Here is a 144,179-nt window from a genome sequence, read left to right on the forward strand (position 1 = left end):
TTTTATTTAGTCCATCCATCTCCAAAACGGAACTTTTGGAAGAGGAAGGGAAGTAGCTGTCCTGGTACTTGGGGAAGGTGGTGGGGTGGGTAAAGCTGAAGGGGGAATCAGAAACACAAGCTCTGTGGCAGCAGTAAAGGTAATTAAAGACACCTGGTTGCTATGGGAACGCCAGCAAGAGCTTCCCCAACAAATTGGAAATCAGCACCTCATTTTCCCTGGCAAGCACAATGTGGATGGGTGGGAGAATATGGTATATCCACACCTGAATTATCTCCCTTGACTGGGATACTTACTGCTGCCTCAATTTCACAAATCATTAACACCACAGTGCTTCAGATTATAGTGTCTCCTGATGCCATTTAAAAATACCTCTAAAGGGGATTTGAGGCAGATGCATTGGGAGCAGAAGTGCCCTCTGCTGAACCACCTTTGGTGGAGCTGCACTCCCATGTCTGCATAATCATCTCTATGCACCTACACAATCAAAATGAAAATGATTACTAAATAACATTAGGGATTATACAGTAAGCAGGGATGTAAATAAATTTCCCTTTCAAAATATCAAAACACAATACTGAAAGGAAATCAACGGCCTTTGAAGATAATGTGGTCTGTACTTTGCCAGTATTTTAATGAAACGTTCTTACTGTGAATTGCTGCTAGTTTAACAGTGACCATGCCTGAGGAGATCCCTGGCAAGGAACCAGAACCAGACCTTTAGATGCTGCTACTCCCAGCAGAGGGTGTATCTGTCACCACATGTACATTGAAGTTGTTTCTCAATAGCCTCTGAACTCTGCAAATGATTGAGACCCCTCAAACTCCAGGTTTCTGCTGGCAGTGTTTGCAAACTGCTAGTGCTCTGCCCCTGGCTGCCCTTGCCTGCATCCCATGGCTGGCTGTGGTGCTGGTGCTGTGTCCTCCCCAGGTAATGCCCTCACTGCAGCTCCCCCAGGCCCAGACTCCAAAGTGTGCACCCTGCCATGGGAATTGGAAATCTCCAACTTGGGTGTTGCCTCTGCCATATTTATATGACACGAAGTTGAGGCCATGCCATCCTATCCAGCTTTGTCATCTGCATGAGATGAAGTTCTACATAAAAATACATTTATTTTTATCTTGAATGTTAAAATGTAATTGTTGTCATAAAAAAACAGTTTGGATTGCTTGGATAGTGTATTTTGGGGTTGCTTAGGCACTAAGAATTTTTTCAGAGAAATATTGGAAAGCTCAGATGAGGTGTCTGGTGCCGTCTATGCAGGGTAGGTAGCTGCATTTCTTCGGGTGATTTGACAAAGTGTTTAAGAGTAACAAGTGTATTTAGATTTTGGAAGTATGCTATTAATTACAGTCCTTTACAGACCATTAAATTTGCTAATTAGGCAAACTTGCTCTACAAAAGCAAATACAAGGTAAAATGAATTAATAATAAAAAAAAGGGATGTGTTTAATGAGTTCTGTATGCTTTGTAAACTTGCATAATCAAAAAGAGGATCTTGGAAACAGGACTTGCAAAGTCTGCAAAATATTTGGGGAAGCAGCATTTAAATAACTGAATGACTCTTCTAGTTGTGTTTCAGTGAGAAATAAGTGCTCCTAAAGCTAAATTAAGCTTTTGAAGTCAAATAATTCAATGGGATCAGCAAATGGATGAGTTTAGTTAATTAAAAAGGCAATGCTATAGTTAAAACCAAAATAATTTCTTTTTCTTTTCAAATGTAGAGGAGCTACGTTGCTATAAAAGCCTTAAATAAAATCATCCTTATTAGGGGATGAGATGGTGCAAAAGGAAGACAAACCCAATAACTAGAAGCCATTAAAAGACAAAAAATATCCTGGAGTCACAGGAAATGCTTCATATTTACTATCTGAATAAAAGTGAAATTGGTCCTAATGCATCCAATATTCCCTTTTGAAATGCAAGATCTCCCCTGGCTCCAGTATTTCTGTCCTGTGAGCACTGAAAGGAAGGAGACTGAGAGAAGTGGGACCAACCTGTCTAATGTATTGCAGTCTTTGAAAGGAATTGTCTTAACTCATTCTGAGAAGAGAAACTCCACAATTTGGCACAGTAAAAGGAAAATTAATAGAAAAAAACCCCTGTATCTTCTTACAGACACATTCTGGAACACAGTACATCCTGGAAATAGGAATTCACACTATTTATTTAAGTGAAAGATCTCTGACTGGCTTGTAGCAGGACCTTACCTAATGCAGAACAGCTTAAATACCAAATAAAGAATGATGCTTGGATTAAAATATTAGAAAGTCTAGGTAGAAATGACCTAATCTTAGTGAGATTGTGACATGAACTCACCCAAGTTAAATGAATCATTTCCTGAGCTGGGCTCTGGCTGGTGCCTGACTACCCCAGCAGCACCTGGCCCAGCTGAAAATCAAGTTTCCTGCAGAGGTGTTGTGGGCAATGAACAAAAAGGCAAACCAGCTGAATTTCCTGAGACAGCCCATGGTGCAGAGCACACCTGGAGACTAAACCAACATGAGCAGAAGGGCTCAGTAGCTCTCTCATCCCCATAGTGCCACTTTGCTGCCTTGGTGAGGGATAAGGCTTGGGGAGGATGATGGTGGGGCTCAGGGATCACAGATTGCTTTCTAATCAACCAGGTGGATTTAAAAAATTTGCAGCTGAGCTGCTCCTCCCCGTGTATGAGCATATTCCTACCTTCTCATACAACTAAAGCCTGAAGCTTACAGCATTCATTTTCTCTTGTTTTCATATCCTTTTTTGAAATTAAGTAATTCATTTGTTCTCATAACATGCCACCCATTTCGTAGCAAATGCAAATTGCCCTCCCCAATTGTTTTAGTTTATATAAAAGTCATGTAAACCAAGAGAGAAGCAGCCTCCAGCCCCAGGGTTGGTTTCCTGCTAATTTCAGATCCTGAACTTCCTTTGTGTGCCCTGCTGCTGACAGCCTGGGTTGTGCCAGCTCCTAGCTGGTTCAGGAAATGGTGGTGGGTGGATTTATCCATATGGGAAGGGTCTATGAAACTGCTCCAGAGCTCACTTGAGGAAGAGTGAGGCTTTTAGAAAAGGCCCTCGTGCAGCAGTGTAGGCACCAGTTGAAACAAATAATGGTGTGACAGGGACATGGTGTTTGGAAAGAGCTCTAGTGGGCATCTCAGCCAGAAGCTGGTGCAGAATTAGTGCTTCACTTCTTGGAGGGGAAGGAAAGGGGTGATGCATCAGGAAATGGAGATGCAACACTTGAATTGCTTTAATCCCACCATCACTGCGCAGGGACAAACTGGTGGAATCTTTCCAGAAACAATATAAAACTTCATGTTCATTGTGTCTTGCTCTGATCACATCCAGCCTCAGCTGGATCCTGCAATGTGTCTCAAGGTGTTGGTCCTTGAGATGGATCCTGTGGCAGAGCTGCCCTGCCAAAGGTCATGGTTTGTCCACAGGTGAGCCTGATGCCTATTGTTTTGAGAAGATTCCCGTCAGTATTGCTTTTCCTTGCTATTTAAAACACTGACACAGAAAGGATGCCCTGTGTCCCCAGGGTCACACACCCGCGTTGTGTTGGAGCCTGGCTTGCAGCCTGTGGGATGTGGTGGTCAATGCTCAGGACAAGTATGACATGGGCTCCTCTGGGTTGTTAACAAATCCTTCTGCATCCGAGCATGAGGCATTACCCAGGCAGCCTCAGGTGAGCAGGGAGGGCCAGGGGCAGCTTTTGTGTCTGGAGAAAATGTTCCTTGGTGCAGCTTTGGAACCTGCAGACATTTTGCTTTTCTCTGGCATTTCTGGCCTCCTCGGGGAAGAGCAGTGCCTGCAGACCTCTAGAGTGTGTATGTCTATCCTTGTGGGTGTCGGGGCGCAGCTGGGATGCCCAACACTGTGAAACAGCTGAATGTGGCCTTGATGCTGGTTTGGTGCTGGCCCCTCGGGGACCAGCCCGGCGCCCACCGGGCAGGGGGGATCCTGCTCCCAGCTGGCGGCTCCCTGTGACCCCGCGCTGCGAGCAGCAGCGGCCTTACAGAGCCCTGACACCTTCTACGTGCTTGGCAGCAGCTTGAGCCACCTGCAGAACCGGAGGACAAAGTTTCAGCTGTGGTGAGGCAGCGTCCCATGGGGAAGGCTCCTCTGAGGGGGTGCACCCTCCCAGGCAGCGCACAGCGAACGCCATGAGGAAACCGGCACCGCTGCCCCAGAGGCCGTGAGGGGCCGGGACACGCCGGGCTGTGGCAGCAGCTGGGGGAGGCGCTGTCCCGGTCACCACAGGCATCCAGGTGGGATGCTTGCCGTGCCACGGGGGATGGAAGCCGTGCCCAGGTGGGATCGATGCTGTGCCCGGAGATGCCGTGCCCGGGTGGTGCCTTGCCCAGGTGGGACGGATGCTGTGCCCAGGAAGGATGGATGCCATGCCCGGGGAATGAATGTCGTGTCCAGATAGGACAGATGCCATGCCCGGAGGATGGATGCCGTGCCCAGGTGAGACGGATGCTGTACCCGAGGGATGGATGCCGTGCCCAGGTAGGATAGATGCCATGCCTGGGGGATGGATGCCGTGCCCAGGGGATGGATGCCGTGCCCAGGTAGGAGAGATGCCGTGCCCGGGGGATGGTTGCCGAGCCCGGGGGTGCCGTGCCCGAGGACCGGCGCTGCCGGGCGGGTCCGCGCGTGGCCCCCACGCGTGGGCGGGACGGGGCGGGGCGGGGCGGGGCGCGCGCCCGCAGAGAGCCGCGCGCGGCCCCGCTCGGCAGCGCCTCCCGGCCGCGGCACCATGTGGCAGCCGGCCACGGAGCGGCTGCAGGTAGGGGGGCGGCCGGGCTCCGAGCCTCGGGGGGCGGCGGGGCCGCGCGGCTCCGGGGCGGCGGCGGGACCGGCCGAGCATCACCCCCGTACCGGGAGTTCGCGACAACTTCTCCCCCCGCCGGCGCGGAGGGCGGGTGTGCGGGGACGCGGGACACGCGCGCACACGCAGTGCGGGGCCGCTGCCCCGGCGGCGTCCCGGGTGTCGCTGCTCGGCGGCTCCGGCGCTCCCGGCGGAGTTGGGTGCCGCCCGCGGGGCTCGGCGGGGGACGCGGCGCTCGGGGGCTTCTCCGGCGCCGCTCGGGTGAGGGGCACCCCGGGCCGGCCCTGCCTGACCCGCGGCAGCGGGAGGGTCCCTCGGAGCGGTGCGCGGGGGATGCGGGGCCCCGTGGGAGTCCTTTGGCACCCCCACGGCCGGAGATCGGGATGTGGCAGGGTCACCGGGGTACCCCCTTGCCGCACCCTCCGGCGGCGGTCCGATGTGCGGTGCGGCTCTGCCGTTGTTCGTGTGGCTTGTGTGCGTGTTGCATAGTCCGGGGAAATCCGAGACAGGCAGAGAGTGAGATGAAATAAAACTCACTTTGTAGTTCCACTGCGTCAGTTTCGTGTAGTTTTCCAGGGCAAGTGTCGAGTGAGAGAGAATTGGATATCTCGGAGAAGAATCAATGGGCACAGCAGATGACAAGAAAAGGTTATTACTACTTTTGCAATTCAAAATGGGAATTTATTTGAGATCATCAAGCAGAAAATTCAGCAGTTTGATTTGAGTTGATAGTAGAGCCAAGCTGAGAGATCTTGAGCTTTAATCTTCACCAGCCAGTAATGGGAATAATTCCTGGTCTGAAAAAGCTGTACTTTTCTCTACAATGAAAAGCTTGATTTTTAGTGGATAGAAATGAGGTACCACATACATAGTTGATGGATTCCAGGGTAAAACTATGTGTGCTTATTATTAGTTATTTCTTTCCCTGTGTTAGTCAGAAACCTCTCTGCTAGACAAGTGGCAGGATGCCCTGAATGAAGGAGTTACTGATCTTGGGTTCTGTGGAGGCAGGGGGTCCCTGGGGAGATGCAGGGGACAGACCTCAGGTGAGGCTGCACCCGGTGGCTGGTGACAAAGGAGAAGGTGAGGGAAGAGAAGGAGAAAAGGAATGCCTAGGTTAGTAGTCTGTGCTGGTCTGGATTGTACAGAATGGCTTTGTGTCCCCTTGTGGAATTGTTCAAATAACAAGGTGCTGTTATGACAAATATCTGATACTGCCTACAAGAGCATGCAAGGCTAAAGAGAACCAAATGATTGTGTTTTGCAAAATAAGCTTGTAACCTTGTTTAGCCTTGTTTAGCTTATCCTGTGCACTGTTAGGGGTCTGGCCTTAGGGAACGGGTGGGAATGGCTCTGTGCTGTGGGGAACCAGGGCTGTAAGGAGGGGAAGTGATTTACCACTGGGCTCCTCACTTACCTGTTGCAGCAGAACTCAAGCCTGTAGCAAGGGGAGCCTGTGCTCCTCCCTGCTCTTGAAAGGGAGCCACAAGCACCAAAGTTCTCCGCAGTGGCCACTGACTTTGTGCAAATCTACTTTGGTTGCCTCTGGCTGGAGTCTCCAGGCATCCTGAGCTGATCAAAATGCTGAGTGCCTGTAAATTCACTTTTTGCCAACAGGAGTTTCTGGGGAAGTACATGAATAACTGTAGATGCTCTAAAAAATAAAGAAATCAGGGGCACTCAAAATTGCAGAATTAAAGGATGCTTTGGACTTGTGCCAGCTTCTGAAATGGGGAGAAAGCCTTGGAAAAGTTATAGGAAGCCCATAATAATTCTGTGTTCACACAAGGGGCTAAATAACAATGTAGTGATTTGTGGACAAAATTAATGCAGTTGAGGGGAAGGATGCTGGTGTAACTAGGACGAGATCCGGTAACTGAAAGCTTAATCCTAATCCATATATATATAAGCTAGAGTTACATGGGCAATAAACTATCTAATAACCCCAACCCCTCTGAATTTTTTTTCCCCCCATAAAACCCTTGAAGCCTGGTACTTTCAAGTAGTCTGATCTCCCCTTGACATGTTGTGAATCATCAGCCTGGCCAGAACTGCTGGCAGTGCTGCCTGGCCCCTTGAGGAGAGCTTGTGCACGCTATAAATGCATCTTTTCCCCCTTCTTCCTCCTCCTCAATATCTTAATTTAGTTTCAGGTGTCCCATGTTGCTCTCTTTGTCCCAGGCTCCCTCCCTCTTGGCACATAACTGCTGTGAAACAAATGTTGGTGCTGTGGGGGTGTTGAAGGGGGGCCCTCTGCTTGTCCTTGGCATCACTAGCTCTCTCTGGCTGACAAGAAAGTGTTGTGAGGCTCTGGGTGTGGGATTTTGGTTGTAGCAGAGTGGTTTGTGGTCACTGGGTAGAGTAGGTGACGTCTTATGGTCTCTATTAATGTATTCTAGGATTACAGTTATGGCAAGTCACTACTGCAGGATATTTAGGGGATGTATAATGGCAGATACAGCCCTGTCTTTTACATTTGCCTGATGTATGGGTGCAGGAAATGTGGTGCTGGCCCAGCTTTCTTGATGTTCTAATGTGTGCACAGTATGTGACTTAGTTTTGACACAGATGTATCTTGTGTCAATATCCAGCTGTGGGGAAGTGCAGGACTGTTGTTAGTCCGTGGTGTAGCTCTGTACTAAGTAAAACGGCAAAGAAAATATTTTCATCTCTCAGAATATTTCTTTTGGCCTGGTTCAGTAAGGGAAAGTATGAACTGCCTTTGGAAGTGGATGCCTGTTGGTACGGGTCGGTCCTGCCCTCAGAGCTAAGGCAAGCTGTGTGCATTTAACTGAAATGGCAGTGGCCATCACAGTGTGAAGGCTCCTGTCATGTTCTGACCAGCTGTGCCATGGTCCTCAAGTGCTCACGGGCCTCCTTTCCCAGTCCCACTCAAAGGATGACAAGACTGCACATTCCTGATCTGCTGCCATTCACGCAAAATCTCCTTCTGTTCCAAATGTGCTCAGTCCTGTCAAGTTTCATAGTTTGTGCTGAAGTTTTTGGCATTGACTGGATGGTACAATTCCAGTAGTGAGGTCAGCAGCAAAGCTCACGCATACGCAATAGGAATGAAGTGTCATCAGCAGCTGGGTTACAGAACACTGTGAGCTGGGGCATGAGCTGGACTTGTCCCCCCTGCTGTTGTAGCCATTTGCTGCTGAAAGCTTCATCTGCTGCTGAAATGTGCCCCCCTTCCCAGAGCCTTGGTTTCTGGCTTTGCTGGAATAAGCTTGTTTTTTAATTTGGGTTTTTTTTTTGTTTTATTTTGTTTTTGTCAGCCTGTCTCTACTTCCCTCTGATGGAAGCTTTTCCTATTATGCTGCTGTTTAATGAAGAAGCCTCTCTGTTTCTGGAAGATATGTAGAATTGAATTAAATGGATTAGAAGAATAACCTAGAAAATGTAGATATTGAGGTTTCTTCTTGAAAATATAATACAGCAAAGCCTGCTTTTGCTTTTTCTTTCCCTTCATGTTTTATGATTTTTTCACCTATAGCAGCATTGAAGTTTCGTCTGTTTTCTCCAAAGTTAGTGGGACAGGCAGTTACATGTGAAATCGTACATCTGGGATGTTGCAGGAATATACCACAGGGATCAGCGAGTCTCTGATGTGGTAAGAAGATGATGATTTTGCAGGTAATACAGGATTAGCATTATTCACACTTAAGAGAGATGATCTGGGACTGTATCTGTTTGTGAGACTTTTTCGCTTCTAATTTCTGTGGTGGCTTGTGTTCGGTGAAGTGCAGGCGAGCATATGGAACATGTGTGTACCTCCCAGTCTTCTCTGGAGCAGCAGCCAAGGTTGCTTCAGGTATTTAAAGGTCATTCCCCCTGCTGGGAATGCAGAGACTCCAGTCCTGAGCTCACTGTACCTGCCTGATCTGATTGCCTTGCCGTGTTTGCAGCAAACCTGATCAATGGTTATAAGCAGTGAACACTGATTTGTGGCTTGATGCTTGTGGCAGTGGCACTTGTTGAAATGATGCCAAAAATATTGTGAAATCTTTCTTTAAAACTATTTCTAAATGTTCCTCTGTGCCTGGTTCAGCAGCCCTTGGCAGCACAGCTGGGGTTTTGGAGCTGATGGTCTCAGTGATGCTCCTGTGAGGACTCTGAAGTGGTGTTTGGAAACAAGCAAGGTGTTCTCACAGCCTGAGAGGTGGCTGCTATTTGCTCTGTAGCCTAATTTTTCCTGGAAGCTTGATGCCAGACATTGTTTCTAGATAATAAATCCCAGTGGGTGCATAGTTTCTGAGGCTGTGCTGTTTATAAGCCCTGCTTGCAAGTTTCCCTGCTTCTCTTGACACGTGTGGGTAACAGGGATCACCATGTTCAAACAGCTTTTCCCCCAGAGCGGCGGTGCTGGTGCTGCGCAGCCTTGGGCTGTGTTGCCAAGTGTCCCTGAACTGAGCCATGCCCATGAGCCCTCTTTTTGGAGAAAGTCTCACACTGCTTCTGTGGGTGATACAGGGCTCAGATGAGTGAGGAGGGGAAGAGGGGAACAGACAGCATGTGTGTCATGGAGCTTTGGGCTGGACACTGCTTGGCTTCATACAGGCATGCAGATGGCCTAGTGTTCACAGCAGGACTTCAGTGATTCTCTGTCTGCTCATCTGGAAGTTCAGTATTCTGATTGAAACACACAGTTTGAGGCCATTTTTGGGCAAGGATTTAATAATGGATGGCTGTGGTGTATTGTTAGAATTTATTTCTTTCATAAAGCTCCACATCTCTCCTAATGTGCTGTGCAATACTGTGCAGGAGAGCTGTGTGTGGGCAAGATGAAATGATGTGAAGCAGGTGATGAAGGGTAGGGAGTTTCAAGTCCTTTACTGGGGCAAGTTGGATTTCCTGAACCCCAGGGCTTAATTCTGCCATCATATAACTCGTGCAGGTCCTCTGAAATCCATGAGAACTAAGATTGTGTAAGGTTGCTTTACCACAGTCTTTGAGTGGCTGCTGTAGTGTATTTCCACATCTTTATGAACAGTAAAACAACAGTGTAGCTGTTAATGGAAGTGAAAAATTGAAAGCAGCAGTATTGGGGTTGCTGCTCACCTTTGGGCTGGGCTCTGAGCACTGTTATCCAGGGCCTCATAAACATATTCCATTTTTTACAGGAATTTGTTAATATATCTGTAGCCTTGCACCTTCAGTCTACTTTTAAATTTTGTGATTGTAGACTGTTGCTAATTTCGTGTATATTACATGCATCCACTACCACTAGTATACACTAGTATCAATTGCCTTTCATGTATCAGGAGCATTGAAAAGATTTTTCACTAAAGAGAAGTGAGCTCTGGGCAGACCTAAACATGTGTGATGGTTTCTAGGTGATCACACCACTGTGGTTTGGTGACATGTTTGCATGTGTTCAGCTGTAATGTGGTTTTAGGTGCTATTGGTGCTTTCAAAATGAGCTTCTAATCCTTTTCAGTGTTCACATGCATATGTGTGTTAAAAATAACAGCATACAGTCAGTTAAAACAATAGTTTTCCAATTTTTAAAGCATATGGAAAGCCTTTCTAAGCCAAACACAAGCTAGCTGTAAGCACACAAACAGCTGTCTAGGCAGAAACTCCTGCAAGACACGTATAGCAGGACTGATACTACTACTGAACTCTGGTTTCATTAAATATTATGTCAGAAGGAAAAAATGGTAAGTATTTGAAATTTAAGCCTGAGTCATGTGGCTGCAAACGTCTGAAGTCTTACAGGCTGGTGTTTTGGCACTATATGGCTTCAGGATATCTTTCGAGGCATCAGAGTTTTGCACTCGTTTGCTGCTATGACTTTACAGCAGTCAGGAATCTTTAAAACAAAGCCCTGTGATTCCAGGAGGCTCATCTGGCACCACTTAACTCAGGCAGTTCCTTTCTTTCTACATTATTTATTCTTTGTAGAAAATGAATGTCTCTGGAGAAATGTTAATTTTGGGAAGCATTCTATGACCAAAAGAAAATCAAAATCAATGAGAGCTTTGTGGAAAGCCCCCTGGGAAATGATCTTCAGGGTTCACTTATAGTGTAATACTGGTTTCTGTTTATGAAAGTGCCAGCCTGTTTGATGACCAAGACAAAACATTTAAGCAGTGATTTCCTTGAAGAAAGGCAAGCTAAATAATTCAGTCTACTTCAGAATTTTAAGTGCCTGCTTCAGATTTTGTGTGTCCCTGGTGTCATCCAGCAGGACAGGACAGGACAGTCAGCAGTGGCGTCCCAGACGTTTCCTTCCAGGCATGGCTGTGTTCTCTGCAGACATGCCTTGGGTTGGTGCTGAGGTGTTGGGCTAGGTGTCCTCACCCTTGAAGCGCTACTGTGTTTTGATGTATCTCTGTGCAGGCAAGAGGAGAGTCTGATTACCCAGAGACAGGTAAATGTGTAGCTGAAGAGTCCCTTTAAGCAATGTTTAGTACTTAGAGTATTTTTTTCCCCATAGTGCTTTCATGTATAGGAATTGAACTTAATTGTATTTCATATAATAGCTGGAAGAGTTACAGGTGACAGTGTTAAGTCTTCTGAGCTGTTTCTGAATAAGTGTATCAGAACTCTTTGACCAAAGATGTTAAATGTGCATGATTGTACAAGTGTCCTGAGAAGACCTAATGTAGCATTTCATGATTTGTTTTTCCTGCTGACACCCTGAAAATATGGAGTGCAAGTATAAATCTTTGCACAGAATCTGAAGGAAAAAAGAAAAGTTGTGTATTCCCAGTATTTAATTTTCTTTTAATGATGTTGCTTCTACAAAATTACACATAGCCTCAGAATGACTAAGTTGGTCTGGTAGCACTGACGCCTTGGCAGTTTGGTGATGACTTCAGAAGTGTTGGTCTTTGAAAAGCCTCCATAAGTGTTTTCATTGGGACCATTTAAATAAATGTCCCTTTCACAGATTAATGGCTGGTTTTGCTTCCAGGCAATGTGGGCAGGAGCATTTCTAACCTGAGTTGCTGCTGGTGAGTTTTGCTGACAGAGCTGTGCTGTGACCACAGTGCTGCTGGGTTTGGGACAGCACCGGAGCTGTCAGAGTCCTTGCACCATCACCCTTTGTGGCCTTGGTCTGTGTTATGCCAGACAATTTTCAAATGTCTCCTCACATGAAAACACTTTCTCCAGATATATTTGATGGGAGCTGCCAAGAACACTGAGAGCAGATAGAAATGTAATTAAGTGTCCTGATGCTCAGATTTGTGGCCACCTCTTTCTTCCCATGCCAAGCTCCCTCTGGTTTGAGAGATGGTTGTTCCATACATCTCATGTGAAGCTTGCAGGATGACCCCAGAGTGAGTTTACAAGTCTTCAGCTGGCTGTATTCAGCTTTGTTCAAGGCCAGGCTTTTCCAGACAGTGTTTTACCTGGTGGGCTGTGCTCTTGTGAAATCTTACCCACTCACTGAGTGTCTGGAGAGAAGAACTGATGTTCAGTCTGGTGCCACTGGTGAAGTCACTGCTTTGAAGCTCTTGCAGTGGAATCTGATCCAAACTTCACTGGGGTCAGTACCAACCCTGAGCCTCAAGAGAAGGGCAGGAAAGCCATCCATTGGACTGTTACAGGAGATCCAGAGGGATTGTATAGTCTCATTTAAAATGAAAAGTTGTCTCTGCTATGGAGCTTCTTGAGTAATTCTGCTGGCTGGAAGGCAGGTTTAGAGGAGTTTGGGGTCTGTGAGGGGCCAAGACATTGTGATTGTGGCAACATCAAAAACACCATATGAACCTGCAAGTTTCTATCTCTCCTTTCCCTCCCTGAGTCTGGATGTTGAGGAACAGGAGGGAGGGTTGGATGCAACATTCCTTCTCTGAATGGCTACAGGGAGAGGCTCTCCAGAGTGACTCTCAGCTGCTCTGTGGCTTTCCTCAAAAGCTGGGGACCAGCTTTCCTGCTGTCAGGATTAATCTGTGCTTTCTGAACTGATCATGGTGACACTGACCTGAAAATGGTAGTTTCTTGGGGAGAGAAATCATCATTCCCTCCTTCCCTGTCATTCTGCTTAAGAAAAACAGGCAAACTAAATATCTGTTATTATTCATCAAAACTGTCCCATCCAAATTAGTATGATGAACTTGGTTTCTAGTGTTGTGTTATGGAATTCTGTCCTTGGTTCTCTAGTATTCCCTTCTGCTGGGGAGAGGAGCACTGGGAATTGTATTATGGTGTGCTGGTTATTCTGGCTTTGGCTCTGAGCTGGAGAGTGAAAAGACAAGCAGCAAAATTGCTAGTAAAAAAATACATCAGACTTCAAAAACAGTGTTTTAATCCTTTTCCCTCTCATTTGAGGCTGTTTATTTAACCAAACCTTTTGCAAATTTTAGCTTTTCCATGTGGCATTTATTATATTTTTTCTGGTTTTTGACCAGAAAAGTACCTTTTGGAACTTGAGCAAACACCAGTTGGCAGCTCCCTGAGCTGCCTGGTTGTCAGGGAATAGTGTGGACCTCTGTCCCAGCTCGCTGCACAGTGTGTCGGCAGAAGACAGCAGTGAATTTGTTTCATCTTTCAGAAACTTGTCAGCTTAAGCATTTTTCTTTTTTCCCTAGTCCATGGGAATTTTCTGTGCCTGACTATAAATTTGAATCAGAAAATGTAGAAGCTTGAATCCTGTCCCAGTGCTTTTAAGAAGGAGCCTATACAGCTCAAATCTGTACAGGCTTCAGTTTTCACAGCTGTGTTCTGTTGTTTGGATTAGAATAAGAAGGAAGGGTATTTTGAAAATTTTATGTCGGCCTCTTGATAGTGTGGCTGAAAGGCCCAATTGAGCTTGGTACTGTGTGTTTGAGAAAATCCTGATGGTAAAGACAGCTTTGGTGCCTCCTGCTAGAGCAGAGTGCTGGAGGGATGTGCAGTGCTGCTGAGGAGTGCTGGGTGCTGGCTTTTCCTGGTAGGTAACAAAGAAAAAACCCATCAGTGATTTCTGAGACACCCAAAGCCCCGAGATCCTCCAGCCAAGGATAAGGCATAGGGACTGGCCAGGCCTTGAGCTGGGTTCAGGTTCACCCTTGCTGCTCGGGAACTGTGGATTTGTGGTCCTGGCTGTGCTGCCATCAGCAGTGCTCCTGTTGGGATAATGAGGGAGGTGGAACCCTCTCTGTGACATTCTTGTTGATGGAGCATCGGTGCTGAAGGCTGCAGAAGGGATGTTACTTTCTGAGATTGGACAGTTCACTTTGATAAACGAGTGTTAAATCACTCAGATTTAGGCATACAGCCTCATCTCAGTGCATAGGATAGGCCTTTGAATCCATTAACTTTTATCTTGCCATTTGAGATGGCAATGTAACTTTTCTGTGGTTTATAAGGAATGTTAGGAAGCATTTGTTTGTGACTGACTTGTTTTGATCTGGTGTTTAGAGGCTCTTTTTTCATTAAAGAGCCTGAAGCTTGGTGCTGGGACATGTAACATTTTCAAAGGGCAACGTTTCAATCTTGTACCCCTAAAATACAGAGTTGCTATGGAAGGAGGAGTTGAACAATTTGAAAGGTTGCAGGAGCGCAGATAGGATCTGCTGTTGCCTTTTTCCCACGGGTGGGTGTTGCAATACTCAGTTTTTTTTCTTGTAGCTGTTGAGGTGATGTGTGACTCCTTGTGCCTGCCCTTCAGAATCCTGCAGCTTCTGGCTTGGGAACAGGACCCAGAGCTCCTGGGATTTAACCCCCTCTGAAGTCTTTGGGTTTTGTTTTCCTCAATGTCCATCATGCACAGAGCTCAGATAATTTCCTTGGGGATGTCCAGTTGGAAGTGGGGCTATCTGGTGTGGGAAATAGCCCTGTCAGAAATATCAGTCTTGCTGCAGGGTCTGCCAAGGCACAAGGCAGCCTGTCTGGGCATTGTGGCCAGCCTGAAAGCCATCTCTAAATGAATGAGATGACTGCCTTTTGTAATCAAGAGTAGTGAAAAGCCCTGGCACTTCAAGACAGTGAAAAATACTCACTTATTCTAGTGATAAATTCTAGTTAGTGCTTACAATTCCTTTCCTGAAGCCATTCTCCCCCATCCTGCTTACATTTAAAATGCTGACAAGTTTCAGGCTGCAGAAATGGTGGAGCTCATCCCCCCTAAGGAAAAGTCACATTTGAAGAGATGCTGAGCTGCAAGTGTGAGCTGAAATGAGTCGTGGACAGATCTTCAACTGGAAAGAGACATTCAGAGCTGCAGCTTAGGGTTTTCTGGACTGGACAAGCTTGAGAGGTTTTCTGAGCCTGGTACTGTGCTCCAGCAGGGCAGAGCATGGTCCAGCTGTGTGGGGCAGTGAGATCTGTGTAGATTAAGATATTTACATGTGTTTATCAGAAAGACAGAATCTGAGGAGGCTTTGAATGAAGTTAAGTGCTATACACTGATGTAGAACTTCTGAGTGTGGGAGGAGCAGGTCATTAGCTAGGGACTTTAGAGGTCCATGAACAGCCTAGCATGGCTCAGGAGCCACATCTGCAGAAATCTTGTACTGAAATAGCTCACTTCTAGTTAGTTTAAATTACTTTCAGAGTGTATTTATATTGTTTTTTTCAAGTTGAGTTTTTTATTTCTCTGTATCAGGAGTTATTCATGCTGCTTACATGATATTTGAAAAATAGCCAGCTGCAGTGTGTGGCACTCACCAGGGAAGTGCCCATACCTTGTTTAAGTTTTCTGCACTGGGTCTGAAAGTTACAGCCTGACCTTTCATTCCTCTATTATGGTCTGAGGGTGTTCTTACATGGATGTTGAGCTTCCCAAGATAAACAGAGTGAATGTGGTTTGGCATTTAAATCACTGATGTTGTATCAAGCTAGAGAGTTTCAGAAGCCATTAATGTCTACAAGAGATGTTATTTTGTTCACTTGGGGATAAACTTTGCCCCTGTCTATATGTGGGTTTTGGTTTTGGTCCAAATTCAGATTTTTAGAGCATTGGTATAAGTCTAAGTGCCGATACTTATGCCAGTGGAGTTACACTATGTTTCTTTTATTATGACTGAGAAGAAACTTCATGTGTTTCTTTAAAAGCCCAAATGTTACTTGATTTTTTTTTTTAAGAGTAGCTTTATGAGACAAGACTTAATGTCTAAGAGAGCTGAATTAAATGTTTCTGTACTCTCTTTTTGGAAAGAGGGTTGACCTTTTGTTGAATTGATCCTGGAGCAGGCCCTGATGCTGTTTGGATAAGGGGCTGCTCAGTATCTGCCAGAGGAGCCTCTCTCACACAGCGAGTGCGCCACCTGCTCATTGGGGCTGGGGGAAACAGAGCACTTAGGGAAGTGTTAATAACATCACAGTCACCCAGTTGCTTCCCTCTGTGGGGGGAAAAGGGACTGTGTCACAGAAGGGTGGGAGCAGGGCTATGGCAGCTGCCTGGCAGTGGGCTCGGAGCATCACCAGCCCTGGTGCTCTGTGGTGCTGCAGCTGCTGCCCGGCACAGCCAGGAGCCTGACACACCTCCAGAGCCTCAGGAAATATTTGCTGGTTTCAGCCAAAACCCGTATTGCTTATTTGTGGATCCAGTTTGTTTTTGAGACCTTTCCTTCTTTTCGCATTTTCTTGTGAAAATGTCATGTATTTGTTTCTTCAAAGGGTGAAAAATACCCACTTTGCTTTATATTTTTTTTTTCAACGTTTCTCAGGAACAAACAAATGTTTCTTTTCCAGTATCTATCGTTACAAAACTGAAGTTAAAGAGCAGTCTGCCTCATCCTGGGAAAAGAAAGTGTTGTTTTCAACATATTCTTACTCTCAAATCTATACATGTGCAGTCATAGTCTTCCTCATTTCCCAAAAAATCTGTCAGTTTTTAATTTTTTTTTCTTGATTTTTAAACACTTTTCTGGGAGGTTTTTAAATCTGGTCCCCAGTGAGCTCTGTAACTTGGTGTTTGCTTTAAAATGACCTTACAGTGCCGTGCCAGCACCATATTTGACTTCCCATGCTGGTTGTAAAGTAATGTAAGTTTGAGGAGTTCTAGATAACAGTGTTAGTCACTGCTAACAATTGCAGCTGTGCTGCAGAGCCCTCAGTCCAGAGTGGTTTTTGGCTGTGCAACAGTTTACAGAAAAGTTAGTCTTTGTAGTATCCCAGTTAGTAGGTCTCATAGGCAGCAGTAGTTTTATTTAAGGTAGAATTTTATTAAAACCTTGAGTTGGAACTCTCTGGCTAAAGGAGCAGGTAAAGGCTCCCTTTGCAATGCCAGTGGGATGGACTGGCCAGGGAGGGAACAGAGCTGTTGGGAGCTTTCCAGGAGAACTGGGGACTATTTTGTAACACGAACTGACACAGCACAATTTGTCCATCTATTGGAGGGGGGGAGGAATGACTTTCAAGCATATCATCACCTCCTAAATGTAATCAGTTTTACTACTGGGAAGAAGATGGTTTCAGTGCTAGCAATGCCAAGGTGACTGGATCCTGTGTGCTGTATGGGGACATTTCCCTGCTGAGCAGAGCTGCCTGCACCAGAGTAACTCCCCTTGCTTTGCCTGGGTGATTTACAATACTTGGCATTGTTGTTGCACTCTTTGGCCCTTCTGATTCTTCCTGAGTATGGGTATGAACTGGGAACAGAGATGGTAAAGTCCAGATCTCCAGTAGAACGGGAAGCTGAGCTGGCAGTGCTCACCGTTGTACAGAACTATGCTGTAATCTTGTCCTCTTTAAGGTCTCATGTGTGCAGTAGTTTGTACAGGTCCAGCCTTGGAAAAAGGCTTTGGAAAAAGAATCTGGAGGCAGGTGCCTGCCTGACAGTGCCGTGACACTCAGAGACCAGGAGCTGAGGGCTCCATAGTGAGAGTTTGTGCCATAAACACTGTGTGGTGACTTGCTGCTGTGGTTGCTTGAAGCCTTACTGCACACTGCCTAAAGATCCTGGGTTTGCTTTAGGAAATACTTACTTCTGTTCTGCTTTGTACACCTGGAGGTCAAAAGGAAATGTGGTTTTTCTAGCTAATCATCTCTTGCCAGCTAATTGTAAGTAAAATAAAAAGGGAAAGCATGGAGTCTGGCCAGTGCTTAGTAACGTCTGAACCAACAAGTCTAACGTGGTGTTGCTTTTCTGACTTTATTGAACTTCTGTGGGAGTTTGAAGTTTTACCCTGAGAAGCTTATCTTCACTTTCACTGTGTAGTTGTTCTTTAGGATTTCTTTTGATTTTTTTGTTTGTTTTTTTTTTTTCTTCCTGGAAAAGTAGTGGGTCAATATAAAGAATTACTTGGAACAGTGGGTGTGAGATGGCTAAAAAGAATAATGGTTGTTGCTACCAGCGCTTATATTATAGGTACTCCATGGAAGTTAACAGTAAAGGGTCTAATGGGTAGGATGCTCACTTATAAGGGTCATATTTACAAACATCTGGAATATATATCTCCACACCCAGGCAGTGTTTGCTACTGGAGGGATGTGTCCTCATTTGGACACGATCCAGGATCAGCAGGGCACTTTGGCTGCTGGGGAGGCTGCCCACTCCTGCTGTGTCAGTGGGCAGTTCTTTGATTTTCTTCCTTGACTGTTTTGCTCTCTTCTCCTAGAGCATCCAGACTTTGGATGCTGTGTGTCCATTTGCTGAGATGCTCTATGGACAAAGGCTGGATCCTTGCCTGAGGAGCTGAAGAGTACAAGGAGAGCAAAATTATTTCAGTTCCCAACATATATGATTCAATTAACATCTTCTTAACCCTGTGTTAATGCCTAACAGCCTGTGGTGACTAGTATAAATATTTATTCTTGATATGTAGCTAGCAGATATGTGGTAGGATTAATGCTAAATTGTTAGCACCCAGTTTAAGTAAAATCAGTTTGTCAGACTGCTTCCTTTTGTGTTTTGTTGTTTTGGATTTTTTTTTTTTAATTGGCAAGAGAATCCACAAACAGGGTTCAGATGGCCAGAACCTCTAGAATCTCATTACCTTAATTGAAAACTGTCACCCTTTGACATTCATAAATGATTTAGCTCCTACATCATTTAGTCAGTGGGGAGAAAGGGAATTGAATGTTATAACCATCCTTCACTTCTAGATGCTAATGATAAACGACAGCCCACAGCTCTGAAGAATTAATAGCTCTTGGTTTAGAACAATATTTTTGTATAGTGGAACATGTCAATTCCATTATATTTGGTAACGTTTCATTCCAAAATACCTTCACTTATAAAAAAACTAGAAGGTGCTCAAAGAACATCCTCTAATGTTGCTCTTCAGCTTTTTACACCCTGCAGATGTGTTGCCAGTGATCTGCATCTTCTTTAGAAAAAAATCAGACTGTTTTGTTTATGTTGGCCTTTCCTCACTCACCATAGGAAATAAGTTGTTTAGACAATGTGTGGGGATTAGCTGTGTAATGAACTACCACAGTAAACAAGTAATTAATTCCCATCAAAACATATACTGTGCTCTGTGCCTGGGTTTTATGGTGTCTTCTGGAAAAGAAAATATTTTTCTGTCTAAAAAGCATTTCCTACCCAGTGACTAGCTTGAAAGAAACAGCTTGAAAATGTTTCCTGGCTGGAGGAAAGGATCAGTACATTCAGTTTGCCATTGTGGTTAACATCACTGTGTGTTTTTCTAGCACTTCTTTTCCTCAGTTTTATGTACCTACTGTTAATAAATACAGGTACAGAAATTACAGTCTGTCTGAGCAAACTGACTTGATCTTTTCATTTGCTAATGCTGATGCTGGGGTTTTGCAAAGGATAATCTGAGGATTCAGGCTTGGCTTCACTCCTGTTTGAGATCACTTAAAATATTGAAAAGTTTATTGCTGGATCAGGGGCCAGGGGGTCATGCCTTTTTTTTTTCCCTTTTCTTTTCCAAGAACTAGATCAGTGGGCAAATACAGCACTAGTGTATTGAAGGAGACAAGTGGTTGGTCAGTGCTCCTATTGGAGCTCTGTGAGTGGAGTGTGCTTTGGGCAATTGCAAGCTGGGCTTTAGCATGAGATGTTTCGGAGCACAGCCAGTGACAGATGGGTTTTGATGACCAGCTTTTGCCTTTAGAAACAAAAGTGTAGTGTTTATTTCAGCTTCTAAACCAGGTTAGTGAAGAGATGTCAGCAGTACCAGGTGCTGTGCAGCTATTTGTTTGCAGAGCTTAAGGTTTTTTATGCTGTTACTGGTCTGCAAGGGAAAGGTGGGTTTGGAGATACTTCTAGATATTTCCAGAAAATGGGCAGTTGAGGTAGGCAAGCACTTATGTCCTCAGGATTTCTGCTCAGCCTCCCTGTTAATTCAGGTTTTTCTGCTGTTGGCTCCTGGCTTTGCCTGTTGCAGTTCTCCATGGGCCAGCACAGGGGTTTGGGCACTCTGCAGGTGGCGCCTCACTGGCATCACTCCCTCTTAGCAAGCTGCCCTGCAAGCTCTCTGATCTACCTGTAACTCAGGAGGATGAAATTATTTCAGATCGTGAGTACCTTCTGAGTTTTCCAGTACTCCTTACTTGTTTCCAGTCCTGGTGTTTCCCAGCACTGCTCAGCAAGGTCGTGTGTGTGTTTCCTAAGCAGGGGCTTCCTGGGCTGCTCTGCAGCATGCTGGTTTCCTTGGGTGACTTGACGCTGAGGTTTCTGTGTCATTTGGCTGTTGTATCATACTGCAAATGAGTGATTAACTTGTCTGGTTTCCTTGCTGATTCCCGGCAGAGCTATTTGCTTTCTTTCAAATCATGTATCACTTTAGTCTGACCTCCTCCATAGTCTGGCATTTCTGTAGTGCCTCATTTACTATAGATGTGTGATTACATGTGATTTTCTGTCTTAAATTGTTACTTTTTTAAGAGTTAGGTTTTATCTGTTACTGTTCCAGACAACATCTAAAGCTGTGATTGAGGTGCTCAGAAAACTTGGAGGCAAATGAGAAGATGCCTAAATTTATTCACCCCTTGAACTCCTTCAGCTCTGATGGTTTCCATACTAACTAGATATGGAAATCCATATCTAATCCATACTAGATATGTTGCAACTTTAGGTGATCAGGGGTGAAAGCAAGAACTTTAGGGATGGTGAGCTCTGTGATACCAAAAGCCACATTAGACAACCCCTGTGTTTTTTCAGTAGCTGTGTTCTCTATCAAAAATAAGTCTGAAATGTTTTCAAAGGCTGGGTACAGAGTGAGACCCATAAATAGATCCTGTAAACCTGCTCTTCTGAATTGCAGAACAATCCTCAGTAGTTGCACCTAAAAATGGTGAGCCATTCATGCTGCTATACTCACACGTGAGTGTACTGCCATGAAATTATCACAGAACTGGAACTAAAGCAAGCTGAAATGGAAAAGCCATGCCAATGGAAATAATAAAAAGAGGAGTCATGCCCCTAAAAATACTGCAATGTAATTGCTATGAAAATCTGCACGTATTTACAATAACAAAGGTCTCATTTCTGCAAAACTTTGCCATATGCGTATTTTTACATACTCTGAGCAGCCCCCGGCACCCACAGGCCTGTGCACTGTGAGTAAGGGACTGAGGCCTTGCTGAGTGCTCAGTGTTTCAATGCACATGGATCTTTTCCGGAATTGAAAACATCTTTTATTCCCCGGGCTGAGCTGGCACTGGCACAGGAGGCAGTCTGCTTTATGTTTATCAGGCCGGGAGAAGCCCAGCTCTTGTGAGCCAAGAACACCAATGGTAACTTCACTATCTTCCATCCTCTTTTTTCTTTTTTTTTTCTTTTTAATTACTTAAATATGGCCATTCAGGAAAGCATTTAATTCTTTAAATGTGGTGAGGAAGGTATTAATGAATTGACAGTGGAGGGTTTAACCTCGTGTCATCCGGAGCTTTGCTGATGGTTGTCCATTGCTGATGCTGTGTGATTTGTTCTGGGAGGTGCTGTGGGAGCATCCTCCCTTGTGTGGACCAGCTCTGAGCAGGGAATCCCACCTTGCCAGGCTCTCCATAGCCCTCAGCACAGAGGGATGCCACCTGTGTGATAAAGCCTTTTTGGGGTACCTGCAGAGGATTCCCTTGTGGACTTTTTTTGGGGAAATACTGCCCTGTGTTGTCATCTATGTGGAGTATATTCAGAGAGAACAAGAAGCCTGGTCCTGATGCATTAATGAAACTATTGCATTCATGTTAATTAGTCTAATTTAAGTTGTGGTGCAGGTATGTAAAAATGGCCTTGATCATTTTGGGCTTGGCTGAAACCCTCTGATTCAAGGCTATAAATATACCCCTGGCAGTGAGTGAAAGCTGAAGGGTTGTCAGAGGGTCTTCTCAGATAATTCTTGTGCCCATGTGTGGAGAAATGGCGATGTATGAAAGGTTTCTGAGTAGCTGAGGAAAATATAAAAGCCTGTATGGTGTGTTTTACCTTCAGAGTCTCTTAGTTATTAGAGTTCTAGGAAGAAAATTTCTTGCATCTATTTTGGCAGCTCTTTTCACTAACTAAATACCAGGTTTATTGCTGTATGAACGTGATAATTAGTTTGTAATCCATGTATAGGCATTTCATCCTGGTGGTTTTCTTGCAGAGAATAATTTGCCTTTTATTTGTTGAGAATGGGTTTTTTTAGTGAAAACAGAACTCCCATTCATGATGGGCACAGCAAATGTAGTAAAACACTATCATAGCTGGGATTTGTTGTACACTATGGATTTATGTCAAGAATGTTAATGATTTGTTTATGAATAAGTGAGCTTGTAGTATTGTGAAACATTATCTGGCAGGGCTGCTGAATGGACATTTTGAGAGCAGAGGATTCTTCCACTGAATAAACTGTAGATATTTGTGTGTCTCAAACTACTCATAAGTAAACTTATGTATTTTAAGCAGAAGTGTTTATTTAATGCATTATTATCAATGGTACTCATCTGACAGATATGTATGGGCCACTTGATAATAAGCAAAGAGGTGGTTAAGTACTTTTTAAGAGCAGTTAATCTTCTTTTAGTGGGCTTTAGTTTAAAAATAAGGTTTTCTTGCAGAAAGCAACACAAATCCTTAAACAGAGCACTGTGATGTTTGCAGAGTCAGAGTGGATCAGCAAGGTACTTTGATTTTGCAGTGTCTCACTTGAGTGTAACACCTAGTTCAAGAGAGCCACTTGAATTTACTGATAAAGTCACCACTTGGTTTCCAGTATGTTGTACAGTCTCAAACACACACCTTCCTGACAGAGACTTGGGGTGGGTTTACTGCTTTCTTCTAATGCCCATTTTCTTGGAAGAATACCTTCTGATGGGCAGGGGAGGTGGTTCATTACCATCTTACACGAGTCCAAAGATCAATAATTATCTCTTGTGTGTTGGTAGTACTTGAGAGAATAGAACCACAGTCCCTCAAAATAATAATTTGGGGGCTAAATTGAACCTCATCCCAGGTAATAGTTCCTTGCATTGCCTGTTACAATTTGCAAAGTGAAGGTGTTGGATCTTATCACTGATAGGACAAATCTATTGACCAACATCCGATGTCCAACAGAACAAAGCGAGAGCTCTGTCACTGTTTTGGACTCCTTAGTCAACCTAATGTGGGACTTTCCATGCTAAATTTAAAAAAAAAAAATGATTGCGATATTTATCTTCTCTTCAACTATCTTTCCTCTAAGGAGTTTTATAGCTGGTTAAATGGGTTGTCACTCAAGTGAGATTCATGCATTTTTAAATGTTGCTAAGCCTCTTGAAAAAGATGATGCTGTAGCAGGAAGCTTTGCTGTGTGACTTCATGCAACACGGGCAGCTGAGCCCAAAGCAGAGGGACTTCAGAGCTGGATTCAGAAAGTGTCAGAGGCAGTTGATGTTGTGCATCCAGGCTGCCGTGTGCAGGGTGCCTTAACTCTGCCTGATAAATTATGACATTTCTTGAAATAGTGCCCTGTACTTTTTAATGAGCTGGGCTATCAGCTCTGCATCAGTGGATAGTTAAAATGAAGCAAGAATTGCTTTAACATTAAAACTCTGCCTGGAGGACTTCTCTGAGAAATTGCTTATGATTATTAAGTGAATATAATACAGTAAGACAGCCTTCCTTCTTTGCTGTTCTTTTTCCATACCAAGTACAGTTTTGGAAGTTGAAAAATGTACAGATGGAAAGTAATGTTTAAATGGGAATGGCTTTGAAAGCTGTGCAGTGCTCTCTCCCTTTGAATGGGAATAGGGAACAGAGGTAAGTCACAATATATTGAGATGAAACTTTTACAGATGAATTGGATTTCCTCTAGATATGGTTTGATCATGTACCAAACAGAAAAGAGGCTGAAGCCAGAGCACTTCATGTGCCGAACTGGAGGAGAATGTCTTCCAAACCAAATGGGCTGGGCCAAAATGAACCTTGCATTTCTCATTCCTTCTGCTGTGCATGCACACTTAGAGATAAAGAAATGGAAAGGTAGCCCTCCTCTGTGGGAATTGATGAGGAGGCAGCTGTGGGGGTCGGTCAGGCTGACTGCAACGTAACCTGCTACAGGGCAGCAACACCTTGCCATAGGTAGCTCTGCCAGGTTATCACTGAGATGTACCCCTGTCCTGCCTGTGTTATTTCTTCAATGGTGAGCATCTTGCTGCCTCTGTTTTCAGAATTACTTCCTATTTCTTCCCCAGAATCATCTCTGAGATGGTGTTTCAGCAAATAAATAGCCCCCAACTCCAACCCAGCAGCACACATTCAGGGATGAAGGCAAAGAGGGAAACTCGGTGGAAGCTGTTGAACTGATTTGTTCTCTACATAGACACTTGTGCCCTTTTTCCACTCGGATACCACACCATTAAACACTATTAAATATTGGCAGCTTCTCAGTAAACTGCATTTCTGATTTCTCTACTGTGTAAGCAGAAAAGGCAATCCTAAATCTTCTTCAGGAATGGCTTCACTCTGCCAGGTTGGGAACATCAGTGAAGCCACCAGAGTCTTTTAATTTCTGACTGTAATGGTGATAAAAGATGAAAGTGGAAGTGCTCATGTTGTTGAGCATGAGTTGGAACTAATCAGCTTCCTACAGATGCTACAGGGAAAATAGATCATAACACATAGCCCTGTTTCATGTGCTGGTTGAAGCTGTTCCTCTTTTAATCTTTATAGAAGGGAAGGAGCACCTTGTATAATAGCATGGTTTTCAAAGGATTTCTAACGTGTATTTAAAACAAATTATTTTTTTTAAAAAATCTGTGTTTTAGCAGATGCCCTTGTCATACATTTTTTCGTTGTGTGTCAGTAAAACCCACGGTCGCCCTGTGTGGATAACCACAGCATACACTCCCCTGGCTTGAGCAGCAGACAGTGGTGGTAGTTTGGGTTCCTGTTTCTGCAGGGGGTCACTGTGGCTGCAACCTCTGATTTTCTCTGTTGTGCTGTGGATGACACTGAGATGCACATGATAGCCAACGAGTGCTTCAGGACAGGGAAACAGCAAAACTTGGAACCCTTGAATTGTGGTGGTTGCTGGATTGTACCCAGGAGAGAACTGGCTTTGTTGAATGATCAAAGGTCCCCCTCGCTCATCAGCTGCTGGGAATGGAGCAGCCAGATGTTTATGTAGCCGATTGTCTTGTAAAACTGTAGAATTGGCTTGTGCAAATAGCTGTGCATGCAAAACTGGACTGATGTTATTTCAGAGGCTTTTCTAATGTAATCTGAAAATCTGTTCCAGTCAGACAACCTGGGATCCAAAACTGAAAAAAATCAAACAAGGATACCTTCTGTTCCTCAAGCCATCTGACACTAAAAATAGTATAGTTGGATTAAAGGTTGGTCTGTAGGAGGGGGACTAGTGGTGATTAATTGATGTGGAGTTAAAGTCCCCTCTGAAAAATCTGCGACTTCAGTTAACAACTTGCCCAAGACTTTCCACTTTTGAGGGTATCTTTTCAAGCTTTGCTTCTGGATTGAAATGGCATACTTTCTTTAAAAATGAAAATATTTTACTTGTGGTGGTCTCCCAAGTAACTTACCAACAGTACAAACATTTTTACAGACTTTTCTCTAAATAATGGTAATGCTTGGAAGGCAGGAAAACAGCCATCTGTCATCAAGCTCAGAATTACCCCTCAGCAAGAGAAATGTTCATTTTGAGTGTTCAGCTCTGACTACTTTTTGACTTCCCAAGTGGAGACCTAGAGGCAAAGCCTTATTTTGTGCCCACGTGGAATGTTTTGTGCTGAATGTTCCTGATAAGGGTGTAGGCAGAGCAGCTTTGCAGTGGGCAGTGTTTGGGATCTCAGCAGCTGTAATGAAGCGGTGGGGGAGGTGTGTGGTGGTGAGGCACAAGTCCTGTGGAGCTGTCACGTTGTGCCCTGGCTGCTGGGTGGCTCTGCTGATAAATGCTCTCCACAGTGGTTCCCTTCTGAGGATGATGTTCCATCAGCCTGGTTGGTCTTGATCGTCCCAGCCATGGACTGGTATTCACTTTAATCGCTTTCTAAATGAGCCTTGCTTTCCAAACATAAGAAACTGCATTAAACACTTGGAGGCAGAGAGTTAATTTTAGGAAAAGTATTTGTGGAAGAAGGAAACTTCAGAGATTCCCTTGAAAAGCCTTCCGCGAGTTTTTCATTGCAAAATTGAGGCTGACCAATAGAGAAATGTCACTAGAGATTCATATTGAATCCCTGTGTACATTCATCCATCTGCCTTGTATTTACAGTTTACCTTTAAATTTTTTTTTTTCTTTTCTTTTGGCTAAATTACTGTCCTTGACATCACTGAGTATGGCTTGGAGATCTTTCAAAGAACTGTATGGCCATTCTGTATGCAAATACCCTAGATAAGCAGGGGTGAGAAGACATCAGCAGGGCTGCAGCATGAAAAATTTAATGAAAAAAATGAATTATGAGTTTGATGACCCTTGTGCTTAGTGGTCAGAATGCAAGTAACAAGAGCTGCAAATCTGGGCAGAAAGACATGCTATAAAAAGCATTATCTCAAGATTAAGCTATAGAGGACACATTTTTGCATGATAATCTGCTGGATTTATTTTGGCACTTATTTATTTGTGGTGGTGGTGGTGGTTATGAAAGTGGAATTTTTAGCAGTCTCAGTATAATTATAGAGGTCTGAATTTGTAAAGCTGCTCAAACATTTTGCATCAGAGTTGAGTATTTTCTTTCAGCCAAATATATGCCTTTTCTTTATTAAAAGATATATATATATCTTGATACTTTTTTCCTCAGAGGAATGACTAATAGGTATTCACAGGATTCAATACTTTAATATTTCATCAGAGGCCCCTAAATTCTTTTATTCCCTTCTCTTTCAGGGTAAATAATTCAGATTTCAGCTGCATCAAATTTGATAAAAGCCACTCTGTTAACATCTGCAGAACTACATCTCTGTCCTCTTTGGGGGTTGCTGGAATAACTGCATCACTAATGTTTCAAAGTTAAATTGAATGGAGCAGAGGAGGAAAACAGTTGGGAAATGCTGGGCAGGCACTTAATTTGTTTTAATTTTGTTGGTTCTTTCACATCTGTTGAACTAGCTGCCTGACACAGGCAACAGGAGTCTGTAAATGTAGTGGGTATTCAGAATATTTCCATCTTGTACTATAGGAATATATTTTAGATCTGTATCTAGAGAAACTCAGGGCTGTAACATCATCGGTTCCTTTCCTTGAAACTTGATGTTCTATATTACTTCATTTGTTCTAAGCTTAAAATATGTTAAAGCACTGCTTGCAATAATTGACAGGATTTGCATGAACAAACACTTGATAATAATAACTCCTGTCCTCCCCCCCAAACAACCCTCTCATCTACATTCCTGTTTCTTTTGCAGCTTCATTTCTCAAAGTTGAGCCCAAACTTGAAAACACAGGGGTTTTTTTCTATGCAGAACTATTTAGGTTGTAAAGTGGCTGAGAATGGATCATGTTTGTGGTGGTAAGCAGTCAGTGGATGGGGGAAGAAAGCTGAGACTCTACTGAGATTAAGGGTGTTCCTCTTTGTTGCTGAGTGGAATTCTTTATTCTGTAGGTCTTTTGCGTGTAGAAACTTTTAAGTCATTGCTGTGTTGAACAAAGTTTGGAGCAGACTGGACAAAAGTGAGAGTATAATTGCTGGAGACAGAGGAAGTAGCTTTCACAGTGTAAAGAGGTTGAATGATGATCCTTGTACATGCCTGAAGTCTTCCAATTCTGGCCTTACTGGAAGGGAACACTTGGATAGTTTCAAACTTATCTGTTTCCTTTAGTTAAACAATTCATGATTTCCATCATTCAGTGCACTTAATTTCATTGGCAATGTTGAAGTGTAAGACCAAGACAGTTACTTCTCTAAGTAGTGGTAGTAATTCTTCATGTAGGTGCAGGTAGTAGCACAGGTAAAGCAGCAGTAAAGATGAGGGTAGTTCTGTTCCTGTTGAACTTCAGATTGTTTTGCCAGAGATTTCTGTGGAAGCAGGGCTGTTTTTTTCATGGCATATGAGATTCCTAAAGACTGGGATTTGGTTATGAATGAGCACGTGTTTCCAGAATGGAATTACTTGGAATGAGTTTGTTTAATGGATTGTGGGTTCCTCCAGAGTGACGCTGCAGCGCCTGTGTGAGGACTTAGCTCTTTTTAATTGGTCCCATATGTGCTGGCAGATAGTATATTAACCATGCCTGGAGGGGGTAAGGGCATCTGGTTGAATCTCATGGTACATATTTTATTTCTTTTCTGGAGGGATTTGCTTTTTTTTCCATGGTTCTTTTCCCCCCTCTTTGTTCTTAGAACTGTAGATATGTATATATATATATAACCACTAGCATTTTGAAACTTAATACTCAGCTGAGGGATTAGTTAAGCTTCTGCAAAATTATCTGAACTTTGCTGACAAGTAAAGAGGAAGAAACTGAGGTTTTATAGAGAAGCTGGAGTTTCTGAGTATCTCTGAGTTTGAATTACTAAATTGCAAGAAGTCAGAAGCTTAATCTCTGTCTTGTCAAGTGCTAATGAATTGTTCTTTGAAAACCAGAAAAATGGAAGCATCAGAAAAGATTAATTACTTTTGAAAAAACGATGCAGATTTAACCTTTATATCTGGAGGATGTGGGTATTGGAAGGCTGTCCTACCCATGGGCCCTGTTGGCCTTAACAAAGGGGAGCACCAGCCTCAGCCTTTTTACTTGACTCTTTCTGAACTGTACAAAGCAGAGTAATTTTGCATCTGGCTGTTTTGGCTCAACTTAACAAGTAAGGTAGTTGCAGGAGAAACAGGAATGTAAATGAGTTGGTCTGATTTTTCTTTTGTAAAGGTTTCTTGGTGCAAATCCTGTCAATTATCCAACTGTAAAGTTTTGCTGAATTAATGAGACACTTTGTAGAAAGGTATTTTTGATCACTTTCTGTAGAATCCCTCATTTCTGATGTGGGCTCTCTAGCGTACTACTTTTATTCATGGCTTAAAGAAGTGGAAAGACATACTGTGTGAAGTTGCCCTGGGGTAGTGGTTGGGTCCCACTGCAGTGCAGATACACAATTTTTGTCTATATTCTGCATTGTGAGCTCGAAGGTTTGTATAGCTCTAATCCTGCCAGAGTTCCCCCACGATGAATAATTTGCTGTTGGAGATGGGAAAGGAGCAGTGTTGCAGGAGATGAAATGCCTGTGGGTGTAGTCAGGGCTGGGGAGGTTCCTTGAGACGGAGCAGTCATGCTGGCCAGACACAGCTCCCCAGGGATGCTCTGGGGCAGGCACTGATGGTGCTCATGGGGATGTGTGGCAGCAGGGAAGGCTAAAGCCACCAGGCTGCTTCTTCATCCCATGCAAGGGCTGAGGAGGCACACCCTGGTAAAGGCTTCCCAAAAAGGCTGACTTGCCACAGATGCAGGTCCATTCCCTTGGAAGTGACTTGTGTCCATGGGAAATAAGAGGAGCCCTTCTCAGAGACCCTCAGGAGTGCCGGGTTTAAATCTTGGGGGTGGTTCTGACCTGGAAAAGGCAATGATGTACATTAGCATCAAAGGACTCAGTGATAAAATAGCTTTAGAGGAAGGAATGGATTCTCCTTATTTTCTAGCTGTAAATACAATAATTAATCAGACCAGAAATTATTTGATTTACATTTAGCAATATGTAACCTTTTTTGTCCAGAATTTGTACACTTTGTTTCTCCACAGTATTAAACAGTCTTACTTGTAGCAAATAATCTGAGCAGATTCCTTGTTTGTAGCACATGCCTTTGTCACCCAGTCCCTGTCCCTGTCTCAGAAAATAAGTTAGCAAGGCAAGAGAGGTGTCACTGAACTACATAACTGCTTACCAAGTTATTGCTTTATTGTAAAAAATGAAGGAGAAGAGTGGCAGAGTGAAACACTGGTTTTGAAAGGGCTGCATTGCAGAATGCAGTGGCTGTCTGGCAGGTATTGTCTGAGATGGGCTTGTTGTCCCAGGCACTGAGTGAGGATAAAAAACTTTTTAAAGCATCCTCTGACACAGACGTTATTGGAAAGCCTCCAAGGGCAAATTGAAAAAGCAACAGCTGCCTTCATGCGGCAGGATTCCATTGTTTTAATATTGGGCCAACTATACCAAATAATACATGTACTGGAAACTCATGTTAGGACAAAAATATGTTGGAAAGCAGCTTAGGGGTCAGCTCAAAATCAGTTCAAAATCAGAATGAACTTGATGTATCTATGCTGCTGCGTGCTCTGTTTTGTTCTTTCTCTTCTTGTCAGCTCCTATTTCTTTATTTCTACTTTTTCATTTTCTTTTCTTTTCTTTTCTTATTTTTTTTTTAACCATTTGCCTTGTCTTGGACTTGTATTTTGACTGGCATTTGTCCTGAAAATTGCTGGAGCTGCTAAATTCTTCTGCTTCCACTGAGAAATTCTGGTATCTTTGAAACTGTAATCTAGTTTAAAATTCCAGAACTAGTTCAGTTGTGACAAACTTATTAGATTTTGAGAGTTAACAGTAATTTCTGGGGCCGAAATTTTGGTGGTAGTTATTTATGAGAGCAGCTCTGTTGATATATTGGTCAAGATTTTTTATGCTATATTTCTATTGATGCTAAAAAAATGTTCTTTTATAAAATATATATGCCATGAACACCAGGCATTGGAAACTACAGCTTATTTCAAAATATATTTTACAGTCATCAGTGGGTAAAAGACCGTAAAAGCCCAAATACAAACAGATATATTTAGATGTTTGTCTTCTATCCAACATGCCTAATTTCCGCTGAAATATTAACCTGGGAATTTAAGCAGTATAATGTAGAGACTGGTGAAAGAACATTTTACTGTGGTACTGTGACTTTTTTTACCCTCCTCCACTCATGTCCTAGGGACGTCTCATTTTATTTTCATGATTTTGAGTGTCCTGAAATATTGACTCCTTCTTCCCTACTCTGATGTGGATCTCTGTGGTGAGGCTTTATGTTCTGAGCAGTTGTGACTAAACTGAGAACTTGATCTCTGAATATCTTGTATGCTTAGATTTGTTTAGGTTGGGGTTTAGTTTGACTGATGATAGAGAGATGTTAGAGGATCAGTCATGAAATTCTCATCTGGCTCTGAAGTTCCCTGCAGTTTGGAGGGTGTTTGTATCTGGGACTGTTTTGTTTGGGCAGCAATCCTGCTGATTGGAATCACATAAGCTTGGCAACAGAATAGGGGCATTCAGCCAGAGCAAACTTGAAGTACACAGGGTCTGAGAACAAAACGTTTCACATGAATTAAATTGTGAGGAAACAGAAATTCTTTAAACTTGTAGGAAAACAAGGCAATGTGAGCACCATCACACAGGCAGCTGTGTGATCACAGCTATTGATAAGGAATGCCAGTTCTAGTTATGAAATCTTGATAATTTTGTGTTTTTAAGAGATATGTCTTACCACCACAGGAAGAAGAATATTCCCAAGAAGTTGGTGTCAGAGTGAGATGGAATAATTCTCAGTACTTGCATGCAAAGATCCAGTAGCATCTTCACTGGAAAGCTTTCTGACACTCAGCTGATTTAGGTTTCCTATGTACTTTGTCATGTACTTTTTATGTCTGCATTCTTTTATCCCTTTCCTTTATCTATTGTTTCTGTATACTGCAGGTTTTTCCATCAGAGCTTTATCCTTGACTCCCTCATGACCCTCAGTAATGGCAGAAGTGCAGGAGGGGCCCTGCCTGGCAGCTTTGCTTGTAGCACTGCCTCTCCTGGTGCTTTCCTTTCCTGAGTCTCATGCCCTGCTTGCTTCGGTGCCATCTTCCTCTTGCTCTTCTGTCATAAGGATTAGAGCTTATCCTGCCAAATGCAGATTACTCCTTCCTGTGCCCAAACTCTCCGTGCCACCCTATCTCTCTCCTATGCTGTCTGCTGGGGAGGGTGGAAGGAGCATGGGGACATGAGCGGGGAATGGTGGCAGGCACTGGTTGGGTCTCTTATGTGCAACCATGTGTGGTCACTGGACGTGTGGAGAGGGGGAAAAAGTTTGGTTGGTTTTTGTTTTTGTTTTGTGGAACATTTCCCAGATACTTTGTCGCAAGATTCTTGGGGGTGCCATGCCCTCAGCCCACTGAGTCATGACAAGTTGTGCCATGGGCCAGTCCAAGCTCCTCTACTTACAAATTGTATCACAGGGTGCCTGCAGGCAAGCCTGTCTTACTATTTCCACATGTTGCCATTTCTTTGTGATTGAAAGGTGAAAATTCAGATATAATTATATGATTTTTCACATAAATAGCATCTGTTACCTGAAAGAAATGGAGGGGATTTGTGTTGATAGGCTGGAAAAATATAGCTCTTGAGATGCTAGATGAGATAAGCTTTTAATAACCAGATTTCTGGATTGGTTTCAGCAAGGTTTCTTAGGATGGATACCTTGAGTAGAGTTGTAACATGGTCTTGGGTTTGTGCATGCCAGTTTTGTGTTACAGACCAGGCTGCTGATGCGATGATTTCTGACTTTATCATGATAAATTGCTTCCATCCTTTCTGTAGTGAGTTTTATTGCAGTGTTCAGTACAATGTTTATATGAACTGCTACTAAAGGATAAATAAATAAAGCACGATATAGTTTAATATGGGGGAGGGAAAGCATTTATATTGTATTAGCAGTATTTGTTTAACAAGGAATGGATCAGAGATGACATTTATCTGTACTGGACAGATTGGCTTTAAACAAAACAAAGCCTTGAAATGGATCAGTTTTCATATAGATCAGAATTCTCCTTTCCTTGCTGAAAAGCTGGAGGCTTGGGGTTGGGTGGTCCTCAGCTCACAGCTGTGCTGGTGTAACTCATGGGGAAACCCTAGTGCTAAAGGACTCTTGTGTTGTCATCTCCTCTTGTACCTACAGACTGGACGTGCTGGTAGTCAAATTCCACTGGGAACAGGCAAAAAGGGACCTTTGTACTTTCTAAAATTCTCTTGCAGTTCAGTTCACTTGGTTGTGTCCTTCCTCTCCTAGGCTGCTTTTTCTTGCTGTAGGTTGCAGTTGAAAAGTTCTGGGTTCATTCAAAACTAAATGGGTTTCAGAGGTAGAGAGGTACTTCTGCTGAAATAGTAAATTATAGATATTTTTAATTTCACTTTTATCTTTTACTGATGCACTAACATGGATGTCATCTGGGAATTCCTTTGTAGGTGCTGTAGAAGGATGAATTACCCAGAGGATTGCTTCTTGCTCTGGCAGATCCCTCTTTCAGAGTCTGAACTTTTAGAATAAATCTTTCTCATAAGTTAGCATCCTGTCTATTTTGGGTTTGGATTCAATGTGCATCTTTGGCAAAATTGGCCAAGTGCAGGTCATCTGGAAATGTGATGCCAGTTTAGGCAGTCATGTGTTGATTGTAATGCTGATGTTAAGAGAGACTGGGGGATGAGGGCTAAGGTGCTGAAGACTCTTCTTTCAATCACCATGTTGCAACTCAGTCAACCTGTAAAATGTATTTATTTTGCTTAACTCCTGTTGCTGGATTACAGATTACAATAATTTACAGTCCCCTCTTTCTTGACATTTATTTTTATACTCCAATTTATAACCCTTTCTTAGATTTTTGAGTTTGCGCCTTTATTTCCATCAGGAAAATTAAAAGATCCACTAGGCTTGGCTGCTGAATACTCAATATTGTGAACAGCAGTGACTGTTTTGTCAAGACCTGAAGATGAAGAGCATTATTATTACAAATTTCAGTGCATAATTTTCTCCTCCAAGTCATGTTTCCTTGCATGGAATCATAGTTATTTTCTCCAGGATATTTGGCCTGAGTTCTGGTAGTGACTGTATTTTTGCTGACAAACTAAACTAAAACCCAAATGCTGTTAATTTTTAGTTTTAACTGCAACAGAAATTGTGCTTGAACTAAATATGCAGCACATAAAATTTGCAAGTTGAATGTTCTGAGCTAGTTATTCTGGCGCTGATGTGTGACTGTTGAACTGATAACAAAATATATGTTAAACAACATAGAAGTTCTTGATTCTTACATTCAGTTAACTGGTAGCTAAGTGTGTTAGTGATGACAGGGTTTTCACTGAAATAGAGAGCACTTTTGAGGGTCACCAAGGAGGAAAGAGGCAGTACCTCTGTTGTGACAGTCTTAGCCAGTTATGGGTTTGGGCTGCCAGTTATGCACCATTTGGTTTTCTTCTGCAGGGGGAAAGGATGCCATTAAGATGGGTAAACTAAGCACAATAAACTGATGGAACTTGAATCCTTGAACAAGCAAAACTATGGCTTTGAATTAAGATAATTGTCCAGTGTTATTGTCAGCATTACTTCAATTTTGCTCTGGATGATGTAATGTTCAGCAACTAGTAAAATACAATGCTAATTACAGGACTAATGCTTTTTTTGGCATTTAAGGTATTTTCATTTATGTTACTCCTTGTATTTCTTTCAAATTTAAAGTCATATCAGTAGCACCATCTAAATGGATACAGAATGAGCCATGTGTAGTTTTGAGCTGTTGGTATAATCATGCCAGCTAAGAAAATCCTCTGATGATGAATTTCAGTATAAGAGCCACCAAATGAATCTAGTGGTTCTGGCACATGAACCATGAATGGTACAATGTTCCCTGAAACTTTATTCACTGGGTTGCCAAAGCCATGCTTTTCAAGAACTTAGTGAACTTAAAGCACTTTAAAGAAATATTTAGAGCTCACAGCAGCGCAGAGTGAATGCCTTTTCTCAAAAAATACCTTGGCTACTGTTATAGATCAGCTTTTGCCAACAGTTTCTGCAGGAGATGCCAGGTTGGAGTGGAAACCCAAGAAATGGGTTCAGCAAAGCACTTTATCCTGTTCTTGGCTTAAAGCACATGAATAATCCCATTGACTACCCACGTGTGCTTTACTGTGACTGCTCACACAGCGAAAGTCAGGCACGTGTTTAAATAACCTGTTTATCTGGGGGTTCCCTGCATGATGTCTGCTGGCAGAGATTTGATTTTCTCATGGCAGCCATCACATGGCCTGTGCAGGAGCCCAGCGTGGTCTGCATTCGCCCTGTAGGCCAAAGCAAAGGCTATTTCTGCCTCCACCCCCAGTCCTTCCTGCCCTTCTCTGGCAGCTGATCAGCTCTTTGCTGCCAATTGTGCTCTCGTGTTTTTGGCACCCAACTGCTCCGACTTGCTGCTCATGCAAGTTTTGAGTTGCCTTTGTAAGGCACAGAGTAGGCTTTTCCTTGTTTAAGATTGTATATATGATTGTTACAACATGAAAAAAAAGATAGATCATTGCTGTAGTTTTCTTCATTTTGGTCACATTGTGCCCTTTCTGTCAGTAGCCCCATTAAAGTTTATAGAGATGTAAGCAGAGTAGAACAACTCTTTTGCAGGTCCCAGCTCACTGCTCAGGAGAGCTAAATGGAGTTTTTTACATCTGTTGTCTAATGGAAGCTCCATTCTTTACTGGAGAAGCCCTGTAAACTGATCTATGGAAATAGAGCTCTTTCAGCACTCAAGGGAGGGAAAAGTTAAATGCTAGGAGAGGTTCTTCAACCTGATTATTTCATACCATTATCTCTGTTGATCCAAAACTGGTTTACTTGGAAAATAGTATGGCTTAACCTTAATAGTACATTTTCTCCATCTCTGCCTAGCTCTCCCATCCCTTTGCACGCACAAGACAGTAGCAGAAAGCCCTGGAGGCAGCATCTCCCCAGGCTTGAAAAGGAATCCTTGCAGGGGAAATCCCTGTGACCTGTGCATGGCTGGGCCTGAGCTCCAGCACCCTTTGCCTTCTGCATTTTTTCTCTTCCAGAAATACAACCTCAGCAGCAGGTTAGCAGACCTAGAGCCTATAGGTAGAAGCAAGTCGAGCTGTAGGAGACAGCAGGGAGTCAGTGGGACCAGCCAGCCCAGCTGGTAAACAATGATGCTCCTTGAAACATAGCATCTCAGACCTTCCACTTGCTTTGTACTCACCCACCATGGCTTCTCAGCTGCTCTTCAGCCTTTGCTAAAAGCTCCACTGGAGAGGGCCTAGGAAACTCCAAATACAAGGCTGACAATTGCAACCTAAAGGTAAAATGAAGTAGGTTTTCTCAGTCAGTTTAGTAATCCTAGATGTCAAAGAGGTGTGTTATCTTCAGAAACATGTCAGAGAATATTCTTTAATGTATAATCATCTTAAATGGAGTATTATTTTGCTGGAGCTGTGTTTGGGGGAGTGAATGGGGTAATGTGTAATATGAGGAGATGAGCAGATAAAAATAGTATGAGTGCTTCACTGGGATGAAAACTTGAATGCTTGCACAAACACCACAGAGGCCCTAAAGGATTGCTGTTAACAGAGTGTAACTTCATGTGTGAAATAGGTAAACAAGTACTATTTTCACAGACTCTTAGTGTATATGCCTTGAACATATTTCTTAGAGCGTTTGAAGTGCTGTACTTCCAGTGGCATAACAATTATTAGTCCTAAACACTGACAAACTAAGGACTGAACTGTTACAAAAAGTGTCTCAACAGGTTTTCAGTTGGCACATGATAAAGTATTTATGATCTGGTAGCAAGTTCATTTTCAAAGGAAATTCATATCCACAAAAATCCACAGAAAACCAGCACAGTATCTAAATAGTTGATTCATCCCCTGTGTATAAATAAAATGTTGAATAGACACTCTCTTCATCTAAAGTACAGGACTGAACAACAAGGACCTGTGTTGATTTCTAGCTCTGATAGAGACTTCTTGCATGGCTCTGGGAAATCACTTAGCATCTCTTTTTCTGCAAGCCAGACCCTGTAATGCTTGTCTGCCTTGCTAAGGTAAAATGGAGACTGAGAAAAGGAGTGGCTGCAAAGCAAGTTAAGGATCTCCTATCAAGAGTCAGTGCAAATGGTTTAGTTTTGATGAAAGTAATCTGGAACCATTGTGCATATATCTAATAACTGCTTCTTGGTAAGGGTCAGCTTATGAATTTTTTATAAAGTCATATTTCTCTAGACAGTGCTGTGACATGTTACTACCTTGATTAGTTCATATCTGCATTTTTTCTCTCTTAGATAAGTAGTAGCATGTGAAAATGTTCAGTTTTTCAAATAAAGGTCCATTCAAGGAAGCATCAAAATGTTAAAAAATTTCTCTTGATTTCCCTGATTCCACAAAATTGCCTTGGAAGTCTTTTGAGGATTGACTTTACTAACTCTAAGCAATTGCTGAGAAACTTTTAATTTGGTGATTTTACTGTTCACTTGGATAGTTCTTCACCTAAGCCTGGGGAGTCTGTTTAAGGAAGTGACAAGTTTTGAGTGACATCTATTCATTGGTACCGAGAGTGACATTTACATTGGAGGCTACAGGAACTATTACTTACAAAGAAAGAGAATATAAAATTCACATGAAAAAGGCAAACCAATGAGGGATTCAGCGCAGTGGGAATGGTAACATCTACAAAGGTCACTGGGATGAGATTTAAGTACAGAGGAAGGAGGAAAAGTTCTTTTAATGATCTTTGATCCCCTGTTCTTCCTCCCTGTGGACATTAGTAGAGGAACTGGGTCCATAACCAGCTTTATTATATACTTGCAAGGGATCAGAAGTTGAATTTAGACCCTTTGTGAAGCTTATATGAATTGTAATGAGTTCTTTCACTTTGTGTGTGTATGTCTTTTTTAATTAAAAATAGCCTCCACATTGCTGATAGTAATGAATGCTCTTAAGTCATAGAACTTGGTAACTCTCCCCAGGAAAGCTTGTGAGGCATTGAACAGCAAGTGAAACATGCAGACACATCCAATTTTAACTCCCATTTTTTCTGTACTAGAACTGGGAGTAATTTCTTTTCTTTTTCTGTTTAGCACTTTCAGACCATGTTAAAGACTAAGTTGAATGTCCTAACTCTTCGTAAAGAGCCGCTCCCAACAGTGATCTTCCATGAACCAGAGGCCATTGAGCTGTGCACCACAACTCCCCTCATGAAGACCCGGACTCACACTGGATGCAAGGTACTCAGAAGTGTAAACTGGAGGAGTGACACCACTGTGGAGGTGTCCCATGTGATTGTGAGAACTCTAAAGAGACCAAAGTTACCAACAGCATTCTGGAAATTCCATTAACTGCTACTATTACTATAAAGTTTCTGAATCAGAAAAGCCATTGAGTGTTTCTGACCAAAAATTTTGGTTTTCAGGAGGAAAAGGTTTGGGTTACATGTCATGATGCAAATTGTGGAGGATTTCTAATAGGCTGTGATCAACTGGTTGTAAACACTGCTGGCTGTAAACACTGACAATATTTCCATAAGGACTAGTGAGGTTTTTTATTTTCTTTGTTGGTTTGGGGTTTTTAAGATTAAAAAAAGAAAAAAGCGAACCAGGAGTCTTACTTCTTCATTTGGTTAAGCAACAAGATCAATCTGCCCTGTTACATCAAAGAAGAGCTTCTGCAAAGGCTGTTCCTCTTTTAAAAAGTTTAATGGCTTAAGAGCCTTGAGCGTGTTCTTCTGTGGTAAGAAACCATATAAAAATAGGAAACAAATCTTCTCTGTTTGCATCTTTTCTTGGAGTCATTTTCCTTGATGACAGAGCTCGCCTGGCCTTGCAGAGCCATGGGCAGCCTTGCAGACTGAGCTGGGTACCAGTCTGGCCTGTGCTGCCATTTGGGGCTTGGCAGCCAATTCCCCTTCACCCATCCTGGCTGCCAGTTGTAGGGAGTATCCATCTGCCCTAGAAGGTCTTGGTGAAAAAGGAGAGAACTGGGCTTCAGACTCCCCTGCTCTGTAAAGTGTTAACTCCAGGAGAGCTGTTGCTGGATGCTGTGTGTGCTGGATAAGATCCAAAGTGCAATTAAATGTTCCCTGCCATAGTGTGTACACAAACACGTGCACACAGACACTCTTCCTTGCAGGGGGATCAGATGTGACTGAAGTGGGGTTGGGAGAAATTGCTTTCCCCTGCTTCTCTTGGGCTTCTCTTGGCATACTGTACTTGGGCACCCCCAGGCCTGGCACTTGCTCAGCAAAGTTTCTTGGGAAGTGTCACTTGCAAAGTGTTTGATTCTCCCTGTCACAATAGCCAGGAACAGGACTCTGCTGCTGGGTGTTGAAGCAGAGCTGCCCTGTGCTGATGCAGAGGAATGCAGGGGAAGCAACCCTAATGTGCTTTGTGTGGTAGCTCACAGCATCTGCTCTTCCATGGTGCTGCTTTTGTCCTTTATGTTGTCATCTAATGAATTTTTATAGAATATTAGTATGATCAAAATGGTTCACAAAGTATCTGGCTTTCACCCCCAGTGAGAGAGGTCAGGCATAATAATGCTTTCTGAAATCAGTTTATCTTTGTGAATGTGTATAGAATTTAAATGAAGCTTTTTATTCAACTTGCAGTCCTTCAATTGGAAAGGAATTGCAGAGAAATGTTGAACTCCTCAGTGAAGAGAATCTCATTCTATATTTAGATCTCTTTTATTTATTCATTTATTTTTCCTGTAGTATAGCATGGTAGTGCTGACTAGGGAGCATCTACCACAACTCCTGTTTTCCTTCTTGCATTGTTTCTCCTTCTCCCCTTCCCCTGTAGCTACTTTGCCTCCTGTCAGTGCTGGAGTTTCACGATGGTGGTTTTGGAGTAGTGGCCAGGCTCTCCTCAGGTGATTCAGCTGTTGTGATTTTCAGTACTTCCCATGTGTATGTTCTTCCTGTGGCTAAGAAATTCTCTCCTGTTAATAATTGAAAGGCTTCAATTTTACCCAGTCTCTGTAGTCACAACCTCTTTCTTTTCCCCCTCTTTTTTCCTGACAGCTGTTAATAGGTAATTAACTTCCCTGTCCTCTTTCCCCTCCAATTACTCATTTTTGCTGACTGATACAACAGTAGTATTGCCATAAAAAAGCTAGAATTTTATAATTTGATTTTTTGCTTTGGCTGATCTAATCAATTCCTGTTATTTTGGGTGTAAGGCAGGAGATGCTGTGGTGTTGCTGGTACCACCAGGCCTGTCTGGTTCTGAGACTTGGGCTTTTCAGGCAAGGGCACAGCATCCAGTTTCTACTTGCTTTCATGAGTCACACTTTTTTGGTCCTTAATCATTTTATTCCTCTTGACTGAAATCCCTCCAATTTTTCTATGTAATCCCATTAATGAGATAGCATCATTTGTCTGACAGAGCTCCAGACATCTAATTGTATTGCACAGTTTTAACATAAGCCTCAGCTGGCACCATCTTGTTATGGAAACTTGACACATGCAATTTCTTTGCTGTTTAGAGGTCTGGGCATTGGTTTTCTGATGTGATTGCTCTTTTACTTGTCCTTTCATCACAAGGCAGGCTTTTCTTTTTGCTTTCATTTGCAGTTAGCTGCTGAATCTTGAAGAAAAAACCTTTTTGCTGAGGTGTAATCTCATTTAGTAATTCAGTGGGGTGATTTTAAGAATAGCAGGGAAATATCTAGTGTAAAGTAACCTAGGGGAACCCCCATCAAATCTGGAAAGTTAAAGAGTTTAACAAATTCAGAGAGCTTTTCTTTCTTGTCCAGTTCCGCATCTGATGCAGCTTTGTCGCCGTTGTGGTTTCTGAAATATATTTCTTCACCTATGATAGAAGGCTTAAGTCTCATTCCTTCTGTAACTGCATGTCTACACCTTCCTGCTTGGATCTGATGTGCTTGTTGTCCTTCCCACCCTTCTAGACTCATGGGCATGGTTTCCCTAAGCAGGAGCAATGGATAGTGTTAGCACTGATTTGCAGAACAGAGCTTTAGGTGCACACATTTGGGAGTTTGTGGTGCTGGTTCCTCAGTCAGGTGGGTTGACCTGGAGGCTGTATTTCCCAAAGGGCACCTTCTTTCCTTCTTTCCCTCCTTGCCCACCAGCCCTGTTTGCAAGTGGGGAGTGACAGCCCTGGGGTCAGAGTGGTGCAGCCCCACGCAGCAGGCAGCCTAAACCAGAACAGGACTTCTGGGTACAGTAAAGTACACAGCCTCTGCTTTCTCCTGGGGATCATTTGCTTTATTTGAGCTGCAGTGTACAGTCACTGCAGGCCGGTCTCTGGCCCAAGGAGCTGCAGCTTCTCATCCTCCTTCAGCTGAGGATGCCAGGGCAGGGCACTGGGGTGCAGCTCCCAGAGAGCTGCCAGTTCTCTGGGACACACAGCTGGGGACCTGTGTGCATCCTGCCTCTTCCCTGCAATGGGAGGGGCATTTATGAATGCTGGATCACCAAGGGCTAAGGTCAGCAGCTGCTCCAAAGAATGAGAACACCTAACTGGCTTATTGTATACCTGGAAATGGCAAGTCTCAGCTTAAGGTAAACCACCCTTTCCTGGAGAATGACAAAAAAGAGTGAGAATAACTATTTTTTTGGTAACTGAACCACAGTTTCAATCCCAGGTTCTGATTTGATTTTATTTTAGTAGAGCATTCATTCGGGTAGGAGTGTAATTTAGATGTGTGTATAGAAAAATGCACCCATTCCTCTTCAGATCCTAAGGCTTTCAATGAGACTGTGGCAGTCCTGCTTGTAGGTATTTCCTGTCAAATGGACACTCCTGTGTTTCAGCTGGAAACCTGCTTGTTGCTTATCCCAGCACTAAGTACCACCAGATGGAAATGCAAAATCTGGAGTATCTCCAGAAAATAAGTTACTTTCTACTCAGAAATGCCTGCCTTCTCCATGCCTTTTAAATGATTTTGTTTAAGTTCTGCATGGTTTGTTCTTCCTTAATGTCCTAATCGGCTTATATTGATTCTAATGTTTCTTGATTTCTGTCCCTCTGAGCCATGGTGGTGGCACGAAGAGAGCTGCCTAAATTACTTTCTCTCTCCTGCTGTAGCTTTTCCAGGCACTGGTGCAGTAATGCAAAAGGACAGAGGTTAAAAATGCTGTCTGCAGTTTTTAAAGTGGTGTAGTAGATTTCATTTTTTTTTTTCCTTTTTATTGGAAGACTCTTCAAAGTGAAGTCAGTGCTGAATAATCAGCACTGGGTCAGGCAATCTTATTCCTCCAGTTCCCACCAGTGGATGAGCTTTTCTCAGCAGCCTCAGAGGCCGAGAGGAGCACAAACGGTGCAAATAGTTGTATTTTTAAGAGTATGCTTTAATGAAATAGGAAAATATATTTTAGTGATATTGTACTTACAGGAATGATACTTGTTGCTTGCCTGTCTTATTGGATTGATTTTGTGAGCTTATTAATTCAGGCTTTGTGGAAGGTAGGATGTGGCAACCTCTGTGATGGTGTATCCTTATTTAAGATGGATGAAAGTCTTGTTTAACAATTTGTATAAATGGCATTTGTGAGGTAATGGTGTTTAAAAACAAGTCTTGTACATACTGATAGAGATTTAAAAGAAGACAAGAAGTAACATAAATAAATAGAAGTTGGTTTCTCAGAATAGCTGAATAGCTTCACTCCCAAAGCAAAAAGGAAGTGTTTCTTGTCCTAAGCTGGCTGCAGGCTGGTGATGACAGTGGGGCCAAGGCCACGGCTGGGCTTCTGTGGCACCAGTGTAGTGTCAGCAGTTACACAGCAAACTTGACTGGTGTAACTCTGATGCTGCTACAAGTTTGTCAGCCTATGAACTGGGTTTGGGGTGTTTTCTGGGACAGCTGGGCCCTGCCTGAGATGCCCCGACCTGTGTCTGCCCTCCAGCAGCAGCTCTGGCCCCTTCAGCAAAGCCACAGCCTGTTGCCCTTGTTCCTGCCTTTCTCCTGGCTTTGCTGGCTGCTGCCAACAGCTTTCATTTTCCCTTTATCTCTGTCTTTCTCCCATTTTTCTTCTTTTTCTCTCAAAAGTAGCTTTCACCATTAGAGACAGTTCCATCACCTGTGGGCCCTACTAATGAATCTCCACACACACGAAATTGTCCCATGTGCTTTGAGCAGCAGGATGTACAGCAGTGCAGCAGAGACTGGAAGTTGGGCCTGCAAGGGCTAAACAGATAAATGGGGACACAATTCAGCATCATAAAGTCACCCTAGGACATAGGGGAAAGCTCATAATAAGCTTATAGGATGAATGGACAGTAAGATTGATCGTGATTTAATTGTGATCTGTAGAATTACAATGGTTCTCATTGGGATACATATTAAAAACCCCTGAAACATTGTCTTAAAATTGCCCTCCTTGGTTTGATTCTAATTCCTTGTGTAAGGCAGTCATTTAGGAATAATGTCTTCTCAGATATTACTGCCTATTTTTGGTTTTCTGCCTTGTTAATTTTGATTGCAAGGGCTTTGCAGCAGGACTGTCTCTTACCACATACTTGCAAAATACCCCATTTCTACTCTGCCCTACGTGCCTCTCTAGCAAATTTAGTAATGCTGTATTGTTGCTTTTATTGGTCTTTGCATTTTTAAACTCACAATGTTGTTGCTTTTTTTCCTGTAGACCAGACTTTCCCAAGCTGTTTTCTCCAGCATTTCTGGCCTATGCAAGCTCTTCCACTGGTGTCCCATCCTAATCAGCTCAGCCTGTGGTGGCCAAATCTGTTACTATTTGAGCATTCAGGGATACAGCGTCTGCTGGGCCTGGAGCCCCTACAGCATCCAGAAAATGTTTAAATGAGCCATCCTCCCAGTTTCAAACAGCCCATACAGCATGGTTTTGGTGGTGGCAATTTCAGCCTCATTCCTCTTCCCCTTCATTGGTCCCCAATGCCTGAGTTTTAGCTCTGGGTCACTGAAGCATGGGCAAATGGCTTCCCTCTGATGCCCTGTAATTGTGTTACTGTTGTGGGTTGGTTTTGTGTCTTAATCCTGAATCAGACAAAACTCAGCAAGAACACTGTCCCTCATGTCAGTACTCAGAGACCAAGGTACCCTTTACTGGTTTAATGTGCTGTTGACTCAAATTGCCTGAAAATGCATCCATAGCCTCTCTGGGAGGGTAAAATCCAGATGACATAAATGGGTAGTTAAAAATCTTGTGTTTTACTTAAATTTCCACAAATAATTAAAAAAGCCTACTCCTGTTGAACATTTATTGCTCTTTTGGCTACTGAAACCATAGCAAATTGGAAGCTGCATATATTCTTAAAACCACCTCATTTTATACTTATAAAACTTAATGAAAGTGTTCTCTTTGCATCTATAGAATGGTCAAGGATGATTGGTTTGAGTGCAGCTGTAACTATAAGTCCCACTAGCTGCCTGGTCTTCATTACCAATTTAAGATTATATTAATATTGTAATATGTATATTATATGTAATATATATTATATATTACATATATATATACATACGTATATGTGTATATATATACATATATATTATATATTATATATTATATATGTAATATTAAGATGATCATTAAATTTACTAAAGAAACAAATTAAACAAGTGAGAAAAGCTAATGGTACCATCACTCCCCAGCCTGCTGTTTTCCCCCTCATCTTTCATCTGAGTCAGAAGCACAGAAGGTTATTTTCTTCTTGCAATTAAAGGCCTTTTATTAAAGGTCTACTGTTATCCTTAAGCATTACTTCTTTTGCATTGTGAACTGAGAAATTATTTTTGTACTTCTTTCTCCCCTTATAAAATGACCCAAAAGAATACACATGACTTCTTGCATAGGGCAAAACTTAGTAGCTTCACTGTATTTACATGTAGATATAGTGCTGGTTAGTGAGAGATTCAGAGTCTGTGAGGATGTGTTTTCCAAAGGTGAAGTGCATCAAATAATCTAATAACCCAACAAGTATGTTATATAAAGATGAAGTATATATATATATATATATATTGTTTAGTGTTATAGAAATAAAAGAAAAAAAAAAGAAAAAGATGAATCCTGAAGCTGTGGAAGAATAAATTGCTTGCAGAAACCTTGAAATATTACTTTATTGGCTGCATCTTGTTCTAACATTGAAAATGGAGAGTTGCATGTGCTTATTTCTGTTTCAAAACATGCCTCTATGGCAAGGCCCTACCTTGTACCTGCCTTGTACCTTGAAGCTGCTGAGTTCTGCTGTGGGCTCTGCTGTGAGCAAGGTGGGATGAGCTGTGCAGGATGGCAGCAGCCCTCAGGCAGCACTCACTGCAGGGTGTTTGACACTGGCTGCTCTCAGCTTAGGAAAGAGTCTCTCTTGCATATGATTTTTTTAATTACATGCATGGAAAACCCATTTGTGTCAGTGAGAATATATACTTTAAATGAGTGCAGAGGATCTAATAGAAACATGAAGGGTAGATGCAAGTGCAGAAGGTTGTTAAAGCATCGTAATGCTTCATTTCCTGATGTCCAGGAGTCTTAGGTGGAGAATATAAATTGGGTAAAGCACTTTGAATTAATCTTTAACTGAGCCTGCTTTAAATAGAATCTTCTGCAGTGTTCAGTTTTCTGTGTTGGATGTATTTTGGCATAACTTTATTTGCTTACTGCTAAAGTAGCATTGTAAGAATAATGTATACTGAGAGTAGTGGAAGTTATGTCTTATGTCCTGTCAGATATGTTGGTGGTATTTGGTTTTTTCTTAGCATTTGCACTGGTGACATTTTTCAAGCCATGGTTCAAGTAAAGGGCATCTTGTTATTGAGGAAGTTCTTACATCCCATCTAAAAATGGTCATATATTGCAGTCAGTTTCATATTTCTGCTTTAACTACCTTCATAGCAAAAAGTATGTGTCTGTTTTCTGCATATGGTGGAGCAACCCTGCTCTGAATATATGTATATTAATTAAAGGAAATCAGTTTTGCCTATTTCTGTTTCCTTTTGGATTTTCACTGAGAAAGCGTGTCTCAAATAATTTTAAAGAGCTCCATGAAAAGAAAAAGACCATCACCTTGGGAGGAGAGCTCTGGTGTCAGGCAGGATTTCTGGGAGCTGGCCTGCATGTTTGTGGCCAGCAAAGGGCTGGAAATACCCTGATTGCAGAGCCTTCTTCCTGTGGATCCCCTTGGGTTTGCTTCCAGAGGGAGGGAGCTCAAGGCTGGGTATTGTCAGGAAGATCAGGCATGAATTGAGTTTCATAGAGATGTGTGAAAATGTGCTGGAAATAGCTCTGTGTGTGTGTGCACAGTCCCAGGAGGACTGGAGGATTGGAGTCCCTGCTTGTTGGGCTGCATTGAAGGCTTCCAATTGCTGCGGACCCTGCAGACAGACCAGGCACCTGGGAAGAGAGTCCCCCTGCCCCAGTGCAGCCAGTTTGTGTTGAGGAGGTCTCCTCAGTTCCTCAGAACAAGGCTCAGGGTCCCAGGCTTTGTCTGAAGAGAGCTGTTCCCAGCACTGCTTTGTCTTGCACAATGAGTAAATAAGAGCAGAAAGGTTGCACTGGGTAAGACAGACTTAGGTCAGATATATGCGTGTCTGAACCTATTTTCTTTGGCAGAAGACTGTAGAAAATAACCCCTAAACAATAAAATCCCCTTGAAAAAGCCAAGGGTATACAAAGTCACAGCATCCATTAGCATGTTGTGCTTTGCTCCTCCCCTTGGTGCATGTATTTCATCATTTGCACGACAATTGTGTACATTGCATTTCTTCTTACTGCTAAGTAAGTAGTACTGTAGTTCTGCCCTTGTAGTGGATGCATTGTGTCCCAGTGAAGAAAGTGGGTGAGAATGCATGATATGGAGCCTGGGAAACTGTTTTTAACTTAAACAGAAATCCCTTTGGTTGGAATCTAGCACTTCCTCTGGCTTCAGAGCTTTGACATTATTAGTTGCCTTTGATTCAACAAAAGCTTGAATGGGAAGTCATCGACCCTTGATTTTGTTAGCAAATGGTATTTATCAGCAGAAGTCATCTAAATCAAGCCTTTTAGTGTGAAACAAGGCACTAAACAGTTTGTATTTCATTCAGTTATGGAAGAGATGGTGATTGGCGTGCAAAGAGCACTGTGTAAAATGCCAACATACAGGAATTAAAAATGCTCTCTGTGACTTGGTTAGGAACAAACCCTGTCCATTCCTGGATTCCCACCCTTGCTTGTTAAAGCAAAGGGAAGCTTGTGGGGTACTGAGGAGGCCAGACACTGTGTGCAGGTGAATGCCCAGTCACTCTTCACTGAGGGAGATCTGTACATCTGCAGTATTTCTGAACCAGAAAGATCCTCCAGCCCCTTCTGAACCAGCTTTGTTGTCCCCTGCTGTTCAGCTGCTGTTCTCTGCCAGCAGCCCTGTTAGCAGAGGTCAGATCAGCTCACCAGAGCTCGGGGGAAAGCTGTGTGGGCACACTGTACTGTGGATAAAATACACAAGAGGAAAACTGAAAAAGACGATGAGAATTAAAATGCATACTTCTATTAAGTAGTAATGCATTGAATGAAGGTACTAAAAAGCAATATATATTAATGGAATTCTTTTGATGCACAAAGCTCCATAGAATACTTCTGTATCTTGAAACACAAATGTGAGTTGTTTCGTCAGTTATAGAAATACCACTTTTCAGGGTACTCGGAGCTGTTGTTTAATTATAGCTGTCTTTGTAGGAGATAACCAAAATAGTTTTCTCTGAAAGAATATTTAAATTTCAAAACCAATTTAATCTCTCTACAGCAGGAAATATTTAAGTTTTGAAATTCTAAATTTACCGAATACCTTAGGAGATAATCTTCAATTATACATATATACAATGTCATACAGCTTATGCCAGTAATTTCCAGCTTTTGCAATCTGGCACAAAGCCAGGACACCAGTGTGAAGCACAGTGGCAGTTGCAAGGTCCTAGATAGCTACAGATGTGTCAGGGTATTTGTTTTTTATGTTGCAGAAAATATTGCGTTCATTGCAATTGTTCAGGCAAAGCCTTCTGGTCATAGGAGCTAATTGCTTCCATAATAATTAAAGTTCAAGTATTTAAGACCTAATAGCTTTAGACATATAAAAATTAAAATGAGATTGAAATTTATTATGCTGGCTAGGATGAGCAGATGCTGCAGTCACTGTCAATTGTTTTGTTCTAGTGTGTCCTTGAGAAATGTTTCCATCTTCCTGTGGCTGTTGCAAGGTAAGGATGGAGCTGTGGTTGTGATGCTGGAGAGCACAGGAAGCTGCTGCTTCTCCATGGCCCTCGGGGCATTAGGGACCCTGCTGCGAGCTGGCTCTCAGGAGGAGGAGGAGGAGGCACCCTTCCTTCACAGCACAGGAAGTTATTCTTCAACAGAATCAAAAAAATTCTGGTTCTGCGGTTGTTGCTCCCTGGTATTGTTGAAATGGGCCCCTCCCCACTCACCAGCATGAAATGTGCTGGGAGAGGTGTTGGCAGATCTTTTCAGATGTGCTTTTTCACAACAAAGGCATGTGTGCTTATTCTGTGAAGGTATTCTGTGTGGCTCTTCCCCTGAAGCCACGGATATTGTTTCTTTGATTTCCATTAGAATACTGCAAAATTTGCATTTGGCACTGGGTACCCACTGCTCAGGCTAGTTTGAGCCAACACGAGCCTTCTTGGGAATTTGTAATCTCTGGTTACAGCTGTACCATGCCCAGACTCAGCAGTGCTTATTTTGGGGCCAGTCCTGAGTGCTGAAAGCTTCCCACTGGAGCAAGCGACACTGGCAAGCAAGGAGCTGAAATTGGATTGCAGATCCATTCTCTGGCAGATGAGGTGCCAGTGGCTGTGTCTGTAGTGCACGGGCTGCTGGATTGCAGATTAATGTTGCAATCCAAAATGCTTTATGTCATAAGAGAAAGGAGGGTCCTTTGTGACACCTCTGTTTGTTAGTTCCAGAAGTAATCCTGTTCTCCTTGTACTATTGCAATATATTCTGCAATGCAGTGTGATGTATAAATGTGTTAGCTCAGAAGAGAGAAATTTTTCCATTCCAGGATTTGGATGTCAGTGTGTGAGACTAATAACTTCTTTTATTTATTTCATTATAATATTATTTTCTTTGCATAGCTAATTAAAAGTTCATAACAATAACCATCACAATGCTTCTGGGCAAGTTGAACACCTGATGCATGCTGTCTATTGCTGATCAATTACCTTTATTGTAAGCTGTTGTGAATATTTGACTTGAGGCTGGTGGTAATTCAGTAAGCTTTCTTCTCTGGGACTCTAAGTTGTATAGGCATAACAGGTGCAACAGAATTTTGGTGGGTTTTTTTTTTCTCTGAGAAAGGATACAGATCAAGTTTAAAATTTATAGTCTGGTTTGGAAAATGAATAAGTACTTCTAAGTTAAGAACTTGCCTTGTATTGCTAACCCAGGAATCTCTGATACTCAGCTATAGTCCTTTCACAGCAAGATCCTATTAAATGATACATATTGGCACAGAAGCAAAATACTGAATTTCACAGCAATGTAAATTTGGAATTAAGTTTATCTTGTTTTATCAGTGAATGAAAAATGTTGGATTAGTAGTGCCCTGTTAACTTTGATGAAACAGAATACCCACTGAGGCTGTGGTCCATCCCTTTTGGAAGATGATGGTTTTTTGCCTGGTAGTTATTAGGGTTGCTTTTTGAGTGCTAGAGCATAGCACACTGAGGAAAAAGAGTAACTGAATTAATCATCTAGGGCATGATGATATTTTGATTAAAGTGCTCTCAAGGTTTAAATGGCATGGCAGTGACCTGCACTTTATAATCCCAAACTTCAGTTGTAGATAACCTTGTATTTAATAGATGTCCATACACAAACATTTAAAGCAGAAGGAAGCTAACTTAAATGAGCAAATTTTGGAAGACTAACAAGTTGAAAGAGTCTTTGTAAGTGTATTTTCTAAAGTTCACTGAAGATTCATTGAACTGTTTGCTGAGAAAGATATATCAATGGGCAGTTATTCGATGGAATTTTTTTCATCCTTGGGGACTTGTTTTATTTCAGTGTTTGTTGTGGATCCCTCTATCCCCCAATTTATTTTTCAAAAGGGTGGAAAGCAAACTTCAAGTCAGAAAGAGATTTAAATTAATATTTCCAAGATTAGAGAAAGATTTTCCTAAAGTCTGGTACAATTGAGTAGTAAACTAGAAGAGATGATAGGGAAAAATAGAAAACAAAATAAGATAATATATGTGTGTTATGATTATTTTGAGACTATTGTTGAAGTGGATTCTGAGTGTTCTCTGGGACAGGATGAGCAGAAAACCAAACTGGTTTTAGTTTTTTATAAAAGCTGCTTTTTTGACTGAATTATCTGTAGGCTGGGAGTAATTCCCCTGTGCTGATGTCTGACTCATTCTTACAAATAGTGCAATAATACACTTCAGCTTTGTCAGCTGTTTGTAACCACAGTGGCCAGAATCTCCATGGGAGTTATCATTAATGGGATGCAGTTTTTGGGTTGGCTTTGCTATGGTATAACTTGGCATACTTCCTTTGACTGAAACTGCCATGCTAAGTTATAGCATTGAAGAATCTGGTGTTCTAGTTTGACATGTGGCTTGGAGTTCCTATTGATTGAAAGCAGTCTGTTAATAAAATCAAAGTAATTGAATACAGCCTATGGGAACCAGTGCTGTTTGCCATTTGTTATTAGGCAGAAATGTTAAAAATATTAAGTAATTCTTGAAATGGTTTTTATGAAGCAGCGCAATAGTAATTTAAAGAAAGGTGTGTTTTCACCCCAGAGCTTTGCCTTGAGTTACATTTGCAGGCCTTCAAACAGGGCCAAATAAATTGTGTCACTCTGCATTCCCAAATGGGAGAGATGATATATGTCTAAGAAATATATTGTATATGTAATTTAGGTTTGGAACTGTTTACAGCACTTCTTTATAGTGAGGATAAACTGAATGACTTTAATTACCAGTGACTTACTGATGGACTGCTGTAAGGTTTTTGTTCTGCATGACTTTCCTTATCTGTATATAAGGTTTTATTCACTGTTATCAGTTTTATGCAGACAGCATGTGTCTTCAGGTCCCCAAAGCAGGGACTGGCTTGGCTCTTGCTGTGGCAGTGCCCTGAAGGGGTTTCACAGGGGTGCTGCCTGGAGCAGGAGGCACATCTCTGGCAGCAAGGCAGTCCCTTGCTGTGGTGCCTGCCCATGTCTGTGCATCCCAGCCCTGCCAGCAGTGCTGTGCATTATTTTGCAGGGTGGTGCCTCTCATGGAGCTTCTTTGAATGGCTGCAGGCCCCAGGGCCTCGCTGGCCTGCCCAGCCCTGACTCCCCGGCCACAGCTGCTGCTGCCTTTTGCTGCTGTGGTGCTCCACTGAGTGCTCCTGGGCACGTTTACCTGAGATGCAAAGGTGGCCTTTTAAAAAATTGTTTTGTTTGTGGGCCACTAAATAAAAGGAAGACACATGGGTTTTCTGTGTCCTGGTACTGCTCAGCAGCTGCAGTTGTGTCAATTTTTCAGGTTCTGTGTGTGGTACTGTCATAAGCAAGTGAGCCTGGGTTAAATAGGTAAATAAATAAATAAATCGGAATTGATCGGGCTACAGATTTGGAATATGGTGTACCTCCCTGGGAAGCTGACTGCCCCTGTTGGTCACAGGGCTGCCCCAGGCCCAGCATGGCTGTCACCTCCCAGAGCCATTCCCTGGGCTCTGGTGCAGGGCTGTAGTGAGGGTATCTGCTGTTTCTTGGGGGCTGCTGGCCATTTTCAGCAGAGTAGGGATGGTTTTTGTGTGTCCTCTCCTTCAGGTGAATCCATCCTTCAGGGCCAGGTGGCCCCTGCTGCCATCTGGGTACAGAGAAGAGTGAGGACATGTCAGGTTTTGTCCTGGGCCTCGAGGGCCCTTCCTGGCCACTGCTCTCTGACTCAGGGCTCTGACCCTGGCAGTGCCCTCAGCCAGGGGCCAGGGCCACTATGGAGCAAGTCCCAAGGTTCCTGTGTGTGCTCCCAGGTGTCTCACCTCCCTGAAATGGGCAACCCACCTGTGCCTGTGGGCTATGAGGTGAACACTTGCAAATTTTCTGAGCCTTTGTCATGTTGGTAACCTAAACCAACAGGAATAAGCCTTTCCTACATCCAAAGAGAAACAGAAGAAAGCAAAACTCTCTGGTGTGGCTTTGGGTGGAGGGTTGGCCATCCCAGTCATGCCATTCCTTAGATCCCCCTTCCTGTCCTTTTTAAGGACACTTGCATTTGACAATAGGCCTGAAATCAGACACCCGTGGCTTGTGGCCCTTTGAAATATTCTCAACAAGAATTTATGCAGTGGGAATTAAATTTCTATCATTTTTGGACAAAAGGATTGCAATTTGAGTCCTTCACTGTGGCACTAGAGGACTCTCAGGGAGTCTAGTATGCAACCAGAGATGCTCAGGTGATTTATCCCCTGGACTTGGTAGCGTGAGCCTTGTGAACTATCACGAGGCACTCTTGCTGTCTCTTTGGATTTGTTAGTATGCCCTCATTTTGCAGTGAGTCCTCATGTGCTGCCTGTGGCTCAGCTGCCTGATGGGGCATGGTGAGGAGCAGGGAGGGAGGAGCAGGCTTGGGATGGTCAAGCGCCCTGCTTGATATGGCACTGCCAGGCAATTGGCCAAACGAGGGGCATCTTTCAATGAAATATGATATTATTGCAAAGTATTTCATAGAATTATTTTTGTTCAGGTAGCTCTTCAGTAAGGTAGTGAATTTTATTTTGAAGTGAGATAGAGACAATGACTACAGAGATCTTTGCATAATTTTCCCCCCTCTTTGAATTAGATTGCATGTTTGTTCTCTGCTGGCCATTACTTTCATGTCAGTATAAGTACAAGAGGTTATAAAAGTTCGTGATGTTTCTCACATTGTAGCAGCTTTCTGCATACCAACCCCTTTGCCCTTTCGACTACATGAAAAACTATAAATGTGTCAAGCAGGAAGATTTAAATAAGTGCTGTTAAGGTCCCAGACACTCATTGCAGAGCTTCGGTTTCTTAAGGGCTGTCTGAGCTTTGCTTTACGTGCAGCCACACGGTCATGCCGACTAAACTCCTGCTAATTGTTTTGGAGACATTTTTGTGTGATGTGTCTTGAGAAAAGAGTCTGAGCATCTGTGAAACAGATGAAGTGAAAATTCCTCTGGCGTCTATCAGCAAACATAAGCAGGTGGAGCATTTCCAAGTTTCTCCAGCTGAGGGAGGGGCTCCAGAAAAAGCGGTTGTTTGCAGCACAGAGGGGAAATGAAATTAAAAATAATTACTTATGTATCTTCATTTGTCAGATAAGGCCAGTTCAGGAACCGCAGATTTCTGCTTCACTTCAGGGGCCATTGTAAATTGACTGTCAGGTTTTTCAAGGAAATGAACAGGGCACTGCAGACTCTAAGATGCAAATTGCTTAATCTAGAATTGAGACTGCAAATAGGGCTCATATCTCAGTTTGAAAGGTGTAAAGTGTTTACACTTATTGCCTGTGCAAGGTTAATCAAGGTAATTTTTGAAATACATTGCTGTATCAAGCTCCTAATGGAGAATTCCTGAAAATCAAATGGTTTGTATGTTTTAAGGCAAACCCCAGGAATTTAGAAATAAAAAAAATATGCTGCTGGTGCCCACTAAAGGAAATGTGTGTGGTAAGAAGCTGTTTTTGCTGCCCAGAATGAAAGGCCAGCTGGCATCAATTAGCACTTTATGCACATGCACTTTTATAGAAATAATTTTTACTGAGCAGATTTCAAAGCCTTTCAGTGCCACTTAGTTAATCCTCCTAACAATCCTGGCCAGAGCTGCCCCATTATACACATGGGCAGACTGGAAATTGGGGAGGTTTAAGTGTCTAATCCATAGCTGCAGAGTGAATCAGTTCTGTCCCATCTTATCTGTCTTTGCAAAGCAGCACTACCTTTTTTCAGAAAGGAAACAAAAAAAACAACATACAAGTTACAGCAATGGTAATGTGGTGTCATTTAGAATATCTTGTATAAGGCACTGCCTTTAAGCAGTGTATAGGATAGAAATAATATTTGTTTATTACATGAAGGACAACTACAAAGGATTAAGTCATTTGTACAATAATTGACTTCTCTCCTTCAAGTTCATTGTTTATTGTTTGTTTTGTAAAACTGCATAGACAAAGAATGACATTTCCCAGTACATGAGAGAAAGCCTTGCTGTCTTTTCAAGAAAGAGAGCCTAGTTTTGTTTTTTTTTTAATAAATGCTTTCTTCTTCTAAGAGCATGACTGTGCAAAAATTCAGGCATGCTGAATTTGACCCAGGGTGTGAAATGAGCAAATGTCCTTCACTACTTTCTCTGAAGATTGCATCCACTTAAAACAAGCTGCTGCCTGTTTTCCACTGTAGTCTTTAAAGGCCAAGAAAGTGCAATTAAAACATGCAAATATGTGGTTAACCCAATAGTTCTTGACATGATTGGAGCCTTGGATGAGAGCTTGGTGCCTTTCTTTGTGACTATTGTGTGTGGGTTGTTGGTCCCTGTACCATGTGGGATGGGGAGGAAGTGTGAGACTCCAGGCTGTAGTTGAGAGGAAGGTGTTATAAATGTCATCCCTAAAGCACTGGGTCTTTTTCTATGAGTTTGCAGGGTGATGAGGAGTTTAATTTTTTAGTTTTTTTTCCCTACAACAGGAAGGTTGTTAAAAAGGAAGCAGGGAATAAATAGAAAAAAAAGCTGCCTAGCTCTCTAGTATCTCATGCTGCTGTGGAAATCAGACAGTAAATAGACAAATTATCCTGTAGTCATGCCTGACTGTAGCCTGAAGATATGAAGTGTTTCTTTATTTCCAGCTGACAGAAGGTATAAATGAGGATCATCACTGTGAATGAGCCAGAGATGCCCTGTGGTTTAGCCTGCATTTGGTTAAGCTGGTGTGTTGGTTCACATCTCAGGGCTATCTTTTCAATTAATTCTTCCAGAGCTGATGAGCTGAATAATGTGAAATGTATTAGGGGGCATGTGCCAGGTAATGGTGAAAGTGCTGCCTGATTATACAGATATTAAAAGATATTTTTAATAGAGTGCTGTATATTCATAAGCAAATTCCCTATTCATTTTAGAGCAGTATAACTGCACAGCAACTGCACTAAACATGCAGGGTTGCTCTGATATCCCCCCACTGCAATATAAAGCACAGTTGTAAGTTCTCCAAGATGAGAGGAGTGTTGCATATAAAGCCAACTACATTTTGTGTAATATAGGAAACATATTGTTCATATTCTACCAAGTGAAATCTGTTTTGGATTTCTTTTGCTGAGGGTCCAGATCATATAAATGATTGTGGCCTTTGCTGTATAGCAAAAAGCAACCCATGGTCTTTTCATGTCTGGAACAGTTTGACATAATCAAAATGTATATAAGATATTTAAGATGCTTGTTCAGCATATAAAAAAGCTATGGCTCAGGCTGCTATTCCCAGCTGTAAAATTCAGAGATCTTTGTAGAAAATGAAACCTCCCAAACCAGCATGCATTCCTCACAGTTATATATATTAACTTTATCCAGTGTTTAATTCTCTCCCTTCTAAACATAAAAGAAAGGTAAGATAGCATTGGCCACTGTTGTTCTGATTTTATAAAGTGTGAATAATGCCTATATCCTTGACTTTCCCCTGGGTCTGGTTACCTTGCACACAAATCAGTAATTTGGGCAGGAGATGGGTGTGAGGGTGGTTGAAGGTTTCAGTGTTAAAAGTGTGTCTCTACAAATCTTCTGTGCCAACCACCTTTTAATGTTTAAAGTTCAGATTTTGGATTGAGGACACAGACCCTGGCCATCTCTGAATTATTTTGTAGCACTGTACAGAAAAACTAGGAGAGTGATTGTGCTTGGCTGTATTGGATTGATAGCAGAACATGCTGGCATTGATACATGAGTAAATCCTCATGGTTTCCCTGTGGTGAGAAATGAAGTTAATTCATTTTACCAAAGTTTTGATGAATTGGAATGGATTTACCTGGTAACATGTAGGGGTGACAAAAGTGGACATTGTCCATCCCTCCCACCCCTTTTTTATTTTTTTGGCAAGACAGACAACATTATACTTACCCTTGCCTACATTTAAGCACAAAGTTTAATCAGGTTTTATGTTTTTTCTGGGGGTCAGATATAAAAGTGAGAGGTTGTATGCACTCAAGAACAAGTCCAGTTTACTAGGTGATATTTTTAGCATCCTTCAAGACAACTAAAATGGGATCCTGTCTCAAAGCAAATCAAGAGTGTTTTTGCAGGGATGTGAGCATGGAATGCAAGCAGCATTGGCTGGAAATGTTACTTGCAAGTTCTTTAACAAGTTCTCTAAAAGATTGGCTCAAACAAACAATTTTCCAAATTATTTTGTTTAAAAAAAACCAAAATAAATTCCAAACCTTATAAGGATTTTTTTTAAAGCCCACAGAATTAATATTATTTTGGGGCCCTTTATTTCCTCTTTGCAGAGTACCATGAGGAAAATCCATTCTTGCCTTTATTTTGCTGTCAATTACTTTAGATTGAGCGGAGATTGATTGCTCCTCTGTGATATTCTGCACTAGCAGCAGTGGAGAATATGAAGCAATCAGTTTAGTCCTGATCTTGGTTGTCAGTGAATGCAGATTAAATTTAGTAATTTTATTTATATTTTGTCTTGTTCATACAGTCAGTTCCTCTGCTCTCTCATTGTCTGAAAGCTGCTTTTTTATCCATAGTTTTAGATATGATTTTTAGTCCACTTTAAAGTTCATGACAATTTCTTTGGTATTGGTAGCAGTTGGATTTGGCTAAAGGGTACTATTGCATATTATGACTCTTGTTTGATTTTTTCCTTTTTTGTCCTTTAAATAGCATACCTTTGACAAGCAGATTGCTGACCTTGGCTTTTTTTTTAATACTAAAAGAAAAAACATAAATAGCTCATCAAAGCTGTTCAAAGAAGAAGCTGCAAAGCAGAGAAAGGCAGTTAAAAAATTCACTATGATTGGATACTTGTTGTGGTACTTACTTTATTTTTTGATATTTGTGTGTGCAGAGAGGCTCAACACGCACAGTAGTGGTTGTTTACTGGTGGAAATTCTCCCTTGCAATCACACTTGGGGTAACTGCCTATACAGGTAGAGCCAATTGATGTTTGTGTATTGCATGTCCTGAGTAGGCTGTGCAGCAGAAGTTATAAAAATAGCATTTAGGTGTTCCTTTCCAATGGCTTTTCTCAATCAAAGGAAATGTTTTTGTTCTTTTGTTGTATATTTTTATACTTATTCACTTCTTGGCACTCAGTTTCCCATAAAATCAACAACTATGTTTAAAAATATTTTTCTTGAGAGGTTGTCATAAAATGCATATGGCTGTGATGGTATTAATTTAAAATTATATGTTCCAAATGATCCCACAGAGGTGAACTCGTTTGAGAAATAATCTATCTTCATACAATGGAACATATGTTTACTTCAAGAATGTTGCTAACGCTGGGGATATTACCAATGATAGAGGCAGCAAAAGTGAATCATTCACGTTTGGAGGAGTGCTTTGGGTTTGGTGTAATGTGGTATGTGTTTGAGGTACATGGAGAAGTACAAGCATTTTGGCTAGTCCAGGCTTGCCTCCCCATTACTTATATTTGTCTCATCTGCACTGTGCTTACGTGGGGTAAAATAAATGGACCTTGATCATCATCTTGTTCTCTATTTGACCTCCAGCAGCAGATGCCTTGAAGAAGGAGAAACTGAAAAGCAGATAAAAAGGCATTTGCACCTGGCTGATTGCTCGGTGTCTAAGGGGTGTGGGATAAATCCTGATCTCAGCTGGTGATCATCTTATGAATCCTCTTATCCTTCAAGCATGAGATTTGATTAGCTCAGGTCTTTCTGTTCATGCTCACATAGCTGTAAATATAACACCTGCTGTGTTACCTAACTCTGTAAAATTACCCATTTTATAACCCTTTGACCAAGGAAGTACACTTGGTTAAAACAGGGAGCCTCTTTGTCTCAGCCCATAACGTCAGGCCAGACAAAGTAAAAGTGATTTTTCCTGCTGTGACCTCTCCAAAAGCTCAGAGACTACATCTGCTATGCACTCTTCCTGAGGCAGAGGTGTTCTGCTCTGCCTGTGCTGTTCCCAATATAGTATATGATGCATACATGGCAATAAAAATATATTCAAAGTTAAACAGACCAAAATGACTGCAACTTCTGGTGATCTTGTAAATTGTTCAGTTGTGCAGTGTGGTGGGTGAGTCTGAATGAGAGGTGCACTCAAATCAGCACTGAGATATTTTAAATACCTCTGAATCCTCTGTGATTAGCAGAACATGTAGAAGGATACTCTTGACCATAGGAAATACTTCCTTGTTCTTACTGAGGGCTTAGATTATGGGTTACAAAATAAACTTTAAATCCTGTGCATTTAAAACCTGATTCTCTGTCTCTCCTTGAGTGTAATACCTACAGAAAGTGTCATGTGAAATGCAAGGGCAATTACAAAGTCTTGCTTGCAGAAGGGAATGTTGTAAATTATTTATAAATGACTGTAAGCATATAGGCTGTAGACACAGCAATCCTTACTGCCAGTCCTGAAATATAGCAGCACAGTTCAATTGTATTGTGCAGTAAATTTATGCAAATTAATTGTCTTTCATACTGATGAAAGCTGTTTTCACTCTGGGCAGGATGACACGACTCTGACGTCTCATCCTGTTTTTTCCTCCCCTTTTCCCTCCACCCTGATCTCTGGGCGCACACTCTCATTGTTTTTTTCCTTTTTCCCCTCCAGTCCCTCTCTGTATTCCAGACAAGGAACCTGTTTTTAATTTTCATGTGTCATGTCTGTCTCATAAAACACACACACTGGATCATATGACTGTTGTGCAATATTTGAGAGCTGTTGAAATGAATATCACATAGAAGGCCTTGTAAAGTCATCTTGAAATATACTGTACCAAGTTTCAATTTTGAAAGGGGCAATAATTCCATGCAGATGAGAGAAGTAAAGAGACACCGAAAACTAATAACAAGTACATTTAAAAACAGTCCTTGTAGCTTTTATCCCTGTCACATGGGCAGGTGTGTTAGGGGGTGCTGTCTCAGCGCCTCAAAGGGAACATGGTGGGGTGGCTCTGCTCTGCCATGGGCTCTATTCAGCATCGTGGTGGCCCCTGTGCTGTGCCCCCTGCACTGGCCAACCCAGCACTGACCCAAAGTGTCATCTTTGGATTGCAGGCAGGGTCCAATTATGAAACAGCTACAGATAAGTTGTGTTGTTCTGCCCTGTCTTAAGGCTCTGTGTGACTAATGGTTTAATAAGATTTTGTTTTGTACATGCATATGCAGGCATAGCTTTTTTGTCTTGAATTCAATAATGCAGTTTCAGGAGGTCTGTGGGAATCAGACAAGGGAAGAAGATCCTTGGTGGATGTTGGCTGTAAACTTCAGTGTGTAAGGCTTGTGAATGAGGGACACCACTTTGTAATTCATTCACTTTTGCCGTCAGTGCTGCATGTTTTTTGAGTGGGTTACAGCAGGAATAAACACAGGAGTTTTAAATAAGCAGTTCAGATGAGAGCATGGTTTTGCTCCTGGTCACTTGTACAGTAATACACTTCTGACATGAGACCCCAGAGGGCCATCTTACAGGTACACATCTCTGCTAAGTGGAAAGCTGTGGGGATTTTAATGATGGGTGTTGCTGCTAAGTTGCCAGGCTGATCTGGAAAGAACTTTTTTTCCTAGGAGTCCTACAACATCAGCTCCACAGCACCTATTGCAGCAGGACCCAAACTGTTTTCAGGTTCTTTTCTCTGCAATGGGTCTATTGGAGCCAAACCCAGACCCTTCTTCTTCACTCTCTTCCCTGCCCCTTAGCTGAAGCAGCGCAGGAAGGAATCAAGCTGATGATGAAGGGTGAAAGAACAACAGAAGCTGTAAAACATGTAGGATTTATAGAAGCAAAACCCAATCTTTTCTACATAAGTGTGAACCTGTTGTGCAAGGGCTTTAGATACACTGCAGAACAGAAGTGTAGCTATTGAGTGCCCACATGGAGGGAAAGGGCTCTGCAGCTACGTGGCGACTGACAGGACATTGTCATTTTGAGATGACTGTTTACTTCAGGATAATTTCATATTCCTGTCCTACAGAATATAAATAGTGGCAGGAAGGAGTTCACAGAGAAGTCTGTCAACCTAGAGCACATATACACAGTCTCTTCTTGTTACTGCTATTATTGCACACATCTGTCTCATTTGAGAAAATGTCCTTTGCTTTTCTCTTGTGCTTTGTTTCTTGATTTGCTGTCATCTGGGTGTGTTGAATTATAGATGGCTTTCGTGAATGGAATAACAAGGGATGGACAGCAAGGGCACCCATGCTGTCACATTGCTTCATTTTCTTTCCTGAGTTGGCTTTCATAGTATTGACTTGGGTAAGGCCTGGAGGGGCTGGAGGTGAGCAGAATATGCCCTTTACATCTGACATGCCTCCTGAGTTTTGGTTGGCTCCTGTGTTCTAACACACTCTTGCTTGATTAAAATGGCTGCTAGGCCATTCCTTCCACCTCTCCTTTGAAGATTGTCTATTTTGCTTTCAGATTGAGAGCAGAGGTATGAAAAGTGCCCTTTACTGCTTCTGGACATGGATACCAGAAGCAAGAGGAACATCATGACCTTCTAAATTTGTTTTAAAGGTTACTCATTTGGTGCAGAATTGTAGCCCTGTAGTACCAGGGTTGAGAGCATCTTGCAGTGACACAGCTTGGAGAGCTGGGGCTGCCTGCCCAGTCCATAGTTGAGGGTGGCTGTTGGTGTGGGCTTCACAGAGAACTTTATGGTATTTCTTCTAGGCTTTCACCAGCCAGGAGGGCTGAGCTGTTTGTCTCCATGCCTGTCCCTGCTGAATACTGCATTTGCCAAGGTTGGCACCCAAACAGACTGCGGGGGCAGAAGCAGGAGGTTTTTAAGATCATATCTCATGGTCCTGAAAGCTTCTTTTAAAAACACTAAATTTTTGGTAGTTCTTGCTGGGCAGCCTTTTAGGGGAGAGAAGTGCTCAGTGAAAAGTACTGTCTGGGCAGGAAATGCTGATTAAAATACAGCTTGCTTTATGGAGCTACCTTAGTAAGGAGGAGGGAGTCTTAGTGTCGCTCGTGGAAGCAATTGTTTGTCAAGAATAAGAGGTTCTGCTTCTTGACATGCAGCTTTTTTTTTCTTTTTTTTTTTTTTTTTTTTTTTTTTTAAAGAAAGACTTGTGTACTGTGCTCTGAAAAACCAAAAGAAGGGTCATGACTGTCCTCTCCCTCCTCTCCAGGTTCAGGAGAGGAGGAGGGAATGCAGCACACAGGTTTCCAACCGATCAGAGCACGGTATGGCAGCTGCAAACACTTGGCTGCCGGGTGGAGAGGTAATTTCAGCACTTCTGTGTGCTGATGTTTTGCAAACTGCCGTTGTTTCAGAGGCACTTTTTCCACATGTGCATACTTGGAAAAAGCAAAATATTTTTACTTAGGATTCTTGGACTCCACTTTGAACCTCTCATGTTGTACTGACATTCTTGGACTTCTTCAGGTTTTTGTAGAGTTTCTTTGCACTGACTCAGAGGAAGATTTCATATATGTGGTAGCAAATTATAGTCTGATAGGATGGTAGAAACCTGGAGTTGTTCCAGCACAGTAACTGAATCAAAATCTGAAATGGAATTACACTGCTATTTCTAGATTCTTTTCATGATTCTGTTCTAATTTGCTTTATCTTGCTCTGTGTTATGTTTTAACAATGCCCAGAATAAAACAGATTTGTTTTTATTGTGAATGTTTTAAGAAAAAATATTACTTTGGCTAACTATTTTTACATCTGGGTCTGTGTTACATACGTATTACTTTCTCCATGCTACACCTGTTTATAGCCAAGGACAGGAGTATGGACATGGCACTGTGCCCGTGGTGAGAGCTGCCCACAGACAGAGCATCTCTGCCTATTCTTGGGCATTTTCTTCCTTTTCCTCTTGCTCTGGATTTTTGCTTTGCAGGATAAGTGGCCATCATATACCCAGAAGAGGTAGTGTTTGCAGGCTTTGTGAATCTGAGGTGATGCAAACCTGCAGAATACCTTTTTTTAGAGTACCTTGTACTATTTCTATTTCAACATGTTCTGGCTGCTGCAAGATGCAGGTTACAAATGTGAGCTGTCAGTTCTCAATGTTCTTTGGCATTCAGTTTTGAATCATGGTAACTAGCCAATTGCAACCACATTTAGAACTGTCCTTTTTGTATTTTCCCCTTTTCTTTCCTTTCTTCTTGTTTTATTCCCCCAGGCTGTGATTTAAGCTTTGCCATGGATTGCAATGGTGTAGTTGCTTCATCCCAAATCACTGGGATGATGCCATTGGGTTATCCAACAGAACAAACTCTGGTTGGCTTGACTGTAATTTTGCCTTATTTAAGGAGCAGTTCCTAAACAAAATACTGAGAGTTATAAGTATGTAATTTTAACGTTCTCTTAGTCTCAGAAAGTATTAAACCCCCTCCACAGCTCTAAAACCACTGTAACTAGAATGGCAGAGATGTCTTCACTCTCAGTGCAGGCTGAGATGAGCCCTAATTCCTGGGGTCTCTGCAGTGCTGGGGAAGGCAGATGGGTCCCTCCTTTGGGTCACTCTTTTGCTAAGGTGACAAATAACTGTGCTCAGCCCACTGGCTGCCAGCACTGCTGGAGGGGGCCTGTTGGTTTGAGGAGATGTCCTGCAGTAAACAGTAAGGGTGTCGTAAATTATGTGGCAACTTATATTTCTATTGTTGTATTTCAAGATGAAGAGGAATATGTTTCTAATATCAGGATAGGTGTTGTCACATATGCCACAGATGGTTTGCTGGCTCACTGGCTTAGAAAGGAGGTAGGCTATCTTTCTTTCAAAGGATTTAGAAAAAAGAAAAGTAGGAGTATTTAAGAAATGAGCTGAATTCTTGAAGAAGTCTTTAGGTAATTAAAAAAAATATATATTTACTTATTTTGTATTTCTAGAAAATTACTTTATCTTTTGATAACAATTCAGGGACCCCTTTCCAATTCTTATGATTGAGAAAATTTGTGGTAATCCCTGATTTTTAAGATTTTTTGAAAAGATGTGCATTTGTGTATATGTCTGTATATAATATAAACATTTAAAACCTGTTTCAATGGCATGAAATAATCTTTTGGTTAGTGATTCTTCCATGCAAAAGTCTCCTGCTGAAGACAATAGAAATTCTGTGCACAGACCCACTGGGGGCCTGGGCTGCAGTGGCCTCAAGGAAAAATCCTAAATTCTTTCAAGATTACGTGTTTTGACTATAATGTTTCAGTGTTGTCTTTGTAATTTAGCCATTCTTACAGTAAGTTAACAATGGGTTTTCTGCTTGGATCTCTATAATGATTTCTGCAAAGCTCAGTGAATTTGCTTTCCTATGTGGTTGTGTCCCATGTGGGGTTTTTAATTTTGCCCCAAGCTCAGCCTAAATGACTTCATTTAAATTCATTTCACATCAAAGTCATAGCAAACACAAATGTTTTCTTTGGTTTTTAATGACATTACAAAACTGGCAAAACATTATTTGACCCTGGACCAAGGTTCCCCCACCTAAGAAGAGTTGCTATCAGTTACCTGGATTTGCAGAACCTGGTGGATAAAATAATATTGTTTATGGAGATGAAAATGAGAAAAGATGGAGATTTCAGAGACTAAATTCACCTGGGGAAAGCTTTAAGGCCTTCTTGAGGCACCTCCTGGTTTTCTAAAAGGACAGAGGTCCTTTTGATGCACAGTAAATGATGCTTATCAATTGAAATGGAAATCCATTATTTACCTTAGAGGCTGGCAGTTATCAAATAGGCATCCATGATGAAAGAGCTGCACTTCAAGGAGCTCATCTGCAGCAGCTTAGCTTGGAAGCATTGATGGTTTTGTCCCTGGAGCTAGAGAGGACCATGGGGTGTTGCTGAGGGCACCCTGTGTGCGCTGTATTAACTGCAGGCAGATATGTCCCTGAATTCCCACCTCTGCCAGCGTGGAATCAATGGCTCTTTCTGTCAGTGCGAATCCAGCGCTGTTGGAAGGCCCTTGGAAGATTTGTGAGGCATTCTGATAACGGCAAGGATAAATTGCTTTCCTGCTTAGATGAGGAATCCTTTAATTATGCTGTTGGAGGCTTTGCATGAGTAGAGCTTCAGCTGTCTGCTTAGGACAGACAGCCTCAGCTGGTGCTTGGAGGAGGAGGGAGGGATGCTCTTTCTTCTCTGTCCATATCTAGGCAGGCACTGCTCTGGGTAGGGAGTCACAGCAGGTGGTGGGGAAGTAGGTACCTACAATCAAATCAAGCTGGATTTTAAAATTTGGGGTAGTAGACTGTAGGAAAACCCTTGATCCTGCCTTCTGTACTGCATAGGAAGCAGGTTGTGAATGGAGCATCAGGAATGCAGAGCATGTGGTCCTTGCATGCTGACTCTTCCCAGCAAGAAGAGGGGGGAAGCCTGGGGCTCACTCTGCAATGCGTTTCCTGTGGCAGCTCCTCGAGCCTCAGTATGAACTGCTGTAGCCACAGCCAGTGGCAGAATGTATTCCTATTTCCCTGCAATTCTTTCTAAAGGCTATTATCTACTGAACACAGTTAGTTTCTCTCAGTAGGAGCCAAAGGTTTCTGTCCGTGACTTCTGCAGTCTCCCGAGGATAGAACGCATGGAAAATATTTTCTACTTTCTGCAGAGTTTCTTTCATTGTGCAGTTGCTTTCCAGTTATCCTGCAGGTTGCTATCTGGGCAATCCTGTGGCACAGGGTTAGAGGATGGAGGCTGTGTCCCCAGTGTGACCCACGGTGAGTGCCTTGCAGCCAGACTCGTGGCTGTGCAGCCAGTGCAGGCAGATGCTGTGCTGCTGCAGGGCTTGTGTGGGAGGACAGCAGGGCTGGGGGCATGAGGGGAGGATGTCACCTGGTCATAGCAGTGTTCGTGGCTGGTGTCAAAAGCTGTGCAGAGCTGGTGCAGGCTCATTTGAAAAAGACTTTCTATTTTTGCTTAACTTCAGTATGTTTTACTAAGTCATAGCAATGTTACGGTCTAAATTAAGTCATCTGCCCACTTGGAAAACACTCTAGTATTGGTTTTACAATATCCTCAGTTTTCTTAGCTATGATTCTCCAGGGAAATCCCTGAGGAATCTCTGCAAGCCTAGTTGTGAAATCATGTGGGGTTTATTGATTTTCACAGTATAGATCTATGATTTCCCATTATGTGCAGTATAAAACATCTTCACTTACCTGTGCTGTCAGGGATGTTGGCCAGCAATGAGATAATACACACTTGTGGAAACAGATTCATTACTTAAAATTTTGAGAGCAGGAGGTGACTATATTGCTTTTATATAAACCAGCCCATATCAAAATGTTTAGGACTGCTGTGCAGGCTTTAGGGAATGTATAGAAGTGAAGATCTGGGTTAGTGACTTTGTTCAGTAATTGCAGTATGGTTCATATTTAGCCAAGGTGAATCAAATCACCTGTAATGATGAAATAGGGACAGCACCATTTGTGACAGTTACAGCTTTAGTTTAGCAGATTATTGTGCATGAAATTAGTGAGTAACTAATGGGTCTGTATGCAATGATATGCTAAGATAACATCTGGTTTATGTTTTTCTGCTTAGTGTTCCTGGGTGTATTGCAAAAGAATATGCACCTTCTCTATGACAATCAGTTGGATTTTCCAGCTGCCAAGTCACAGAGCAAACTCATTTCAGACCTTATATTTCTGGCTGTGAATCAAAAGTAGCTCAGCTGATTTCAAAGAAGCTATTTCATATATGTCTGCATATATATCTGATGGAAAGATTCATCCTATCATCCCATGTGAAGAAATCTGTCCATCTCCCCATATATTGTACTATATGAACTAATCTTGGCAATGGAAGCTTTATCTGTTTCAATGCAGACCTAGGAAATGATGACTCCCGTGATTTTTTGCAGTTATCTTTCTCTCTGATTTTCCCTAAGGCATTCAAGTATTATCTTTCTAGAGGAGACTTCGGCAGCAGACATTAGGAATGAGGAAAGAGTTGCATGATATGAGTCATTAAATAGCAATAAAGAAAAAAGTGATAAACTAGAGCTGTCTCAGAGCAGGAACCACCTATTGTGAATTTTCAGGATTTTTGTTTGCTTGTGCTAAATGTAGGTCTCTCTATCTAAATGAAGGACTGAAAAATGGGCTGCTGAATAGACATAGCACAGTTTTGCAATTAGTAAAAGCTTTGGTTGTGTCACAGAAGTGACTCAAATGTCCCTATCTTATTCCTTCCACATTTTCATTGCATTTTTCTTGGGTTTCTTGCTTACCAAGATATGAATTGTATTTTGGAGGGGTGTGAGGGCTGTATTAGCAGCTTCTTTTGACTACCATTTTTAGCTCCTAGGGAAAAAAACAAGAACACAATACCCTGCTTAAGATCTGTCTGTTGCAGTGAATTATTTCTGCGGCATGGAGGGCAGAGCTGCATCCTCTGGCGGGGCTACTCAGAGACATTTGAGAGGATGGCTGAGCTGTGTCCTGAAGGGAAGAATATAGGTGGCTTATTTGCAAATGAACTTTAGGGGCAGATTAGGCAGCAGTTTGACTGTGGCATCCTCGGCAGTGAACAGTCTTTACTGTACATCAGCCCTCAGAATGTAAATATTTAAGGGGTTCTGTTGGGGAGTAAAGCCCTTTCAAGAGCCTTCTGTTTATAATCATTCACAAAAGTCAATGTTTCCTATTATGCAGAGAGTGTGGAGTGGGTTCCTGTGCTTGAGTACTACTTCACTGAAGTCACATGAAAAATGTAAGGAGCTGGTGAGCTCAGCTTGGTGCTCCTCTCTGAGCTCTTGACCAGTTTGGCTCAGCTTTTTGTTCCCGTGGCAGGGAGCTCTGTGGGCTCATCCCAGCCCACCATTAGCCTCCTCCAGCTTGAAAAGGCTGGATGTCAGCCCCCCTGAAATGTGGTTGTGACATTTATCTCGGGTGTGCAGTTCTCATCTCAGGTGTGTAATTCATATCTCAGGTGTGTAGCTCACTTGCTCTCAGCAAATCATGTCCCTTTTTCTCATTTTCAAGTGCTGAATAACACAGAATGCATCTGCCTGCAGTTGTTCAGTGGTTGGACCACATTTTTAATTAGAACACAGGGATTTAAAGGTACTTGGAAAATAATGGTTTTGATAACTTTGAGGACAAAACCAGGTGATGGCTTTGTATCTGATTTGATGAAAAATTTTGCCGTCCTTTAGGGCCCTGGTAGCACCTCCTCTGTGTAAGGATGATATGGTATCAGCACACTGTCACTGTTTGTTTGTCACCTTCTGGTTTAAGAAAATGATGCTACAAAGAACCTTCTGCATGCCAGAGCTGCTTCTCATGGCACCTCTTGCGATGAAATCAGAGGAAACAGTGAGCTCACAGATTTTATACAAAAATCATGCAGGGTTTTTCTTTTTTTTTTTTTTTTTTTGTGATGACTTCACATTGTTCCTTTTCCTTTTTCCTCCTTTGAAAGAAATATGTTTTGGTGCCACATTGCAGGCACAATTGTGATGACCTTACTTTGTATGAATATTTCCAGCATCCCAGGCTCTGCTGAAGTGAGCAATACAAACACACCTTGCAGCAGCCCCTGAGCCTCTGAGGTTTGCCCACATGGGTACAAGTCTCCCATGCAGCAACTTTTGGCTTTACAGACAGTTTCTTGTTCCCATAGACTGATGCCCATGTATGAGTCATGTCCCAGCAGGAGCCTTGCCCAGTGGTGTGGATTGATGCAGGATGAGTTAATGTCTTGTTGAATTAAGAATGCATTGTCTTTTCTGCCTCATGTTATATTTGACAGTTGTTTCCGGTCTGATATGAAGTTTTAACCAGATAGTATTCTTCCTCTCTTTAAACCAGTGTGGATAGGTTATTGAAGAACACTGAATACTAATTTGACCTAATTGGAATTTATTCAGAAAGCAATGTAAAAGTGATTAGAGTTCTTAAATGCAGTGTGAGCCATTTACTCTTGAGAGAAAACAAGAGGGAAAAAAAAAGTAAGCTTACAGTAAAGGTATTAATAATAAAGGATGATTGATATTTTTGATATAATGAAATCTCATTTCTATAGTTACAATTCTACATGCAAGATAATTACTTCTGCTCTCCATTCCTGTATACTGTACTATCCAACTGGAAAAGGAACAGTGCAACTAACTCAATTGTGAGGAACTTCTTAAATTTAGGAGTGAATTTTTTCTTATTCTCTGACTGATGAAAGATATTAGTCATGCATAAACTAATTTTCTCCATCTTTTCTTAACCACCTGCTGCCTGTGTGCTGTTTATGCTGTTGCTGGCTGCTGTTGCAGTTGTAATAAAACAAGTAGGGACACAAAAATCCCTGTTGCATTTCATTATCTGGGAGGCAGCTGAGTAAGAGGAAGTGGAAATTTTCTGATGGTACAGGAAGTGCTTTGCCCTTGAAACTGGCCAGGTCAGAGTGATGCAAATTCAGCAATGCCCTGGAGTTATGAGATATTGTGGGCAAATAAATAGTAATTTATTCTCCTGTGATGGTAGTGTACAAGTGGTGCAGATGCTCCCACCTTTATAAAGTTCTGTTTGCCTGCCCCTTCCTAGTTTCTGATTCCTTCTTAATTTAGAATAGGCACATTTGTTTATGTAGAGAAACTTGATTATTTAGGTTTAAAATTAAATAAGTTTCAAAGTGCTAAGGATTCAAAGTTATCCACTGGTAAGGATGGGCTGCAGGTCCCCCTCTGTGTGTCATGCACATGGGACATGTTTGTTGCAGCTGGATTCTTTCTGAAGTGAGAGGTGAGATTCAGCTTGTTGAGTTGGGGGCTCTCTGCCTCACTGAGGATGTGATGACTGTTGCCAAGGTTTCATGACCCCAGTTTATATGAGGAATAAAAATGTTCCTCATTGTGTTAGGCTGTCACGTAAGTAAAGGCAGAATGACTGTTTACAAATCCAGTATATCCCATATCCAGTATATCCCAAACTGAGACTCTACCACATGACTTGACTGGTGTTAGGGAGGTGTCTGCTAACAGAAGAGTTGTTTGTATTTGGCCACTGAGTGGCACTCCAGACCCACCAATCTAAGAGGGGAAGGATTTATTTCTGCCATCAAGGTTCAGGGCTCTAAAATACAATTATTGCAAGCATGTAGACACCATTGAATCAAATTGGACTGCTGAAGGTTAAATTACTATCTTCAGAACTGTTGTTATAATATCCATCTTGACATTTCATTATCCCAGTACAATATAAATATCAAATTTGATTAGCTGTCAAGCAGCAAGAAAAATAAACCAAAATATTGCCATCATTTTTACTCCAGAAAAATAGTAGGGGATATCATTATAAATAGTGGGCTGCCAAAGGCAGATAAAAGTTTAAAAGTATCAATTGAAAGTGGTATTTGGTTGGGTAGCTAGAATATTTTTGCCCCCAGAAGGTGCCATTATGAAGAGTGTTGGTGTTGAAGGCAGATGTTCAAGCTGCTGCATCCATTGCTGGATATAACCTAGTTTGGTTTGGGCAGTGGTAGCTTTTTCATCCAGCTTTAGTGATGCTTCCAAGATTCATTTCAAGACTGAGACTTTCACTGTGTTTACAGGACCAAAAGCTCCCAGTAGTTTGACTAAGATTTGTTTTTTAATCATGCAGTATTCAAATAAAACATCATGTTGACCTTCTTGGCAAAACCATTTATGGACAACTGGCTGTACCCATATTTCTAAATTGAGATAGTACAAGTCAAGCAAACCTTTGGTGTGAATCAAATTTGAATCACCCTAAATTTGAATATGGTGCTTTGTACTGGAATTTAAGCAGTGCAATATTTAAAACATTATTCAGTGTCATAATAAGTCATCCATCATACTCTGTGGATCTAGAACTGTTTATAACAATTTTTATTACTGTGAACAGTTTCTAGTTCATGCTATAATTACTATTCAAACTACGTGACATCAGCCTAATTCTCTCTTGTGAGATTAATGGATAATTCCAGCCTACTGTTTTGCATATGGGACTGTGAAGGCAGCTGTTGGAACTTTAGCAATGTTTCTGAATAAATGCTCTTGATAGAGTTCTAGTTCCAAGTGAAGATAAGACATCTCTGCAGCTAAAAAAGAATTATGATTCCCTGTGGAGCTGTGTGTATCACAGAGCATTGTTGAGTTTAATGACTGTGTTTGAAAAAGTGGAAAGAGTTGGTCCCATGCACTGCTGATTGTTTCCTTGTTTCACATGGTGTCTAGTAGTGATCACACAGCTCCAGGAAGGACAAATGACTGTGGCTACAGACTGGCATTGGGCACAGACATCATCCAGCTTTCTCAAAACAGTCTTTTAAATGTCACCTTCCTGTGATGGGAGGCCACATCAGATCAGGACTGAAATTTCAGTTTCAGCTTTCTTACTTTTTTTGGTGTTGGTTTTTCATTTTTGCCTGCAAATGTCAGTTGTATTTTCTGTTGACTTGATATTTTCAGGAATCTTTGATTCTTTTTAAGTTATGTTAAGTGCACTGGTGATGGTAGACATTTTCTCTGACTTCTTGGGATTCCAGATATTGTTGTTTGCTGTATTAGTATACAATGCCTTTTCCCCTTTTTTTGCCTCCTCTGTCATCTTAGAGTGATCTCATGCCTTGCACAATAACTTCTCTGAACTCAATTCACTAATCTAGCTTGCCCAATCAAGTGTGTCAGGTCTTTGTGACCATGAGCTTTCCTTTCCAAGGGGCTCCATCATGCTGGAAGACTTTATGAGCCAGCAGAATGAATTTTGATCCCGTTCAATTTTGGTGCAATTACACCTATTACTATGGTGCCTGAGCCACATTAGGGACAAGCAGAGTATTTATCTTGGCTACTGGCTCTTACTCACACTGTGGCACCACAACTTTGCTTTCATCTCTTTTGGGAGATACTGTAGTAGTACCCTCCCATTTTCCCGTGTGACCTCAATATATACTGTGCTCTGCATAAACGTGGTGTATCAGCATCTGGTTCTATGTGCTAAACACAGATTTCCTCACTGAAAACCCTTTTTAAAGCCTTTTTTTAGGTTTTTGTCAGGAATCTGTGAGCTTTCCAGATTTCCATTTCAGACACCTTTGATGTGAGTGACCATGGACTGTGCTGCTGAAGACAGAGGTGACGGACTAAACATCTGAAAGGCTTCACATAATTTAAAACCAGGGATTGCTTCAAATGACAGACATCAGTGCCCAGGAGACTCTGCTGGCTACTATATTTCTGCTTCCTGTGCTCTGTGCCAGAGGTTAAAATTGAGTTTGTTTCTTCCACATCACAAATGCTGGTGACCAAGTGCAGAGCGGGTCAAACTTGAAACAACCTTCCTGTTAGGCAGTGGCTGGGAATAACCTGGGGCAGGATGAAATTCCTCAAATACACGTCCATATAATTATTTGGTATTTGAGTCATGAACCAGAGCCAGGCTTTTGCAGTTGCTTCGAGTCATTTTATCGGCTGGCTTATCTTGGTATGATATGGTCTTGTCAGATCTATCACAGGACTCAGTTTTTGGAAAGGTATTACTACTGCTTTTGCTGAGAAGTGATTTTGTTTCCCTCTTTCATTTGCTAGCAGGAATGTGTGTTTTACCTCATGAGAGTTACCAGGGCCGGCCCCCAGCTCTGGCCTTGGTTTTCTTCTGGCCAGCTTTTATGCTGTCTCTTGTTCAAGGGTGTCAGAATTCTCTTCTGGTTTTAAGCTGTTGCTGTTTTACATGAAGTCACTCAGAGGGGGCAGGGAACGCCAGTGCTGTGCTCTGCTGCCAAAGCATCCAGTAAATTCACATGGGCTGACAGGGAACACTGGGAACCCCAAGGTCAGTTCTGCTCTCTGATCTTGCTAGATTCCTGTTCTCTGTTGCTTTGCTCTTAAATAGTTGGACACCAGTCTGTCTTTTTTTAGTTAAAAAAACCCCCACCACAAACCCCACCATTTTCTTAATAACTTCAAGCTGATCATCTGTTGTGATGAGCTATAGCTCCTTTCAACTGAGAATTCACTGTGATTTCAGAATATGAGGTGTTGGGTGATTTGGCAGTGCTATGCATGTGATAATGTCCTTCAGGAGTGATTAGGGCTTTGTTCATCTGAGAATCATCTGCTGAGAAGTGCACATGTAAGTGGAAGAAACTGTGATTCCAAGAGTTTGCATTCCTTATAATGGTTAGGTAGTGAAAAAGGAGAATGACTGTACATGTACCTAAGTCAAGGTGTTTGAGTGTTGTGAAAGCTGCTCCATGTGTCTTTAGCCATTTATATGGAAGGATTTGTGTTAGTCTTTCGTTGATTCAGAATTTTTCCAGGCTTTAGATGATTGTGCCATTTGGCAAAGTCTGGAGCTCTATCTCCTTTTCTACACTTGCTGAACACTCTTGGATAAAAATTTCTCTTCTGTTCTTTTACAGTGTGTGCTTACTTAATTTTCCTTTCAGAAACGAAGTAGGTGCCTGAAGGTGGCAGCTTAGTTGCTAGAATTGGAGAAAAATGCAAGCAAGATGAAGCCTGCTCTTGCCATTGCATCCTTGATTTAATTAGATTTTAGTTATACCTGACATAGAGCTGTGTAAGAGTTTTAAGCGTTAGCTGGAAAGTGTGAAGGACATTATGTCTCCTTTGCCTAAAGCATAAAAGGAAAAAAGTTTTTCATTTTAACAAGAAACTCCAGAGCAGTTTGGACTCCACATCAAAGAGCAATATTTGGTTTCATGATGTCTTCCAGACAGTTCTTAATGCAAGTCCAAACCCAATCTATAAGTAGTAGCCAAAGTGATTTTTGCCTTCTCTAAAATTCTCTCTAGCTAAACCTAGCTGTGCTGGTTATGTGTTTTTCCAAAGGGCAGCAGCCTGATATAATGGAGAGTAGATTTTGCTTTGGCCTGTGGTACCGTACTGTCATCATTTTGGACCCCCTCCAAGAGAGCACAGGTGGCAGTTCTGCTGGGATCTCACAGCTTCTCTGTTTTTATTAGCCTTTCTGGCTGGTATCCTCTACTGTATGACCCACCCTTGAGATGCACTTTTTGGATCACTCCATGGAATTTCTTCTGCTCACCTTCTAAAATTTCATCCCGGTATCTTAAATTAAAAATGTCTGGGTGAACCTTAGAGTGCTCGTTCTAGTCATTGGTTCCTGATCACATGAGCTATATTTGACTGATGTAAGGAGCACAGGAGTGTCTTTATGGATTATCCAGGGACATCCATGCACTTCCCTGTGACAGGTGTGCTCTGGTTTGCAATCCACCCTCAAAACAGCTGCATATCTCCCAAGAGCTTTCTCCAGGTCATGTTGTGGTTCTTTATCTGTTCCACACATTTCCAGTCTTCCCTAGATGAAGTTGTAGTTTCTATAGGTTCCACACTCTGCCTGGGCTGTGTCCAGGCAGCTCCTTCCATCAGCCTTCAGTGCAGGCAGTGCTGGGGGTGAGAGAGGCACTTGTCCATTGTCAGGATTGCCCTTTGCCGGGAGCAAAGGTTGGAAGCAGAGCAAATGGCAGGCAGGAAGGAAAGCAGATGCAAGAAGGTAGTGGAGTTACCTTGCTTCATATGTGCCTGTCCTCTGTATTTGTTTATTCTTGAGTGTTTATGTAGCCAGAACTTGCTCTGCCAAGAGTCTGGGTGTGGAGGTGGTGCAAGGCCACTGCTCCCCCCGTCCCTCACCGTGCTGGGAGACACCTCTCTAATGACACTGCGCTGTCAATGAGGCAGTGTCTCAAGGACTGCAGTCATTGGAAAGCTGTGTCTCTTTTTGCAGGAATAGCACTCTGAGTGTGGCTGCTGGAGCCCAATTTCTGTTCTGTTAATTGCACTGCTCCCTCATAAATTGCCTTTGCAGTTTCCCTCAGTAATGCCATTCATCACCTCTTTTAAACTCTGAATTTGGCATATACAGAGCTATGTAGGCAGCTGCTGGTTATATTTTAATGATACAGCTTGCTAAATGCTTCTTTAAGAAGAAAAGTGTTATAAATAATTCAATAGAGTTATTTTGCAGTACATATATATGTCTGTCATAGCCTATTAGAATAGCAGTGTCACTTTAAGGATGCAGAGAGGAAGCTGTCTGTTTGCACTGCTGAACAATTTGGGGCCATAGGAACCCAGGGCTGTGACAGGCATTACGATATGATGCATTAATGCCATTTCTGGGTGTTACGAGTTCATCCCCACAGGGGCTGTGCTGCAGTTGCATGATCTTGCTGCCATGGGAGGGGCTGCCTTATTTTTGCTGTAGTTGATTTTAATGTGGAGATTTTTATAATCTCTCTGGTGCTTTTGTGAGAAAGGGAGAGGCTGTTGTTTTATAACTACTTTAAAAAAATTAAATATCTGACCTTGCTAACAACAAAACATGAAGAAAAATTACATCTATATTGTCTGCCACAGTAATTGTTTTTTCAGGAGGGGACTAACCTTTATTTCAGCTTTTTCTCCTTGAAAAACAAAAGGTAAACAAGATCCTACAAAGAAACATCATGTGTTGGCTGCTCTTGCCTGGAGTAAGAAACAGTGCAGGGTTTTTTTGTTGTTGTTGTTGTGGGTTTGGTCCCCCCCATGAATTTGTTGTCGATACAGTATGCTTTCTTGTAAATAAGATTTCTTCCCAGGAATAGCTAGGTTGGTCTCTTCAGATTTGATTTTTGCGTACATGGCTTGAACCTTAATGCTGTTTGTGGATTTGCACCGTAATTAAAGGATCTTCTGCTTGGTTTCGGCCCAACAAGAGATACCAATTTGTTTTGATGAGGAGGCAGCAGAAGAAAGGAGTGGAAGGCTAGAGGCAGATAATAGGAAACAAATAATGTAGTCTGTGCTTGTACTGTAAATATCTGTATTTTTGCATAAAGTAAATTCTTTCTTACCCAAAATGCTGTTTGCTTTCTATTGTGCTGTCATATTTAAGCTCATGCATAAATAACCTAAAATATATGGCATTTTCTATTTAAAACCATTTAACCAGAATAATAACAGCTTTGGTGGGAAATGAGTGTTAGGAGAGGCTTAGCAGAGGCTCTAATCCTTGTGTAAAAGTACAAGTACAGCCATGTCTCAGTGTCTCATACCAGTGCTGGATCAGGCTCCCTGGGAACAGGAACACTGCTTCTTTGGGCTACATGGGGAAAGCTACAGAACTTTACATGATGAGTGATTCTTTATTTGTTAATGCACACACTAATTTCTCTTGCCAAATTTCTGCCTGCATTTTTAGATACTGAGAGAATGGTCACCTTTTCTTAAAATGCTTGACACGTGTTGCTGTCCATGCTCTTTTGAAAATCTCTCTGTCAATATGTCAAAGCAAAGGGGGAGAGCACTCCAAACCCATGGGCTTTCTTGAAATGCCTGGAAGTATTTGGTTCCTTGTCTCTGGGGAAGAGAAACCGTCCTCTGTGAGCAGTTATTCCTGGCTTGGCCAGTTCAGACACTGCTTCTTTATTCTTCTTTATTGTTCCTTTCTGTCTGATCCTGAAACTGCTGGAGAAAATATTATGCACTAGTTGTACTCTTTGTTTGATATGATCAAGGGCTATTAAGCTCCTAAAAGATTTGCTTATTCTATTAAATAATTTTAAAAACTATATTGAAAATTGTTACTCTAGGATGATGATAAATGGGACTGAGTTTCTGCTTGTTACAGAGCTGGGAAACACCTGGTTAATGGAAAATGTTGAAGTAATTGCTTATATAGAAAAAAAATCACAAGAGTTCTGAGATTTTTACCATCTATGTATTGGAGTCATAGCCATATGTTGATTTTTAGGTGGTGAGACCTCCTTGAGCTTATTGTGCTACACAATGGATTTTGCTTCAAGAGAATGTTATAGGCATCCTGTGTTGTAATCCTGTAATGTTAAATTCTTTAGGAATTCTTTAGTTCTGTTGTCATGCTGAAGAGCCATTTCAGAGTCAGTGTTGCTTTATCCAGGGCTGGCCCTCTGTCCCTGGTTAGGCCAAGCAGCAGCTGGGTAAAGGTATCTGAGTGTCAGTGGCAAAGTCCCTGGTGGGCTCTCCACTCCCTAGGGTTTGGTCATGGCCCAGTGACTGCCAGGCTGCAAACTGGAAGGTAGAAAATAGAATTATGATGTTTTTAGCTGCTGGTATTCATTACTGCATAAAGATGGTAACTGTGAAAAAACAGTGAAGGATTTCTTTATTTTCATAAGTATCTTTTTTCCGTAGAGCTCTAAAATTTGCACCAGATTGTCCTTTATCAAACAGATCAACAGCAGGGCTACTCGCTATAGATTTTCTCTTTGCAAAGTCAACTTCAGGGTCAGTGGAATCTATGAAAATTAATTTTCTGCCCTTTGTTAAAGCCACGACCTCTGCAATACAGAGAAATGAACTGTGGATATGAAGGGAGCTTCTAGGAGCTTGCTGTACAACTGGTGTGAATAGTGATCAGTCTGACCTGCAACCATCTGAATGCTTCTGGGGCAAGCTGCTGTAATAGATGACATAAATTGCAGCAGTGATAAGCAGAGCTGTCCCCAGAGAGGAGGACCTTTGCCCCTATCCCCTTCTTTCCTCCAGACAGTCCTCCACTTTGGAGTGCTGCTTTCTAGGCTCTCCCACCCTAGATTCAGTGCTTCCTTTCATCTTGGCTGAAATTAGCACTATAGAAATCCCCATGTCTCAGTTTTGCTGCAGGTGGTTAAGGGCTGCATTTCTGGCTGCTTTGCAGGCTTGTCACCTTAGAGGTGAGATACAGCCAAGAGATTGGGTTGGAGGCAATGTACCTTTTCTGGGAGAGGTGCTTGGGTGGTACTGTGATTGAATTAATCAGCTTAAAAGGAAGGAGGCTCCCTCTGTGACACTGTGAAAAGCCTCCTGATGCAGAGAGGAATTTGCAGGAGATGAGCATCTCTGGAGCCTAGAGAGCCTGATGAATACCCAGTTCACTCACAAGGCCTAAGGATCACTTTCAGGTCCTTCTGTGCTGGTTGGAAAAACATTATCTAAATGCAAAGTGACTGTACTGAAGACACAGGCAAGCACTAAATCCATTGTGAAAACAGGACCTTGGAGGCACTGTGAACCATGGCTTTGGAAATGAATTAAAAACTGTATGGCACTGTTGTCTTCCATCATTATACTCTTTGGGATGTATTTATTCCTTTAAAGTCTTCTGTTTAGTCTGCTAACATACTCTTGCATTGTTGAGTGGGAAATTTCTGGTTTAATTGTAATACAGTGTGATAAACCTTAGAGGCAGTGAGGTTATATTCTTTCTTGTATGTGTAGAGCCTATGTTGCCATGGTCTGGATCCAGAATTTGATAACACAAACAAGTGATAAATCAGACATATTTATCTAAGGACTCATTTGGCAAGAAAAAGAGTTGTTTAACTATATTTTCTTCTTCATAATGTGTTTAGTGCTTTTTATTAAGTTGAAATGTGCAAGGTCTGTTTTTCATTGCTGCAGTGTAAGTGCTCCATTCCCGTGTAGGCACTGTATTTCTTCTTCTCCAGCCTTCAAACAAGACTTTTCCTGGAGATGCTAAAATTTTTGAGAGTGGGAGGAATCTCAGAGGGTTTTGTTAAGTCATGGAACTCATTTCACATAATGATTCATGAAGGAGATGTAGAAGTAATGACAGAGTATTTTAATCAGAGACTTTGCGGGATGTGGGTACAATTACATTTGTATGGGGTTGATATTTCTGTGTTCCCTGGACTCCTCAGGGAATGTGTTTCATTTGCAGTGTGTGAATGATAGGAGAAGGACCAAATACTGCTATTTCTGGGAGTCTCTGTAGTTTGTTTTGTAATTTTTTCTCTTTTTTTGAATGGTACTGGTCTTATAGCACTTGGGGGAGGAAGAATTGAAATAATTTTATGAACATTACTTCTGTTCTTCCTGCAGTGTAGAGCTGACACTTCCTTTGATATACAATCCAAATTTGTAGTCATCTCCAGTGATTCCTGAAGTTGGCTCCCTTCCCTTTTGTTCTTAATTTCAGGTGTTGTCAAGTTGTGCCAGGAATTAAGTGCAGTTGAGATTTTTGGTCTCCAGAACTGAATTTCTTAGTAACAGAGGTTTTGTTCAATTTTATTACTTGGCATCTTCTTTTGAAGGCAAGAACTAAAGGAGAAACACAAGGATCTCCTGGGGAATGCATAAAGAAGGGAACCTTGAGGACAGATCTCTTACACATAAATGATAGTGAAAAACGTGAATTCTCTGTGGCTTTCTGGAAGTACTTCAGTGCCCAAAGTCTTGGAGAGTATGTAAAATACACATGCCTCCATGGAAAAGGTGGCTGAAGTTGTAACTGTTCCTATACTCCCTCATTGCATGCTCCATGAGGTACAAAAGTTTCTGTAGGACTGATGCCAAAGTGAATTTTCTGTGGGTTGGAAAGGAAGGGGAACAAAGTAAAAGTGAACAGTCTGCTCCCCTCTGTGTCCATGGGCTCCTTCCCTCTACCATGAGACAATAGCTGTGAGGAGCCCAGGACTAAAAAGCTTTCTGAAACATGATGAGGTGCATAGTCAGATTTCCGTGTTTGGTTTCAACCTCATGTGAATAAAGAATGTGTAGTGAAAGAGGTTTGTGTGTACTTTGTACATAAACATCAAGGTAGGTGTCTGCCTGCAGGGGCATTGTGGTCATGCAAATTTATGCCACACTCTCCTGGCAGAAGGGATATTCTCAGTGAGAAGGTTTTGAGGTAGCAGAGGAAGGGTTTTGGAAGGACTCTGTGTGAAGGAAACTTCCAGAAATTGCAATAATGGCTACAGAGTGGGTTGGTTTTCTCACCTTCCTGGCTGCCTCCACCTCTCTCTTTGCCTGTGAAGACTCCTGAAGGACAGTGGGAAAAGAACTGGCTTATCCAAGTATTAATTTCAACCCAGCAGTAACTGAGTAGCGAGAGAGGAAGTTACATGAGGCGATGAAAGGAGACAAAGGAGGAAAGTGATCTAAATAGCAACATAAAGAAAATATTTGGGAATAAAAGTAATCATTGACTTGTACAATAGGGTGTCCAGCAGCCCTGCTGAGGTTGTGTGTGATGGATGTATTTGTTCATTCAGTTATGTCTTGCACAAAAACATTTTTAAATTGCTGCTAGAATGAAATTGATTTCTTGAGTTTTAAATAGTGCAGCGTAAATCTTCCACTCACACCAGGACCGAAGAGTCTCTGACTGCAAGCTCACTGCAGTTTGCCAGTTCCACTTGATTTCATTTCAGATTCATCCCTGCAAGCCAAACCACAAAAAGAGCTTCCTGTCCAGTGGAGAATGAAATGCAAGAGGCGATCCTTTTGTTGCTAATGGGAGGCTGCAGGGAGCAGAGCTGGCTCTTGCTGAGGTTGTATTTGGGCTTGGTTAACTATTTTGCTGGTGAGGCAGAGACTCCTGGTCACTGTATATAAGTTAGATGCCCTTAGATCTAACTGAAGGCAGTATTCTAATACCTGGGGTAGTTTATAAAAAGACTTGCTGAGCAGCAGCCTGATGTAATGAGAGGTGAAAAGCTTGGATGGTTGTGCTTCTCAGGATTCTATTCCAGGAGAATTTGGCTCACTGCTTTATTTACCCCACACTGGCTGTTTGGCCTGTGGACTCATTGGGCCTTTTCTGGTTGGCTATTTTTCCTCTCAGAGCTTATAAATTAAGCCATCAAGGGTAAATTTTTTCTCTTCCAGTAGGTTTATTTATATATTAAATCTTAAACTTGCCAAATGCTGATGTGTTTTCCCATGTCGTCCTTGAGCAGTGTTGGGTAGTGTGGCTGATGGGGCTGATCAGGTAGGGTAAGGAGGGTTCACTCCTGTGGGCATTCTGCATGTTGTCTTCTGTTCCTCTCCTCAACTGCCATCAGTGGGAGGCCTGGCAGAGCTCTCCTCTGGGAGGATGAGAGGTTTATTTAGCTATGAAGAGGGGTTCTGAGATGTCTGTGTGCTTTTGGTGTCTTACTCAGAGTTGGGACATTATCTCAGATGTGCCCTGCACTTTGATGCCAGTCATCTGCAGTGCCTGGAGTGTTTGTCCTGCATAGGGCTTGAGAAATTAGTAGTTCTTCTTGGGTGAGCTCTGCCCTCATAGAAGCCCCATTCCTGAGATGCTGCCCTGGACTGGATGTTGGGACACCCACTCTGGATCACAGTAACTCACTTTTTCTGCCTGCTGCCATGTTAAAGGGCTTTCCTAGGCAACTTCAGAAGCAGCAGCACTGAAATTGGTATTATGTTTTTCTTTCTACTGGGGAAGAGCATTTTTCAAGAAAAGGTATTTTCACAGTGCCCCAGCTCTCCCTACTCCTTTGCTTGCTGCAGCTTCTGAGAAGCATGGGGGCTATAAAACCTGAAAGAACAATGATGGACTAAAAAATGAAAGCTCTTCTGTCCTTCAAAGGCATTTAGTTGGGAAACTATATCCAAAGTGACTATTCTGTGCTGTCCCTTTATGCCTTACTTGTGTGGTGACCCCTTCCTGGGGGGCTTCTAAGGCAGGATCTGCTGCATGGTCACAGCTGAGAAACACATGGGGAAATAAAAGCACCTGCAAAGGGCTGCTGTGAGCCTGGCTGTGGGGACAGATGGACAACTGGAGCAGCTGCTGACCACCAGTTGTTTTTCCTTAGGAGTTCTGAAGATGTAAAGAGCCAAATGCATTTCTTGCTGGGCTTGTTTATTATTTTTGTTTTCAAGGGGGAATTGTAGCATGACTGTAAGACATAAGTTCAGCCTTGGTCCCGCAAAAGGAGTCAGATGCTGTTGACTTAACTGCTGAAGAGGTGCTGATACTTCCAGCTTTTTCTGGAGCTATCCTTTGATTCCTTGGAATAAATCAGACATTAACTACTGATGATTTTTTTTTTTCTCTCCTAATCCAGTGGGCAGCCCTAAGAGTTGATGGTTATTTTCCACTAAATAGTTGCCTAGCTCTGTCTGTTCTCCCTCTGAATTTTTTCTCAAAAATAAAACAGTTCTTCACATATTTCTGTAAGCCACATTATTGCATTTACTGTGTATTTCTTTGTGCTGAGGAGCCCTGCCATTCCCACAAAGACCCTTGTGTTCGTGCTGCAAGGCTTTGGCTGGACACAGGCAGTGTGGGTGAGGAAGCAGTGACAGGCAGAGGGAAACTGTGAGCCTTTTTACTCGACTGATTAATTTTTTAGGTCTTAAGCAAATGTTGCTTGAATGGAGTTCATGATATTTGCTCAGTGATCCAGTGGAATGTCTGGGATATTTTTGTTTTTCCTTCAGAGCCAAAAAGCAGCTTTTGGCTCTAAATCCCAAGCTGCCAGCCTGAGGCTGAGTCACTGTGCTTTAGGCTGAGGAGAGCTGAGCTGGTGTGGTGAGACGGCTACCCTGTCCAGCACAGAGCACTCCTGCTGTGCCTGGAGCTGGATGTGTTAATTAAAGATGTTGAAAATGACTCTACAGCTAAATCTGCTTTTATTGACATGAAAGCTGTGCCAGGACTTACCAAGCTGTTGGACAGCATGCTGAAGGCCTGTCCCATTTGTATTCCAGCTCCACTGAGGATAAAAGAAAAACTAGTTTCAGCCATCAAATCTGCGACTCTTTGGTGAGCCCTGATTCTCCCCAGCCACTCAGCTTGGAGGTGCCGCTGGGGGCTTTGGGCACACGGTCATTGCAGTGAAGTTGAGCACAAGTTTCCTGAGTAGCAACTTCTTGCAGAGGTTCCCAGATCTTGTGATGATGTGGAGATGAAGCTTGCTGTGTCCTGGCTGTGACAATATGTGCCTGAACTTTCTCATCTTGCATCTGCTTTTGTGCTGCAAACCCAGGGAGCATCTCCATGTATGTGTTCTTGCAGCAATTTTCAACAAGACATGCATACGTCCTTCTAAACCTGCTTTTGGCTGCTGTTCTTCCAATCTCCTCTGCATTATTCTTTAAAACTTCTGCAGGTTTACCTGATCTTTGGGCTGGTGTTTCTTGGCTTGGCTGGGATGAACTGACAAGCTTCAGCCATTGGACAGGTTTTCCAGGGAGATGGTGGAGTTGTTATCCCTGGAGGTGTTTAAGGGTGTCTGGATCTGGTGCTGGATGAAGTGGTTCAGTGGTGCAGGGGTTGCAGTGGTGGTGCTGAGTGAATTTTGATCTTAAAGGTCTCTCCCAACCCTGATGTCTCCATGATCGTGATGGTTTGCTTGCTGACTGGAGGGTCTGTACCTGTGCATCTTAGCACAGACCCTTACAGGCACTTTCTTCAGCGCCACGTATCCTGAAGGTGCCACAGGAGCAGTTGTGTTCTCAGGAAGAAAGTGTCTCATTACCTCTGCTTGCCTCACATTTAAGTGAGGCAAACTGTCTTGATCAAACATAATCAGTAGCAACTAGACCAAATTTGAGGCTAAAGGAATGTTTATTTTAAAACACTGATAAACAAAAGAGACAGTCACCTACTACTAAGATTGCACAAGATTCAAGATCCTCTAGTGACTGCAAATATGCAGAGTAAATACCTGCTAGCTGAAGGTCAGTGATCTATTTTTTTTTTCCATTTTCTGTGTTGATTTTGCTGACAAAGACCCTCCTTATATAGTATGGAAGAAATACATATATTAAATAAATACAGAGTTAATTTTATATATGATCTTTTGATCACGGTCTTGAATAGTGAGAGAGCTGAGAGTCCTGTATGTGTCCCTGTGCCAAGCTCCTGTGCCAAGAGAGCATCTGTCCTCATGTAATGCAGTAATTACGGGTCTTTACAACTTGGATCTGATTTCTTGGAGCACTGATAGTCTATGGGCTGGGCATAGGGAACAGAAGGAGAAAAAGTCAAATGACTGCCTAACTTCAGGTGCCCAAGTGAGGCTTGTGAGGTAGGAGCAGTATGGATATATGTGATCCATTGGGGAGTCACATCTGAGATCAGAGACACATGCAGGAGCTAAGCTGCTCTTTATCTGCTGTGAATTGCAAGTGAAAAATGTGAGACCAATGATGAAAGAGTATGAAAAGGATATGAAAAGAAAAAACCCCTTATTAATTCTGACAAATCATAGTGTGCTAGAAGTTTAAATGTCTATGGCAGCTGCTCTACTGGTCTTTTCAAAGTTGGTAAGCTCTTAAACATATTTATTAAAAGATATTTTCACCATATGTTATTGGATTGAAGGGGCTGAAAACAACAACGTCAAAATACTCAGATATTTCTGTCTTTCCAGGAGAGTGCATGAAAAATGACATCAATTACTCTTCATGTCCTTTGACATGAGACATCTCTATGTGTCACATGGGTGTAGCTGCATTACAAAAGGGCAAAGGCACAGCATTTTTCAATTGAGGACAGTTTTGCCAGACACTGACACTGGTGTTGGCAAATCTCTAGGGTGAAATAAGGAGCTCTTCAGAACATCTTGGCTTTTACAAAATGATTGGATGCTTGCAAGCATAGAGGTGGTGAAGCCTCAGGAGTATTTTATGTCATGCTTGGTGACAGTGGCTTGCCAGAGGATGAAATTTGCCATAGAAGGGCAGGAAAGAATGTGGATAATTTTTAACATGCACAAGAAATTTTTGTGGGATGTATGTATCTTTTAGAAATTTGTGGAACAGATGGAGCACACAAAGGACTAAAATGGCCATAAAGAAATACACTCTTATCCCTGGTAGAAGATATCATAGGAGATGCCTTCGCTGCTTAAGGTTAACACAGTGGCATTGAGCTGAATTTGCATTCCTTTTCTCCCTTAAAATAGTGTCCAAAATAAGTAAAGGCTGCAACAGCATCATAATTTACTTGTTGCCACCAACCTGTAGCTACTCTGCCTTGCACTGAGACTAGAATCATAGAATTATGAGAATCAAAATTGGAGAAAACTTCCTATATCATCAAATCCAACTTTGACCAAACACCACCTTGTCAACTAAAAACCATGGCATTTTGTGCCATGACCAGTTGTTTCTTGAACACTTCCAGGGATGGTGACTCCACCACTTCCCCAGGCAGCTTGTTCCAGTGCTTAACAACCCTAGAGGGAAGGGAATAAAGGTCCTGGCCTCACTGTGTATACGATGACACTTGCTATTGGACGTGCCACACTTGCACAAATAAGTAATTTTCCTGGACTAATGTTTGCTGCCAAGTGAGTTCCAGAGTTTCAGAGGAAGAAAAAGCATTATTGAGTCCTGGTGAACTTTTGCTGGTGGTCAGAGCTGTATTATCACAGATGTGCCTTTCAGCCTGCACTGTGGCCTTGCTTGTCTTTGTCAATGATCCCTCTCTGGTCAGTAAAGCTGTGGAGTTGATGCTGTTCAGGCACTTCAGTGTGTTTTCTATGTGCAATGATAGCTGTAACAACATCACTACTGCTACTACTATGCCTTTCTGTGCCCTTCACATCTCAGTCTTACGATTATTAAAGATGAAATTCTGGGGGTTTTTGGGGTCATTTTTTATAGTACCTGCTGGCTTCACACTGATGAGATATCAATGATTTTACTGGGAAAGACCACCAGTGGGAATTTTTGCCTCAAAATAGCTTTCTTTTGCAACTGATAATGAAAGGGATTATCTGTTCTTTGACCCTTGGTTGGCAGACTTGGAAATTGAAAAGGAAGGTGGTTGTACTGTACTAGCTTCACTGTAATAGTGTGGTCAGGGGTTTCTGAGCGTTTAAACAAAGGTGAGTGTGCTGTGAGATGTGTCAAGGCAGGAGCCAAAATGGAGGGAGCACTGCTTGTGGAATAACCTTGTGATTCTGAGCTCAGGGAGAAGTACCTTTCTGTGAGTCAAAGGGTGGAGGAGTCTCCCCAGCCCCTGTATCCCTGTTCTGTTTTGGCAGGGGACCATGCTGTGATGAAATGTTAGACATCTGTCTTCACCAAGAGCTTCAGTGATGCTACTCTTGTCAAATGCTTGTGTCTCAACTAGGAAAAAAAAAGGATAATTCATTTTAAAAACCAAAAAGTAACAGCACTAGTAGGTGTAGATGTTTCTATATAAGACAGAGCGCAGGAGAAACTTTAAAGTTGAGGTTTTGTTTATTCTTTTCTGTGAACTCCTTATTGTAATGTCTAAGCACCTTATAAATATTTATGGATGTGTCCTCAAAGGAAAAGGAGATTTATATAATGGAGGTTCAAAGTGATGTTAAAACACGCAACTTTCCAGAGGTTCCTACACAGTTATACCGTGACAGAACTGGGACAGTAAATCAGACCAGTACATCCCATTTTGGTAAACAAGCCAGAATTCCATCCTTATTATTAGTTACTTTTGCATTGGCTGCTTAAAGAGTAATTCGCTGCTTTTTTTTTTTTCTTAAAATACAACTGCTTTATTTTAGGGAAGTCCATTATTTTTTGGAGCTTCACTCTTATGCAGGCCACACACACTGATTGATGGCCAACAGGAGGTTGCAGCTAGCTGCTGCAGAGGAACAGAGAACATTAAATTCAATTTATGCTGCTGTGTGACAACTTGCTCTGATTTTGCTCCTTGGCTGCTGAAGGTGTTGGAGCATCACTTGGGAGTCGTCCATGCTCAGAAGCTGATGCTGTGTGTTGGGGTGAATTTGCAGCACAGAGCTCAGCAACACTGACTGAGGAGTGGAGTTGCCTTTGCTTTCCTCCCCTCTCCCCATGCTCGTGCTGCTCCTCAGGGCAGCTCACGAGCTGGCAGCAGCTTCCTCTTTAGGACAAGCCAGCAGTGAAACAATTCCCTGCATCCCCTCTTGTGCACCCATGAGAGATGCTGATTTCTGTGGTCTCCAGGTGACTCTGGGCTTCTCCAAACAGCAGCTGGGGGGACAAAATGTTTGCCGTGGTGGCAGCTCTCTCCTGCAGCCAGGGATTCAAAGCTGTGTTTGACCAGTGACAAAGTGCATGAGCAAGAGGCTATTTCGCTGTTCGTCGCTGTTCGTCGGGGTTTCAAATCTTTGTGCATATCTCTTGGTAGTTAGTGAAGGACTTGAAATGCTGCAATGGGCTTTGAATTTGACCCCGTGTCAGGTTACAGTGTTTATCTTTTGTTAGTTGGCTTGTGAGTATGAAGCAGTGCTGAGCGAACCTTTGGAGAATATATTGAATGTGCAAATTTGCACAATGATCTTGCTCCATTCAAAGCAATCTGACTTTGGATATATGTTGAAATACCCCCCAGTATGCTGTAGACACATTCCTCTTTGGTCCTGGATGTGCTGTTTGTATGTGTTTAGTTGGCACTGCGAACTCTGAGGTTTTCTTTTAAGTTTTTCTACAGTACTTTAGGGAACTCAACTCTCATCACTAATAAAATAAAAAAAAATAAGGCAAAACACTGGTAGGTCTTGCCTTGTTAACTGTTCTAGCTGTTGTGTTTCCCACTGTTCCAAAAAAATTACAAAGCTTTATAAGATTCAACATATTCCCAGTGCAAATCATGAATATTTATAGGCAAAGAATAAGACTTCCCATTTTGAAATGTTAGTGCTAGGAAATTGCTTTTTTGGCAAGCGTGATTAAGCCACACAGACTTCCAATAAAGTTTTGTGAGCTTTTTCCTTAATTATGGCTTAATTTAGGCCTCTGAGTTTAACAAAACGTGTGAAACTTGCAGCAAAATATTTTTCTTGTGGAAAACTGTTTGCATGGATTCCAAATCCCGTATTTCTTGTGGTTATGATTTTTTAATGTGCTTAAATGTGGAAATTCCTTGTTTTCTCTATACATTTCTTAACACATTTACAACATAGAAATAACCTATACTGTGTGTTTAATGCAGAATTTTGAAGAAATTAGTTTGAAAAGTGCATGTGATTACTTTTTTCCTCCAAATGCCTTGAGTAAAATGTAGAGGTTCTAAGACATCAAGCAAGGGGTAAAAGATTCTGTCTCAATCAGTTACTGCTGCAGGAGATAAATGAGGAACAATTTTGCTTTCATGCAGTTGTTCTTAAATGCACCATCCTGACAACAGCAATAAATAGAACAATCAGCATAATTGCATTTATGTGGCATTGACCTGTCTTTCCTAGAGAAAATCCCTTTTCCCAGATAATCTTCCATTCAACTGTAAGTGAAAAGATGCCTCATTAGTAGCTGCACAGATTTAGGGGAATGTTTCTGCACAGGCTTAATACAGAATTTTGATGTGGACCTCCTAGTGAATTTGATATTTGGTGAGCAAATTTCTGTAAAGGCACTAAAACCACCTTGCTTTCCTGTGCTGATTGCCTAACAGGGTATTACTCAAAAGGACTAGACAAGAAAGGAGAGAGATGATGTGATTAAACTTAGGTAGATTTATTACTAGATTTTTTAACAGCATATTTTCTTAAATTGATGTAATAAATATCTCAGCCCTGCTCAAAGATAAAGTTTTGAACAGCTTTGAGCTATTCCTGGCTTAATACTTAAGTAGAAGTAGACAAAGTGGTGGAAGAACAGGATCATTTTGGAAAAGAAACATTCAGTTTAAAATCCTCTAATGTGTGATCACACTTTTCAGACCCCCTGCAGCCTTGCATTATCAAACTGAGAATGTCTCCATCTCCCTAATACTAATATTTGAAATATGATACAGAAAATCATCTGAATAAAGTATGAAGGAAAAAAAAGATGTGGCTTGCATCACAGCTACCTGGGACCTGCTCCAGTGGCACTTGCCCTTGCTAAGATGAGCTTAGGGGCTCTCAAGCTGGGCTTTCTATGGGAGGTGAAGAAAGTGGAATGCCTTGAAACTCAGACACTTGGGCATTTTTAATCCCTGGGTTGGAATGGTGAAGTCAGCATTTGCAAAAGCAAATATTTGGATAGCAGTTTGAAAACTGTTTTACTGAAAATGATGCTGAAATCGGGGAGTTTGTGAGGGGAGGTGTGTGCTTTTATTTCCCCAATGGAACTCCCCGGGATGGCAGAAAGTACCACCAGAGTCTGTTCTGTGTTTTCACCTATCTTTGTTCTTCTTTGCAGGTTACATATTTGGGTAAGGTTTCCACAACAGGGATGCAATTTTTGTCAGGCTGCACAGAAAAACCAGTCATTGAATTGTGGAAGAAGCACACGCTCACCAGGGAGGATGTTTACCCAGCTAATGCCCTTCTGGAAATTCGCCCTTTCCAAGTCTGGCTGCATCATCTGGACCTCAAAGGCGAGGCGACAGTGCACATGGATACCTTTCAGGTAGCACGTATAGCCTACTGCACTGCTGACCACAACATCAGCCCAAACATCTTCGCCTGGGTCTATCGGGAGATCAACGATGACCTGTCCTACCAGATGGACTGCCACGCTGTGGAGTGTGAGAGCAAGCTGGAGGCCAAGAAGCTGGCCCACGCCATGATGGAGGCCTTTAAGAAGACTTTTCACAGCATGAAAAGCGATGGCCGGATCCACAGGAACAGCTCATCGGAGGAAGTGTCTCATGAATTTGAATCTGATGATGGCTGACTGAAGTCATTCACAGTTCAGCAAAGGCAGAAATGGCTTAGGGAATGAGAGCTGATAGATGAATAAGCAACAATTGAAACTGGGTAATGAAAGGACTGCCAAACACTTGTCTGACCACCTTTTTAAATCAGAAGAGCAATTTGGTACCTACAGATATGCATTATTAAAGTAATTACATTGCATTGAAATCTGCTGCTGTCGTAAAAGTGAGAAGAAGATCTCCCTCCCCCACCTCTGTCACCCTCCCATCACTGTCCCTTTCTTGTCTCTGTAGTTCAGGTACATACCATGAAGTGCAGTCATTCCTGTTTGTCTTATGAGACTGGTCAGGCAATTTTATTAGTTGCTTCTCTGGCATTCCTAGCTGCAGGCTGATGCTGATGCACAAGAGCAAGTAGGCCTGGAAAGCCCTAATGGTTCCTGAAGAATCTTTCCCCATGATGCATCACACAGATCCTTTGACCATACGTAGGCTAAGACAGCCATACACAGCCTTTTAGACTAATGGCCTGGCATTCTGCAGTTAATTCACATTTCACAGATAAAAAGTGAAAGATGCTTGTATGTACACATTATATCATATGCTATCCTTTATTTTATTCATTGTACCTATTTTCTTAATGTACTGGCTGCCATGTCTTTCACCCAACACCAGTAGTTGCAGTTTCAGACTATGTACTGCAGGATACCAAAAAGGGGTGGGCAGAAATACTCCCTGGTGGCTGGGGGTTCAGCAAGTCAGCCCTGCAGTCTGTGCATTATCCTACCCTGATGTGCTCCACAGGAGGGGGCCCGCTGGGAAGAGCTGAGGGACGCTTGGGTGTGTCAGTGTTAGAACTGTGACTTCTCATCAGTCTCAGGTGTGACGAGATCCGAGCACAGTGGGCACCGCTCTGTGTCCCCCTTTCCGCATTGCTGGGCGAGCGGCCCTGGTGGGATGGAGCTGGCAGTGTCTCACCACACAGGGCTGCCTCACTGGAAAGATCTAAGGAAATGGTCCCTTACGAGTCAGGTTTGAACAGCTGTTCTGGTTGAGAACCTCATGTTAAGATTCCCATATCTTTCCTTGTTCACAGATACACAGTCATGCCTTTCTTAAATGCAGATGTTTAATAAAACTCAAATAAAGGAAAAACTTGTTTCACTTGATATTTTTTAAGGCTGAGAGCAGATCAATAGTTTGCAAGTAATGCTGCTCCTTTGTACAATTTTGTTTGTAATTATGGTAATGTTAGGGGCACTAGGGCACCTTACAGAAGCCTTAAAAGAAAGCTAATCCAAGCAGATAGCTCTGTGTCTGTGTTTTGTGTCTCTGTGTTTGTATGTGAGAGTGTATGTGTGAGTGCCGTGGTAAAGCATGTAGATTGAGCATGGAGATGTATTGAGGAGGGCCCACACCTCTTGAAAATATGCTTGTTGCTTTACAATGTATGTAAACTGTTCTCCAGCATAAATGCATTCATACTTTAATAAAAAAAAGTTTGAGCTAAACCTTGTTAGTTTTAAGCTGTCTTTCCAATATAAACTCTGTGGTTTTGTGTGTGTGGGTTCTGTGTTTATTTCATTTAGTGGAACAAAAATGTTAATTTATTTCCATTTAATTATTACATCAGTCTTCATGGGAATTGCTGTTAACATTTTAATATTATTTTCTTTTCAATATTCAGGTTAATTATTGCTGTGAGGTTTTGTTTTGGTTATGAGGGAGTTGTGTGTTTTTGTTGGTTGTTTGTTGGGTTTTTTGTGGTTTTTGTTGGTTGGTTGGCTGGTTTTGTTGGTTATTTTGGATTTTGGGTTTTTTGTTTGGTTGGTTGGAGGTTGTTTTGGGTTTTTTTTACTTTGTGGAGTGGGGACATGATTTATAACTTTTGCTTAGCAGGAGGTGGCAGAGATACCCCCACTCCCAACCTGACCAGTTGAAATGAACTCTGCTGAGTGGGAGCAGCATTGCCTTCCTTATAGAAATCACAGCATGGTTCAGGTAGGGCATTTGATGGCAGGATGGGGAATACACCACCATGCTGGCAGCTTCAAATTTTTCTCTGAATTTTTGAATGACTCTGTGTTTCCAAATACAGATCTAAAAAATGATTTCTCTTTTTCTTCCTACAATGTGTACTGGGAAGTGGGGAGTCATGTATGGGCTATATGCTGGTCAAAACAAAAAAAAAAATATCTGGGTCCTGCTGTGTATATAGTTGCCTTTTTGATCAAAGGCAGTCCTGCTGTGTATATAGTTGCCTTTTTGATCAAAGGCAGAATTAGCCAAATTTCCTTCAACTTTTAACAAATTATTTTCTTTTGCTCAGACCTGTATTTATATGTTAGTTTCCTGACTTGTTTGGATGCTCTGCCACTAAAGCTGCTATGAATGGGTGTGTGGAATCCCTCATTCCGTCCTCTCACCCAGATGTCCCTGCTGACAGCAGAGGGGTTCGTGTGTGAGCCCCAGGTCTTGGCCAAGGGCTGCTGGAGTGTGGAAGGGGCAGGAGATTCCCAGCCCACCTCACACTGGGCTGAGGTGCCTCCTGCCAGCTGTACAGAGAACTGCAGTGGGTGGTTTGAGTTTGGGATTTCCATTTCTGGAGTAAATCATTAGGAGAGTGGGATGTCTTCCTGTCATGGGATGGGTGTGATCTTTCTGGCTGACACAGTCTGCCCCTCTCACCCTCCAGTCCAGGCCAGAGTATGACTGCACAGAAATCTGGTCAGCAGTGGTGTGGCAGCAGCACCGGGGCAGTGACTGTCCCCCAGTGCTGGGCCCTGGTGAGGCTGCACCTCAAGAGTGTTGTATCCAATTTTGGGTCCCTCACTATATGACATTGAGGCTGTGGATTAGCTGAGAATTTTGCATGAAAAAATAAAATATAAAGGAGAAAATTCTAGTCCTTTTATTAGAAAATCAGACCCTTTGAAACATGAACCAGCTGTTTTCTAATAGTTCAAACATGCAAGAGAATATTAGGGAATGTGAACTGCAGTTTGTCTTTGAAAACATGAGATTTGAAAAATAATCACTATCATGAGTTTGGATCCTTAGATAATTTGGAATTCAGGCCAAATCTCTCTGCATTATCAATTCCAAATGTGTGATGCCATTTGCAAGAAGGAGAAATGCTTTAAATCGTGAATTGCTAGCATAGCAGTTATCACTGATTATCAGTTGCCAGTAGATACTGGAATGAAATATCAAGTTAAACTTTTACTTCAATTAATCTGCTGGAGAAGAAAAATCACAAAGTTTCCATCAAGAGTAATTTCCAGTTGGCTAAAGTCATTCCTGTTCAACTACAAAGAGTCCAGTTTTGGATCTCACTGCATCCCACTGTGGGTTGATGAGTTCCTTCAGTGTCAGCCAGGAAAACATGTGAAGGATTTATTTCCCTCTTGTGCTTCTAGGGGAGAGTGGAAGGGATCTGAGTGTCTGTGTGTTATTAGGAGTGTGGAAAAAGCATTTAGGTCGTTACACCTCAACGCCACTACATAACATCACCATGGTTATGCCAAGGGGATTTTCACTATTTTTCTAACTACCTTAAGAAAGGGAAACTGTTACTCTATATAGAATGAATTTGTTTGGTTTTCAAGCTCTGAAGTCTGAATATCTTCTGTTCCTACCAAGTCTTCTGTGGAGCTGTGAGTGAATGGTAGTTGTGCCGTGGGGAGAGTAACACTCCGCACTAGTGAGCATAGATTGCATGAGAATTGCTTAGATGTGCATGGGGGTTCTAGCCCAGGGGGATGGAGAAAGGCAGAGAGTAATTTCTTTCATGTTTAAACTCAAAGGCTCCGAAACACAGCTGAATGTTTTGTTTTGTTTAAAAAAAAAAAAAAAGAAATAACCAAAAAGACAAAAAAAAAAAAACCTCCCCAAAACAAAACCCTCTGCAGCTGGTTCCACTCCTTAGCTTTTCTGTAGGGAATGACTTCAGTTTTACATGAAAAAGCAGTTGGATTTTGCCAATGACTTTCATTTAATTTTCCTAAAACTTACAGATAAATGGTATGTGATTGAGAAGCGTTTGATACCTAAGTGGCAACCCCTTATCAGTCTCTTAGGAAACTTTAAATATGTTATTCTCGGAAGTTTTGAGACTTCCGTGTCAGTGAATTCACGGAATTTTATTTTAATTGTAGGGTTCTCTGTGTGTGTGTATACACATGTATGGATATATCTGTTCATATATATCCATACACACCTTGAAACATGATCCTTGTTAAATATCCTGTGTATGATGAACATGTGTAACAGTAGGTGGATGTGTGAAGGCAGTCTTGTATGTTAGTCTTGAGATGAATGTTTTACTTATTAAAATGTTCTCCCTTTTACAGTAGGAAACAAATTAAATTGTCTACCTACATGCAAAATTTGATGTACCATATGCATTATTTACCACTTACCACCAGAGCTATCCCACTCCATGCCCAATTAGCTGCTCTAAGAATGATACATGGTTAGGCTCATTTTTCCCTGTGGCAGTGAGTTATTAATTTGTGCATAATTTGAAGTGATAACTTAAATGTATGATTGTTGTCCTGTAGACCAGAGTTTACAGTAAAAGAACATATCCTTTAGTGAAAGTAGAAACACTCATTATACCTTTCTTCTAATATAATTTTAAACAGATACAGGGTGTTTTTAAAAGTTCCTTTTTTGTTGAACTCCGTTAAAATGCTTCCTCTCTCTCAATGTGCCATTGATCATGGTTGGCTGGGGAAAGACCAGGTTTTCCAGGGAGGTGGTCACTCCCACCCCAGCAGGATACAGACACTGGTACTGTGCCCCTGTGCTGCAGTGCAGTGTCTGCTTTGATTTCCTTGAAGTTTGGGAAGACCTCTCTTGTGTGGCTGCGGTTCATTGTAAGTGCTCTGAGAATTTCTGCAGTTAGGATTGTAATTAATTTTGATTGGGGCTGTTAAAGCAGATACAATGATTTTCTGAAAATAAGTGTATGTTTGGAGAGATGTTACCTTGTCTGCTGCGGTGCCTTCTCTGAAAAAGAGTTAAGAGATGTGTTGGAAACACAGGCGGGATGCTGACTGTGCTGCAAATGGGATGAACTGGCAATGGGCTGGTAATCCTGATGGAGAGGATGGGAGGGCACAGCAAGGTCCCAGCTCTGATGGCAAAGGAGTGACTCTTAATTGCTGTACCTGTCACATGATGCAGAATCATCCTTCCCCAGAATGTCCCTTCCTCAGGGGGCGGTTACTGTGCAGACTGGAGCATCTCTCTCCTTCCCAACTTCCACCATTGAAGTGGGAAGATAGCACTAGCTGGTAACTTTTACCTGTTAGGCTTTGATTTGCATTGTGCTTTACATACTCTGTTATTTTCCTGCAAATCTTATTGCTCTCAGAAAGAGAGGAGACATTATAATCCCGTGAATAATGCATCATGTGGCTGGTATGTTTTCCTGCGGGCAGTATAGATTTTCTGAGAATGATGGACAGGAGTAGATTTCATTCTTACTGAATTGTAATTTTATACAGTTTATATAGGTCATGTGAATGTGGAAAAGTGTGCTATTCCTATTTCAAATTTGTTATTTCAATTTAGTTACCTCTCATTTAGAGAGTAGAAATAGTTTTAGACATAATTACTGAGGATATAATTAATCAAGGTTTTCTTGCACAGTTGGGTTAAATTGCTGTGGTTGAGTGCTCAGTACCATGCCAGCGCTCCCTGGCTCAGTCTCATCTTTAATGGATTCCAGATCTCATGGTTTCAAGTAACAACAGATTTTCCAGATCCCAAGACAATAATGAAATACACAGAGGAACTTCAAAGGAAACTCTTCTAGAAAGGAAAAATGAGGTTAAATGATGATAGTCAACTGCAAGATATTTTTGTATCCATAAAATATGTCAGACCTCTTCCAATGCAGGAACAGGTGAAATCTGAAACTGTGCTTGACTAATAGACCATGCTTCATATCTACCCGGGCTCTCCTAAATGGGCTGAGACCTGATTTTCTCTGGGGTTTCCAGGTAAGTTTCTTTATATCTTTTCAAGTCAGATCTGGCCACACAGACTAGCAGCATTTGTGCCTCCCTTCCCTGTTTCTAGCAGTCCTTGCTATTGAGTAGCAGAGGAATGACCTGGGATGAGCTGGAGGCTGGTCTGTGTGCGAGGAGCTGCGGGATCCCTGCACCCACTGCTCTGCCCCAGCCTGGCTGTCCTGCTCTGCTTGTCCGTGGTGTCCCTGTGAGGAGGTGGCTGTCACTTCCAATGAACCCTGCTCTGCTCCCTGGGCCATTGCAGTGTCTTCTGCAGGTAGCGTGCTCTGATTAAATTTGTGTGGCCTGTCAGAAAAATACATTGTTCCTTACCAGTGCTGTGGAAGTGTGTGGATGGTAATGCACTGGGCTGTGCTGAGCAGGGAGGGAAAGGCTCCTTCCTGCAGTCTGCAGAAGTTTAACTGCCAGGAATTGCCCAGCCTTTGATAATTAGCGCATTACAGGTCTCTGCTGGGCTGCATCCACCTCTGTCCTGTCTCAGGTCATTCATGCCTTGGTGTCAGGGGGATGGTTCCAGTGGGCTCACGTGTGTCTGGGGAACCAGCCAGGAGTGGGCAGAGGAACGTAGTGGGACCAGGCCAGCCCTGTCACGCCTGGGTGTTTGGTGCCCTCACAGCACAGCCCTGTCACCCCTGGCTGTGGGGTGCCCTCACAAGCCAGCCCTGTCACCCCTGGCTGTGGGGTGCCCTCACAGGCCATCCTTGTCACCCCTGGCTGTGGGGTGCCCTCACAAGCCAGCCCTGTCACCCCTGGCTGTGGGGTGCCTCACAGCACAGCCCTGTCACCCCTGGCTGTGGGGTGCCCTCACAGGCCATCCTTGTCACCGCTGGCTGTGGGGTGCCCTCACAGGCCATCCTTGTCACCGCTGGCTGTGGGGTGCCCTCACAGGCCATCCTTGTCACCCCTGGCTGTGGGGTGCCCCACAGACCATCCTTGTCACCCCTGGCTGTGGGGTGCCCCACAGGCCAGCCCTGTCAGCCCTGGCTGTGGGGTGCTCCCTCAGGCCAGCCCTGTCACCCCTGGCTCTGGGATTTCCCCACAGGCCAGCCCTGCCACCTCTGGCTCTGGGGTGTCCCCACAGCCCAGCCAGGCCGCAGGCTGGGGAGCCTGGCAGGCCATGGCGCTGCAGCTGCTTGTCGGGGGAGGTGATGCTGAGCTGTCCTGAGCACGGTTTTGTGCAGCAGATCTCAGCATTCCCTGTGCCTTACTTACAGGAATCCTAATTTATGCTGTTATAAAGGTTAAGAACAGAGAATTTCAGCATGGTTCACATTCTGCCTGCACGCTGCAGTGGGTCTCAGCTAATTCAGCAGCAGCGGTTTGTTCTGCTTGAAATCCTGGAGAATGGCTCCTCTCCTGAGGTATTTCTTCCAACTTAATTGCCAAGTTATAGTGAAATATGAGGTCCGTTGTTGTCTGCTGGAGCACTGGGGATTCTGTTTTGTTGGCACATTTTTCATGACCTTGTGTCAGCAGCATAACTAGGCTATGAGATAATTTGTATGCTCTAGATGAGCAGCTGTGTACATCTTAGCCAAAGAGAAAAGCAAGTGTGATCAGTTCAGTGGAGTTAATCAGGTAAAACAGAGAATTAACTCTGTTCTTGCATATTAAGTCATGTCAAGATGTGTGTAAATTTCATACAGGTGGAAATCAAAACAATCTGAAGTACTATACACCCAGATTTAATAGAGAGGAGAAAGAAAAACAATAGCTGCAAACATGGAAAAAAATTCTACAATCACTTAACAGCTAAAGAGAAAGAATTGTTGTACCCTTATTTCCGTGTGATGCTCTGATTCGTCAATGGCTTTCCACTCATTTCCAAAGAAAACAGTTTTGAGGTTGTAAAGAAGGAGGATTGCTCTGCTCATCCCTGTGCTTTTGCAGATGCCCCACAGTTAACACAGGGTTTTGGAAGCGATTGAATTTACTGACATTTTGTTGGCAACAGGGCTGAGGGTTTATTAGTATAGGAAAACCAGAAGGAACAGACTTGCAATGGTGTCTGGTTATCCTTAAACTGCATTTCCTGTGGAAAGTGTGTGAGTAGCTTCAGGAAACAGTGGGGGACAGATTCTGCAATGGACTTTGCCTGGTAGAAACTGCCCTGCATGGGAGATAACTGATGCTTTGGCATGAGATCTGGAGACATCATCCTGAGGAGACAGTGATTTGGCATTAGCTCTGATAATCACATTATTTTTCTTACATATTTCTGATAAAAATGAATGATTAATTTTTCAGTATGTAATATTTGGGTGGGGAAGTGTGGTCTTCTCTCTTTTTTGGAAAACTGGGAATTACCTTGCGAAAAAGATATAGGGCTATTTAGCATTTGAAATTAGGAAAAGCAGCAAAAGCATGCTATTAAACCTGCATTTATTGAGTTTCAATGAGTCACATGTCATCCTGAGTGTCCTTGGCAGCTCACATGGTTTGGGTGCTTCTGTGGGGGAGTATGAAAAATACAAGGGAAAAAAAAAAAAAAGCCCCTGTAGTTTCTTATAACAATGCAATTATTGTAACTTAGAGTGTCTGGTGAGATGTTACCTCCCCTTCTTTCTGTCTCATGCCCCTAGAGGGAAGAGATGTTGTGGGGATTGGCCAGCTCCCACCCACCTGACAGAGATAGTGTGATCAGAGGTGGCTCCACTGCCCAAACCAAGCCATGGCACAAATCTTCCTCAGCATCAATTCATAAATTACTTCGTTGAAGAGACCTTAAATATCATTTAGTTCCAACTTCCTGCCATGGACAGGGACACTTTCCACTAGACCAGGTTGCTCAGGGCCCCAACTAACATGGCCCTGGACACTTCCAGGGATGGGGCATCCACAGCTTCTCCAAGGAATCTGCCAGTGCTCACCACCCTCCCAGAGAAGAATTTCTTCCTAACATCAAATCTAAATCTCTCCTCTTTTAGTTAAAAAGCATTCCCAGCATTCTCTGCCTGTGTAAAAAGTTTCTGTATCTTTTTTATAAGCTCCCTTCAAGTACTGGAAGACTGCAGTGAGGTTTCCCAGGAGGACTCTCCAGGACTTTCTTAAGGAAAAGGAGGGTGGTCATTACACTAGCGTGTTGTACTTGGAAATTTACATGGGATTGTCACATCATGAGCATTTTTAAACCAAATAGGGATTGCAAGGTTTAGTCCAACACAGTAATAGATGAACATTTATTAATGTTCCAGAGAGCAGTAGCAGAGAGCATGTCTCAGGAGAAAACCAGCAGGAGTTAAAGGCTCCATCCATCAAAAATCTCATTATCCTGTTCTCGTTTGTTGGTACCTGTTTCTAAATCCAAGGAGTCCCACAGTAAAGTGTTGGGATAAGAAATCTCATGATGCAAGCAAAAGGGAAGGAGCTTAATGACTGCTGCATGTTCTTCATCTCATAATTTTATCAGTAAGCTCTCAGACTTCTAGAAATTGCTTTGAAATTGGCAGCCCAAACTTAATATCTTCTTCCATTTTGCCATCACATGCAATTTTAGTTCTCAAGTGACTCCAATTTTAAATTCCCGGTGATTTAAACAGCTGCATTGTGCAAAGGCTGGAGTGAGGACATGCTTTTGTAATCAGGCAGCCCAACTCTAAATTTTATGGTGTGATGGTTACTGTGCCCCATTCAAACTATGCCCCATTACACAGAAGTGCATTCTTTTGATTTTACCAAAGAGACCATAAATATGACAAAAAGCATAGCTGGAAAACATGATTTCATGCCTGGATTTTTCAGCTACTGCAAGGAATAAATGAAGTGGTCTCTGAAAGGGGCATATCTTTGCAGTGAATTATCTTTGTATTATTTGTATGGCTAGCAGAGCTCATCTGTGAGCTTACCAGAAAATATATGCCTGCTACAACATTTAGAGTAACAGGTAACTCAGATTTCAAATCAAAATAATAAGAATGTAACTTCTTTTTTTGATGGCTTAGTACTGTAGAGACTCAAGGTGTGGGGGGAGGAGGTTATTATACTGCAAATAAGAATGTAAAAGGTGTTCTGTAAGTACATAAATGAAATTAATTGTTAGCAGTCATATACTTGGCAAACTATAAGGCTTATTTGCCTTAAAATTTCTTATTGTATCCTTTCCCTTTTCCCCAAGGTGATGTAATGTTTTCATCTATGAAAACCTGGTTTTGAGAAAGATTTGGCTTCAAAATGTAAATCTGCTTTTGATTCAACATTAGGACCTAGCAGACAGTCCCATTTGTTTGATCACTGCTGTCTTTCTTCCAAAAAATCCCAGGGTGTGTTGCCAGCCATGACTGGCAGTACAGAGCCTGCGTGGTTGCTGTCAGTAATACTAAAGCTTAACCAAATTCTATCATTAGTTCACTACCAGCTTGAAACACCTGAATAAATGCAATCCAAATTTCAAAACACAATCAAATCACTATACTGTCTGACATTACTGAAGCAAAGAATAAAACAGCATGCACAGGTACAATAATTGAGAATTTAATTTGGGTAATTAGGTTTAATATATAATAAAATTTTATGGTAAACACTTAAAATGCTTCTAAAAATATGGAGGCTTATTTTTATAGAAAGGTAGTTATTGCAAACATTTCTATTGGGTAATTTTGAGCTGTAAGTTTTTATGCAAAGTATTAACTTACATGGAAGTCCAAGTGCAAGTCCATGGGCAAGTGATTTCAGCTGGTGTTGGATTAGATCCTATGGGACAAAGGGCAGACTTCATGCCAGCTTTAAAAATAAAGTTGCTCACTTGCAAACCTCAAATCAAATATTTTTCCTTGCCAACACTGTTTTTTAAAATATTTTCTTTTAAGGTTCAAAAATAGATGTTTCTTTCCCTTTCCCCTCTCCTCTTTGCACCTTCATCTTACTTGGTTCTTCCCTGAGTGGTGAACCTGGTGGCCAGGCACATTCCAACAGTGTTTGCAACAGCCAAAGGCAAAACAGTGCTGAGCTGGCCCCTGTCTTACCTGCCTTTGGATGGGCTGGTGGCCACACAAGTGTCAAAGGATACTTGCAAAGGAGGTCAAGAGAAAAGTTTAATTTGCTAAGTCCCACCTCTGATTTTCAGTGCTCAGGTTGATAGCCTGTGGGCCCCACTGAAAGCCTGTGATAAAACAGGGCTTCAAGGCACTGGATTTTGGATGTTTCCAGAGATAAGGTAATAGCAATAGTGCTGGGCTCAAGATTAATGCCATTTGAAATGCTGAGATAGTGAGAGCAATTTCCTAAACCCTTCCTGTGTTCACACAGCTTCAAGGCTCGGTGTGCTGAGCTTCACTGTCAGCTCACTCCAGTGACTCAGGAATGCTGGTCTGGAAGCAGCTCAGAGGTGCCAGGCAAGGCAGAATAAAGCCAGGAGAAAACCCAAGGCAGTTCTACATTTATAAGGGTATGCAGTTAAAAATTCTTGTGTGCACTTCAAGGATAGCAAGTACTATTTTTTCTCAGCTGTAAATGTAGTGTGTAAGAGGACATAGTAAAATATACTATGAGGCTGTTCAGGAACTGGGAATTACCATAGCAGGCAGAGCAGTGCTCCATTCTGTGCATTGTTGTGTCTTTGGAAGTGGCTTTTGCTCCAAGGAAATCTGAGTATTTATATATTTTTAAACCTATCTACCTCATTAGAGCCATCTGATATTCTCATTTTCCTATGCCTAATTAATATGTGAACCCTATCAAACAATTGAATGCAAAGATAACATGTGGCAAAGCTAACAGGCTATGCACATGCTGTACAACTTTTTTTTTAAATCAGTAGTAAATCTTTAAAGCTATTTAAAATCTCTTTACTCCCCCATGCAAAATTCTTTAGTCTAGTACAGTGATAATGGATAAAATCACCCTGTTCTTTCCTGTTTTGGCAGTATTATGCTGCTGCATATATATCCTTGTGCTTGTGTCTGCCCCAAATGGAAAACTTAGCTTATCATAGCTGATTTTTGCTTCCTTCCTGTAGGTCTCCAAGTACCGCTCGTACTGTCTGTAATAGGGGACAACCACTTAATCTGTGTTGGAATAAAACTCTCAGTATTTCCCACAGAATGGTACTTGAGTTATGGGCAGATCTGCCTTGCTACTGACAAGGTTTCTATCGATTTCCACCAGTACAAACATCAAAATTCATCCAGAGCATTTGAACCTCTGGTTTGTCAGCAGTTTCTCATGCTCAAGGAGCATCTGTAGAAGAGTTATGGCCTCAAGCAGCTGGAAACTGGTGACATCATGTTTGGGGGCAGACTGGTTCCTGAGGCTGGCTGAGAAAAGATTCCTCATGCCACTGCCTCCTGTCATCTCCTGAGGGCAAGAAACAATCCTGCTAATCTTCTGTGGGACATTTCCACAACATGTATTGGTTTTAGGCCCTCTACTTCCTTCTGAGCAGTGTATCAGCAGCCCAAGACTGCAGGAGAACAGGAAGGTGTGACAGAGCTTTGGTGTACAAAGATCATTGTTTCAAGAGGTATCTAAGTCCATCAGCTCTCACAGGCTTAATTTTTTTTTTTTTAAATAAAGCCTAAGGACCAGTAGAGCAGTGAAGCCAAGTCTGCTGACCTCACCCTGTGCTGTTGTTTCAGGCCTGACCTCTGCACTGTGACCACTGGTCTCAGCCTCCTCTCTGGAAGGTGCTTCTCCCAGAGCAGAGCAGCCCCTGCCTTTCCCTGCCAAGGAACCCTGCCATTTCTCAGACAAGAAAAACAATTAAAAATCAGCTTGTGAACTGAGGAGGGATGGTGAAGGTTGGGGCTGTCCATACAGCCTGGAACTGGGGCTGAAGGAGTCAAGAGAAGAGGAACCTTTTCTGTCAAGGTGGGCACAACGTTTCCTAGCACTTTATCTGCACCTCATAACATAAAATGCAAATGTCAGTAATGGTCTAAATGCATCCATGTAGCACACACCACAAAAACATCCCAGTGCTCCTCCACGAGAAAGAATTCCTGCATTTGAACAGTATGAGGCTTCCCTGGGGGTGTCATGTAATGGTGACAACAAATCTGTGGTTCCTGCACACTGTTCAGGGGGGTGCTGCGTGTAATGCTGTTCTTATGAATGTTTAAAAAAATCCCAAAAACTTCAAAAGAGTCTCGCAAACAGTTTGCAAGCCTCTGAGTTTAGCAGAACACAAGAATCAATCCTGAAACAAAACAGTAACACCAAAGGCTGCTTGACACAAGACTGTTGTTTGTAGAGGGAAATGAAAGCAGTCTGATTTTTCGGACAGTAAAGTATATGAGGGCAAAAAATTAGAGACACTGGAAGCTGTGGGAGATCAGCACTTCTGAGAAGCAGCTGGTTTATTACAGTTAGGGTTATTACATTAATATTCAGCCCTAAGGCCTGAATTTTGTCAGCCTGTAAATAAATAATGTCTGTTGAAAATGCCTTCCCCCAGTAGTAATGTTCTGCATCAGGAAGGTGTCTGTGGGATGTGCCCAGCACAGCCACTGAGGGGCAATGGCCTTGTCCTCACACCAGAAGCTGACCACGAGGTTTACAAATAGCTTTTCACCACAAACATAAATGAAATCCAGTGCTGCATCAGCTGCCATGACTGTCAGGCAGGGAGAAGTTTGCAGTGCCAGCAAGAGAGGCACAGGCAGGTGTGGGGGCTGCCAGAGCTCTGTGCCCCAGCTCAGGCAGTGCTGGCACCATGGCTCCCTGTGCCCACACTTCCAAAAGGGTGATACACAACCTGATCACACACTAGCAGCCAAATCTCACCACTCAGGGAAGTGGCAGGCAGGAGCAGAATGGCAAAATGCTGCCTGGCATTAGAATAAATTAATATTATGTCATCCCTGCTTTTCTAGAAGTTTAAATGTTTAATAGTATTCTGCTCTTGCTTCCCCCACTTGCTTTATGTTTCACTGTGTAACAGTTGTAAACTGTACAATTGCCTTACAAGATGTTCATTACTATGTGATAAAATATTCATCAAAGGAGAGCAGTAAAACAGCAGATCTTCAGAAATGCCTTGAAAAGATTTGAAAACAAAGAAAGGCAAAGCAGAATTATTAATTAACAATAACAGAATTCTTGAGATAATAGAAACCAGGCTTTATTCTGAAATCTTATTTGTTCCGTGTCCCATATCTCAGATTTTAAAAGGAATGTTTGCACAGCAAACTTAAAGAGTGTTTTACATTTATGAGGCATAAAAATTAACAGACTTTTTTATGAGCATCTTTGCATGCACAGACACAAGATTTTTTGTATCATCTTATTTTGAAATGCAAGCAATTAAGTGATGGTGGTGGTGCTACATCAGTATACTTGCTGTGTCTCACTGAGGACAGGGCTGTGGCAGGGAGCTCCCCATGGCTCTGACTTGGATCCCTATGATCAGCACTTGCAGCCAGGCAAGTCTTGCCCTGAAGGTGAAGGTGGCTTTCACCAGAGCTAAAGGTGGCTTTAGCTGCCCATGGAGCCTCTAATGGAGCAGCTCCATAGCTGGTGCAAGGCACTGGCCCAGGAACCACCTCCGTTTTCCAAGGGTAGGATCTGACACTGCAGCATTAATGGTGATGTTAAGGAAGTGCAGAGAAAGGACAGGAAAAAGCAAATGACCAGGATTTGCTGCTCCTTTGGGATGAAAGGTAACAATAAATAGTGAAGGATGCAACCTCTAATTGCATAAACCCTAAGAATTGATTCTTTATATCCCCATGAGGCTGTAACCTATTCCTATTGCTAATGTCATGGCCAAGTGACAAGGAATAAAATTATAGAGGTTAAGCAACTCACTCATATCAGGAAGGGAAGTCAAGAGATCTGCATTTTAAATGGCTTAAGGAACTTGTCACACATGGTGCTGAGCACCTGCATTCCTCAACAAAAGGCCTGAACATCAACCCTGTTTCTTGTAATTCTTTCCTACAGCAGCACCCTTCCTGTAATAGGGGACCAATGTTGGTTTATTTGGTTTAGATTTGGGGGTTTTAGGGTTGTTTTGTGTCTATCTATACTGTATAAAGGTATAGCAAATCTTACTGTATTGCTGCTTAGAAGCAGCCCAAAATCATCTGCTGCAATTACCAACCATGTTGTTTCATTATTAACTTGAATAAGACCACTCTTATTTTTAAGAGCTGTAAGCTAGTTCTTGTGGGCCTTGATGAAATATGCTTACTGAAGCTGAAATCTAAACTACCTTTCTTCAGAACAACATATTGCAATTTCATTGCAATAGGTCTTGCTTTCTGTTGTTTGGGTTGATTTGGTTTTGCTTTTTTTATTGAACATTTATGAAATAACAGTGTCTTTTGATTATCTAACACTCCAGAATGAAAAATATTATAATTTTGAGCTATGATGGACAAAGAGAAACAGGGAAAGTGGAAAGCCAAAGGGAAGGCCTTCACTCAAACATATTGTGCAATTTAGTGAGTCCTAATGAAAATCTAATCAATGGCAGCTTTATAGAAATGAAGTAAAATCAGTGTGCACATGTGTAAAACAAAGCCACCAGTCACTGTAATGGTAACAGGCCACAATTTTTCCGGACACCACTTCCATTAATGACATTTATAAATCGGTCCCATTGTGTCTCTGTAGGAAGTGGGGTGGGCAGGTGTGCTCTGATGTGTCTGTTACCTCTGCTGGTTTGCAAACAGAGGAATAGTGGAGGAATAACAGGGCAGTGGACACTGCAGTAATTTTTTCTTCCCTTTTTCAACAAAAAATAGTAATTTTTAGCATTTCACCTGTGCTTTTCTGAGGAATTGTTTTAAAGGTCATGATTTTTCTACTAATTTTGATTCATTGCCAGTGCTTCACAGTGGTAGTGCTCCACTCATCAGTCACTATTCACAGAAGAACCCCTGGACTCTGAATGTGTTTGTTTTCTACCAAGTAGGATATAATTTTGTTTTCATCATTAATTATCCAGCCTAGGTTTTGTTTTCCTCTTTCTGGCCTGCATCAAGTGTCTTCAATTTTCCATAATTTGCTGTCTTCCTAGTAGTCTTTCTAATGATCTCAGGAGAGGTCCTTTATTACTTGTTCTCAGTATATGGACTTCAATGCCCTTCTGCAAACTCATTTTAAATAAGCTTTGTCCTGCATCCTCTTGTTAAGAAAAAGAAATCAAATACATATGAATTATCCCAAGTATAATTTGCCCAGTTTTACATCTGGTTATAGACAAAAGACATCTGAATTCCTTTTGACACTAACCCAGATGCAACCACAGCAAGGAGAGTTTTTAATCATGGCTGGAATGAAGGATGCACAAGATCAGCATTTTTTCAAGATTTGGTCCCTCGGACCAAAAGAACCCCAAACTCAAAAAGCAACCAAAAAAAACCCCACAAAACCCAAATCCCAGCAAAACCAAAATCATAAAATTCCAAAAAAAACAGAGTCCAGACAAGGAACCCTGTGAAGGTTCACCCATGCCTTAAAGCAGAAGGTCAGATATCCAGTGTTGGAGCTTCCCCTGGGGCAGCGTCTCACCTTTGGGGGTGCCCTGCTCCTACAGGCTGCCACAGTGAGGGATCACTCAGGTAACCCCCAGCACATATTTCAGTTGCCAAGGGTTAGAAGTGGCCGCTTCATGATCTGCTTCCAGTGGCTGAGAAGCCCTGGGGAGCCAGACAGTGATCCTGACTCCTGGCCCTACATGGCCCAGTCCTGGCCACTCACCCACCAACTGAGGGCTGGAGGGAGGCACATGGCAGTCTGTGACACAGCAGTGTCATATCCCTTTGTTCCTCTTCAGCCACCCTGCTGGGGCAGGGAGAGAAGGGAGGAAAGAAGGACTCAGCCTCTGGTTTTCTCAGCTAGTGCTTGTCAGTAGACCAGATTTTTTTGCATATACTCTGCTCTGTAAAAATCTGCTTGCACCTGGACCCTGCTGTTCAGGCAGAGCTTTTTTATAATCAGCTGTTCAGTGGAATCCAGCTGATTTCTGTGCTGTTCCTGGGCTGAGGGACACTGAGGGACGCTGCTGGTGGCCTGCTGACTCTGCCTGGGCTAGGGAGTGAGTAGGGAGACTGAGCACCACGGAAGGTAATGTGGGGCAACCAAAGGGAACTGAGCAGCCCAACCCTGGATGATTCTCCTGCCCCATTGCAGAGGACAGCTCCTTGCTTTGGGATCTGTGACTTGGCAAGGCAATGAACTCCACAGGAAAAATGATTTCTGACAGAATTATTGCCCAGTGGCAACAACTTTATGTGCCCTGCAGCCATGGGCAAGTGTGTCTGTGTGGAGCTGGTCTGGGCAGGCAAGGGAGGACCCCTGGAGGGGTTCAGTTCTTCCCCCAGCCACGGCCCCACACCCACCCCAGGAAGGGTGGACAACCACTGCCATCACCAGGGACAGGACCTCCAACTTCTCTGCAGCTCTTCCAGACACTCCTGGCTGGGGCAGGCTGAGAGAGTACGTGTCCAGCCACTGCTGGTATCTACTCCAGGACTGCAAAAGGTACAAATTTGCTTCAGTAACAGTGATCTTGGCAGAAAACAGAGGCAGCTCCAGTGCTCGTTTTCATGCATACATATTTTGGACTCCCAGCGAGAGTTATTAGTTATTAAAAAGCAATCAGATGAGTGTGGCTTTGGAGTACATTTGTTAGCCATCTGATATCAATTAAGCCCCAGTCTCCCGACTGCAAGGAATTGCTGTTACCTCATACAAAAGCAGGATTAAATTCCTTCTTTCCCTCTCCCCCTCTTTGAAGCTGGTAATGTTAAATATCTCCCACATTCCTGGGGGCATGTTGCAGCTATCCTGAGTCTGTGGATGCTTTCAATTTGTAATTAATAGATCTGCATGGCAAATGCTTATGCTGGGGGAGCAGCAGCAGTGAAGGGGTCACTGGGCTGTGTGGTGCTAATTACCCTGGTGGTCAGTGCCCTGTCCAGCTGAGCAGCTGCCCACCAAGCCCAGGAGGCCCAGCTGGGATGCCATGCTCTCTGTTAACTCCCAGAGAAAAGGAGGGCTTTCTTCACTCACAGATGGGGGCCTGTCCCTGACAGTAAACCTGCTCTTTCTCAATGCTTTGCACAACCCAAGACAGAGCTAAGAAAGGAGTGGAAAGTTTCCACCCTCTCACGCTGGATTTCATATCCCAAATGCCCCATTTGACATCGACTGGAAACCCCAACAGAAGGTTATGGCCTGTATTAGCACTACTGCTACTCTTCTGTCAGGTTTTTAAATCTTCCAAATAAGTCTCATTTATATTTCACTGCAAATGTATTTGTTTGCTTAGCAGGTATGACATGGCAATGCTTCTGTGATACTGAGAATCCAGATCTTTCTATCTTGAACCCCTGTGCTTGTCAAACTCTCCTGCACACACCAGCAACAGAACCTGTCAAAGTGACACAAGACCCTGCAAAGAGTGTTTTGGACACAAAGAAATTGCTTAAGTGAATTCCATATTTCTTTTCCAAGGCAATTTTATCTCTTCATGGCTTGTTTGTATCAAGCTTGTCCATTTTAATGCAAATGCTGCAATTTAAGATTAAAAAAGGGAGAATACTTATGTCAGCCAAGTTGACAGAGGTTTATGCAAATTACATATTCTGTCAGAGTGCAAAGTCACAAACAATTGCCAAACCGATTAACTTAATATATTTCAGAAAAATAGCTCTTCCCAATTAGTGAAATAATACCCATTCTCAATTGAATGGAAGAAATTTTTTTTCATAGGTATGTTAAACATACAGATAGTTTTATAAGTGAGAAAACTACCATATAAAAATCCTGCTATAAACATTACAGTTCAAAATGTGGAATTGGTTATGAATGGTGGTTTTAAAAGCAGACCTGCTAAAAGCAGCAAATCACTGTGTAACATTTTGTAATTCTGTAAATGTGTACTCTACACATAAACCTATGTGCCTGGCATAATCTCTAATGAGATTTTTATATAAATGTATATTTTACATGTATTTTTATATGCAGTATGCATATCCATTTTCATATAATTAATACTTGCTGGAAATTAGTTTCTTCTCTGAGTTTCAGTGACAGCATCTTAATTGCTTTGTCCTGTTTCTATGACTTGAAAGAATTTATTGCCTAATAGTTCACTACAAAATTTTGGACAGATTTACTGTGCCATAGACAAGATTTATCAGTAAATCACATATTCATTATTTCCATCAGTTAGGACTAGGGCTCAAGTATTGCCTTTGGGATGAGTTTCTCAGGTGTACCCACGTTTGTTTGTGGTAAATGGGGGTTTTTCCACAGTCCTAAAGAAAAGACCTATTTGCAAATCCTAACTTCCTGAGGCCTGTGGGTGGAGGGGTTTTCATTTCCTTTTCAGGTCCGGTTCAGGGACTGAGGTAATTCTCATGGCTTTGATGAGGTTCCACACAGCTGGGTGGAAGCCAAAGATGAGACATTTCTGTCTGAAAGGATCCAGCTGGTGAAGAAAACACCAAGAGTAGAAAAACCATGGGTCCAGCTGTTCTTATATTTTCCTGGAAGGACTTTTGCTTTAAAAAGTTATTTCCATCATAATCTGACATGATGGAAAGGTGAAAATGCTCACCTGCACCCTCTCCATGACATATTCTTGGGATCGGTCACACTATCCTCAGGGCTGGGTGCAGCCAAAGGCTCCATGAGCTCAGCTGTACTTGCCAGTGTGCCAAAAACTGCCACCACACAGGATTCCACATGGAGGATAAAGGCTCCCCTTTTCCCACTGTCATAGGGATTTTAATGAGGTGTTTTGTCTTGAAGAACTGAGGTGATGTTCAAACATATTTCGTATTAATATCACCAAACATGTCTGTACCAATGTCTTCCATTCAGTGGTATAAGTTGTCCAAATAGCCTTAGGTTTGACATTCTTGAACTTCAGTCTGCTTGATTTTCTAAAGGTAATGTAAAAAATCCTGAAGGACAACAATATTTGTCACCAAGGGGAGGTTTGTAGGAAGGATTCCCAGCATCTATGTTTTTTGAATGGCTGTCTTCCTGTCCATTTCTACAACTTAAAGTAGGAGGAGCTGCAACAAAATTTTCATGGGAGCAAATCCTATTCCAGATCACTAAACTGACTTCCAAAAGCTTTAGCCCAAGTTTTTGTACTTTGGAGTTGAATTTTAAAGAAATATAAATGCCAGAGCCGATATACAGCTCAGAGCAGATAGAGAGAGTATCATATTCTTATTTTATGATTCTGTTGCCAGAGGGAACCTTTTATCATAACTGTGCTGTCATTGTTGCATTCATTAAAGAAGGAAAAAGGAGAGAAATTATATTGCTCAGGCAGTGCTTCATTTCTGATGATGGATCCCACACACCCTGGGAGCTCGGAGTCAGGCAGGGACATCAAAACCCCAGGGCTGCCCATGGCACTGGGTGGCCTCAGCAGCACAAAGGTGACACTTCCCACTTAACCATTGCATGTGTTGGAATGGCAAAGCTGGGTGGTGGATCTGGGCTGCTCCCTGACAGGATTTTACAGTGCAAATAGGCAGCAGCAGGAGTGGAGCTCCACTCACTGCTCAGAGCCCCAGCTCAGACCCAGAGTATGACTGTGGATGCTGAGGTGTGTGTCAGTGTGAACCCAGGGGATGGTGAGACACAAAATACAATGTCTTTTTCTCAGAATAAAAACTTTTTCTCCCTTAGATGGACTGGGTGAAGAGAGGAGTTGCTCACCTGAGCAACAAATTGCTCAGTGGTTGTTTTTGTCTCAGTGAAAGAGCCAAAATTTAGGATTCTTTAAGCTGCATGTTTCCTCACCTGTGTTTGCTGTTGCCTGCTTTGGGCATCACTGCTGGCCAGAAGGAGCTGCAGCACACCTTTCAGCCTGGATCACGCTGGTGTTCACAGGAAGTAAAGGGGATTTAAGGTAAAATCACAGCATGAGTGAAACATCCTGGCTGTGGGCAAGTCCCCATCAGATGGCATGTGGTTTTCAGAGGAATGCAGGATAGATCCTGGCACCTTCCAGGACAGTGATTGAGAGCAGACTGTGAGTGTGCTCCTCCTTCAGAGCTCTGGCACCCACAGGGGCTGGAGGGCTCAGGAGCCTGGGGATGGCAGATCGCTGCAGCCATGGGATGGGCACGTCAGCACTTGGGCATTAAGACATTCTTCAGGAGGGGAAGCTTTATAGTGAAAGATAATTGTGGGGTTTTTTTAATTGGAAAGATGACTGAAGAATTTTAGAAATGTTTCATCCAAATGTTGAGCTCTCAAGAAGCTGCACCCAGCCTCCTGCCCACTCTGTGTGTGCACTTACACTCTACAGTCATCACACAGCTGGGAAGAAATGTGGGTGGACAGAATCTTGTGGAGTATGTTGGCTTATAATAAAACAAAGTCTTTCTGGGGTAATCTCAAATAATTTCTGTGTCCTTAGGAATATCAGGAACCAGCTTTTATGCATTGCTAAATATTTGGAGCACAGTATTACTACTTCCTGCAGCTGAGGCCAAATTCTAAAAAATGCTTAGATACCTCATTCTCCCTAAAACCAGTATTTGCTAATTAGTACATATTTATCACACACATAGACATAATTTACATATTTCTGATGCCCTGCACAAACATATGCCTTGGTCTCCAGACATTGTTTAGAAATTAGAGGAGGTGAGGAGGTACCTGCCTGCAGATCAATTAGCATCCCAAATTAGTGCTCTTGGATACCAGTTCTAGGTCCAGACACAACTGGACTTTTCCTTGTGGAAGTTTGACCCTGCAGTAAGGTGAGTAGGTGACCTGTCTTTGCTCTTACCCTGTTCAAATTTAATCTTTAAAGGGTTGAAGATATGTTTATGGGATTGGGGAAATTGAGAGTGGTTTTTTTCACTGGAAATTGTGGTGATTAAAGGGAAAAGGCATCAGAAGTAGGGTGAAACTAATTGAAACAGCATCTTCAAAAATGTGTATTTTCATGTTGTACAGAGACTAAGAAGAAAGATCTGAGCTTCTGCTCTTTTTTTTCTTCATTGCACATTTCAGATCAAATCCAGCACTGGTCTTATCTTTGGAAGTTCCTAGATCTAATAAATCTGAGATTTCAGCGTATTTCCAGCAAGGTAAGCTGCTTTTCATGTGCTAGGAAAGGGGATGGATGATGAAAATTGTCAGATCTTCTCCTTTCCTTCAGGGTGATGTAGATAAAGTGTGACTCCTCTGAAGCTGGAGCAGGACCAGCACCAGAGGATATGGGTAGATGCAAGATAGAGCTGATTCTCCTCCTGTGGTTTATATCTGAGCCACTACTTTGGACTCACAGGGAAGAACTGAGGAGCGTGGGGTTTTGGAAAGAGGAACAAAGGAGATAATTCTGTCTCAGCTATTAGGGAGTGGCAGGATGCTCAGAAGCTTCTTGCTGGGCACTTTGGCTGAGCCAGTGAGGTTTTGTGTGTTGCTTGTGTGCACAGCTCAGGAGGCCGTGTTTGGCAGCTGACCCACAGAGGGTGGGCATTGCCCATGGCTGCTGTGAGCTCTCATGGTTGCTTGCCAGGGCAGAGCCTTTTTCTGTTGCTTGTCAGCAAACCCTGGCACTGCTGATGGGTGGCCTGGCCCAAAAGCACAACAAGGACCATGTTGGATTGTCTGTGTGATCTAGAGCTGCTGCACAGGGATGGAGTGACTGCTCACTGTGATTTCTTTCCTGCTCACATTGTGCTCTGCAAATTATGAGATGTAAAGAAAAAAAATGTGGGGAAGTTTTAGGGTTAGGTAAAGGACTCTGTTAAATCCATACACCCATTTCCCAGAAACAGTAGCAATACAGGATAGCAGGGCGGGATTCTTGTATGTGTGTATCTGCATATTTCCATCAAAGGCAGTCATTTGTCATTTTAAGCTTGAGCAGGTTTTTGCCCTAAAAATCCTGTAAAATGTCTCTTTTTAGAGTGATTTTTTTGGTTTGTTTTTGGTTTTGTTTTTTTTATGTTGAAAGTTGAACTGTTCCTGAAGATGGTTATGCTTGTGGCAGCTGGAAAGAATTTGGGGTAATTGCCTACCTCACTGATTTTATGGAGCATAAAACAGAGCAGTGATGTGAGGAAGAGCTTGGGCTGTGTTTTCTGTTGGGGTACAGCCCTGAAAGAAATGCACAGGTACACAGAAATACATGAAATGCCGCCAAAACTGTCCCCTCAGCAACCTCCCAGAGCACAGTCCTGCAAGGAGCTAGGGAAACATCTTGAGAGCTCACCATGCTTCAGCCTCATGCTAAAATGCAACTGGTGTCCTAAAGCCAACCCAATAAACAAAAACTTTCTCAATAATATTTCAATGGGCTGGCATTGCCTGTGGCCATGCCAGGCTGTAGCCAGGGCTGGTGTGTGTTTCATGGTTCTGACTGAGTGTCCAGGGATGACTGCCATCACTTTCATGACTGGCACCCGGAGATGCTGTCACAGTCAGGTCTGGCATCTTAATGAAGTATTAAATAGCCACCATACATCTCACCGGGGAAGACCAAGAGAGTGTTGGGTCTTCTAATCCAGATGGTACTAAACTCAGGTTTTCTTACAAGCATGTTGGATAATCTTCTTCTTGTACAGAGACCCCTTTCATCTTTAATTTTAGAGCAGGAGATGGCCAGTGACAGGAGGGACCATACTTGCCCTTAAAAAAAAAAAAAGGCAAATGATAGGTCTGTGATTTCAGTCCTATGAATATCACTTATTGTCAAGGTGGGAGTTTGGAGTCAGAGAGCAGTGCAGGCAGCAAGGTGCCAGCCTCCCTGCTTGAACTTCAGTCCCTCTGAGCCAAGAAATGCTCTAATTATTTTATGCAACATGTGGCCCTTTGATTCTGGCAAGCAGAAGCAGGGAGAAAGTTGCTATGCAACCAGGCAAGCAGCTGCTGAGCCAAGGAGTCTAAGAACTGGGAACTTTTACAAACACAAATTGTCTTGAAAAACACAAATGGATAGAATTTTATAGTTGCTTCCAATTTTTGCATTTGTCATCATCTTCCTTCTGAATTTATTTAGTCAGTGTTGGTGAAGGGTCATAGAAATGTTGCCTCAGGTGCAGGCTGGCAGCCTGTTTTGGGAGCTGTAAAACTATGGGAATTTGGCTTTGGTGACAGTGACATTCTGTCCATGCAGCTGACAAGGGACTTTAATTATTTTAGTCTAGGCTTGCACTGAGCCCAGAGCCCTCCCCCAGTGACTGCAGTGCTGGCTGGGCACGGTGTCTCTGGCAGCGGTGCCGGGTCACCCGGGGGCTGTGCCCAAGGCCACGGCTGGCAGGGATGAGCTGTGCAGAGGGACATCCCACACTGCCTTTGTTCCTAAACCAAAATGAGCTCCAGGGTCCCTGCAGGGACCATCACCCTGGGGTGAACGTTTCTTCAGATGAATGGATGAATTTTGCTCGTGTTTTCTGCAAAAATAAATGTGGCTGACTTCTCAAAGACTGGGCAACCAGCAAACTGATGTTACTGCTCTGCTCAGATGTAGTTCTAGTGCTAGCAGGGAGGCCTGTCTGGCATTAGCTTTTTATTTCATAAATAACTGAATAAATGGTAGTGAAGAACAAGTTACCTTTTCTTCCCTCAAATACGCACAATGAACTAGCAAAGGTCACTGACAATCTTTTTAATGGAGTTACAACTGAATTACAACTGGACACAAAACACAAGCTCTGACTACCACTTGGGCTATTTACCTACTTAATAAATTCCAGGAGAAGTGTGCATTCAGGGCTGTAAAAAAGTCCTTTATAACCATCCCTTCCCATACAGGCTGTAAACTGTGTTTAGACACTCTGACTTGGAAATGATATATTGGAATAATCACTGCTCCCCCTGCACCACAGCCTAATTCATTGCATGGCAGACGGGGGCATTAGGCGAAGTCCCTGCAGAGGAAGATCGATGGTTAAAGAACTGCCAAGTAGGGCCACAAATCCTTCATCAAATTACAGCCAGGGTGTTCAGGCTGCTTCCTCTGGCTCTTATTGATAAAATCCAGACAGCAAATTATTATATCAAAATATAAATTCAAAGCAGCAGAGCGATAATCATCTCCAATTCCTGGTGGATAAGCAACTAATGAGAGATTTGATGAACTACAAATGCAGGAGATAACAAAATAATTACAAAAAGGCAAACTTTTGTCTGCCAAACAAAGTTGGAGACTTTAGGGAAGAAGGATAAGGAGAAAATTTTTAATAGGTGCTTTTTATAAGGAAAATGTGTATCAACAGTCCATCTTTGACCGGATACATTAGGGAAATTATACCAAAGCATGTTGGGAAGTGTTCAAGGCTAGGTTGGAGGGAGCTCTAAGCAATCTGGTCTAGTGAAATGTGTCCTTGCCTGTGGCAGTGGGGGTAGAACTAGATGATTTTTAAGGTGTCTTCCAACCCAAATAATTTTATGATTCTGTGTCCACTTGGTGCTTTTCCTAGTTCTGCATGTTTCTTAAATTTTATTCCAGCAAGAGATCATTGTGATTTTAATAGTAAAGCTCATTTTCCTGTTGCAGTAATTAAGAGTCTAATTTGTCTGTTGATGGTTTTGGATGCTCAGAGTAAACGTAGGGAATGGATATTTGTGCAGGCACCTGGGAAGCCTTTCAGTCCAAAAGGCTCTTAAAATTATCTGTTATAAGACGTTAAATCAACAAAGGAGGTGAAGGGGAAAAATTACAGAGGTTTCTGTCTGTGAAGCTGCAAAATATCTGCCTGGAGCTGGGAATCAGTGAGTGATGAGGCAGTGGGTTTGGGTTTGCTGGTGGCAGGGACCTACCATGCCGAGATCCTCTGAAGGGTCTCTGAAAGGGGATGAGCTACAAGGTCAAGTTTTTGAGGTAAGATTTTATCTGATCAGAGATATGGTACAGGAGAAATTTTTTTAATGCTTCAATATATAAGAAAATTGAATCTTACAGATATCATGCAGATGGAATCTGAAAAATGCAGCCATGCCCTGATGCTGGAGAAGGGAGATGGAGACTGTGCTCAGGTCCTGGCTCTGTCTGCCTGAGGGGACCATGCTGGTTGCAGTGGAGGTTGAAGCAGCTAAGGGAGGTTTGGAAAGGGGCTGGAAGGAGACCTAGGGTTCTGCATGGCAAGACTTTGTCTGTAGTGAGGAGAAAGCACCAGGAACTGCCCCAGTGGCTGAGAGTTGAATTTGGGCAAAATCATAACAGCTGGGGAACAGCAGAAAGGCAGGAGGAGCTGAGTTGTGCTCTAGGAATGAATCCCTCACATTTGGGCTGCAGAGTAAGGAGTCCCTCATTCACCGGGTGACAGCCCGGGACAGCAAACCATTCCCTGGGAAAAGCACTGTTCCACAAGCCTGTGAAGCCAGCCCTTGTCTCCTGATGGGTGCAGCTTTGGTGGCTGATCTCTGGAGACTCCAGCCTTTTCCCAAACTCTGCAAATTGTTGGAAATCCTTATTCCAAAGAGCTTGCAGTCAGAATCAAAAGAAGATGGAGGCAGTTCAAAAGAAACAAGGACAAGACAAATTTAAGCATATGTGATATTGAAGATGTCATTAGTTGTAAATAATGATTTGCCTGACCTTGGCACTGCTCCCAGGAAGTCACACCAGGCTCAAGAATGCAACACGATGACGCACAACTTGAAAATCCTGTGTCAAATCCCACCTGGTTCCTGTTAGCTGAAGGTCTTGCTGACACTGCTCATTTGTTCTTCACTCGACTGAAGACTCATGAACTCATTGAAGAATGCAGCTTGATGGAACTGCTTGGCAGACCATGATAGTTTTAAAAGATTTAATAAATTGCTAATTAAAGGAGGAGAAAAAGCTCAGAAATGTCTGCAAACATGCACATTGGTTTTTTTCAACATTTTGTAACTTAAGTAATTTAAATTGATTGATGAAAACTGTTTCCTTTTCTTTTTCTTTTTTTTTTTTTTTTCCAGTGTGGGATGTTTATGGAAACTACTTTGATTTGGGCATGCCCAAATAGTGACAACACTCCTTGTGTCTTCCTCAAGGACCTCGTCATACCTTGTGCAGATAGGATTTCTCTAACCTGCAAGTGAATCACACCAATCTGTTTTTGAACCAGAGCTTCATGGGGATGCTCTCTAAAAGCCCAGCTAACAGCAGATACAGTGTTCATGAAGTACTGAATATCCATAATGTTTTTTTTTTATTAATATGGTTTGAATATATTTTCATACCTCCTACACAAATATAGAAAAGTATTTTAATTGCTGTCATCCCTCTTAGCCTCCTGCAGACCATCTGACCCATCAGCTTTGTTTGCTATTACTGAAAAACTGGGATTGAACTTCATGAATGAACTTTGAGGTGAGCTGAGGGAAGACACCCAAGTGAAGACATCACCTCACAGATTCATGTGCTGTTTTGTTCCCTTTTAAAAATGGTGTAATTTTCTTAAATAAGAGTGGGCTGATGTTTGTTCTTATTTCCTTTCCCTGTGGGGAGACATTTTGGACTCCTATAACATTTTGTGTGTTGGGGGGGCAAGCCATGCCCATGTGGATATCTGTGCTTACATATCTGCCTTTAATCACAGTTTGCTATGATTGCTGCATACTGCTGATGGAGAAAGCAGGGCTAAAAGGCTGCTTGAAGGGGTACAGGAAGCTGGAGGACCTGGTGGTAATAATTAGCATATCTTGAGGAGTGACTCCATGGTCCTGAGCTGACCACCAAGGTAAATAGAAATCCTCTGAGCCAAGCTTCTTTCCTCTGGTTGTGCATGTGAGCTTTGATAAAGAAAGCTGTAATTTTCAAGTTTGATGCATCTAATGAACCTTTGCTCCTTCAAATTTGTACTGAACATCTCTGTGTAACCAGTGAGTAAGAGGAACAGAGTTCAAGTATCTTCCCTCATCCTATTTCCTGATAAGATACATAAACATGGCCAAGTTACTTTTTCAAGAGAAAATACAATCTTCTGGCTTTCAATGAGCAATTGTGAAATAAACTGTTTCCTCTGTTCTTTAAAAGTACCAGTTTTAGCTAATCAAATAAGAAGTAGGAGGAGGACCACATAGTTCCTTCTGAGGCCTGAAGAGATTGTTTGCGACTCAAAAACTCAGTAAAATCAAACCCAAAACAATCCCAAATGATGGCAGCTGAATGGAATGGCAGGGATTGTTCTGAAAGTCTGAAGTTCTTTAGGAATTTATGTTTCTGAGTCATCCAAGATCCCCAGTGGTAAGCAAAATAACAAAAATGCCTAGAGTACCATCCATTAAAAAACAAACAAATCACAGAGAACTTTGCCAAGATATAACTCAGTCAATTAAACAGGGAAAGCATTCCTGCCTTAATCTTACTGTGTTTGTTGGTCTTACACTAGGATTAGAACTTGTAGATTTATGACCTGTATATAAAATAAATTAAAAGATCCCTCCTAGAAGAGGGATTCTTTTTGCATAAAAAGTGATGTTTGGCAGAGATGATTGTGCACTAGATTTGACTTTCAAATATTCTCACAAATCAAAGCAATTTCTTGATGAGCCAGTTTTACTATTCTAAACCCCAAGGGAAAGCATTCCCAGGTGATACAAACTGAAGCCCTGACCTGAGCAGCTGCAGCTGAAGCCCTGTTTCAGTTGATAATTGGAATTCATTAAGCCAGGCCAAGAAAGGCAATAGGAGCATGGCAAAATAATAAATATCTAAATACCTTAAAACCAAGCCAACTCTTCCCTCCTCTTGCCCTTAGTCCCTCTAAATCAGCATTCCTCCTTTAGGCTCAAAATACCTGTAGAATATCCCCTGAACCACTCCTGACCTATGTTTTAAAATGTTTTGTAAACTTGATTCACCTTCTGCTAATGAAACTCTGCCTGTTTTCAAGGGTGAGAGTGACAAAGATTGGGTTGGAAAGAATTTCTTCAATTCATAAAATTTCACAGGTGCTTGGCACCCAGGGGAGGGTATCTCAATCTGCTGGATGAGTCAAAACCTGTCCATAAAAGAAAGGGCTGGGTGATAAAGAAGAAGAGTGTTGCTGATGCTTCTGTGCTGCTCTTATGGCTTCAGCATTGAGAAGCTTCCCTGGAATTGGTTTCTGTATTGAGGGAGCCATGGGCAGTAACTATCTGCCATCAGGAGAGGGAATCAGAAAAGTTGGATGCTGCCCCAGGGTCTCTGATTCTTCTGCTCCTCCTAAACCATGGGGACTGTCAGGGCTTAGCAGAGACGTGGGCTGAAGGAAATCTGAGCTGGTGAATGACCATCAACATCCAAACTTCTGCAACTTCATGTAAAGGTACCAAAACCCAGGGTGGATATGGGGTCACACAAAAGCTCAGTTTCTAAAGGCACTTTTCAGAAGAACCTCATTTTAAGGCAACACTAGCCCTGCAAATAACTTATTACACTTATTTATAAGATGCTCATGAATAATTTATACTACATTAACTTGTAAATGTGATAGCTTTTGAAATCATTAGGCTCCAGTAGCTTGCTTTGTAAGTCCATGGGCTGGATCTCATTATTGAAAGCTAATTAGCTCATTCAACTGGAACACATTCTGTCAAATAGCCATGCCAGCACTCTTCTTTTTATTACAACAGATTATATTAATTCTAAAAATATTCCAGGAATGGCACAATGGAAATATTTAATAATAAAGATACAACATTCTATATGAGTAGATAATTTCACTACAACTTTGAAAAGTTTTCCAAGACTCAGTAAATGAAGTTTCAAGATTAAAATTATTTTGATAAATATATGGTATTAGAAAACTCTGATATATATATAATTTATTTAAATTTTAAAGTGATGGCTAATACATGGGAGGGATGCTTTCAAAGTGTTCATTTGGATGTGTGAGAAGCTTGGATCTTTGTTTAAAAAGTTATGCTGCTAAAGTTAGATTTCTAAGCCATGATTGGCTCTAGAAAGGACTCAGATCACAAGTAAGTGTGAGCAACATACCCACAACAGCAGGGTCAGGAGGTGGGGCAATGCCTGAGGCTGCTCTTGTCCCACTCTCAGGGAAATACTGTGGCCACCAGTCAGTTGTAAAGTCTATTTTTTTTCCATGAAAAGTATTATTTATTTGCTGTTGAATTTTATATACGGAGAAAATACTGCGCTTTCCTTCTCTACTGTTCTTCCTATGGGTGTCATTCCAGCTGCTGTGAAAAGAAATTCGAGGAGGAGAGGAAAGATTAGGCACTGAGTGAGCATTTACCCCCTCTGGCACTGGACCAAGAGTCACAGCCAGCACAGCTCCTCAAGTGCCAAACCCAGGCGTCAGAATCAGCCCAAGAACCACCTGGGCAGTACCATGGGGAAGATTATCTGCACAAATGATTTGTTCCCCAGTCCTCCCATCCCACCCTCCCTGTGAAAATAATCACAGTGTACCCACCCAGCACAATATCAGAGGAGATGTTCTGTAGAAAGTGTCTTTTTTGCAGCATAAAGCAAAATGTCATTTAGGCCCATTTCTGCTAAAACCCTTTGGGAGAAGAGCCTCTGTAGGAAAAACAATTGCCACTGGGTATAAGAAAAAAATCTAGCTGGTTTGATAGCAATTATCTGAGGTTGGATTTGTAAAGTATTTACTGTATAAATTATCCAAACATTCTTTTTCTTTCCCCAATATTTTGGGTTTATATTTGTCTTTCCTTCAAATTTAAACATTTTTAAACTTCAGTACTCTTAAATCCCTATTACCAGTTTTTAAAGGGATTAGGGTAAATGGCTTTTATTGTGCAGTCACAATACTATTGCTTTCAAATACATCTTCTTGGATTTCCTGTTCAGAAGAAAAAAAAAAAAGGAGGAATTTAAATAATTCACAGCAAAGCTACAACGTCTGTTTCTGCCCTGATGAATGTTTCCCTTTAGGAAAGGCAGTTCTCTTATTAATATAACATCTGGCTTTCATCTTGAATACATACAACAACTCAAAAGCATGAGAAAAAGAGTAGAAAAATATGAACATTCTGGCATATCAAGTAGCCAAGAAGTCTAATTAACAGAAATAATACCTCACAAGCAATTCTGGGGGACAAGGTGTTTCAGAGGCTCCACTTGGTCACCTGGAGAGCTGAGGGGAGAGGGATGGCGAGAGGAGCAGCAAAGAGCTGGGATTTGTGGCTCTGCAGGTCCCAGCAGTGCTGCTGGGGGCCCTGCAGGGAGGGCAGCAGGGAAGCTGAGCAGGGCCACTGGCAGCTCTGGGCCACAGCCCCTTGGCTGCTCTTTGCCCTTGTCAGACAACGTGTCCCACTCCTGCAGGACCCATCTCCAGGGCGTCCTGCCTTCTAAAATGCAGTTTTGAGAATCAGACCTATGTTTAAAGAGAAAGTAAGGAGGTTATTTAATAATTTTAGACTTTTATCAATGAAATGTAAAAAAAATCCACAAAAACCCCAAACAAATGAAAAATAAAATCTAGAAATAAAAATCCTCCAGAGAGCCAGTGAGGAGGGCAGGGATTTGACAGCTGTCCCAGAGTCATTTTGTTTCCCTGCTGCAGACTGGGAGAGTGGACATGTGCACGTCCTCCTGATGGAGGTATGGACCCAAATCAGGGGCTGCCATGAGCAGGGTCTCTCTGAATTGAAGCCAGATCAGGTTTCCTGCCTCTCTCCTTTGCTGTGGGGGGTGCATCGATCTGCCTTGTCCATCAGTGAGCAGACACCAGGCTGGCCAGAGCAGTGCAGTTTCTGTGTGCTGGCAGTCCCAGCTGTTGTCCCTGCTGGTGTGAGTGCTCTGGATGTGCCACAGTGGGGCAGGGACTGCAGCTCTGCTGGGGTGGCAACTGCAGTGTGGGGGTGACAGCACAGGGACCTCCTCAGTGCTGGGAGGCTCCTGAGCAGAGTTTGTTGTAGCTTAGAAAATCACTGTGCTCACTGCAGCTGCTGACTGGAAGCTGAGCCCAGCCTGACAGGAGTGGCTGGCAGGAGGGCAGTTGGATATAAATGCCTTTTTATTTCTGCTACATTTGAGCTACTGTGTAGCACTTTGATCTGAAAGCTCTTGTAATTTAGAAGTTTTAAATTTAATGTTATGACTTTGAGAGGCAGCTAATATCATGTTTAATTTTCATGAAGACTTATCTATTGTTATTTTTGTTTTAATAAATTCTTTTGGCCTTGCACTATAAGGGCTAAGTCCTGGGAAATGAACCCAAGAGCTGGATCTGTCTCAGGGTCTTGTATCTTCTCCCTTTATTAGGTCTGCTTCTGTCACCCTTAAAACTCTGTAGCTTCACAGCATGTCCCTATAAGGTAAAATTCAATTCCTCCTTTCTGTAGAAGGAAAAACTGATGCACAGAGCAGATAAATTACCTGCCCAAGGTCAGAGTGTGACTGAGGGAGCACTAGCACACTGATGAAATCATTTCTATCCCATTTTGATAAGCCTGAAAGTGGCTCTTGTTAGGAAGCACAGGAATGGAATATCTGTACCAATGGGAAAGTATCTTTATACCCCTTTTTCATGCATACCTTTAGTTTTTTACATCAAACCTTTACATAAGCCTTGGTGATAAATTTTAGCTGCTAGTGAGTAAGCATGAATGAACAAAAGTAAATTTATAGGGAGCAGGCAAAATGTTGCAAATAAATCAGCAAGAATGTACTGTCTTCTATCCTGCAAGACCACAGGGACCAAGCCTGCTCCAGCCTGCCATACAGAATTCCCACTCACACACATTGGTGTCTTTCAGCAGTTTCTGAGGTGAGGGTCACCAGGAGGATACAGTCAAGGTTTCTTATGATGTTCTGTTTCCATTAACTGAAAGCAAAGACCTCACATGTCTAGATCTTATGTTTCAAGAAGCTCTTAGTTGTTGACTTGACTTTTGCTTGACAGGTACAATATTGTTAATGAAAAGAGAGGACTCACTTTGTCACTATGGTGAAAACACAGAGAAAGATTTCTGTTGTGGGTTAGACTTGTTTCCTCCGGCAAAAAGCCAGTATCTTATCTCTTGTGACTCTTCCTAAACATGTAAACATCAGTTACTCAGGAAAGTGACATCAAAATGAAAGGAGACATTTCACTCATCCTTGCCCACATGTTAAGGCAGTGGAATTTTCACTGCATTCTTTTATCCCCCTAACACCTGATTTCTTATGGTTTAACCTCAGGACCCTGAGAGACTGACAAGTAACTCGCTCATCTGCATCTTCACTTTCCTTCCCTGTCAGCTCTCAAAGCAACTCAGTGGGCTGGTTCTTGCACTTTAGTGTATTTTGCTCATAATTCTCATCTAATGATATGTCATAGAGCACTAGAATGCTACAAAGAACTCTTGGTGAAATATTATGCTTAAAATGGTGATTATTTGAAAATTCTGTAGAGAAGGAAGTTGGCTTAACAGAGATTCACAGCTCCTTTGAGAGCCTGTCCCAGCTCCCCCCAGCATCTGGGGGGCTGCTGTCACGAAGCCCAGACAGAATATGGTGAGGTGCTCAGTGTGCTGTGAATGCTGCTGGATCCTTAGGTGGGACCAAGAAAACACAGACACTCTCAGGAGTAATTGCAGCTCTGGAGATCTTGTGCAATTAGGAGAAAAATGCATTCCTGGATACTGATACTGATTCTCTGAGGTTTACTTTTTCTTCTTGAAAGGCATAAAGACCACGCCAGTGGTTTGAACTGGAACATGTACAAGCTGATTTTTTTGCACTGTCCCTGTAGGTCTGCAGGAAATTACAGCCGGGAAAGAGCCAAGCTGTGATAACCCCATCACCACAAGGGTGTGTCTCTTGCTGCCTTCAGCCCTCCATTCTGATGTGTCTGTGTTAACCTGCTCTTCTCCTCCCAGCAGCAGTGCTGGCCCTGCAGCACTGGCCGCCCTGAGAGCGCCGCGGCAGCATCAGACAGCCCCGAGGATGATGATGGGGAAAGCAGCAGCAGGGGATGGCAGGAATTTTTCCCAGTCACAGGACTTGCTCAGCAGCATGTATTATTCAGTCTTTCCATTTGTAATCATCACAGAGTGAGTCTTTCCTTACAAGAGAGGCACAGTCCTGCTGACATTGAACACTCTGGCAGAGGGCTGCAGACATCAGCGGGGAAAAGACCATATTTGAATGGGTTTTGTCTCTTAAGTAAAACCTCAAAATGAATTATTTTCTCCTTGTGTATAATCGTTTCAGTAATCTGAAAACATTTATTTCTGTCACCAACAGAATAATTCTTCCCTTTGACAGAGAAGTGAAATTCATGGTCTGCAGAGGTACCATTCTTTTTGGGAAAAGGAGGTTTCAAAGGCACTTTTCTAAGTGATTACAGCAACTCCTGGGTAGCCCAACTGCACTCAGGTGTCACCTCACTCAGGGGCTGCCCCACTACTGTGGTCATTAAAAACCAGCTCAGCATTTATATGTGGCTGCGTTAATCTTTGTGAAAGACAGCATTATTTTAAAAAAGCCCTCACAGACCAGCATAATTCTTGAAATCAGTTAGTTAATGGGCTTTTTGATTTTTCATTGTTATTATTTTTGACTGTGTCATTTACTGTACGTTAATAAGGAGAAGAAGATCACTTTTGCTAAGCTTCTTTGCTGCAGTAGTGGAAAGCAGCTTGTATAATAATTGCCTTTTGCTTGGCTACTTGCTCTGTTTTCACATGGAAAACTGTTACAAAAAACTTTGAAAACCACATCACAATAGTTTTAATATTATTGCCAAATTAATTATGACACTATTGGTAGTCTCTTGATCTTTGCAAAAACTTTCTCTTCAGGCTTCTGAGGAAGATAGAGAGCAGAGAATGGAGCAAATTCAAGAGCTGAACATTTTCAAATAAAGATATCTGAAGATCGAAACCCCCATGGCAGAGAATGGCTGTAGCCATGGGCCATGGGCCCACCAATGTCTCAGCTGTTTTCTCCAGCTCTGGAGACATCCTGTCTATCAGTGCTTGTACCTTCACTAGAACTCCATTTGTCTCAGGTATCTTTAAATGAGAGTGAAAATGATATCGGTGGGACCAATCAATGCAATGGAACAGTTTTAGTGAGCAGGCAGACACTGGACATTTAGTATTTTCCCAAATCTACTTAATAACAATCCCTTGTATAACATGGTCTACTCCTGCCATTTATTAAAATCTGTGATTTGGGGGGAATTTAAAAAAAAGCAATATGTTTGAGCCTCAAGGGTTTCAGCAGGGTTCAGTTTGTTTAACTTGTCAAATGTTTATTAATTTCTTTCAGAAGAAAATCCTTATGCTTTGTTGCAGAAAGATATTTTATTAAGTTCAGACAAACTGAACTGGCTTTCAGCAAATAGCATTTGGCTCTTGAACCAGGAGGAAATAGCTTGGTATGGTGTCATCATATTACAAAAGTGATATGGTGGCTAGAGGTCAGAAATTCTGGTGTTTGTTCATTTGTATTGAATATATTGAATTTGTGATGCATAATCTGAGTTCCTGTCAGTGCTTTTCTCAATCAGAATTTCACCCTAGTCCAGGAGGAAATGCAACCAATGTGTGGTCTGTGCTCATACAAACAAAGGGCTTCCGAAAATGTTGATATCACCGCGGGTGGGTCCAGGACACTCGAGCTGCTGTGGGTGTGCTGAACACATGGCCAGCCCCTGCCTGCCCTGGGACCCTGCTTTGAGTCTCATCAAGGCAGGCAGCTGCTGCTGGCCCCAAATGGGTGAGACACGAGCAGTAGGGACTACAGATGTGTTCATCACTTTGGGACAGTGCAGGCCCTCAGGTTGTGGTGATTGGGAGTGGGGCTGCAGCCTCATCCCCAATTGGTCACACCTGTGAGCAGCAGGTGAGCAGCATTGACACAAATGAGCCATGGAGTGCCCAGTGACCAACCACCAAAGGGAACAGAGGGCACACAGGTGCAATGCATTAACAGGAGGGTATAAAAGCTTGGGCTAAAGAACAAGGAAGGCAGTTGCTTGCAGCCTTCTGAAGAGATCTGATGTTACTCTGTGTGGGCAGATGCCTGAAGCCTTCTGCTATGGTAGGGTGTTACTGTGTATGGGTTGATACTTTCTGATACTGTATGGTGATACTCTGTGTATTGTGGCCATCTCAACTGTGGCATAAGCTGTGATAAGACAGCCTCTTGCACAGCTGCCCATGAAAGGCTTTCTGTTTCTCCCTATGTACAGAACTGGGCTATAAAACCCCCAGACCTTCTGCCAGCTACAATGTGCCAGTTAACGTTTCCTCATCTTGGGCTGCTGAATTTCTTGGTGCCTTCACTGCATGTCCCACTGAGGCTATTTTGCTGCTGCTTACCTTAGACCCTGGGTAGCTGCATGTGCAGTGATCAATGGCTTCTCTGCCAATTATTCCTTCCAGGCCTAGAGGAGCATGGCTTTCATTTGCTTCCTGTAAACTAATGTTGCTAGCTCACCCCAGAAAGTGTTTGAGGCCAGGCTGGACGGGGCTCTAAGCAGCCTGGTCTAGTGGAAGGTGTCCCTGCCCATGGCAGGGGAGTTGAAACTGGATGCTCTTTAAGGTCCTTTCCAACCCAGGCCATTCTGTGATTCTATGAAATTCAAATAAACTGCTCATCTTCGTAAGCCACCCAAAATTGTTTCTCCTCCTGTGGTGGAAAGGTCCCTCTGGATTTGTTGGCAGGGTGAGAACATCTGCTTCTGCTTTCTGTTCCTAAACACCAGTGTATGATGAGACAGACTCAGCCAGTGGTGTTTCCATACATTTATGATTATCCCTTCATTAATGATAAAAAATCTCATGCCTGGGGATGAAGTGACAGGAGGGAGGAGATAACAGCATGATTTTGGTTGCTTATATTCTATTTTCTTGTAAAAATATTAATTATTTCATCAAGAATTGCAACTGATTTAATATTTTTCTAAACTGAGGGAATCTCTGTGAGAACTGACCAACAGAAAAATAATTAGGATTCTGAATCTCTACTGCTGGAATCTTAGGGCTCTTTGCTTCTCTAGATTAAATTGCATTAAACTCTTTATTGAAGAGAGCAGGGATCTTGGCACTGGAATCAAGCCCACATGTGCACCTGGATTTTCCTATTAAAAGTGGATAGAGTGAAAAGAATGTTAAATCTTCCTGTCCAAGATTCAAGACATGCTAGCCAGGACATAGAAAAGATGTTTTCTTTGTTAGGATTTATAATTTTGAGTGTTTACCTACCATGGATTTACAGTAGGTTATTTTCCTGTTTGTTTTGGAGGGTTTTGTGTGTTTTTTGATGCTTAGAACACAACCTTTATTACCAATTGCCTGTCTGGGATCCCAGGAGGAATGTTTGTCTTGTATTTTTAATGAGGCTGAAGTTAACATGGGCAAGTTTGTTTAGCAACAACATACCCACCTCTTTGCATGTCAAGGTGCCTTTCTTTGTGTCCCACCATCATCAGCTGTTTCAGCAGGATCAGGGAATAAAGCAGGTAGTTAACTTCTGATGGGGATGGAAAATGAAGCATTGATCCTGAATCTCCTCTCATTCATGTTGCCATAAAGTGTGAGTAACTCTCTCTAAGCCAGCTGAATTATATCAGAAGGAGGGAATTTGGCCAATGTAACTCACAGTCTTGCACAAACAAGATATTTGAGTCTGGTCTAAGGATCAGATCTTGATTTTGAACACTTAGCAATAAGTCTTCAAGGAGCTACAATGATAGTAAATAAAAAACAAAGGAGAACTAAAAAAGAAAGTGTTCTTCAGATTCCAGAAGGTATTGGAGGGAACATATTTCCTCTCTATTTAATAGCTAATTTCTTCCTAGGAAATTCAGTTTCTGAAAAGAAATGTTGTATTAAACCAGTTGGCAACACTGAAGGAGAGCAGTGGTTTCTGTCCCTGTGTGCTTGTGTGACAGTCAGACCTTGTGGCTCTCTGGCCAGAATCAGGATGGAGAGGTCAGAGAGGGGGTGGCAATTTTGAGCTCTTTGACAGATTTCTCCCCTGTGAGCCTCAGTAACTCACTCTGCTTTGATTTTCCACATAGGAAAATAGAGTTTGCAATCCCCTTTTTCCTAAGGGGGCTGGTCAAGAACAGTGATGTTTTCACTGCTACCTAATCTGGCAGCATCCAGGGTAGGAACTACCTAGCCCTTGGCTTGCATTATGCCTGGTGCACTGGCTCTTGATCTCACCTGGGGCTTTGGAGCACTGCCTTGAACCTGGTGAATTTAGTGTTATGCATAACTCAGCAGAGCCTGAGTACCCTCCAGCCGTGGCCAGCAGCACTGGGGACCCCCATTGTGTGTTCCAATGCACATTTCTGGCATGCTTCTGAAAAATGTTCTTTCTGTGACAGAAAGACCCTCAGCTTTTCTTTTAAAACATTGCTATTAAACCAGTATTTCTGAGACATGCCTGATTAGTGGTTATGTGGTGGTTGCTAATATTTAGATGTTAGTGTTTGTCTGAGAGATGTCTTCATTCTTCTGCAAAAGTAGCTGGATCAATGTCCTGCTTTCTCACTGCACAGCTATGTATCCCTTCATGAAACAGAAAGGGGAAAGAGCCCTGGCAGCTCCATATCTGCTGATGCTTTGCAGCTGCTGGAGACTGCTCTTCCTCAAGTGCTGCCACAGAATCAGGACAGCCTGGAGGATGTGGGGTGTGAGAACAGAGAGCTAAAGTCACTGTGCTCCCATGGTGTTCAATAATGTCTCTTTTCTCTCTATATTTGTCTTTCAAGCATAGCACAAGGATTTGTGTTGCTCTGCAGGGCAGTGTCAAGAAGCTGCATGGTACTGAGGGCACTGAGCAGCCTGCAGAGCAGAGAGCAGGGACAGGGCCTCCAGCTGGCTGCTGCCAAATATTAAGGGGAATAATTGATGGGTTTGCTGGACTTGAGGAAGTTTGTGGGTAAAGGTTATACAGAGGCTTTCAAAACTTGTAAAATCATTTCAGCTCAAGCAGGGACAGGTATGAGATGAAAGCCTCCAATGTGTTTATAGCCAAGGGAACTCTGGGATGCCAGTCCCTGGCCTGGCAGCAGCCCCCACAGAGCCACCATGCCGTGTGCCAGTGCTAACAGGGTCCTCTGCAGGGCTCCAGATGATTTTAGAAATGGTTTTACTTTCAGAAAACATTCGTGTTCTTGTGCCTCATTGGTGAGCTTTGCCTTCTCTTGGAGCAGGGCTTTTGTTCACAGTGCAGTGAAAAGACATGAGTAAAAATGAGTGTTCTCAGTTGCTTCTGCCCTCAGTTAATTTTTATTTCCTGCTGCTGCTCATTCTGCTCCTCCACAGAGAAGGTGCTGACTGGTTCCTCTTCTGTCTGGGGAGATGCACCCTCAGCACCCTGAGCACACCTGATCCTGACCCTGTCCTGCAGCAGGGACAGGAAGGGGACATTGTTCTCTGGGATGTACTCCCAGCAGGCCCTGTCAGCAAAGCCCAGAGATCACCCTGGGGTGGGACAGGGGGAATGGATTTCACTGAAACAGAGGAGCTTTAGGTTAGATGGCAGGAAATCCTTCTTTACAGTGAGGGTGGTGAAACAGGTTGCTCAGAGAAGCTGTGGCTGCCCCATCCCTGGGAGTGTTCCAGGCCAGGCTGGAGGGGCTCTGAGTATCCTGCTGTAGTGGAAAGGGGCATGGAACTAGTTGATCTTCAAGATCTCTTCCAGCCCAAACCATTCTGTGAGTCTGTGATTCTGTGATCACTTATTTGCACTTGCCAGCAGAGTAGGTGAAAAAACAAAAACATTTGAATTTGGGGCCACCTTGCCACCTCCCTGAAAATACTTCTCAGAGGTGTGAATAACTCTGTAAACACACAGCAGTGGAAAGCCGGTGCTAAGATTTAAACCACTCAGATCTCAACATCACAGTGAATTAAAGCCAAAATAACCATGCTGTGCATTTAATCAAACAAGGTCTTTTTCAAGGAAAGCTTTCATTTTTTTCTCTATGGCTTTTTCTGAATTTTGTTTAAATACACTCTGGCCATATTCTGCCTCTGACTACTACAGTCTGATGCTCTCTTTGGAAAGACTTTTGATGGTTTTGGAAGAATTTGTATATTTATACTTCTTATTCTACAACTCAATAAATATTTTAATTTCGGATTCAATTAGGTCTGGCTCTAACCCAACCTGAACGTCCCCTAGGGCTCAGGAATGACATTTAATTTTGAAAACATTTTTCCAGGCTTGGCAAAGTAAGAAAAATGAAGATCTCATTAAACATAGGAGGGCAATATGTTGTTTGGTTTGCAGTTTAATATTATTGTTTCCAAACAACTTCAAGGAGTGGCTTTGCTCTTATACAACAAAAGCATTCCTGCTTCTAGTCATAGTAAAGCTTTGCAGGAATAAAGTAAGAAATACTTTTTACAGTGAACAGAAAGTCCCTATACTCTATACTGAATATATGTGCCTAATTTACTGAAATACTGTGAGTTTTTCAAGGGGGTCACTTTTCACACTCTCAGCAGTCCAAGGTGTAGAAAGAACAGCCTCAATTAAATGAAAAAAAAAAGGGGAAAAATTTTAACAGACTGAAAGGTGAAGAAAAATTATATAAGGCTGAAATGAAACACTTTATTCATTATCTTGGAATGCCCTTTTAATCCCTGTGCCTGGTTTGTTGTGTACCTGCCCCAGAGTTACCTACATTCATCATCAGTGGCATTTGGCTGGTCATGGGAATTCTGGCTTTTCCTCCATTATTGTACATAAAATAGCCACTTTGCCTTGTCTCCTGCTGCTCATTACCTGATTTGAGGGGCTCATTTATGAACACTTCATTCACTTTTCAATTTTCTTTGGGGATTAAATATAACACTTGTCAACGTGGCAGCTAGGACAGTAACTACACAATTGTGCAATGTTATGTCTTTAAGTGACACCATTCTGAGACTGTGTGACACAGTGTTAGAGTCTGTGATAACTTAATATTTAAATGATCTCTAGAATGAATGATCAGCTGAAGCTCAGCCCAGAAGGTTCCTTCCCAGCCTGCAGAACTCATCATTCTCCTTGCTGGTGCTGTGCCACTCTGGGTTAATATAAATAATTTTCTCATGCTAAAATCAAAGGTTTTGTCAGCTCCCTGATGGGATGTGGTGCACATTTCCTAAGTGTGTACCCAAAAATTAATTGATGAAAATTTTTATTTTGGAAGAGTAGAGGACAGGCTGTCAAAATACTTTTAGATGCTTAAACGGAGATTCCTTGAGGGATTTTTGAGCCCTTCCTGGGATCTGTGATAATGTGGTCCAACACCTTCAGAGGTCTGGTTGTGTTGTTTTCTCTGAGTCTCAGAGAGCCCCTTGGGGACAGCACAGAAATCATTCTTTATCACAGTGGGAGTTTTCTGCTACCTGCCAGACAAGCACATCAGCTTTGAGCAGAAGTCACTGTCTGCTGGGTTGGAGGAGCCTGAGATTGTAACACAGGGAGAAGTTTGTGTCATTATTCAGTATTTTGCTGACAACATAAGCCCAGAAACATGATTTCATGGACTTTATTTCACAAAGTAGCCAATACAAATAGTATTTAAAAAATGATACTGCCAAACATGCAGACAGGAGCCTGAGGGAGTCCATGGGGCCCATATGGCCAGAAATCCTGGCCAAAAACTCTGCCAGGGAGAAAGAAGCCCACTGCAGCCATGGATGACTCTTTTCCCATGCTTAGCCCTGTTTTCCGGCCACCACTGGTGCCAAAAAGGTGTTTTGAGAGTCACCTGGGGTGCTTTGCTGAATGTGCTGAAGGCCACCAGAAGGAGCTGGGTCCTGTGTGCCAGTGTCATTTGCTCTGTTCCCCATTCACCACCACCACAGGTTGTGCTGACAGGTCTTCCTCTCATAGTGCTTCTGCACTTGACAGTGAAGTGGCATTTCATTAACTCCACTTCATAACACGCTCCTCAGTGACACTGACAGGCTGTAGAGCTACTGCAGGACTATTTTAACTATGTTACTGGAGGTAATTTACTCTGCTAATTACCATCAGGTACTTTCTATTATTTAAATGTGTGTTGTTCAGTAGATGACAGCAAGAAATAAATTTTGCCTTGCTGCTGGTACCAAAACAGCCACCTAAAAATTCACTCTATCTTTCAGCTGCTGCTGCAGTGCTGAAATGCACAAATTCTGGACATTTAATTTTTTTTTTGAGACTGTTATTTGTTGTAAATATTACCAATTTAACGGCAGCAGATGAGTTTACTTAGTTGCATAATCCCAATGGCAATAGTCCCTCTCCCAGAGAGGGACCTTGTCTAAGTGAGCAGGATTAGTGCAAGATGTGTTTTTTCCTGTAGTATCAGTGTGGTACCTTCAAACTTGATGGACCATGAAGAGAGACAGTGAGCCTTTGTATTACAACAGATCGGTGACACAAGCTGGGGAGTGTTAGTGATGGGTAGGGATATAGGCATTCCCAGCTAATGAGCAGGGTGAGTGCTGGGAGACAAAAATCTGCCCAGCTGTGTATCTGACCACATGGCCAGTGTTTCTGGAGTTCAACTCTATGTAAAAATTATATTTCTAGTGCCTAAAATTCTTATTCAAATGGAGTAACTTTGTGAAAACTTTTTTTTTTTTAAATCAAAGAAGTTAAGAACAAAGACATGCAAATATGCAAGTCTGATAATACACATGCATCCCTAGGTAGAACATCTTTTCTCTGCAAAGAGAAAAAAAGGTTTTAATTGGAGTAAAGCCTTCAGGAGGAATGTTTCCACATAAATGGGAGTGGGAGGAGAAGAGGCTGTTTTATTTGGTTTACAGCTGTAAGAATGGGTTATGATAAAGACAGGAAACTGGCACTGGCATTATGAGTAAGATTATTTGTTCCTTGCTGATGGCCATTAACATTGTCAGCAATGAGCATACAGGAAAAAGCTCAGCTGCCTCCCCTGCTGAGATTACAACCTGAATCCATCACTGGCAGCACAGCTCAGACACTTCACAGTAAATTCAGCACCACAGTAGATAAACTTTCAAAGAGTTAAGGGCTTTAGGATTTTACCTGCAGCACGTGTCAGCCTTTTTAGGAAGATCAGGTGCCTTTTAGTGTAAACAGGCTTGAACCAGGACTATTAGAGGCAATACCTCAGACATGGCCTCCAAGTAGACTTGTTTTCCCTCCTGCAGACAGCCCAATCCAGATAAAAGAATAAAACAACCCAAAAGAAAACAAAAATTACTGACAGCAAAAGAAATCTGACAAGGCTGCATTCTCAGCTGAGGAATTCAAATCAGGTCTTGTTTTCTCTTAATTAGTTGAACATTCATGGCTGGAAATTACCTAGAATGGGATAAAAAATGCTGGGCAAGGAGAGACAATCACATATTTACCTTCTTTCTCCTGGGTTAGTGACTCCATGAAGGCTTTCACTGCCCATCTGGGGAGGAGAGGAGCATGTTGGCTGGGTGAGAAGCTGTGTCTGTGCATGCTAGGGCAGTGGCTGGGGGTACAGAGTAGCCACTCACCTTCCTGCTGGGGACTGGAGGAAGGGGGTGCAGCCATGGATGGACACACACCATGGATGGACCCTTGCATCCACCTATCCAAGGGCTCTTTGTTGTCTTAAACTTCACTGTAATTATTATTGGCCCAACTCCTCCCTCCCACCAGAGTCCTGCATGACAGATATGCCCCATTATGCCCCAGGAAAGGACTTCAGTCCTCTGTCCTTGCTGCTCTCAACAGTGCACAGGGTATCAATGGCCTGTTCTTATTGCTTTGCTTCCCTCACTTATCCTATGGCATTTCTGCCCCCTATTGCTCTTTTTATTTCCTATATATTTTTCAATCCCATTTCAATTTTTAATCTCCCTGAAGGAATGGCCCACTTAACCTGTGGGTCACCTATCCTGTATAGCATTGCTTTTGCCCCATCATGACATCCACATATAAAGCCAACCTCACCTGTAAGTGCCTGCTGTAAGTTTGAAGACTTTTTTTTTTTTTGAGGGGGGGAATATTATTTAGGTTGTATTATATTTCACTGTTTAAAATTTTCCTTATATTAACAGGCCTTCATAAAGACATGAAAATGTCTTTGGTACTCATTCATCCACTTTTCTAACACAATGTTGGAGCTGCCTTTTAATAATTATTTCAAAATAGATATGAGCTCAGGAAAATTAATATTTTTTTCATCTCAGATAATCTTTTATTGTGGAAACCAGCTGGCCTTTGCAGCATTGTATCAGTTGTACCTTCATAAAACTCTGCAGCCTCTCTGGAGAGTTTTGAATGTGGAGTCCATTTTTCATGGCAGAACACAGATAATCAAAACAAATTAGGCACACAGATAACTTAAATTCTTATAGAAGATGTGACCTTATTTCTAAAAAAAAAACCAAAGTAGTCAGAATAACATCTTTAAACTTAGTAGAAGAAAGATAAACTAAGTCTGGATTTTCCAAAGAATTGCATGTCCCAGATGAGTAGCATTTTCCTATCTTTAAGTTCCAGCACATAAATGCTTTCTGAAATCTCTCTTGGCCCCTCTCCCTGCCCCAGCAACATTCAGGCTTTAAGTTTTGTGTTTAGCACCTAAATGTGAAATGCCTGGTTTCCGAGCACAGCTGTGCTGGTAAAACAGCTACTGCCAGCACTCCAGGAAAAAGGTTGCCACTGAAATCCTTGGACTTGGTCTTTCAGAGCTCTCTTTAAATGTGTTCCTTCCAGTGTTTATTCAAATGGAGACTGTGATCTTGGCTGTTTCCTACCATGAGGAGGAGGGTTTCTGCTGACTCCAGCAGGCAGCATTTGCTCCCCAGAGACGGGCCTGTCTTAGAAGCATCTTGCCTGTGCCAGCAGCCCATAGAGGCTCTGGTGGCCCCCAGGCAGTTCCCAGGTGTCAGCATGATCCAAGGGTTTCCTATGAAAGTTCTTGGAATGTGAGGGAGCCTGGTAGAGCAAACAGCTGTTTGCTCTTGTTCAGTAATGCCTGCTGGTGGAAAGGTCTTGGAGACATTTAGGAACTGGAGAGGACACTGCCTTGGAGGCTGGCCCTGCCCCTCTGCCCTCAGCACTGGCTCTGTCTGGCCTGCTAAATTCCTTCAGTTTCTGTAGGTTTGAAGGATTGGCTTTAGACAGAAGGACTGGAGTACTTCATTCTGAAAAATGGTGGTGGGCACTGTGCTGAGAAGGATGTCTGGCAGCAGTGGCACAAGGTGCAGGAAATGTCTGTAGCATGAGATCTCCCATCCATCCTTTACTTTGTTTTGCAAGATGGGACAGAATGGCAGTGGGATTAAGGTAACAATTTCATTGCTTCATTACTCTAAGTTAATGAAGAAAAGGCAGTGAAAGTATACAACTACTTTCTGCAGACCTTGTAGACTCTTATTTGACAACTCTGTATTTATTGCCCCAATATATGTAGAGGTAAGCAGCAAATGCACAACTCTGCAGCCACTGGCCAGTTACAGAGGGGTGATGGTTTCAGAACTTTCAGGTGTGGTGCTGAAGTCCTGAGCCCATCCTATGGTTTTACTTCCATACCCAGTCGTGCAGCTTTGTACACCGGAGGCCATGTGCCATGTGATGGAAGCAGTAACACATCAAAAGGCAATCTTCACTGTTCTCCAGAGCAAAGCTGAAGTGCTGCCAGCCCAGAGCCCTTTCTTTACAGCCTTTGTCAGAAGGCAAGCAGCTGGTGCTTCCAGTGCTGACCCAAATTGTGACATTAACAACTGAACTGCTGTTTGCTGCTTTGGCTGTAATAGCACAGAGGATTTCAAACCAAGAGAAAAGTTATTTGAGAAATAAAGTAGAAAACCAAGAGCAAACCCCAAAGGAGGACAATCACTTGGAAGTTTACCTTTGCCCTGCTCCTGGCTATGTTTGGAGTCACTTTCTGTCAGCCCTGTTTGGAAGGGCTGAGTATGTGATTATTGCAGCCTGCCCACAGCAGCACAGGATATAAATGTATAGATGAGTTTGTGGCGTTTTCCTCCTTAGCTCTGCTGTGTTTTTGGTGGTTTCTGGCAGTGCTGTGGATATTAAAAAGAATTGGCATGTGCCCAGCAGCTGTTGCTCTCCTGTATGGCAAGCTAACAACTGCTTAGTGTTGGCAAGCTCATGAGCAGCGCTGGTTTGGGAAATGCAATAAAAGAAATACTCTAACATACACAGTCTGTCATTCCTTGACTTCAAAGGAAGCTGGAAGCTCAGTTCAGCCATGCACAACTCTGCTGTACTTCCACATGACTCCCAAAAAATCAAGATGAGTATCATACCAGTGGGAGTGTATCTCTTTAGAGACAGCTAGAAAAGGATGAAAGTCAGGGCCTGACAGTTGTACAGGGCTGACAGGGCTGTAACACTGCCTTCAGCTGTGACTTTTCCAGATTCAAGTATTTCTCAGGATTGATCAGCTTGGTGTGTGCAGGAAAAAAATGTATCATTAATTCACTGCTAACTAATTTATTCCTGGAAACTAATTACAGAACATTTTAAAAGTATTTTGTAATCTTATGATGGGCTTCTAGTTAAGTAAAGGACCTGAAGCAGTCTGGTGAAAGATGGAGTAGGATTCTGCATTGCTTTTCTTTACCCTGAGCAAAGCATGGCTGGCAGTTGTTCACAAATCTATATTAGTTCTAATGAAATGTCAATTTTCACAGTGGAGAAGAATAATTCAAGCAGTTGCATACTAAGGACCCCACTTTTATAAGCATCGCAATCTCTTTTTTTCTGCCAAATTTCACATTTTGAAGCACAGGTTCCAGGTTTTGCTTTTAGTGGCTGCCTGAACTGGCCTTCCTACAACTCAGACTGGTTTTAGGAGACATAGTATTACTCAGAATCTGCTGTAATAAATAGTCACTTGATTCAACTTCTTATTTAACCTACACTTCACACACTGCAGAGCTTAAATTCACTTTCCTTTCCAAGTCTGTTTCAATGAGCAGAGAAATGAGCAGTAATATTGTGTTGAATTTAGCTCAGCATTTTTCCTCAGGCTGGCTGTCTCCCTGACTCCTTGCAGAAAGGGCTCTACTGTGCATTACCTTGCTGTGAACAGCTACACTGCTCTGCCTTAAATCTGGGAAGGCTCAGTGAGCTGGAGGAAAATACTTAATATTACTTGATATCAGCACATGCCAAGGGGGTCTTTGTTTTTTTTTTTTTTTGCCAGCCAAACCCTGTCTCTTACATTCTCTGATCTAACACAGAATTATTGCAGTTAATATACAGGTTTTTATCTTGGCTGAAGGCCTCTTAAAAATGATACTCTTATCTGTTACCCATCAAAGAGTGTTAAAGGCCAGATCCAAAGTAAGCACATTTGTAGGGTTTGCCTTCTTTCTGTCCAGAAGTGATCCAGGGCTTGAAGAAATGCCAGGAAATACATAAGTTTTCAAAATTGTACTGTTTTTATACATGCATACAGACAAATCAAATGCAAACATAACATGCATATGTTATGTAGGTGCTACAGACACAATTATGAAAAATCCAGATCTGAAAGCATTTTTGTTTTTTTACTTTTTCTGCTATAAATAAATGCAGTCCTACAATTCTTTTGAATATGTGTTTATTTTTATCATTGTGCTGGAGAACACATTTTTCCCCCCCACTATATATTTCTTCCTCCCAATAGAAGCAGAATTTTTTTTTTTTTTTTGTCCAGCCATTGTCTGGTACAGTAATATGACTCACCCCCCAAATCCTGGGATATAGAATAAATCATCTGCAATCCACGTTTACAGCCATTCATTCTCAATAACATAGTTCCAAGGAGAGCTAATCCTTTGTATTTTTTTCAGGAGAAAGTGAGTGTTTTCCTCTGGAAATGTCTTCACTGGTCATTGAAAGCCTTTCCTGTTCACTTTAGAAAGAACACAATTAAATATCTGATTAGATCTGTCAGCACACTCAGGAGAGCAGGAAGTCATGGCTGGGCAGAAATACCTTTCTACAGCAGCAAGAACTCATTTACTCCAGGGCTCCATCAGCCACACACTGCTGCTATAACAATGAACCCAAACAAATGCTGAATGATATTTTAAATATGCTTTAATTGATGATATTTTACTTTTCCTCAAAAGGAAAAAAGTTATGTTTGCCAGCTGGGATAGTTGGGATGCTTTCCTCTGTCTGTGGGGTTGGCTTCAGTTAGAGCTGCTCAAGGAACAGTTTGCTGGCCTGGACAAATGCTCGCTCCTGCCTTTTCCCTGCCTCCAGCCCAGCTGAGCTCTCAGCACACCCTTAAATGGTGGTGATGGATGTCCAGGGCTCTGCCATGGGATCCCGTGTGCTGCACAGCTCCCCCAGCTCAGAGCTGACAGGAGTGGCTTTGTTCTGGCTGACTCCCTTGGTTTCCACACCACAGTTTGTCCCATCCCTTCCTCCCCAGGCCAACAGCAACCTCCAGAATTCAGCCATGTTAAACTGATATTGACCTGTTGGAGCAAGTCCAGAGAAGGGCACCAAGCTGATTAGAGGGATGGAGCACCCCTGCTACCAGGAGAGGCTGGGACAATTGGGATTGTTCAGCCTGGAGAAGAGAAGGCTTTAGGGAGATCTGATTGTGGCCTTCCAGTGCATAAAGGGAGCTGACAAGAAAGATGGAGAGGGGCTCCTTGCAGGAGCATGTAGAGACAGGACAAGGCAGAATGGCTTCAAACTGAGAGTAGGTTTGGATGAGATATCAGAAAAAAAATCCTTTACTGCAAGGGTGGCAAGGCACTGGAACAGATTGCCCACAGAAGCTGTGGATGCCCCATCCCTGGAAGTGTTCAAGGTCAGGCTGAATGAAGCTTTGAGCAACCTGGTCTAGTGGCAGGTGTCCCTGCCCATGGCAGGGGCTAGGAATGAGATGATCTTTAAGGTCTCCTCCAACACAAGCCATTCTGTGATTCTGTGTCAGCAGTGTCTTTCTCCAGAGAGCTCTGGAAGGATCAAGGCCATGGGTACCAGTCAGATGGTAACCAGCATTGCTAGTGTCCAGCTGGGAGTGCTGGCTGCAGCTTCCAGTCAGCTGCTGAGGATGTGATGGGAGGTAAGGAAAGAGGCCCAAAGGAATATTCAGTTCTCCTACAATGTTTTGCTAAATAGCAAAACTAATAAGTTGCTTTGTGGCACTGAGGTCCTTTGTGAATCCATTAGAAACACCACCATCCTACCCCAGCCACCCCATTTTCTTTAGGATTAAGGTAGAAACATGACTCCACAACAAATCCCATATTTAAATCCTGTTTCTTTAATTATTGCAACTTGTTTCAGAGGCTGCAGCATGAGCAACCTCTGGGCTTTCTTGCTGTAGTGATGGCAATGAGTTGGTCATCTCTTCTAGTCCTTAGATGGTTCACACATCAGATCTTCACTAGGTAAGTATAAAACTCCTACACCTGTTGCAATGCTCAAATTCCTGTCAAAAAAGGGGTGTCTGGGCATCTTAATCTCTCCTGGGCGTGTTATTGCTGGGCATGTTATTGCTGAAATTCAGAAAGTATCCTGCTGCTCAGGTAGTTTCCCCCATTTCCCACCTTGCAGAGGTCCTACCAGCTCATGTATAATTGTATTTTTCCACACAGCTCCGTAAGCATTTAATATTCAGGAAAGTGTAGCAGCTTCAAGAGAAGAAGGTTTCCTTACAGTTAATCTTGTGGTACTCATTCTTCCACAGAAGCTGCTACACTTTTCCCAGTATAATCAGATTAGGCCTGAACAAGCCATAGTAAGGAGTTTCAGCACCCAAGCTCTTGGACAAATTGACAAGCTGAAGTAATTTCCTTGGAAAATAAGAGGTATCAGTTCAAACACCCATACCTTCATGGATCTATAGCTTCTTTCTTTCATATTATTTTAATGTTTCTGATATCAAAGACAAACTGGGTGTTGTGAGCAACAAGCTTGTTATGCTTGAGTAAATGAAGCATAGTGGATTTTGATAAGAGTTAGTTATTTTAGGGAGACAAATGTGCAGCATCATCAGCTTTAGATAGCTCAAGAGACATGGGAATTAACAGGATGCCTTGAGGTGAATTAATGTACCCATCAGAAATTATTTTTTGCCTTTATAATAGTGTGTGTGCAGATTTTCAGGACTTTGATGATATCTAGATCTATTAATCAAACCCAAATTCACTCAAGGTGAGAAGAAGGGGAAAAATGAAAGCGATTTCTAATTTGATATTAGTCACAAGTTCAATTCTAAGGTCTGGTAATTATTTGAGTACGGCCTCCTTTTGCTAGCTAGTCAGGAGACATTGAATTTTATTAAATGGGATTACTGGGTCATGACATTCACTGTATTGTGAATAGCACTTGATCAAGGAGAGTACAATGGAATAACCTTCAGACAAGGCTGTCAACACACAAAGACATCTTAAATGAAAAGCACTTTACTATGAAGCAAATCCAGCAAACTTCAGGAAAAATTTCCTTTGTTTGTAAAAGAAAGATACTTAACTGCACAGATCAAGTTCAGAACTCAGAAAAGGATTTCCATTTTGTGTGCATCAAATAGCTGCTCCACATGGGCTCATTGCAGTGAACAGTCTGGGGTGGGCTCTGCCTGGAAGCCTGAAAGGACAGCCAGCTTTGATGCCCAACTCCCAATGGGTTTTTTCTAAGGAAACCATGGGTTATGTTTCCTGCCTTCTCTGTCAAACCTGGGGTTGTCACTCCCTGCTCTGCAGCCCACCATTGTACCTAAAGAAAGCAGGTAAAGGGATGAATAACCTATTCAAAAAGAGTAGTATATTTTTCCCTCCCTGAAGTGTATGGTCTTTTAGAATGAACTACTTCATCTTCAGGAAATACTGGTAACAATCAGTGGATGATTTAATGAGTATTAGGAAGAATAAGTTGGAAGTAATTTGCTATGAGATCACAGACTCAGTTATGGGTGGTGGACTGCAGTGAGTGCCCACATGACTGTCACATAACCCAAACTACCCTCTACCAAGTGTATTCAGGTTCCTGGATATTCCTGAAGAGACTGCCCAGTGCTGGCTCTCCATTTCCATCTAGCAAACAGCTTGAACACACTTTGTGAAACATGGAAACAATTTCTGTTGCCTCCTCCAACACTGTATAGCAGCTGTTTGTGACACAGCTGGGTACCAGCGCTGGGCCTTTCTTCTGGCTTCTGCAAATGGGGGTGGCACTACCTGAGAGCAGGGAAGGGCTGGCATTGTGTCAGCTGAAATCCTGAGGACCATGTGAGAACACTCAGACCATTTCTCAGTACAAGACATCTGCTGTTAGATGAAGCCATAAAGGTGAATATTTTTGACACGCTGCTGACATCGAGGCCAAAGTGCTCAGGACAGGCACAATTTTCATTGCCCAATGTATTACCTCCGGCAACAATCAAACTTTGCTGTGGCTGCAGTTTGGAGGTAGTGCAAAGTGCATTGCTACAGAGGTGGTGCTGCTGGAGGGGAGGCTGTGCCACAAAGAAAATTGCAACATGGATCATGAGAAAAGATTAGGCAATGCAATTTAATCATCTTCCAACAGTTGCACGCAGCAGGGTATGGCTGCCTATTGGAAGTTAGTGGTCAGGGCAGTGTCAAATGAGTGCATTTCAGCCATGTGTGTCACTGATGAACCCAGAAACCAAAAGTTTGAGGGATGTTCTGAGTAGGCATGAGAACAAATAATTTGAAGAGGAATAAAATGGATAGCAATGAGGTGACAAGCAGAGAAAATACATTAGGAAATGTTAAAGGCCTTTTGCAAAGGCCCATTAGCAGTTTTGCTCAGGCACAGCAGAGAAGAGAGTGAAGTGTGTGTCAGGAAGATTGAAATGTGTCACTCAGATAAAACACTGCTGTGACCTAAAGCCCCATTTGGTTACTTTTAATGTCAAAATACTTGGAGCAAATAATTTTTCCTCTCTGTGGTAGTTTTGTACAACATGGAAATTGATAAGGATGATGCTGAATGGTTTTACCACAGTAGAAAAAGGAACAATTTCATTAATACAGCTATCATTGTGTGGGTGTAACTGTTTATTTACTTTTTTTTGTAAGCTCCTATGAAGTCATCCAAGGCTTCTTGGAAAGTAAAGAAAACAAATCAAACCCTTAACCAAACAAAGCACTCAGGTGAATGTTCAGTGTGCCTGGATTGGTCACATTTAACTTCAAACATCTGGTCATCAGCTTAAAGAACAGTTTCAAGGCATCTATTTTTATCTGTCACTTCTTTACTTTTCCTCTATGACTCAGGGCAAACCCTGAGAAAAATGCACAGCACACAAGGATGCTGGGGGTCTCAAAGCTGTGCAATTGCAGCTTTGCTTTCATGCAAAGATCTGCGAGCTGAGAAGGAAACCCTTTTGTAAGTGGAAGCCAAAATGTCAAACACAGCTGGTCTTTGTTTCTTTTTAGAGTGCAGTACCAATCTCAGTTTGGCATGATTGTAGTGATTTCATTAGCAACTCAGAAGGTGAAATCACTCTTTCAAAGCAAAGCCTTTAAAATGAAAGCATTTCAGTTCACTGCAGCCCAGAAGGCATTACGGCAATAGGAAAGCTCTCTGTGTGACAACCTTCCCCCTCCACTGTGCCTTGGAAAGTCTGAAACCTGTTTTGTGGAGAATAGTCACCTAACCTGTTATAAAATCCCTTGCAGAGAAATGCTAATGGCTGCTAATGTGGAGGAACAAAAAGAGAAAAGGCCAATTCATTTCTATGAGACACAGCAATGGATCATGGTGTGACACACTATTGGGACTGCAAAGGAATGAGCTCCTCTTAGAGCTCATGGATTCAGTGGTTATTTATGACTGCTAACATCCATCACCCAAAGGGCAGGGTAGTGGTGCTGGTGCTGCATCATTTCTGTCCCCATTGGAAACACACAGGAGTGGAGTGAAGATGTGTCTGAGGGCAGATTCACACACTGCTTCTTTGGGCTGACTCTTCTACTGTGGCCTGGAAAAGTATTGAGTAAGAAAATTATTGCTCATGGCTTTAAAATTTAGAGGGAGAGCTGTGATATGTGAGAAACAGGTCCACGGCATACATTGGGAAATACTGACATCAAGAGAATAATGCTCTGCATAGCCCACATTTCTTGCCCTGTATGTCACCTGGTCCCTTTTCCAAAGCACATGCACATAGAAGGACCAGGCCAAGAATGGCAAAGGATTGACTAAGGTAAATCTTCAGGAAAGAGATGGGATTTGGCCCAGAAGTTAGCTCTGTCTTGCTCAGGATTGCTACCCAACTGCTCTGTCACACCTTCAGGTTAGGATGCAGGAGGCAAAAGCAAACCAACTTTTTTCATTTTTAAACTTTAATTGCAAGCACCATTTATAAATGCATGGCTTTAGACTTGGGGTGGAGGCCACAGGATGTGTAATTCAGCGTAATTTTAGGGAAGTCAGAGAAGAGAGAGTTTACTTTAGCCAAAGATTTAGGTCTTAGTAATGAATGTTGGAAATTGAAAGGAAAATAACCAGTTAAAAAATAACCCTGCATCAACACTGCTAAATTAAAAGACTTATTAGTAGCCTTGAAATAACCTCATAACCACTTACATCAAGTTAAAACAACTTCCCTCTTTGACAGCAGCAGATTTCTGCCCTTTCTGGTAAGGCTGTTCTTGCTGTGTGCTCCCTGTCACTTGGGACTAGGATACAGCGAGTGGAAAGATGATGGCTTGGCAAAAATGACTCAGTTCTCATTTGTAAACTGACAATTGTGTACTGGAAAACATGAAGAGCAAACCGAGTTTGCTTTGTAAACAGTGGGAAACCTCAGCAATATCTGGTGTAACTGTTATGTAACGCCCGAGTGAGACACTGATCTCTGGGTGACGCCTGTGATACCATAACAAACACTGAAAAACAGAAAGGCAAAGAGAAAAGGCAATGTGAGTAAGAGGAAAAACAAGTAAAACCAAAAAAATAGAGAATTCAGAGGCTACTCTAACAAATTACTGAAGAGATTATTAGTAGGTATTGAACCCAAAAAACACGAGAACCAAGCATCATGTACCCAGAAAAACAATTCCCATCGTCCTCGACATGAATTCTTTAGTGTGAGAGCTTTGGTCCACTCTGAGGCACAGGCCAGCTGTTAGGCCAGAGCAGAGCCTGCCCCTGTGCCCTGCCTGGCACAGGGCACAGGCACAGAGCAATCCTGCACCTGTGCTCTGGCCTGGCTCTGCCTGGTGTTGTCACCCAGATATTCTGTGCCCTCTCTGTGCTGTGAAATGCAGCTGTCCCAGGGTTAGGTTAGGGTGCTTAGCTGTTAAACCAATCAAAACAGAAGCTTAAAAAGAAGGGAAAGAACTGAACATTGGTATAGAAAAGAGGGTTGGGAAAGCTTGTGGCAGGGATTACTTGGAAAGGCTCAGACTTAGGTGAGCTTGAGCACCCAGCATCCACAGGGCTGCTGTTTCCCAAATAGGATTTTGCAAGTGCTCCCTCTTTGGTGTTCCCTTTTTCTTACAGTAAAAATAATACAAGTGGTAATACTGAGCAGAGATTTTTGTGTAGTGACCAGGAGCAATTAGCAGTGATATGGTGCCTCTTTCATTTCAGAACCTACTGGCTGATCCATCTTTGGCTTTGATGTTCGTGGTGTGTGTCACACCCCCTTCACGGACAAGGTATTCTCATGTACCACAGAGATAAGTTGAAGTTTTCCTTTCAATTATGTTTGGCATTCAATGTAGTTTTACCTTGTTCTATATTTTTGCTCATATGCTACAATTATCTGCACAGCTAAGGCTCCAGGAATGGTAGATCAACTAAAGGTAAATTGGAAATAATTCTAGTAGGGGAGATAAAATGCCTAGATCTGCACAATATTATGGTGTCAGTCAAAACTAGACAGTTTTTGAGGCATGTGCAATAAGTGGCCTTTTCTGTTATGTCTTTAAAACAGAATGGGGCTTTATTTCTGTCCTGCCAGGCTCAAAAAATAAAATTAAGTAAAGCAGAAATTAATTGCTGCTGAGCTGATGCATTGCAGATGAGTCCATTGTTCAGTAAGTCCATGGTGAAGTGGCTGCACAGTGTTAACACTGTCTAAAAAGCAAAGCAAGAGAGGTATAAAGAAAACCTCCCAGCTTTTATTGTCTTTGAAAATAATTTTGAACTTAGGGCCTAAACTTTATCTGCTGAATATGACTACAAGTAGGGTTGAAATTTTGGGTTTTTTAAATTTAGGTGCAGTAAAATAATAATTTGAAAGTATGTAGACAGGAACTCCATCTGCCCATAGTGGTCCTTCTGGCTTCTTGGCTGTGAGAAGTAGTAAATTGCAGCCATTGTCATGAAACTGGATTTTTATTAACAATTGGGCCAGTTCCACACATCTGATCTGCCAGGGAATGAGTACATGGCCACACTATTTTCTCTGAGTGAACCTTTTGTACTGAGAATATTTCTATGACAAAAAGAGCCTCTTTGATTTGGCCTTTCAACCTCTTGCCAATAAAAATGCCCTTTAGAAATTCTCAGACTGTCTTTAACTCCAGTACTCCCTTAAGGACTTCCTGGAACGACCTCTTCTAGAAAGCACCTCTGAAGGTGATCATGAGCTGTAAATCAAAATACTTTTGAGTTCTGTTATTTCTATCTGAATTACAACTCATTGAAATTTGCAGCAATGATTTACTCTAATTAAGTACAGTTTGAATCAAATAATGACTCACAACACAGAGTTCTTTCCAGAAAAAAAAAAGACACCAATTTCTCAAGATTGAAATAGTAGCAGACAGTAACAGATTTTTAAATTGCTATTCTTCTGTAAGGACCTGCACATACAGACCAAGTGTTGAACATTCCTATTTCTTTTTGATTTGCTTGGCTCCCACTTGTCTTGAATGATCAGAATAATTTTTGTATCTGATCCATCAATGACTCTGCATACACCATAACTGTGCTATTGCTTCCATCTTTTCTTTGGTTCCTGATAAAATAGAATAAAAAAATCCAGTCTTGTAATTATTTTTAGTGGCTAGAAAGGGCTAGTCATGGCTACATTCTACTTTTTGTGGCTTTGGAAGTCATTCCTAATGTGGTGACAGCCTTCCCAAGCCGATGACTTTAAAACAATAGCACTGTACTG

General features: G+C 42.4%; 1 protein-coding gene across 1 annotated transcript; it reads left to right on the top strand.

The window, feature by feature from the left end:
- The first annotated feature begins 4,749 nt into the window (after positions 1-4,749).
- On the top strand, positions 4,750-89,779 carry PID1 (phosphotyrosine interaction domain containing 1). Its single transcript, XM_058031135.1, has 3 exons — positions 4,750-4,787; positions 37,949-38,095; positions 87,817-89,779. Exons 1-3 carry the CDS (start codon positions 4,758-4,760, stop codon positions 88,291-88,293), a joined length of 654 nt encoding a protein of 217 aa, XP_057887118.1. The 5' UTR covers positions 4,750-4,757; the 3' UTR covers positions 88,294-89,779.
- Positions 89,780-144,179: the final 54,400 nt, after the last annotated feature.

Source organism: Melospiza georgiana, chromosome 10 (genome assembly GCF_028018845.1).
Source record: "Melospiza georgiana isolate bMelGeo1 chromosome 10, bMelGeo1.pri, whole genome shotgun sequence".
Lineage (NCBI taxonomy): Eukaryota > Metazoa > Chordata > Aves > Passeriformes > Passerellidae > Melospiza > Melospiza georgiana.

Coding starts and splice junctions, on each gene's coding strand:
- PID1 (XM_058031135.1), top strand. CDS start 4,758: ATGTGGCAGCCGGCCACGGAGCGGCTGCAG. Junction 4,788..37,948: donor CGGCCACGGAGCGGCTGCAG/GTAGGGGGGCGG, acceptor TTTTCTGTTTAG/CACTTTCAGACCATGTTAAA. Junction 38,096..87,816: donor GGACTCACACTGGATGCAAG/GTACTCAGAAGT, acceptor TCTTCTTTGCAG/GTTACATATTTGGGTAAGGT.